Here is a 121,645-nt window from a genome sequence, read left to right as displayed (position 1 = left end):
AGACTCTGTGATCAAGATCTGAGCTGGGATCATATCAGACACTTAACCAACAGAGCCACCCAGGTGCCTCCTAAAATGACCTTTCTTATGTGAAGGAAGTGGTGTCTTTTTCCAGGGACCCTTGACTCCTGCTTATATAATTTTAAAAGAATTAAAAATATGACTCTGCTACAAGTATATAATAAACATGTGCAACAGTTTTAAGTCCTATTAATGAGTGAACTAGCTCTAACTCCTATTTTATTGGCTTTTACATTAATATGAGTTGATAAATCTTTGGTGCATATCCATTATACATCTGTATGACAGTCATGTTTTTTAACTTTTAAAAATTATACTTTGATAATTAAAAAGCAATTAAGAAAAATGTAAAGGGGTGTTGGGTGGCTCAGTTAAACATCTGACTTGGGCCCAGGTCATGATCTCGGGATCCTGAGATTGAGCCCCATGTTGAGCTCCCTGCTCAGTGGAGGAATTTGCTGGTCCCTCTGCCTTTGCCCTGCATGTTTTCTCTCTCAAATAAACAAATAACATCTTAAAAAAAAAAGATGTGAATTTATTTAAACCACTGAATTTATAGTGTTATTTTTTTAAAGATTTTATTTATTTATTCATGTGAGACACACAGAGAGAGAAGCAGAGACACAGGCAGAGGGAGAAGCAGGCTACATGCAGGGAGCCTGACATGGGATTCCATCAGAACCCCAGGATCACGCCCTGAGCCGAAGGTGGCGCTAAACCGCCGAGCCACCCAGGGGTCCCTTATAGTGGTTTTGACATATGTTCCCTCAATCCAGGGACAGAAAAATTGCAAATGTATTTCTCAATAAAAAGATATTGGTACAAATCAGTAAAAACTCATTAAAAAACACAGGCTTAAGGCAGAGTCAGTTGCCCATAGCAAACCAAGACCTAAGTACAGCTTCAACCTCTTTAGGTGTGGAATTTTAAGCCAATTAGCCTGGAATTTTCTGGTCTGCATCAATTAGGTAATCTGTCACATGGTCCCTCCTCATCCCAACGTCCCTCCCAAAGGAAAATAAGGTAATCCACCTAATAGGGCTCTTGGCCTTTCCCCCTAAATGAAGGTGACCTTGCCTGAAACAGTCTTTTGTCTTTCTTTCTTTTCTTGCAATAACGTCCTGTAAATTCCTTCTTTTTATTTATTTATTTATTTATTTATTTATTTATTTATTTATTTACGATAGACACAGAGAGAGAGAGAGGCAGATACACAGGCAGAGGGAGAAGCAGGCTCCATGCCGGGAGCCCGATGTGGGACTCGATCCGAATCTCCAGGATCGCGCCCTGGGCCAAAGGCAGGCGCCAAACCGCTGAACCACCCAGGGATCCCCTGTAAATTCCTTCCTATAAATACTTTCCATTTTGTACAATTCCTTCCTTGGGAGTTCCCTCTACTTGCTATGTGGGATGATCCCAATTAATGAATTGCTTAATAAAGACAAATTCTCGATTTGCTTAGTTGAATTTTTTTAAACTATACTACAACTATAGTTATTAAGCTGTGAGATTCTTTAATACTTACAACTTGGAAAAGGAATCTGTGTTTTGTTCTAGCCACGACATTAGGCCACTTGCCATTTATAAGCCATGAGCTTTGACACTTCCACCTGCCTGGAACATACTCTTCCTGCTAGTGAATTAATTCCATCATATTGTGTCTGGCACTCTTTCAAGTAGTCTAGTACTTACTTAACCTTCATTAGCTTGGTTAATCCTCACAACAACCATCATGGAGCCTGAGAGGTTCCATACTGTTCCTACGATTCCATTGTTAAAAAATCTGCAGAGCTACGTTTTACATCCAAATCTTGAATTTCAAGGTCAATGCATTAAGCTAATTCAGTCTCATCTTTGAAATAACATCTCTACTGTAAATCTGCCTTTGACCTAAGGTAGAACAAATCACTCCTTCTTCGTGGGCTCATAACACTTTGCATCTGTTTTCAATAATGCTAATTTAATAGCATTTATTAAAGAGTTTGCTTAGTACTGAGCACTTTGTTGAAAACTTTATATGCATAATCTCATTTAGATCTCATAAATTCTGAGTTAGAAACTTAATATTATCTTGCATAGATGAGGAATTTGAGGCTGACACATTAAATCACTTGCCCAAGTTTACATAGCGACACAAAGGCCCAGGTAGCATTGGACCTTGAGGTAAGTCGAAGGACTTACCTCAAGGTCTTGAGAGTCTATTTACCTACCTAGTCTGTTAACTCTTTGATGACAGAACAGATTTGTTTGTTTTTGGCTAGGCAACCCCAGAATAAGGTCTAGCTCGCATTGCATGAGGAATGGTGAGGAGTCAAAGCATTATCTCCTTTCCTTTCTTCAAAAAGGGCAGCTTGTTGGACTATGTGTGAACTACCTTCTCTCCCCCACCCTTAACCAGATCCTTCCTGATCCATCCCTCAGAGGTAGTGTTAATACCTTTCCTCCTTGAGACATCGCTGGGTGGTTATTTTGACTCTTTGAAAATGTTGCTTTGGGGCTGGGTGAGGTGGAGAGCTGTAATAGTTCTATTTCAATCATTTCCTTCCTTTTCATTGAAATTTTCATGTGAAATTTTGCATTCTTATTTCCGTAGCCACAACCTAGCGAGACGGTTATAGAATACACGATTAACGTATTTTGTCTCTAATTAAGGTTAAAAGTAAGGAAATTATTTTCTTCGGGTTAACACAGCTAGAACCACAGAGCCAGGACTTGAATTTCTGACTTCTAATTCCCAGGTCCTAGACTCTTAAGACACGTTGTCAACTTTTACTTCCCTCAGGATTGGAATCACCAGAGGAAACATTAAATTACAGCATGGGCGTGTGTGTGTGGGGGGGGGAGGGGGAGGAGCAGTATATCTTAGCAAAGAAGAAACTGAGGCAAGCGTATGAAGAAAGCGGAGTACAGCAGGTAGAGAGCAAAGCGAGCAGGGTAGTTTGTGGAGCAAATTGTGAAAAATGAAAACAACAAGTAGGATGTGGAAGGAGCACTCCGTAATGGAGGCAGGAACCAGGCCAGAGCACAGACGGAGCATGTGAAGCCCAGGAAGGTTCTGGGATCCGGAGCGGCGCGGCAGCAAAGGACACTCATGCAGCGCGGGGCGGGGCGGTCAGGGCGGGGCGCGTTGGGGGGCGCGCAGGGCTCCGCCGCCCCGCCCGCGCCCCCGCCCGCGCTCCCCGCGTGCATCCCCCCCGCGCCCCCCCCCGCGCGGCCCGCCCCGCGGCTCCCCCCGCCCGCAGTCTGCGTCGCCCCGCCCCCCGCGCGTCCCCGCGTGCACGCCTCCCCCGCGTCGCCCCGCCCCGCGCCCCGTCCGCGCCGCCCCGCCCTCCCCCAGGTCTCTTAGGTGATGCTGCAGCCAAGATGGCGCCGGCGGCGGCCACGGAGGCCTGAGAGCGATGCTCCGGGTCCTCGGCGGCAGCGGCGGCGGCGGCTGTGGCCTCGGCCGGGGCCTTCGGTCTCTCCCGGGCGTGAGCACTCACGCGACCCTTCGCCGGGCTAGTCCGGACCACGAAGAGAGGAGGCAGTGAGAAACGCGGAGGGAGCGCGCCGCCTCCTGGCCCGGCACCATGGCCGGGCTCATCAAGAAACAGATCCTGAAGCACCTCTCCAGGTCAGCTAGAGCCTCGGGCGTGGGGGGCCAGTCCGCCTCCGCCCTCGCCGGCCCGGGAGGCTGCGTGCAGCTCGGGGACCGCGGGGCCCGGCAGTCGTGCGGGAGGCGCCGCCTGAGCGTCCAGGTCCTGGCGGGGCAGGGGTCGCGGCCCCGATGTTCCGTGGCCGGCGGCGCCCGGCGCTGACCTCCGGAGTCGGCCCCCTGCACCGGCCGTGCCCCGCCGGCTCCGAGCGGCGTGGAGGGCGGCGGGGCAGGCAGCCTGCTGACCTGGCTCCGGGGACCCCGCCGGGCGCTGCTGCGCGGAGGCGGGGATGCTGTGTGCGGCCGGGTGACCCCGAGCTCCGTGCTCGCCTCCACTCGGAGCACGGCGTTTCGGTTCACCGAGGGCGCCTGGAGCAGTGCGGACCTTGGGGGCTGAGGCTTGTCTCCTCCGTGAAATGTTAACCTTGTGGTTTCCCGAATTCACCCCCGCCTCGCCGCTCCCGCTCCGGTGCATTAGAGTGTGTGCCTGTTTGCACAGTTAGGGTTTGTGTTCGCCAAATAGACTTCCCAGCTTTGGCAAAGTTCTTTCTGGGGTCGTTTTAGTTCGACATCATTTTGGCAAAACAGTTTTTTTTTTTTTTTTCTTTTTAGAATATGAGATCCATAAATTCAGGTAGTCAGCATCTGTGGTGATAAACAATACTTGTCATTCTTTCCGTTTCATAACGCGGTTTTAGTCAGAAACATGACTCAGTAAAGCTGGCACTTTGTTACTTCTGACTTCTCCATATTTGTCTCCGGGCGCAGGCTGAATGTGGGATCTTGTTTCCAAATGGTTAACAGAATTCAAAGCGTTTGGTTATGACCCTTTTTTGCTCTGTTATTTGTAAGTTAATGATACTAGGATAAAACTTGGGTATACAGGTATGTTCACACGGTGAAGACGGTTGATTGTCCAGATCACTGCATACCACAGGTTGCAGGTTGGGCAACAAAATCAGTATTTCTGTGAATCAGCAAATATGTTATCTAAACTTAAAGCATTGAGTAAGATATAACCTCTATTTTAACAAGTAGCAAATTATAGCAGCACTTATGAATATGCATTTCTTAATATTATCGCTAATTGAAATGTTTTAATAACTTGTACCTACGGTCCAATACTGAATTATTTTATTTTGGAAAAAGGTTTTATCTTTTTAATTATTATTTAGGTAATACCTGACTTAATCAGATGTCCTCTAGCCTTTGTCATACTCCATTCCCCAAGAAAATTCAGACTTCCAGAAAATGATTTGAGCGTTTATCTTCCAAGGATGATGGCACATGGCTAGTTCCATTCCAGAGCTTGGGAGAAAAGTTAATTCAGAGTGTCTTACGTTGTTAGTTTAATTCTCTTGTGGAACTTCAGTTGAGAAAGACTCTTAAAGATTAATAGCAAAGGTGGTGGCTTACTTCACAAAAGAGACCACAACTACATATTCAGAATTGAGTCCTTGGGGTACTATTTGATCTGTGTGATTTTTAATAGCTTTGTGGTAAATGGTAATAAGGATTGTTTTTCAGAGATGAGGATTTTTGTTTTTGCATCTTTGGCCATTTGTATGCCTTTCCTTCCTTCCTCCCTTCTTTCGACTTAGAGTTGACACACAATGTGAACATTAGCTTCAGGTGTACAACACAATAATGTGACAACTCTATGGGTTATGCTGTGCTCTCCACCAAGTGTAGCTATCACCTGTCACCACACAATGTTATTATAGTACCACTGACTGAATTCCCTGTGCTGTACCTTTCATCCTTGTGACTTGCCCATGATCAGAGCCCTTTACTCTGCCAACCATGAGTTTGTTCTTTGTATTTATGGATTTCTGCTCTTTTGTTTTTCTTTCTTTAGATTCCACATGTAATTGAAGTCATATGTATTTGTTTTTCTGTGTGTGATTTATTTCACTTAGCATAAAACCCCCTAGGTCTATCCATGTTGTTGAAAATGGCAAGACCTCATTCTTTTTTATGGCTGAGTACAGATGTGTTTTTGAAACATGAGTTTTTAGTTATTTCATATTTCAAAACTTAACTTGGGTGACTAAAGAGTATCAAATTCATATTCTTGGCTAGAATGTTGATGTGTGTTGTAATAAATTATAGTTATTCAGGTAGAGGTGAATTTTTGAAATTACCTGGGTCAAGCTTAATTTTACAGATTATTCAGTAATAAAGATGTCTCTATTAAAGTAATTATCTTTAATTATGACAATGTAAATGTTTAACAGGAAATACTTAGAACACATTACCTTCCAATAATAAACGTTTCTTACAGCCAGCGGATGCCATTACTGACCCTTCAAAGGAGGCCCTACCTGACCAACCTTTTCATCCTTCTCTGTCTGTATAGATGCTCGTTCTTTGTCTTCTTCACTTGAAAGTAAACTGCATGATGGCAGGAATTTTGTTTTAATCTAGCAGAATGTAGGCACTCAGCAACTTTTTTTTTTTTTTGGTAATGAATGGTGGCACCAAAGCATTGACTTGCCCTTGTATTTTCATAACTGATTAAGACTATATGCCACCAGTGTTATCATAGATATTGGGTATGGTCAGTTTCCCTGTGTTTTTTTTTTAAGACTTATTTATTTATTTATTCATGATAGACAGAGAGAGAGAGGCAGAGACACAGGCAAAGGGAGAAGCAGGCTCCATGCCGGAAGCCCAATGCGGGACTCGATCCAAGGTCTCCAGGATCACGCTCTGGGCCAAAGGCAGACGCCAAACCGCTGAGCCACCCAGGGATCCCAATCCCTGTGGTTTTTAAGAAGGTAATTGAATTACTGAATAAATGAGCCTTTGTTGTCCTGGAAAGGAAGGACCGGAAAATTGACTCTATATATGGGACCTTCCAGTAAGAAGGAGACTGTAAAGGAAAACAGGAGAAAGAAAATGCTTATTCTGAGCCTTGAGATTGAAGTATGGTGAAATTGTAACATTAAAACCAGTGTTCCTGAGATACAGGGGCTTGAGAAACTGGTATATTGGAAAATTATAAAAGAGAAATTCTTAAGAGATTCTTAAGAGATTAATAAATGCTTTAAGTAAATGCTGAACTATTTGAGAAGTATAAATCTGTATAGTAGTTCCCTGCCCAGTTGTTGTTTAGTTTGTATCCTAAGCATCTGTTGCATCCTTAATAAAAAATAGTTTGTGGGACACCTGGGTGGCTCAGTGGTCTGCCTTCGGCTCAGGGCGTGATCCTGGAGTTGCAGGATCAAGTCCCACATCGGGCTTCCTACATAGAGCCTGCTTCTCCCTCTGCCTGTGTCTCTGCCTCTCTCTGTCTCTCATGAATAAATCAATAAAATCTTAAAAAAAAAAAGTTTAAAAAAATAGTTTGTGTACTTGGAACTGATCTGAAACTGAACAGGGAAGGAGAGAGAGAGAGAGAGAGAGAGCGCGTGCGAGCTGGAGCTTGCCCACGTGCCTCCTGGGATTGGGCAAGGGGGCAGGGCAAGAGGGTGAGGGAGTGTGTGTGGTGGGGGTGGGGATTGGAGTAGTTATATTTTAAGAGAAGTGAAACAGGAAAGTCCTTGAAGAGAAATTACTGTGAACCAGCACAGAGTATGTTTTGGAGTCTTCTCCAAGAGAGTATTTTTCACAAAAGAATGAAGAGTTCTAAGGAAAAGTTAGAACAAATGTAAAAAAGGAAATAACGAGAGCTACCTTTCAAGGCCTCCTGTTACTGTGGCATTTGTATTTGTGTGTTCAAACAGGAGAAGAGGAGGAAAATAGAAGCTAGAAGATGAAGTGTATTAACACTAGGACCTGAGAAGGAGTAAGAGAGATTCAGATACAAATGTTCCCTCTTCCCTTCCTCCCATGCTTTGGCTCATACACACTAAGCTGGACACAAGGTTTATGGGAAGTGGGAGTTGGCAGGACAACCATTCATAAAGTCTTATACAACCATGGAGTCTTTGTATAGTTTAAAATTGTGGTTTTCAATCAGGTGATTTTGCCCCTTAGGGGTTACATGTTACATTTGGGATGTACTTTAGGATGTTATATTTGGTAACATCTGGATACATTTCTGATGGTCACAACTTGTGGGGTGGGATGGAGGCCAGGAATGCTGCTAAACATGCTGCAGTACACAGCATAGTCTCCCACAACAAATAATTATTTGACCCAAATGTCAGTAGTTTTGAGATTGAGAAACTTGTTTGAAGTATACAAGCATTTCAAATGTTTGAACTAGGGTACTGGTGCTACTTCAGGTTATTTTGTTTTTGCAAACAACAAAAACCTCAGTTTAACTTAAGTAATAAGGGAATTGTAACAGAAAGCTGTTGGGATAGGTCCCAAAGTCTGGGGAGAGGCAGGACCTAACCAGCTCCTAAAATTTCATTGGACAAGTTAATTCTCTGTTGTGAAGACCTGCTCTGTGTTTGAAGGTCTTTAGCAGCATCTCTGGTCTCTACCCACTAGATGCCAGTAGCACTCCAGGCATTGTTAATATCCCCTGGGAGTAAAATCTCTTGATTGATAACTACTGCTTCTACCTCTCACAACTCCCTGTTTTTGGTTTTTCTGTCAAGTTTTAGATTCCTGGGAGAGAGAACCTGTTTGGCCCAGTTCTACTTACCAACATATATCAGTTAACAATGGCAAAAGGGTCATAAAGCAAAGATATGGTCAGAGGGAAACTACCTTGAGTGTGGCTTGCTGTTCCATTTGGTGTCTTTAATAGGCCCTGAACTAAAAATTAGATGTCAGAAGGCCTCATTTGCTGTATTAAAGATATTGTATTTCATCCCGGGAGGTGACTGCTGATAAAGAATTCCAGACAGAAGAGGAGCAGGATCATTAAAGATGTTTGGTTATCAGTTTGGTTTTTGGACTCCAGAGTTCAGGAGCAGTTGACTGTCATGGAAATATAGAGTCTACAGAGGGTCTCTGATTAACTTGAAAAGTAATGGATTAGAAGGACATCAGTATCCCAACGGAATTTATGGTCGGGTGAGGGGACCATTCTTGGAAAGGGACTAATAATCTAGGTAGGAGAAACTGCTTGATAGTCTCAACAAGATATGTTCCCTAAATTAAGGGGAAGGAGTAAATAGAAAGGGTGTTTTGAGAAGATTGTTGAATATTTGGAATATTTGTTAGGGAGATTAGGAATGGTTGAACACTTGCCGGGTCTTGTGAGTGAATGGCAAAGTGATAGAGAGTTTACGATGCCTCACGGTGTATTCATGGATAGCTTATGCTGTGAAAGAAAGAGAAGAGGGAAACAGCAGCTGATAGTCTGGAAAGAACCATCAAAGAATTGGAAATTTTATCTGAATGGGAGAGCAGTTGAGAAAAACAAATGAGAGAACTGGAAGGATTGGAGGTTTTGTTTGAAAGTGTCATATTAAAGTTTAAAATGTCAGAGGAGGATTAGGCCTAATTTAGGGTAAGGTATCCATTAAGGCCGTAGGACTGAATCGCTGAAGAGAAGTTAGGGTGCATATAAGCTTCTGGAGTGGAATGAGGAGTGAAGGAAGTAGAGGGAGATGAGATCACAGAGAAAACCAGGCCACCTTGTGGGGCCTTATAATGACTAGGTCTATATATCATTCCTGAATTAAATATTCTTAAAAGGAAACACAACATTATTTCAACCGTCAGAAATTATTTTTTCAAATGATAATTTTATATAATTATGATAGGCTAATTACATTTCTACTTTTATGGTAAAGCTGAATAATTTTTTTTAAAGATTTTATTTATTTATTCATGAGAGATACAGAGAGAGAGGCAGAGACACAGGCAGAGGGAGAAGCAGGCTCTCTGCGGGGAGACTGTGGGACTCAATCCCAGGACCCTGGGATCACACCCTGAGCCAAAGGCAGATGGTCAACCACTGAGCCACCCAGGTGCCCCAAAGCTCAAGAATTTTTAGAGTTGATGTTTATCAGGTTCTTGAACACTGGGCATTAGAGATACAAAGATGGGTAAGACATGGTCTCGGCTCTTGGGAAACCTCAATGATTCCTACTGTGGCATAGGAAGCATGAGTAGGATTACTAAACGTTACCTATTCCTAGAGCTATACTACCACATGAAATTTGTGAGATTTGGCTTACTTGGATTCGGCAATTGGAAAAAATTTGAGTTAATTATTACCCTTTGGGAATAGAAATAGGGATGCCTGGGTGGCTCAGCAGTTGAGCATCTACCTTAGGGTCAGGATGTGATCCCAGTCCGGCATCGGGCTCCCTGTATGGAGCCAGCTTCTCCCTCTGCCTGTGTCTCTACTTCTCTCTGTGTGTTTCTTGTGAATAAATAAATAAAATCTTTATTAAAAAAAAGAAATATAAATAAATTTACTTTTATAAGTCTATGAATTTTTTAAAGTAATTTTTAGTTAGATTGACAGTATTTTAAAAATAATCTCCAGTACTGTTGACTTTAACACTAGATATATAACAGTTGTTTATTTAACAAATATTTACTGAGTGCTACTTTGTACTGGCTCTAGTCCTTTGTGTTGTGGCATGAATCTCTGCCCTTAATGGAATTTACATTTTTAATCAGAGGAGGCTGATAGTAAAAAAAAGTGAAGAACATTATATCAGTTTGCGGTAAGTGCTATTAAAAATAGAACACTGGGAAAGGAGATAGGAAGTGCAGGGAAGTAAGGAAGGAGTTTGCTCTCTTAAATCTGGTGATCAGGAAGGTCTAATTGAGAAGGTGATATTTGAGAAGAGAGAGGAAAGAGGTAGTGGACGCAAATGCAGAGATTAAGAAGTGAAATCTTGCTTGCCATTTTTGAAATATAATAAGGCCACCAACATGAGTGAAGCGAGGAGTGAAGTTAAGTAGAGGAAGATGCATCAAAGAGAAAACGGGGCTAGAACTGGTTGGACCTTGTAATGACTTTGTCTTTTATCCTGAGTGAGATCAGAAGCCACAGCAAGGCTTTGAACCAAGGATTACTCTGCAGCCATATGGGAAGTAAATAATAGGAGGACAAGGGCAGAAACAGGAGCCTAATAAAAGTGCTAATTATCCAAGTGAGAAAGGTATCGGCTTGGGTGTAGGTTGATGTGGTGGACTTGTTGAAATATAGTCGGGTTCTAAATGTATTTCGAGAGTAGAACCGCAGGATTCTGACGGGTAAGATGCGGATTGAAAGAGAAAGAACAGTCATGACATAAGCAAATGAGGAGATGGAGTTGCTGTTAAGTAGAAGACTGCAGGAGGGGCGGGCTTTAGGTAGAGAGATACGGAGTTTGGTTTTGGGTGTATTAATTTGGATGCCTGCTAGATACCTGAATGGAGAGGCCTTTTACTAGTGAACTAATTTACGCATTTTAGTCTGCTGTTCCGTCAAATGGAGTGTAGGCAAAACGACCTCCAAAGGCCTAAGGGACCTTAAGACTGAAGAAAAACACCAAGTTCAGCTTGGTGAGAAATGGTTTATTAAGGAGGTTTATGAACAGAAGCAGGTCCTGAGTGGCTGCAAAGCAGGCAGACCTCTACAACCCCACCTCCTGTGAAACCTGCTCTTGTAGCTCTAGAGGCTGGAGAGTATGTGCGAGGAGACCACCAGGGAGGAGAATGTTTGCAAATAGGTATGTGTCGTAGTTGAATCTCCTGAGCAGATCCAAAGCGTTAACACCCCAAGGGTGTACCTACAGGTGCTGTTAAACAAAAGGGAAGAATGGGAATGGGGGCTGAATTCAAGAAGCCTTAGGTCACAAAGCAGCCTTCGTGGTGGTAGTCTGGTTCACAGGTCTGGCAGCGACAGCATCGAGTGTTTCAGGTATATTGGTTTATGAAGTACATGATTACAGCGAAGTGAATTGTAAGATGAATTTTAAGGGGTGGACTTTATAGTATATTTTGCTAATAAGTATACTATGTAGAGGTAACATATGTAAATGTGCCCATTTCTTTCACACTAATTTCCAATTAAAACCAGATATTGAGGGATCCCTGGGTGGCGCAGCGGTTTGGCGCCTGCCTTTGGCCCAGGGCGCGATCCTGGAGACCCAGGATCGAATCCCACATCAGGCTCCCGGTGCATGGAGCCTGCTTCTCCCTCTGCCTGTGTCTCTGCCTATCTCTGTCTCTCTGTGACTATCATAAAAAAAAACAAAACAAAACAAAACCAGATATTGATTCTTCAGAAGTTAGTTTCAGGGGATTAATTTGTAAACTTTAGTTGAAAAGGGTGTTGGATGCTTTGTCCATTGGATGGGTGTTGTAATATTACCATTCTAGAATCAGAAAAGATTTGTCCTGGTCTCTGAAAAGGAAATTATTAAAACGTTAAGATTTGTAACTTGCCCAAGTTTTGACAGGTAGTGTTGGGTGGTGAAGTCATTGATCCAGTACTCTTAATATGATTATTCTATGCTGTCTGCTCAGGCCATTGTTCCTACCTAACAGTTTGCTTTTCTTTTACTCAATTTTCAGTATTTATCATTAAATTTCAGTCTTACACTCTTTTTTGGTATTTCACCATCCTATTGCAGTATCCCTTAGGAGATTCTTTTATTATTTGAAAATCCTTTGACTCTGTAGTTCTTTGAAGCTTGGGAAACATAGTCTTTTGACTTAGCAGTTCTGTGAAGTTGGGAAAGCACAGTTTCTCCATTTCTTAATAGTTGCATAATTTTTTTTGCAATATTACACTTTGCCTTAATAATACAGTTTCCAATCTAAACATTCCTTAGTAATTCGATCTCTTATCAGTTGTATATGTTCTATGTTCTGCATATTATATTGTATATACTAGATTGAATAATTTAATATTCCTGTTAAATATTGGTATTTAGTTGATATTAGTGACTAGAGCTCAGAAAGTAAGTTTGAAAATAAGTTACAGGTGTAACTTTACGACTATTTCCATGAGTGAAATAGGAGCAGTTATTATATCAAGACCAAGTTATTAAAACAAAATTAAGAGCTGCAGCATATATCATTCAGGTTAATAGTTACTGTTAATTTTTTCAGACATTAGATTTACTGTTAATCTGTCTGATAATTAGTTGACTTATTTTGAGACTTCTCCCAGCCAAAATGAATGTTATATATAAATTTTGAATCTTTAGTCTCTTCTTTAAGACTTATTTTTAGCTATATGGTATGTACTTTTTTCTACCCAAAAATACCATTAAGAGAGAGCTCTCTGGCTTCTTTTTGCCACTACTAGCATAGCATCAAGTGTTGCTTTCCTTTCCTGTTTTCTATTTGTAAACCTTTTGTTTGTAATTTTATTGATAGGAATTAATATTTAGAGATAAATTTAGAAATACGAGAAAATTCAGTCATTTTAAAACTTGGTCATACTGTATTGTTAGATACTAAATTCAGTTCCTATTCCAAAGTTTTCTTCTGCTGTGATGGAACTTTATATATAAACGAACTATACTATAAAAAGGGGCATCATAAAATGTAAGATTTATATTATCTTTAAGGAGTATTAAAAGTATGATTATTCCCATTGATAAATCATTCATTTATTCTTTCTACCAATACTTAAAAGAAGATCTATAAGATATGTAAGTGAAGTTAAGAACTAGAAATGGCTTCTGAAAACAGTATGGTGGATAAGTAAATAGATACCAGGATAAAATAGAAGTCTTGAGAGATAGGCACAGAGTTCTATATTCAACTTTAATGGAAGTAGGGACATTGAGACAGGTGGTCTAAGTCCAGAGAAACTTGTAAAGAAATAATGAATTAAAAGCACAAACAACAGTGTTGGGATATCAAATGGATAGTTATTAAATCTGTTTGCTTGGACAGTGGCATGCATACCAAGGGAATATTTTTAAAGCAATTATTTAGAGAAGTTAGGGATATATTTTTTTTAATTATTAAAGTTTCTTAAAAAAAAAAAGTTTCTATGTTTACCTGAAAAAGAGTACATGCCTGTGCACCTGTGAGGATGAAGCAGGGAGGGGGTGGTGGCAGAGGAAGAGAAAGAATCCTCAAGCAGATTCCTTTGCTGCTGACCGAGGAGCCCAAGGTGGGGCTCCATTTCAGCACCCCGAGATCATGACCTGAGCCACCCAGGTGCCCCATAAAGATACTTTAGATCCTAGAGACTTGGCTGCAGTTTTTTTCCACTGTTTTCCAATACTGCACTTTTTCTCCTTTTTGTTTTTCACCCATCTTCTGTTGTCTTACTACTGTAGCCAGATTGTCTACATTCCTTCCTGCCAGGTCATCCTCTTGGGCTTCATTTTACTTGTACATCTTTCATAGCCAGCTTTAACCAGGTAGGCTAGTCTCATTGGTCTTCATTTTTTTATTCCTTTAGCTCTTAAAATATATTTTTATTACAACAGAAGTTTCATATTTTTAATTCTGTGGATTGTCCTCTTTTTTTTTTTTTTAAATAGGCTCCATGCCTAACTTAGGACTTAAACTCATGAGTACCATCCTCCACTGAGCCAGCCAAGTGCCCCTAGATTGTCATCTCTGTAAGGGCAGGATCATCGTGACAGACTGAGTTCTGAAGGCAGTAATTGTGTGTATCTTGTTCACTGTTGCACCTTTAGCATCTGCCACAGTACTGTTATACATAGTTGTTTAGAAACATTTTCAACTGACTAGAGAATAGATTTATACTACTTTGGCCTTCATAAAATACATAGGATATAAATTGGTTACTCTGAATACATTTTTGGCAGATGATTTATATCCAAAAAATTTAGATTAAAAACTTGGATTAATACTGTAGTTCTCTGATTTGCTTTTGAGTATCTATAGATATAATTTATTGCTGGATCTCTCTTTGGTTTGTGGGTTACTTGTCATAGCTAACTGTACTTTTTAGAATTCTCCGTAAAATGAATCTAAGATTACAGTTTTATTTTTTAATTTTTAAATTTTTTTTATTTATGATAGTCACACACAGAGAGAGAGAGGCAGAGACATAGGCAGAGGGAGAAGCAGGCTCCATCCACCGGGAGCCCGATGTGGGATTCGATCCCGGGTCTCCAGGATCGCGCCCTGGGCCAAAGGCAGGCGCCAAACTGCTGCGCCACCCAGGGATCCCTAAGATTACAGTTTTAAATAGACTTTTGGTAGTTACATTAATTTGATAATTTGTATTTGTAAATCACTTGTCTTTTAGAGTGCTTGTCCTATTTGGTTTGATTTAATGTTGAATTATGCAGTTTGGTCTTCATGTAAGTCTTGTACAACAGAGCTAGCTATCTCATTTTTAATATTTTTAATATAGACATTTAAAAAATATTAATTTATTAGATAAGTAGTAATACCAGTGTAGAGAGAATGAAGGAATTCATAAATGGTTCATTTATCTTAGAATTTAAGCAGTGTTTGCCTTAGTTATTCCAGTGTGAAATGCGACTGTATTTTTTTTTTAAGTGCATCACGGCTAAATATTTTTATCATATCATTCCTTTCCTCTTCCTTCCCTTAAACTTGCTCCCTCCTATGTCCCCTGTGTACCCATTCCCTGCAGCGATCCCTGCTGGCTGTGGTGGAGATTGGTGTGCTGTGAATTTCATAATCAAGGAGTCTAAGAAACCTTGGCACCTGACTACTACTTGCTTTCACCAGGAATAGGGACCTTTTGTCTGAATTTCCTGCCCTCAGGTAATACTTCTATTCCCCATCGTTCTGACTTTTCTTTCTTTTTTATAAATGCAAGCACTTATTATACCCCACATAAAGATACTTTGAGAACATTTTCTAATTCTTACTGCATTAGTCAGATACGATTTTCTTTTTCTCCTTCTTTGCCACCCCCCCCCCTTTTTTTTTTTTACCGTACCTATAGGTTCATGCAGTTCCTCTCTTAAGGTGACTTTTCTAATATATAAGGTTTGCCAGGCAACTTAAAGTTATAACCAACTCTTTCTATTGTTAAAAGAGAGTTTTATAACTTACAGTCAGTCAGCTATTCGGAAATAGTAATTAGCATTTGATCTACTCTTTAATGGGGATGATATCTTAGTCTAATGTAATTAATGAGGTATGAAGGCTCTTTTGATAAAGAGAATGTTTTCATCACTTCTCTTATTAAAGGACTTAGGAGTTTATTTTGTATACTTAATGTTAATTACAATCTTTATCAAAGAGATTGAAGTAATTTATGAACAGCAGTGAAAACAGTATTCATTCTTGAGGAATGTAAAGGCTTGCCACCTCATTTATTACTTTCCCTTTCCCCTACCCCTTTTAAAAATTCATTATCAGGGAAAGTAATTATGTTATAAAACCAGATTCATGGAAATAGCGCTAATTTTGTTAAAGTTGGATTTAATGAAAAACCTAGAAATGTATCCTTGAATACTTCTAACGCTTGGGAAATTTATCTGCATAAATACTTTGAACCTGTTCTAAAAGTGTAGTAAGAAACTGGTAATTAAAAGATTAACCATGACTGGGGCACCTGGCTAGCTTAGTTGGTGGAACATGTGACTCTTGATCTTGGGGTTGGGAGTGCAAGCCTCACAGTAGGTGTAAAGATCACTTAAAAATAAAAGAACATCCTAAAAAACAATGATAACCATGAGCAGAATTGTGCAACTTATTACATAGGAGTAACGTGACACTTGATAAACTTACTGGCCATGTGTTAGATATGATATATATCAATTAAATATTATTTTCCATATTCTTATCTGCCTTGATTCTATACTGTCATTTGGGTATCTGGATCTAAACAAAAATTGCCAAGAGAAAAGATGCCAGGCTTTAACCTTAGGTAGACCATTAGGGAAGCCTTGGGTAGACCATTAAGGAAGGTAGATCATCAAGGATTATCTCTAGGATATTGATAGTTAAGGATGTTGTTTGTAAAGGCATTCAAAGATGGTTCTGATTTTGCATATACCTCTAGTAAGTCGTCTGAGACCTTTTGCTCCTGAAGTAGAGTCATAGCTGTAATCATTTGCTTTTTTTAGATTACACTTTCTCAACATATCTTTTTTTGGCCTGGTTTGTGCTTAGCTTATTGAAGATGAGCTGTTACAATTTTATTCTTAGTTTAAACCACAGCTATCCATTTGTTTATTCAAGTCTTCTGCCAAACTTAATTCTTTTTTCCCTTTATCTTCTCATTTTTATCAATTATGATGCCTTTTTATTTAAATAACTTAATTTTTTCTTCCTTTTCCTGAACCTAGTACGCAGCAGACTTCTTGGCACAAAGTAGACATCAACAAGACTTGAATATCTCTGTTGTCATGACCCAGATTTAACTCATCATTTCTTGTGTTACTCTTGCAAATAAGTGTTTTCATTTCCTTCTGGTCTCATACTTTTTTATTTTATTCTTGGCACTGAGTAGAGAGATCTGTTCAAAATGCTAATCTTAACCATTTAATTTCTTGGTAAAAATCTTTTTTTTTAATTGAAGTATAATTGACACATAGTATCCCATTAATTCCAGGTGTACATCATAGTGATTTTTTTTTTTAAAGATTGAGAGTGAGATAGAGTGAGAGAGCGAGAAAGCAAGAACATGTGCAGGGGGAGGGTTAGAAAGAGAGGGAGAAGCAGACTCCCTTGCTGAACAGGGATTTGGTTAGGGCTCAATCCCAGAACCCTGGGGTCATGACTTGAGCCAAAGGCAGATGGTTAACCGATGAAACTACTCAGGCACCCTACTTTTTTTAATAATGTTCTTTTGATAATAGCCAATCTGACTGGGGTGAGGTGTTATCTCTATGTGCTTTTTTTTTTTTTTTAAAGATTTTATTTGTTTATTTGAGTAGAGAGAGCAAGTGAGAGAGAGGGAGGGAGAGAGCGAGCGAGAGAGCATATGAGTGAGTGTGCACTAGCATGATCAATGGGGAGGGGCAAAAGGAGAGGAAGAAGCAGTCTCTCCACGGAGCAGGGAGCCCAATGCTGGACTCAATCCCAGGACCCTGATCATGACCTGAGCCTGAAAACAGATGCTTAACAGACTGAGCCACCCAGGTGCCCCCTCATTGTGCTTTTGATTTGCATTTCTCTGATGATAGTGATGTTGAGCATCTTTTCATATGTCTACTGGCCATCTGTATGTCTTCCTTGGGGAAATGTTTATTTGGATCCTCTCATTTTTAAGTAGGATTTTTTTTAATACATTAAGTTGTATAAGTTCATCATATATTTTGGATATTTACCTCTTATAAGATGTATGATTTGTAAATATCTTCTTTCATTCAGTTAGGTTGCTTTTTCATTTTGTTGATGGTTTCTTTTGTAGAAAAGCTTGTAGTTTGATGTAATGCCATTTATTTATTTTAGCTTTTTGTTACCCTTGCCTGAGAAGACTGGTAAAAAAAAAAACACACACACACACGCACACACACGGCTAAGACCAATGTCAAGAGCTTATTATTATTTTTTTTTTGAGTTTCATGGTTTCTGACTTCACATTCAAGTCCTTAATTCATTTTGAGTTTTTTTTTTATTTGGTATAAGATAGTGATTTATTTTTTACATGTGGCTGTTTAGTTTTCCTACCACCATTTATTGAAGAGACTTTTTTTCCCCATTGTATATTCTTGCCTTGTTACAGATATTAATTGAACGTATATGTGTGGGTTTATTTATGGGCTCTTTATATTCTCTCTCTCTCTATATATATATATACATTTTTTTTTAAAGATTTTATTTATTTATGATAGACATAGAGAGGCAGGCTCCATGCCGGGAGCCCAGCGTGGGACTCGATCTCGATCCTGGGTCTCCAGAATCATGCCCTGGGCCAAAGGCAGACGCTAAACTGCTGAGCCACCCAGGGATCCCCTCTATTGATATATTTGACTTAAGTTTTTATGCCAATACCATACTGTTTTGATTACTAACAGCTTTGTAGGATTTGAAATTAGGAAGCATGATAACTTCCAGCTTTGTTTTTTCTCTAGATTGCTTTTGCTTTTCAGGGTCTTTTCATGGATCCATGCAAGTTTTGGGATTCTTTGTTTTAGTTTTGTGAAACATGCCATTGGTGTTTTGAAGAGGATTGCATTGAATCTGTAGATTGTTTTGGGTAGTATATAGTTAATATTTTAACAGTATTCTTTCATTCCATGAGCACAGAGTATCTTTCCATTTATTTGTGCTGTCTTCAGTTTCTTTCATCAGTGTCTTACAGAGTATATGGGTCTTTCACTCCCTGGTCAAATTTATTCCTAGATATTTTATTCTTTTTGATGCAGTTGTAAGTGGAATTATTTTCTTAATTTCTTTCTGGTAACTTATTATTAGTTATTCCTATTTCTGTAAACTTTGTATCCTGCAACTTTACTGAATTTGTTAGTTCTTACTAGTAGTTTTTTGGTGGAGTCTTAGAGTTTTCTATATGTTATATCTGCAAATTGACAATTTTATTTCTTCCTTTCCAATTTGGATTCCTTTTATTTCTTCTTGCCTAACTGCTCTGGCTAGGACTTCTAATACTATGTTGAATTAAAATGGTGAGGGTGAGCATCCTTGTCTTGCTGCTGATCTTAGAGGAAAATCCTTCGGCTTTTCACTGTTGAGTATGATGTTAGCTGTGAATTTGTTGTAGGGCCTTTATTATGTTGAGGGGTACATTTCTTCAATACCCACTTAGTTCAGAATTTTTACCGTAAATAGATGCTGAATTTGTCAAATGCTTTTTCTGCATCTATTGAGATGACCATATGATTTTTATCCTTTGTTTTGTTAATGTGGTGTATCATGTAAAGATTGGTAAAAAGGGGCAGCCCCGGTGGTCCAGCGGTTTGGCGCCGCCTTCAGCCCAGGGCATGATCCTGGAGACCCGGGATCGAGTCCCACATTGGGCTCTCTGCACGGAGCCTGCTTTTCCCTCTGCCTGTGTCTCTGCCTCTCTCTCTGTCTGTCATGAATAAATAAATAAAATCTTAAAAAAATTTTGGTAAAAAGTTCTTAATGGCTCATGACAAGCTTTTTTAAAAAAATAGATTTTTTTAACAGTACAATTTTTGGGGGGCACCTGAGTGGCTCAATGGTTGAGCGTCTGCCTTTGGCTCAGGTTGTGATCCCTGGGTCCTGGGATCGAACCTGCATCAGGCTCCCCTTAGGGAGCCTGCTTCTCCCTCTGCCTATGTCTCTGCTTCTTTGTATCTCTCATGAATAAATAAATAAAATCTTAAAAAAAAAAAAGACTTTTTGTACCAAGAAATACTAAAATAGAACTTAATTGCATAAGATAAGGTAAAAGTAGGGCTCTTTGTTAATGGAACAAAGACCAGGCTATGCTCATAAATTATCTTTTAGTAGTTTAGTTGAATCAGTAATTAGGGAGATCAGTTATTAGATCTTTTCCCTTTTTATTTCTTTGCCCGGCTATGTTGAATCATGAGTAATCTTCTTAGAAGCACTGTGGGAACAATCCTTATGTGTAGGATGCAGGAGTCCTTCATGATCTGGTTTCAGACCATCTTTCAAAGGCATACCATTTCTTTACAAACTATCCCATGCCATATGCTTCATCTGCGACTCCTGTATGTGATCCTGTAGTCTTGAACATGCTGTTGCTGTGCCTAAAATGCGCTCCTCTCTCCTATTCACTGAGCAGAAACTTAATCTTGAAAAATAGCTCGTTTGGCCTCCGTGAAGCTTTCCCAAAAGAGTATTTTTAAAAATTATCACTACTTCTCCTGTACCTCTGTCTTATCCTGTTTTTATTTTTACTGCAGTATTTGTCCCATAGTGCTTGGCACATAGTGAAACTATAATGTACTGTCACGATTTCTGTGCTTGTCTCTGATAATAAACTGTGAGCTGTTTGAAAGCAGTAATTATGTCTTACTTTGTCTAAGTTACCCGAGAGCCTAATCATTGCTCAGTTTTTGCCATAAAGGATGCCTGCACATGTATTTGTGTCAGATCTTCCAGTGTTTTAACAAAATTAGGAAATCCAGAGTTTTTTTTCTATTCCCAATTTCATTTATTTTTTTTACAAGTTCAATATTTTTAATTTAAACTCAATTAATTAACATATAGTATATTATTAGCTTCAAAGGTAGAGGTCAGTGATTCATCAGTTGCGTATAACACCCAGGGCTCGTTACATCATGTGCCCTCCTTCATGCCCATCACCCAGTTATCCCATCCCCCCACTCCCCTCCAGTGGCCCTCAGTTTGGTTCCAATGATTTACAGTCTCTTATGGTTTGTCTTCCTCTCTGATTTTGTCTTATTTATTTTCCTTCCCTTCCCCTATGATTCTGTTTTGTTTCTTAAATTCCATTTATGAGTGAGATCATACGATAATTTACTTTCTCTGATTGACTTCTTTCACTTACCGACTTCACCATATCCATGTTGTTGCAAATGGCAGGATGTCTTATACTACATCCTCTTCATTTATCTGTTGATGGACATTTGAACTCCTTCCATAATTTGGCTACTGTGAACAGTGCTGCTGTAAACAGGGGGTTCAGGTGTCCTTTTGGATCACTACATTTGTATATTTGGGGTAAATCCCTAGTAGTGCAACTGCTGGGTCATAGGGTAGCTCTATTTTCTATTTTATGAGGAACCTTCAAACTGTTTTCCAGAGTGGTTCCACTAGCTTGCATTTCGCCAACAGTGTTAAGAGTGTTCCCCTTTATCTGCATCCTCGCCAACAGGTCATTTGCTGACTTGTCAATTTTAGCCATTCTGACTGGTGTGAGGTAGTATCTCGTTGTGGTTTTGTATTTCTCTGATGCCAAGTGATGTTCATGTCTTCTGCCCGTTTCTTAATTGATTATTTATTCTTTGGGTGTTGAGTTTGAGAAGTTCTTTTTTTTTTTTAAGATTTTATTTATTTATTCATGAGAGACACAGAGAGAGAGACACAGGCAGAGGGAGAGGCAGGCTCCCTCCAGGGAGCCCGATGGGGACTTAATCCTAGGACTCCAGGATCACACCCTGAGCCAAAGGCAGATGTTGAACCTCTGAGCCACCCAGGTGTCCCTGAGAAGTTCTTTATAGATGTTGGATACTAGCCCTTTATCTGATAAGACATTTTCAAATATCTTCTCCCATTCTGTAGGTGGTTTTTGGTTTTCTTGACTCTTTGCTGTACAAAAGCTTTTTATCTCGATGAAGTCCCAGTAGTTCATTCTTGCCTTTGTTTCTCTTGCCTTTGGAGACGTGTCTAATAGGAAGTTTGCCCCAGCAAAGGTCATAGAGGTTGCTGCCTGTGTTCTCCTCTGGATTTTGGTGGATTCCTGTCTCACTTTTAGGTCTTTTATCCATTTGAGTCTATTTTTGTGTATGGTATGAGGAAGTGGTCCAGTGTCATTCTCCTGCATGTGGCTGTCCTGTTTTCCCAACACAATTGTTGAAGAGACTGTCTTTTTTCCATTGGATAGTCTTTCCTGCTCTGTTGAGATTAGTTGACCATAGAGTTGAGGGTCCACTTCTGGGTTCTCTGTTCTGTTCCATTGATCTATGTGTCTGATTTTGTGCCAGTACCTTACTGTCTTGATGATTACAGCTTTGTAAGAGAGCTTGAATCCAGAGTTGTGATGCCACCAGCTTTGGTTTTCTTTGTTTTATTTTATTTTATTTTTAAAAAGATTTTATTGATTTGCTCATGAGAGACAGAGAGAGAGAGAGAGACAGAGACATAGGAGGAGGGAGAAGCAGGCTCCCTCCAGGGAGCCTGATATGGGACTCAATCCCGGATCCCGGGATCATGCCCTGAGCCGAAGGCAGATGCTCAACCACCCAGGCATCCCTGTTTTTTTTGTTTTGTTTTTTTCCATTCATCCCTGGTTTTCTTTTTCAACATTCCTTTGGGTATTTGGGGTCTTTTCTGGTTCTATACAAATTTTAGTATTATTTGTTCCAGCTCTGTGAAAAAAGTTGATGGTATTTTGATAGGGATTGTATGGAATATGTAGATTACTCTAGGTAGCATAGACATTTTAACAAGATTTGTTTTTCTAATCCATGAGTATGGAATGTTTTTCCCTTTCTTTGTGTCTGCCTCAATTTCTTTTGTGGGGATTCTGTAGTTTTCAGAGTACAGATCCTTTGCCTTTCTGGTTAGGTTTATTCGTAGGTATCTTACGGTTTTTGGTGCAATTGTAGATGGGATCGACTCCTTAATTTCCCTTTCTTCTGTCTCATTGTTAGTGTATAGAAATGCAGTTGATTTCTGTGCATTGATTTTATATCCTTCCATGTTGCTGAATTCCTGTATGAGTCTGGCAATTTTAGGCTGGAGTCTTTTGGATCTTCCGTATAAAATATGTCATCTTTGAAGAGAGAGTTTGACTTCTTTGCCAGTTTGAATGCCTTTTCTTTTTGTTGTCTGATTGCTGAGGCTAGGACTTCTAGTTCTGTATTGAACATTAGCGGTGAGAGTGGACATCTCTGTCGTGTTCCTGATCTTAGGGGACAGGCTTTCAGTTTTTCCCCCATTGAGGATGATGATATTTGCTGTGTGCTTTTCATATATGGCTTTTATAATACTGAGGTATGTTCCCTCTATTCCTACATTGTGAAGAGTTTTAGTCAAGAAAGAATGCTGTACTTCATCAAATGCCTTTTCTGCATTTATTGAGAGGATCATATGGTTCTTGTCCTTTCTTTTATTAATGTAGTATATCACATTGATTTATATGCAGAGGTTGAACCTCCCTTGCAGCCCAGAATGAGTCCTACTTGGTCATGGTGAATAAGGAAACTGAGATTTTAATACAAGGTCTACCTTGTTAGCCACTCATTCAGATTTTTAAAAACTGTTCAGACAGACAAAATGTGTTTGTGGATAAAACATAGCTTACAGGCTGCCCATTTATAACCTCTTCCATTCTTTAAAAGTTTTCAATTCTTTAAATGTGAAAAACTGGCTAGACAAGATTGGGTGGTTTCCTTTACATATATATAATAAAAGTAACCAAGCCAAACAAACTCTGTAAATTGAGAATACTAAAAAAAATTATTAAGAGTATAACTTGATTCTTCTTCCATTAACACCATAGTTTTCCTTAAAGAAAATAACATTTATGTCTTAAATATTTAATAAGCCTGAAATGGACATTGAAAGCTCCTTGAAGGTAAAAATTGCCATATACTCCTATAATGCCTAGGAAATGTTCATTAAATATTGTTGAGTTGAAAATCAATCAGTATGACAATGAAATGGTAATTGATCTTGAAATACATTTTAAGTTTAAATTGTACAAATTTGATTGTAGGCTGGATTCTGTCTTGATAAGACCTTAGCGGTTGACTTAAACCCTTTTGGGCTTTACGTTTTATACAATAAAATGAAGGCTTTGGATTAGAAGAATATTCCAGGTGCTAAAATTCTAAAATTATTTGATATTTTTTGATAGTATGAAGGCTGCTTATGGATCTACCTGGCTTTTTTATTTTTATTTATTTCTTAAAGATTTTATTTATTTATTCATGAGAGACAGAGAGGCAGAGGGAGAAGCAGGCTCCCCACAGGGAGCCTGATGCAAGACTTGATCCCAGGACCCCGGTATCATGCCCTAAGCCAAAGGCAGATGCTCAACCACTGAGCTACCCAGGTGTCCCTATTTATTTTAATTTTTAAAAAGATTTTATTTATTTATTTGAGAGAGAGAGTATGATTGGGGGAAGGGGTAGAAGGAGAAGAAGGAGCTGACTCCTCACTGACCAGGGAGCCCAAGGTGGGGCTTGATCCCAGGACCCCGGGATCATGACCTGAGCCAATGGCAGACACTTAACTGACTGAGCCACCCAGATGCACCTATTTATTTATTTATTTATTTTAAGATTTATTTATTTACTTTTCGAAAGAGAACAAGTGGGAGAGGCAAAGGGAGAGGGAGGGAGAATCCCAAGCAGACAACATGCTGAGTGTGGAGCCCTATGTGTAGCTTGATCCCAGAACCCTGAGATCATGACCTGAGCCAAAACCACAAGTCAGATGCCTAACCGACTGAGCCACCCAAGCACCCCTATCTTTTTCTCATTGATTTGCTTTTTGAAAATCCCCTTACTATAAATTCAGTTCATTTTCAGGGCTCTGTTTTGTCCCATTGTTCATGGGTCTGTCATTATGCCCATCTCAAACCATCTTGAATACTAAAGTGGTTTTTTGTTTGTTTGTTTTTTATATATAAGCTCTATGCCCAATGTGGGGCTTGAACTCATGACCCCAAGATCAAGTTTCTTGCTCTACCTACTGAGCCAGCCATGTGCCCCACTGTAGCTTTTTAAGAAGTCTTGAAATTGGTAGTATAAGGCCTCCAAGTATCTTCATCTTTTTCAAAGTTAGTTTGATATTCTATATCTTGTATATTTATATAAGTTTCTGAATCAACCTGTTGTTTCTACCAAAAAGCCTGCTTGGTATTTGCTTGGGACCTATAAATCTTTTTGAAGAGAACTGACATCTTAAAATATTGAGTCTTCTGATCTATGTATGTGTTTTTTTATTTATGTCTTTTAAATTTTCATCAACATTTAATAATTTTCAGTATATAGGGCTTATATACCTTTTGTCAGATTTATCCCTAAAAATTTCATACTTGCCATGCTAGTGTAAATGGTGCTTCCAAATTGTCAGTTCCTATTGTTGCTAGGATATGGAAACAATTGATATTTTTATTCCAGTAACTTTTTAAAATGAAATTTGCACACAACAAAATGAATAAACCTTCCTATGCAACTCAAATGAGTTTTTAAAATAATATATTTATTTTGAAGTACTTTATTTATTTTTAAAGATTTTATTTATTTATTCATGAGAGACAGACAGACAGAGAGAGAGAGAGAGGCAGAGACAGGCAGAGGGAGAAGCAGGCTCCATGCAGGGAGGGACTCGATCCCGGGTCTCCAGGATCACTCCCTGGGCTGAAGTCAGAGCTAAACCACTGAGCCACCCGGGCTGCCCTACTTTGAGATTATAGAAAAGCAGTAAGTATAGTACAAAGAGTGTTCATATACCTCATATCCCAACTCCCCTGTTTGTGTGCGTGTGTGTGTGATTTTCTTAATTGTAGATATTTTGATTTTGGTAGAGGGATTACCATGTAATGCAATAAAATCTGCCTTTTTATTTCTATGCTCAAAGTCTCCTTAAAAATATTTTTCTGTGGAAAAAGATGATAGGCTCTGGATTTCATGTTTGCATGTACTCTCCAAAAATTAATGCCAGATTGACAGGTTTGTAAAAATTTACTCTAGGTAGCAGTTTCAAGACAGCCATGTATCCCCCTGAACAATGCTCTCTGGTAAGTTACTAATAACAAAAATCTGCAAATAAGAAATTCTGAAAAATTTGATGAATCAAGAAATAATATTGCCTGAGAGACCTGAACCAAAGATTTTTATTAGGCTTCTCATAGTCTTAATAAGAATTTACTCCTGTGTTATGCTTTTGGATATGTGCTCTCAAAACAGTTTTCATGAATCATTAAAGCTTTTCATTTACTCCTTTGAAATAAAGTATGCATGACAGATTTTCTGTGGTTGAGAAAAATAGATTTTAAAAATTAGCTATTTATGGATTATTTTTTAAAAATGAAAAGGACAAGAGTTCATCCATTTTACTATTAATATGTTTCAGAGCATATGTCACAATCAGAAACCAATATTTATAAATTAACTATTGCCTATACTTTATTTGAATTTCCTTAGTTTTTTATCTAATGTCCTTTTCAGATCCAGGATCTCATTGTGATTATCACATAGTCATCATTTTGTTTTAGACTCCTCCTGACTGTGACAGTTTCTCAGACTTCTTTTTGATGTTCTTGAGAGTTTTCAGTAGTATTGGTTATTTTGTTCAGTGTCTCAGTCAGTGTGTAATGTTTTTCTAATGATTAGAATGATTCATGGGTTTTTGACAAGAAGGCCACAGAGGTATAGAATGCCATTTTTATTATGTCATATCAAAGCTATATACTATCAACATGTCTTATTGTTGATGTTGGCCTTTGTTTAAGCTATTCTTTTGACCACTTTCATGCTATATACTTTGGAAAGAAAAGCAGCCAAACACAAAAGGAATGAGGGATTGTGTTTCACTTCCCTGAGGTTTGAATAGAGAAAACATAAGTTATTTGGAAATTTTCTGTATGGGAGATTTCTCTCTTCTCCAATTATTTATTCAATCATGTATTTATATCTATGCAGACTCATGTATATTTATTTTGTATTTTGAGTTATAATCTAATAATTTATTTTGTTGCCCAAATTGTTCCAGCTTTAGCCATTGGGAGTGCTTTCATTTGGTTCCTGTGTCCCTTCAATTGATCTTATTTTTTGTATTATTCCTATATCCTATAACCTTGCTAAACTCATATATTAGTTCTGGTAAGTTTTTAAAAGGCTTCTGTATGGTTTTCTATACAGATGATCATGTAGTCTAGGAAAAAAGGCAGTTTTACTTCTTTTCTAAACAGAATGTCTTATTTTTTTCTTACCTTGTTGTGTTGGCTAAAACCTCCAATACAATGCTGAATAGAAGTAGTAAGAACAAATATCCTTACTAAGAGACAAATGACAAATGAGACAGACAAATGTCTCTGTCTTAGGGACAAACAATGTTTGTTAAACCAATCTTCATACTTGGTCACAGTGTACTTCTTAAATATTTTTTGTTAAACTGTGAGTTACAGCTTACCTTGTGAAATCTGTGGATAGGTTGTAATTGTATTTTATTTTGTCTTTTAATGATTTATTTGAGAGAGAGAGTGTGTGTGCACATGTGCACATGTTGAAGGGTGGGCGGTGAGAGGGGAAGGACAGAGGGAAAGAGAGCCTGATGTAGGCCTCAGTTTCACAACCCTGAGATCATGGCCTGAGCCAAAATCAAGAGTTGGCTGCTCAACTGACTGAGCCACCCAGACTCCCTGTGGTCACTATTTTAAAAGAACGAAATAGAAAATATCAGACTATATTAAACTATTGTTCTGTGAAATTTTCATCTTGTGTTTGTGTGTCTGTATGTAACAGACTGTAACATAAAGTGTATTTCTTGACCTAGCTCATATCAACATTTAAAAAAATAACTAGTTCACTTTTTGACCCTGAAGATAATATAATAGGTAGTGCAAGAAAGCAAGTAGCCCAAAGAGGAGAGTGCCAGATTCAGAGATACACCCGGGGTGAAAAAATGGGGTTAGACAATGGAGAAAATGAGGAAATATGTGTTTCTTTAGAAAAGCCTAATCTGTAGGGGTGCCTGGTTGGCTCAGTGGTTGAGCGTCTGCCTTGGGCTCAGGTCGTGATCTGGGGTCCTAGGATTGAGTCCCGCATCAGATACCCCACAGGAGCCTGCTTCTCCCTCTGCCTATGTCTGCCTCTCTTTCTGTGTCTCTTAATAATTAATAAATAAAATCTTTAAAAAAAGCGCCCCATCTTTTTTTTAGTTTTTGTTTTTTTCCCCCTAAGATTTATTTATTTATTTATTTGACAGAGAGAACAAGTGGGAGGGGCAGAGGGAGAGAGAATCTGAAACAGACTCCATGCTGAGTATAGAGCCTGATAGGGGGCTTAGTCCCAGACCCCGAGATCATGACCTGAGCTGAAATCAAGAGTCAGATGCTTAGCCAACTGAGCCACCTAGGTGCCCCGTTTCTTAGTTCTGAGTGGAGTGATCTTTATGTCAACATGATGAAACTGATGAACAATGAAAGGATGTAATTAGTTGCAGATTAATAACTTAATGTTCCTAGCCAAAGGATTTGGTAGTCTTTCAGATTTGGGGAATTCTCTCCAGAAACTTCCTTTCTTATATGACAGCCTCAGGAAGAAAAATCTACGTTTAACTGGGGTTCCTGAGGGCACCGAAAGGGACAGAGGTCCAGAATATGTATTTGAACAAATCATAGCTGAAAACTTTCCTAATCTGGGAAGGGAAACAGGCATTCAGATCCAGGAAATAGAGAGATCCCCCCCTAAAATCAATAAAAACCACTCAACACCTTGACATTTAATAGTGAAGCTTGCAAATTCCAAAGATAAAGAGAAGATCCTTAAAGCAGCAAGAGACAAGAAATCTCTAACTTTTATGGGAAGGAGTATTAGGGTAACAGCAGACCTCTCCACAGAGACCCGGCAGGCCAGAAAGGGCTGGCAGGATATATTCAGGGTCCTAAATGAGAAGAACATGCAGCCAAGAATACTTTATCCAGCAAGGCTCTCATTCAGAATAGAAGGAGAGATAAAGAGCTTCCAAGACAGGCAGAAACTGAAAGAATATGTGACCACCAAACCAGTTCTCCAAGAAATATTAAGGGGGACTCTGTAGAAGAAGGAGGAAGTCCAATGGAACAATCCACAAAAACAGGGACTGAATAGGTATTGTGATGACATTAAATTCATATCTTTCAATAGTAACTCTGAACATGAATGGGCTTAATGACCCCATCAAAAGGCGCAGGGTTTCAGACTGGATAAAAAAGCAAGACCCATCTATTTGCTGTCTACAAGAGACTCATTTTAGACAGAAGGACACCTACAGCCTGAAAATAAAAGGTTGGAGAACCATGTACCATTCAAATGGTCCTCAAAAGAAAGCAGGGGTAACCATCCTTATATCGGATAAGCTAAAGTTTATCCCGAAGACTGTAGTGAGAGATGAAGAGGGACACTATCTCATACTTAAAGGATCTATCCAACAAGAGGACTTAACAGTCATCAATATATATGCCCCGAATGTGGGAGCTGCCAAATATATCAATTAATAACCAAAGTTAAGACATACTTAGATAATAATACACTTGGTGACTTCAATGTAGCACTTTCTACAATCAATAGGTCTTCTAAGCACAACATCTCCAGAGAAACAAGAGCTTTAAATGATACACTGAACCAGATGGATTTCACAGACATTTACAGAACTTTACATCCAAAGGCAACTGAATACACATTCTTCTCAAGTGCACATGGAACTTTCTCCAGAATAGACCACATACTGGGTCACAAATCAGGTCTTAACTGATACCAAAAAATTGGGATTGTCCCCTGCATATTTTCAGACCATAATGCTTTGAAATTAGAACTAAATCACAAGAAGAAGTTTGGAAGGATTTCAAACACGTGGAGGTTAAGGACCATCCTACTAAAAGATGAAAGGGTCAACCAGGAAATTGAGAAGAATTAAAAAGATTCATGGAAACTAATGAAAATGAAGATACAACCATTCAAAATCTTTGGGATACAGCAAAAGCAGTCCTGAGGGGGAAATACATCGCAATACAAGCATCCATCCCAAAACTGGAAAGAACTCAAATACAAAAGCTAACCCTGCACCTAAAGGAGCTGGAGAAAAACAGCAAATAGATCTTATATGACTTTAATATGTGGTCTCAGGGGGGCAGCCTGGGTGGCTCAGCGGTTTAGCGCCACCTTCAGCCCAGGGCGTGATCCTGGAGTCCTGGGATCAAATCCCACATAGGGTTCCCTGCATGGAGCCTTCTTCTCCCTCTGCCTGCCTCTGCCTCTCTCTCTCTCTCTGTGTTTTTCATGAATAAATAAATAAAATCTTTAAAAAAAAAATGTGGTCTCAGGGTACTTTGTTCTCTTCTAGAAATACTGTTTTGAATAAAATCAAGCTAAAGCTATTAAATTTGCTTAAAGATAATTGGTTCGTGTAATATCTCTTCATGTACAGGGAGATTTAATCCTACGGATTAAATACGAGCTAGTGATTTCAATTAGCATTTCATAGTTTTTTTTTTAATTTTTATTTATTTATGATAGTCAGAGAGAGAGAGAGAGAGAGAGAGGCAGAGACATAGGCAGAGGGAGAAGCAGGTTCCATGCACCGGGAGCCTGATGTGGGATTCGATCCCGGGTCTCCAGGATCGCGCCCTGGGCCAAAGGCAGGCGCCAAACCACTGCGCCACCCAGGGATCCCAGCATTTCATAGTTTTGAATTGGGCCCAATTTAGGAGCATGGAACAATAATGGAAGAAGAATCTTTATGGTATCTTTAAGTTCTAAACTATTGGATTTGTGTTACTCTGACAGTCATATTTTTTATTTGTCATCTCTGTACTCAAATAGTGTTCTAGTTTCAAATTTCTGAAGGAAAGAATCTGATTCAATAGCCTAGATGCCTTTTCAGTTTCTAGATCAATTCAGCTCTACCCTAGGAAGTAGGTCTTAGGTGTGTACCTTTCTCCTTTGTGTGAGAGGATGGAATCAGTGATAGCTGGGCAGCCACCCTGAGAGGGGTTTGTTATTAATAAACAAATTAATTATATTAAATTGTTTAGTATTAATAAACAATTAATAAACAAGTTATTAATAAACAAGTTAGTTAAATTAAGTAATAACAGAATTGAAAATCAAATTATTGACAGATCTTATTTTCTGAATGCTTAAAATTAATCCTTTTTCTTTAAGTCAGTGGTTCTCATTAGCCTTTTTTGTTTCTAAAAGCCCCATTTGAAAATATGATAAAATATCTTGGACTCCTTTAAGTCCATCCAGCAACGTCAGATTATAAGTGCGTACTTTAAGTTTCATAATCAGCTTAACATGCATTGTTAAATTCCCTGTAAAATCTAGTTGTTCAGCCTGTAGCATGAAATAGCACAGAATAGAAATGATTATTTCTAGTTACAACTGTTATTTGAGAAAATAATTGTCAAGTAGCAGAGCGAATTATTACGTTTAGAAGAATGGTAGGCACTGACCTGAATCTTAAATAACATATATAGTAACAGGAACCATAAACAATTTTAGGACAAGGTGAAAACTCAATAAATGAGTATTTATTTACTCATGAGGTTAGAGAAGAATGTCACAGGGTTTTAGCATTTGAATGCAAAGAGGTAAGCACCTAGATTGGGATTGGGAAAGGGTTTATAAACTGTTAAGATTCTTTTGAATTCTAAGATTTTATGGTTCTACCCCCAAATAGTTGTATTTAACGTAGAGATGGTGCATTTCAGAAATGTTTCAGGTTGCTTTAGCAAAGAAACCAACTGTATTTTCTTTTGTTTTTATGATGTAGCTATAGAATGGATCTAATGAAAGTTGAAGTAGATTATGACTAAAATTTATAGCAGCATCAGATAAAATTTACACTTTCTGATTTATGATCTGCATACTTAGTGTTTTATCAAGTCTCCCAATTTTGGGGGAGGAATTTTCACTACTCATTATATTAAGTCTCTATGTTCATGTTCTGATTTAACCTGTGTCTTTGTATTAATAATAATGAACACTGAATTTTCCAATGTATTAGGGACAGTTCTAGCATTTTATTTATTCTAACCAGTTAACCCTCAAAAAAGCCCCATGAAAGTAGATATTATTTTGTTATCTCCATTTCACAGATAAGGAAACTGAAAGTGAAGCATATAGAGGTTTATAGAGGTTGAATAGTAAGTGGCATTTTTATTCTTGCTGAGCTAGAATTCTTAATTTATGGCCTGTTTCCTTAAGCAAATTATAAATCTTCGATTTGGGGCTTACCTTTTTTGTTTTGTCATGAGTGTCTACTTAGCACTGTGCCTTGCATGTAAGTTAGACTCTAATAGTTATGTATTGATTATAAAATGCATAATCTGTGTCAAACACATTCTTTCCATTTGCCAGGAAATTTTATTCCTCTAGTTAGCTATATTTGTTGTTATTGAAAAAACTAGTAAATGTATTTTCATGTGTAATGTGTAATTAAAGAAGATTTTGGATAAAATGGAAGTCTGTTTTCATATTTTAAGTATGTTTTCAAATTGTTACATTGTTAAAATTTTATCATTTTCAGTGATGCTTTCAATTACATCAACCAATAAAATATATACATTCACTTTAAAATTTATTCAATAAGATACTAATGTTAGAGTGAAGGATACATGTTTGTTTTAAAATAAACCTCTTTGCCTGCCATAGTGTATGTAGTAATGAAACCGTGTGTTTCTAAATTTTGAAAATAAAAAATACTGGTAAGAGTTGTGCCCTTTTTACTATATCATGTGACTTTCTTCTGTGCTGTTGTGACTTTGATATGTTCAGGTCAATGAACTTTCTCCTGTATCTTCATTTTGAGTCTTTATTAACAGCAACTTTGGTTTTATATGTAGGCTATGTTTCATTTCTCCCTTTATCTCCCCTCCCTTTATCTTCAGTAAATAAATAATTATCCAGAGTTTAATTCATTGACTTAAATTTCTGCCCTATTTTTAAAAGTTTGGTTTTAAAAGATTTATATAACTCTTTAGAGCTTGAAGGGTTCTTTAGTGGATTGGAAGTGGTATTATTTCAGATAACAATTCTCTTTAGGATCAGGTCCTTCTCAGTTATAATATTCAGCAGCATAATATAATTATCTGAGGATTTCAGATGGCAGTTTAGTTCAAAGAGCTGTAGCAACACTTGGAAAAAGTACCTCTTCCAAGCCTTAATGCTATTTTGTGAGCTTCCCTCCCTTTGTTTGCCTAGTATACAGTTAATGAAAGTCTGCTTATCTTTTATTATTAAATTATGACGAATTGGCTGAAAATCATTCTCCAGTTTCTGTTTTTGGAAGAAACATAATTAATAATTGACTGGGACATGTTTGTGCAAAACTAGAGTATATGTAAATTAAAGTCTAACATATGAATAATGGAAGATAAATAATTTGATATTACTTACCTGATGTAGGGACTAGCTTTTTAATGAATGTAAGTTACCAATATATCTTCTGATTTCTATTTAAAATAGTTTACTAGATGAGCAGTATTCATATGTTTTCCAGATTAGCTCCATTACTTGACCATTTTAAAGTCCTATTTGGATAAGCATGAGCTTTTTAAAAATTTTTTTCCAGATTTTTATTTATTCATGAGAGACACACAGAGGCAGAGGGAAAGTAGGCTCCCTGCAGGGAGCCCAATGTGGGACTTGATCTCTGGAATCGGCCTCACGCCCTGACCCAAAGGCAGACACTCAACCGCTGAGCCACCGGCTGTCCCAAGCATGAACTTTTGATATTCCTTCAGTTAAAACTGTAATCAGTATCCATAATTTAATCTAAATTGAAAGAGGGGAGGAAGAAGAGAATTCTTATTTGGATATGTTTTGTACCAGATGTTTCAGATATTACCTTTAATCCTCACTAAAATCGTTTGAGGTTGGTATTGTTTTCCCCCTTTTACAGATGAGCAAACTGAGGCACAGAGGAACCACAGTAAGTGGTTAAACAAGAATTAAGATTTCCCTGACTTTAAGGCTCATGCTCTTTGCAGATGTTGTGTCCCTTTTGTAAAATGAACTAAATTGAAGGTAGAATCTTTTGTTAATGACAGGTATTTTATTTATTTATTTATTTATTTTATTTATTTATATAAAAAGATTTTATTTACTTATTTGCTTGAGGAAGAGAGAGCAAGAGAGAGAATGCAAGTGGGGAAGAGGGAGAAGCAGGCTCCCCGCTGAGCGGGGAACCCAAGTTTAGGCTCCATCCCAGGACTTTGGGATCATGGCCTGAGCCAAAGGCAGATGCTTAACTGAGCCACGCAGGCGCCCCAGTGACATGTATCTTAGTCTTTCCGTCTTTTACTTTTACTCTTGCTACACCTGTCTTTTTGGGTTTCTGATGAACTTTTGTCTCTATAAAAGTGATATATGTTCTTTATTAGGACATTTAACCGTAAGGGAAAGTATAAAGAAGAAGAAATCTAGAATCTTACCAACCATGTGTACTTTTGATATTTGACATTTTACAACATTTTTTTACATAATTGAAATCACAGTAATGTAATTTTAAACCTTGAATTTTCACCATAATATAAGCATTTTCTTATTATTTCTCTTTGGACATTTAAGTGCTCTCACTTTTTCCCCTCTGTAAATATCATTGAGATAAACATCCTTTTTTTTTTTTTTTTTTTTTTGAGATAAACATTCTTGTATATACCTAGGCAAGTTGTTGCTTGGTTTCTTCACTAACCCCTCCTACATGCACACCCACACCCACACACCCCTTCTTGCCCAACACTAAGGATAGGTATAGTAAGATGTTGGTTACTCAGATTAGTCTCTGTCCATCTGTCCCTGTCCTTTCTCTCTTCTTATCTTCCCCTTAAGTATGCTTATAGTATTTTTGAGTATAATTAGGTTCATTTGTTTCAATTTGCTTTCATTTTTAGGTGCTTCCCCTCTTACACTTTCTCATTTTATTTTTTACACACATAGAGTATTAACAGGCTTTCCAACATCAGAACTATTCAGGGCCAACCCCTCTTCACCCATATTGCATTTGCCATCTTCTAATCATGGATTTTGCTCTAGCAGTTGTCTGTCCTTACTGTACCATCAGTAGTTTTTTTTCTGCATCATTGTCACTAGCATACCAGCTTGTTTTCTCTTACCTTAATAAAGAAAACAAAACCTGAAAGCAACCTAGTTTTTCTCCTGCCTTACTGGTTCTTCTTTTTTAATCTCCTTTATTGGTTTCTTTCACAGTTCTTAGCCCCTTAGGGGCCTCTAACCGCAGTCCTTGAGCCATCTGATTTTTTGTCTCCATCTTGCAACTGCAAATACCATCTATAACATTGGTGATTACCAAATTTGTATCCACACCCACCGAATGAGATTTGAATATCTACCTAATTGGCATGTCTTGAATATCTAATGGGCATCACTTAATTAAACTATTCAAAGTCTAAATTCTAGTCCTGAATCCCAAACTTATTTCTCCCTCTGTTTCTTTAACCTGAATAATGGTAACTCTGTCCTTCCATTTACCCAGACTAAAAACCTTGAAGTCATCCTTAACTTCATTCTGTATAATCAAATCCTGTTGGCTTTACCTTCAGAATATATCTAGACTATTCCCTTTCTACCATAACACTTTTTACTCTTCTATCTTGATCCAGGGCAATGTCTTCTCTCACTTGGATTGTCGCAGTAACTTCCTACTGGGCCGCCTGCTTCTTTCCACATCCTCCCTTTCATATATTCTCAATAGAGTAAAACTTGGAAAATTAAAGTTTCCAGGGGTGCCTGGGTGGCTCAGTCTGTTGAGCGTCTGACTCTTTTGAGGTTTTGGGATCGAGCCCTGCATTGGGCTCTATATTCAGCATAGAGTTTGCTTGAGATTCTCTCTCCTTCATCTGCCCCTTCTTGCTGTGCTGGTACAGGCAGGCACTCATGCTCTCTGTCTTTCAAATAAAAAATGAATAAATCTTTAAAAAAAAAAAAGTTTCCTATTCTAGTCAAAACTATCTCCAATTAGTCTCATTTTTACTAAGAGTAAAAGCCAGAGTCTTTAGAGTGGCTTTAAAGGTCTCACATGATCTGGCGCCTGTTACTTCTCTAACTTATCTCCTTTCCTCCTACTCTTGCATTTCTTTGCAACTTCCTCCAGTCAGATTGACTGTGATGTTTCTCAGATATGCCAAGCATGTTCCCACCTCAGATTTTTACCCTTGCTTTTTCCCTTGGCCTAGAACATTCTTCCTCTAGATATTTGTATAGCTACTTTACTTGCTTCAGATCTTTGCCCAAATGTTATCTTTTCACTGAAGGTTTGTTTTTCTGTCCATCCTTTTAAAAATTAAAAGGTCCTCTGCTTGCACCTGCTATCTTACTATTTTGATTTTTCCCCTCCATAGTCAGAATCTGACATAATATATCTGGCTTATTTTTTCATTCTCTGCAGAACCGTGTCCCCTTAGGCCCCATGAAGGCAGAGGTTTTTATGTTTTCTTTATTGTCATATTCCCATTGTCTGTTAATTTATAGGTATCATTTAAGATTTAATGAATGAATGATTTAATGAAATGATCAAGGCCTTGTAGAGTCAGTCCCTTCTTTGTCCTTTCTGATTTATCTTCTACTCTCATGGCCCTCTTGTATTTTATGCCATGCTCTGTCCAGCCTGAAAACATTTGTGTTTTATTCCTACTACTTGGAATACTTTCTTCCTGTCTCCCTTCTTTTCCTTGCCTAGTTAACTTCTACCACTCATTCTCAGATATAATCTCAAAAGTCCCTGTTTTCAGAGAAGCTCTAGATTAAAACCCTGTACTGTATTCTCTCTTAGTCATGCTTTTTGGTGTTCGGTCTACCACCCGAACTAGAACTGCATAAAGGCGGGGACTCCTTGAGTGTACTGCTTGAGTGTACACTCCTTGAGTGTACATATGTCCAAATAGTGAATTCTCAGTAAGTACTTAGTGAGTGCTCCCTTCCAGCTGTGATGGTCTGCCTCGAGGTACTGGCAGGCCATTCCTATGTGATTAGGAGTGAGAGCCTATCAGGAAATGTCATAGTACTAAACCAAATATGATTGATGGGTAAGTGTAACACGACCTAGCATCACTGGTCAAATATGGGTTACATGTGAATTCTGTATTTCTCAGTTCACATTCTGTGAGATGATATGAATCCCAATAAAATGTGCCTCATGAAATTCTGGTGTAGAGTTAATGGGAAGCATGAAATGAAGCACGTGTATATTGGTGATACTCTCGTTGATGTGTAGAGCGTGTAAATAATCAGAATATTTTGTTACTTTATTTTTTTATTTTTATTTTTTTTATTTTGTTACTTTAATATTTAGTTTCAAAAAAGGTAAAAGACTGGCTGATAAATCTTGTTAGCTGGTAGTTAATCTTGTCAGTAGTTTCATTTTTGAAAAAAAAAAAATACCTCCTGGGCAAAGTTAGTGGATTTTCACTTTTTTAGGGTTTTTCTTTAAAGTCAAATGAAATATTACTTTGTTCCTGCATCTTCTCAGTTGTTTCTTCCTTATATATTTGCCCTTTCCTTTCCTACTTGGTGACATTTGGCTTTATGTTCAAGGATCTTTTTACAGTCTTTGCCCATTTTTGGTCTAGTCATAACCACCTTGCTAAAGTAAATGGCCGCATGGACACTTGTGCCATTTGCCTTCTTTTGCTGTACTTGTTCAGTGGAGATGACGTATTTCTTCCTGTAAACCTGGACTGCTTTGCCAATCTGCTGACCTTTGTAGTGTTCTCGTACACCCTGAACTTCATCCTTTTGGATGGGCATGGATCGAACATTGTACTTCTGTCTCAGCTCTTTGGAAAGAGAAGATATAATCTTCCTGTGAATGTAGTAAGGTGCATTTAAATATCTTTTACGATTCTTGCTCCAATCAGAAGTCACAAAAGGATTGAACTTCATTTGGCTGCTGGTGCTTATCTAAACAGTGAGAATAAAAGTGGTATTGACCCTAATGTTTTATCAAAGGAATTAGATGAAGTAGTAATGTTTGCATGCAAAGAACCTCGTACGCAATAAACCCTTGGAAAATGTCCAGTATTGTTTTAACTATTACTGTCATTTCCATTCTTTTTTAAGTTTAAGAATTTTCATTTTTAATTCATCACAGAGAATCTGTATTCTTAATTAAATAGCTTTTAGGGTCCAGTCTCCTATATGACTTTTGGCACTTTCACTAAGCACTTTATACTTTATTTATTTTAACTCCTACAGAAAGGATAAATGGTATTTGTACAGCCAATCTGGATTGTAAATAATTGGTATTTTTAAGTCTCATGTTAGAAAACACCAAAATTGACTGCCAAGTAGAGTTGCATAATCTGCTTCCTCAGAGACCTTTTAGAAAAAGATTTGTGTACTCTAATTTATTCCTGAATAATGTGGGTCAATTTTTGAAGCTAGGAATCTCTGGATGATTCTAAAAGGAGTATTAATATCCTTTGATATTGTTCTTGAGATAATGAATGGGTAGTACTTGCTATTGCTACTTCTAGAGGATCCCCTTATTCCCTTAACCTTCCTGTTAAGGTTGGTTAGTAAAATAGAAATATTCTTATGGTCTGTAGCAAAGTAAACGAAATGTGATTACGGAATGGTTTTGAGTTAGTTCCACTGCCTTGCATAGTACCTGGAAAAAGTGGATGCTACTTATTATTCATAAATTTGAAAGGCAGTTAAGAACTAGAGTTTGATGTATATGGAAATATGATATTCACACGTATGCTAAAAACACTGTAGGCTTTGTATAAGAGAGCAATGAAATAAGAGAGTTCAAAGTGATAACAAAAGCTTATTGAAAAACTTAAAGTAGAGACTGTCAACTGAGATTTTCTGTTTCTTTGTGCTGCTGTTACATTTTTAACGCTCTGTACATTTGCAAGAATGGGGTACAGAAACTGACGCTAAAATGAATGTCAATATATATTCTCTTTCAGATTTACTAAAAATTTATCTCCTGACAAGATAAATCTAAGTACTCTCAAAGGAGAAGGTGAACTGAAGAATTTGGAGTTGGATGAAGAGGTGCTCCAGAATATGTTGGATTTGCCAACATGGCTTGCTATCAACAAAGTTTTTTGTAATAAAGCATCTATTAGGGTGAGACTTTGATATCTGTGGAAAGCATTTCTGTTCTCTCTTTTTTTAAAGATTATATTTATTTATGAGAGACACAGGCAGAAGGAGAAGCAGTCTCCATGAGGGGAGCCTGATGTGGGACTCGATCCCTGACCAGGGATCATGCCCTGAGCCGAAAGCAGACTCAACCACTGAGCCACCCAGCCTCCCTCTGTTCTCATTTTTAAATTTAATTCCTATCTCTTTAATATTTTGTTTATATCTGTAAAAAAACATTTTATTAATATAATTTAAAAAGACAAATACCTATGTCTAAATAATTGCATGAATGTGTGCCAGATGAATTTAATTGAAGTCATATATTAAGATTAATTTGTAGTTTAAGTTTTATTTAAAATTTAATCTTAACATTTAAATAAAATTATTGGTAGTTATTAATAAAATAATTGGCTAAATTTGGCACATATTCAAATATTTTTATAGGATTTATTGTTAATAGGGGCAATTTAAATTTGTACTAAGTAAACATTATTTCAAATAAAGACATGAAGCCATAAATCCTTAATTTTATTCTGTACATTCTACTTTTACTTGAAATTTTATTTCTTTTATTCATTTGTTTCTTCTTGAAGATTTTAAAATTTTCTTTTATTATTATTTCTCCTTATTAAAATTTATTCCTGCTTACCTTTGACGCTAATCATATATCATATCACTTCTTACTCTTAAAGACCAGTTTTTAAAAGGAAGTACTTAGAATAGAAATACCACATGAAGGACACCTGGGTGGCTCAGTGGTTGAGCATCTGTCTGCCTTTGGCTCAGGGCTGGATCCCAGAGTCCTGGGATCGAGTCCCACATCAGGCTCCCCTTGGAGATCCCGCTTTTCCCTCTGCCTATGTCTCTGCCTTTCTTTCTATGTCTCTCATAAAGTCTTAAAAAAAAAATACCACATGAGTAATGTTTCATAAAATTAAAATTAAAATTAAAATTGGACTGCAAAGAAATGATTTTAGAAAGGTTCCTGTATCATTTGATGGTCACTTTTATCTTCCATAAACTCAAATACCTATTAAAATGTGACTTTTTAGTGTATGTTTGAACGTTATTTGAAATTGCCTACATTTTACATGCGTGGCCTCACCTTTGTATGTTTCTTGAATATCTACAAAAAGATTGGTCAAAATTTTATTTTTAAACTTTTTAAAAGATTTTAAGTAATCTCCACATCCAACATGGGGCTTTAACACATGACCTCAAGGTCACCAAGAGTCACACATTCTTCCAGCTAAGCCAGCCAGGTGCTCCACGGTCAGAATTTTAGAATTAAAAAAACTGTTCAATGAATGAAAGACTGATTATACTCTGCTGGGAAATCTTAGTTTAAATTACAAAATTAAGAGGCACCTGGCTGGCTTAGTCAGAAGAGCACGCGACTCTAATCTCAGGGTTGTGACTTCAAGCCCCATGTTGGGCATGGAGCCTACTTAAAATTAAATTAATCACGAAGTTAAAATGTTTTTTAAGGTCTGGGGGAAAGCTTATGAGGACCTAAAATTCTTATTTTAAAAGATGACAGAAATTTTGATTAATCTTATACAAAATAGGTACATCCAATTTTAAGAGTCTGCATGAGTTGCTCAGTTTATTACTTTGCAATTTGAGAAAAAGTCATCTGATAAAATTTGGTATGTCTGTCACTATATTTAGAGAGCATCTATATTGATTGCTAGTTTTACATTATTTTTTGATGATTGATTTTAAAGAAAAAATTTTGTTTGTCTTTTTTTGGTAGATTCCATGGACAAAATTGAAAACACATCCCATCTGTTTGGTGAGTTCTGACTTGCTTCAGAAATAAACATTTATGTATGCATTTGATCTAACTACTCTGCTAATGTTAATCTTTTGTTTCATAGAAACACAGTCTTCTGGCTTTTCTACAAATTGACTTTCATTTTATTTGGATGGTACTTAGTTTTTCAGCCCTTAAATGAGAAGTGTGACCTTTAAAATGGGAAGGTCTTTATAATTTTTCAGATGTATTATGTTATAAGTTGGTATATTTTTATTCTGTCATTTAGCTCTTCATTGACGTATTATGACAGTCTTAGTAACATTTAATTCAAACTTGCTGTGTTTCTGATTTTATTGATCTACTAAATTAAATAATATACACCTGAATATACTTTCTTTTTTTTCTTTAAGATTTTATTATTTATTTAAGAGAGAGAGCACAGCACGTACCCAAGTTGGGAGAGGCAGAAGGAGAGGGATAAGTAGGCTCATTGCTGAGCAGGGAGCCCTACACGGGGCTTGATCCCAGGACTCTGGGATCATGACCTGAGCTGAAGGCACATGCATAACTAACTGAGCCATCTAGACACCACAATATACTTTCCTTTTTTTAAGGAAAATTGAACAAAGATTGGTCATTTGGTCATTTATTGATTCATTCATTCCACAGATATTGAGCACCTTCCCTGTGCCCTAAGGGAACTTAATATTCTTATTGAGAAGACCAACAAGAAACAAATAAATAAGACAATTTCAGATAGTAAATGCTATATTAAAATAGAGAATGAAGAATGAGTGAGTTACACTAGTGATGACTACTAAGGATATTTGATCTTTAAGCAAACTGTTACCTTGAAAGAAATTTTTTATTATGATAATGTTTATTTTCACATTTCTTGCATATTTCATATTTTTCATTGTTAAATGTCTTAAATCTCAAGTCTTAGACTGGGATAAGCTTTTAGCTCCTTAAATACCATTTATTAATACATAATCTCATTTAGCAATTAATAATGTCATACATTCTTGGATTAGAGATTGCACTTCTATAAAATCTGATGATTTCAGCAGCATTTGGCAACTTGTAGTTTGTCTTATACTCCTATATGCCCACAGCTTTCTTATCAGATAATAAGTGCCTTGAGAAAGGACTGAGTATGTTGTTTTCTCTTTTGGTATTTGTCTTTCTAGACTTTTATAGAGACATTTTAAAAGTGACTCTGCTCACTTATTGATTACTTTGTTCCTAAAGAAATGAAAGAGAAAATAGTGTTACATAATATTTTTATAATATACATAAAATATCTAATTTTTTACATTTTTAATGTATTTTTATTAGTCCCTGGATAAAGTAATAATGGAAATGAGTACATGTGAAGAACCACGAAGTCCTAATGGCCCATCACCAATTGCAACTGCTTCGGGACAAAGGTAAGTTATTTTCATTAATTTACATGACTCATAGTGAAGAGAGTTCTTTTCTGTAGTCAGTCAGCTCTGTTATCTGTAGTAATGGAACATAAAATTTCCTAACCTCAGGCAGCCTCTATTTGAGTCACCTTTTCCCATCAGACATTTTCCAGTTGTGGTATTATGTTGCCAAAGTAGCAGAATTGGTTTTTATCCTTTTTTATTCATTTTGCTTTCCTTGATGTTAAATAGTAATGATCAACCAAAAGCATTCTATAAATCAGATAATCTCTTAGTCTGAATAGTTTCTTTGCCTTTCATTTATTCTGTGCATCAGTGGAACTTTTATGACTCTTAAGAGTTAAGTTGATGCCTTTAAAAATATAGGCCTTTTGGCCCAGAAGGCCTATATTATATTAAATATAGAATGCTCACATTTTGTACAAATTGAATTTTGATAGATAAAAATCAGTAGAAGCATGGAGGCCATTTCACAAAGCCTTTTTGCAAAGATCTTAAAAAAAATAGGTTTGTTTTTTTTTTAAAGATTTTATTTATTTATTTGAGAGCACATACATGTGAGTGTCACACAAGCAGTCAGTGGGGCAGAGGGACAAGCAGACTCCCTGCTCTGTCCCAGGACTCTGAGATCATGACCTGAGCCAAAGTCAGACACTTAACCAACTGAGCCACCCAAGTGCCTCTTAAAAAATAGATCTTTAAAAAAATTGCCTGTTTATTTTTGCATTTTTGAATTCTATACATCATTTCCTAAAGGCAGGATTTCTGCACTACTTTGCACCTATTCATGTAGAATACTCACATAGATTTTAATGTGATTAGTGCCTCTTCATCATTTTATAGTATTCTGGGTGTTGTGTCAAACCAATGATGAGTTTTCTTTGGAATGAATGTACATGGGGTGCCTGGCTGGCTTAGTTGGTAGAGCATGTGACTGTTGATCTCAGGGTTGTAAATTTGAGCCCCATGCAGAGATTGCAGAGATTACTTAAAAATAAAATCTTTAAAAAATAAATAGAACGTACACATCAGATACACAGACATACACATGTACTCATTTCCAGATTGCTCTTTCACCACGGTTGAACTACCTTTACATTAGTGCTTTCTGGGGTAATACCTACAGCCTGATCAATGGCTTTCCATGTAGAAATGGTGATCCATCAATTCACAGCTAGAGTTGACTGAAGGCCAGATTTATCAGATGTACCTGTTTGGCCTACAGGTAATAGTGACTGGGAAAAGAGCTTTCACATTAATTTCTTTGTAGTTTATACATCATCGAGCAATTTGAGATTTTAAAGCTTAACTTATGATTTCATGTGTGATACAGTCGATTGGAGCAATTGGTCCAGTTGACTAGAGTCAAAAAAATGGAAGAAAAAGTAGAGGTGTTTTTAAGATTATTGAAGGTGGAAAAAAGATCAGGAAAATTGCTGTTCTTGATAATGTTCTTTATGACTCATGATTTTCTAGTATCAATAAGCTTTATAAGTTTGGCTTTGTAATCATGATGATAATCCTTATATTTTGATGTTGGCAGTATGGTTAATCTATTTCCACATTTTTCCAGAGTTGCCTGATTATAGCAATCACTTAGGATGCTTATTAAATCTGTATTCTTTTAGGCTCCCTTTTTTTGAAATTATGAGTCTTGAGATCTAGAATGGTTATCAAGAATGTGATTATTTTTAACAATTCTTTATATTTCTGCAACTTGGAGAAACACTGATCTATTTGATTTTTGTCTTTATAAGATTAAAACATAAGGAAATTAATATTTAACAGATTGGCTTTACCTTCTGTGCAGGACTTATGAATTAATAATATTCCATAGAATGATGATCTAGTAAATTTGTAAGTTCAGAAAGTTTATTTTATCATTTCATATAGAGGAGGTCTCCATCTATGTGAAGATTATTAATCAAACTTAGAATAGACTTGTTTGAAAACTGGAATTTCACCTTTTTAATTTATGATGAATGATATAACCAGAAACTTAATAGACTTTAGTCATTGATTCAGGCTTCACCCTCTAGTGGTAAATCCTCCAATAGTAACACTTTTTTAATGCATAGATTAGAACAGGTGGGGTTGGATATTCCAAAGGGCATTCCCAAATAATGATTATAGATACATTCTTTCCAACTCCAGGAATTTCTAGCCAAATGACCAGTATTTGTGTTGGGATTAAAACAACTTTTCCCTAGGATGTTGATGAGTTCTTTCTCTTTAGTTCTTAATCTTTTGAAAATACTTCTTATTTTCATTTTACAAATGAAGAAATTGAGGCTTGGATTTTCATAGTATTTTTCTCAGACTTTTCATAGTATTAATAAGAATATAATACTATTAATAATACTATAAATAATAGTTAAATTTCATAAAGTATCATGAATCAAGATATAGGCTGTTTAGTTCATAGGTATTATTTTGCGCAACCCACATGTAACCTACAAAGTATTACCTGATTTAAAGGATAGGTCATCTGAGGATTAGGAAGTTTTAGGTAATTTACTCCAGTAAGATAGTAAATTAAGAAACTTAGCAGCAGGTAGAGGAGAGGGATGTGCATGATCAATGAAAATGATGGGTTCATTTTTATACATGTTATCTTTGAAATGTATGAGAGGCAGCCGAGTGGAAATATCTGATGGACATTTGAATTTTAACATTCTGAAGTTTTAGCAAGAGATTTGGATAGAGAGATTTAGGAATAATGGTCAAAGTGATAATAATTGAAGTAATGTATCATTTGGACAAATTTTTACTACTCTTCCTGCCGAAATATATTGATAGTCTGTAGTCCAGTCATATTGTACTACTCATTATTCTCAAAGTACCTCTACTTTCCTGCTTTTCTGTGCTTTTGCTTGTTTTCCTAATAAAAGATTTCCCTTCTTCCCATTGCTTCCTGTGGGAAATATATTTTTCTTTCCTAGATAAATTTCTCTAGTTATGAACAGTTTCTTCCTCTACCAAGTGTAGTAATGATGATTCCCCCCCCCTTTTTTTTTTAATTTTATTTATTTATTCGAGAAACAGAGAGAGAAGCAGGCTCCATGCCGGAAGCCCGACATGGGACTCGATCCTGGGTCTCCAGGATCACGTCCCTGGGCTGAAGGCAGCACTAAAATGCTGAGCCACCTGGGCTGCCCATGTTGATTCCTTTTTTAAAGCACTCAATTACACAATGCCTAATGATTCAGTTTCTAGGGCACATGTGTTTTTCTTCTCTAAGTAAGTTGTGAGCCCTTAGAATACCACAACCGAGTTTTGGTTTTTCTTATGTCCCAGCATTGTGCACATGGTAGATGTTCAGTAAACATTTGCTGATTGGATTAGAGAATGTGAACTTTTCTGACTTTATTCCTAAATTTGAGCTTATTTTGTAGTTATAGTTTGTAGCCTTCTTTGTGTCAGGAATTTAGCTCTCTTATTTTTACTTTATAGATTCTAGTTGTTTGAACATCTGACAACTTGAAGAGTAGGCAGTTTTGGATAGTGATTATAATAACCTAATTTAAAGAGTAACGTTTCAGGGGGCCTGGGCCTCTCAGTTGGTTAAGTGTCCGACTCTTTATTTCTGTTCAGGTCATGATCTCAAGGTCATGAGATCAAGCCCGCATTAGGCTCCTTGTTGGATGTGGAGCCTGCTTCAGTTTCTCTCTCCTTCTCTCCTTCTGCCCCTCTCCTGCTCACACAGGCATTCTCTGTCTTTATCTCTCTCTCTCTAAAAGAAAAAAAAAAAAAAAGCCTATCAAAATGGTTACAATCAAAACCACAAGGAACAAATATTAGCAAGGATGTAGGGAAAAAGGAACACTCGTATATCATTGGTGGGAATGCACACTGGTGCAGCCACTGTGGAAAACATTATGAAGGTTCCTCAAAAATTTAGAAATAGAAGTACCCCCACAATCCAGTAATTGCACTACTGGGTATTTACTCAAAGAATACACCAACACTAGTTAGAAAGGATACATGCACCCATATGCTTATTGCAGCATTATTTATAATAGCCAAGATATGGGAGCAGCCCAAGTGTCCATTGATTGATGAATGCATAAAGAAAAAGTGGTGTATATCTACAATACAATATTATTCAACCGTAAAAAACAGTGAAATCATGGCATTTGCAACAACATGGATCTAGAGCATATAATGCTAAGCAAGTGAAGTTGACCAGAGAAAGACAAATACCATATGATTTTGGAATTTAAGAAACAAACAAGCAAGCAAAGGGAAAAAAAGAGAAATGAAGAAACAGATTTCTAAGTATAGAGAACAAATTAATAGTTCTCAAAGGGGAGAGGTGGGCCAAATAGATGATGGAGATTAAAGAGTATACTTATGATGAGAACTGAGTAGTTTATAGAATTATGAGATCACTATTGTACACCTGAAATTCATGTATTTCTGTATATTAACTATTCTGGAAATAAAATTAAAAACTTATCAAATAAAAAGTAGCCTTAAATTTTAGAAATCTTTTATCATTTTGAGAACATTTTTATAATTTACATATAATCAGACTATTGTTATAACCAAAATTTTTTTACATAAAAATGAATAATGGAAAAAAAATGAATAATGGTCAGTTTGTGTACTTGTTTTTGAGAATATTAACAAATAACCTTTTTAATAATTTATTTTGGCTCTAGTGCATTATGTTTTGTTTTGATTTATTTTTCCAGTGAATATGGCTTTGCTGAAAAAGTAGTTGAGGGAATTACTGTTTCTGTAAATTCCATTGTTATCCGCATTGGAGCAAAAGCTTTCAATGCATCCTTTGAACTTTCCCAGCTAAGGATCTATAGTGTAAATGCAAACTGGGAACATGGAGATTTAAGATTTACTCGTATTCAGGATCCACAGAGAGGAGAGGTAAACGTTTCTTTTCATTCTTTGTTTAAAAAATGTTTTAGTCACTAAATATAAGAGGACATTTTAAAATAATTACTTCTTATAGTTACATATATTCACATACCACATTTACTCTTGTGTTTTAACTATACTTTTCTCTCTATTTCTCTTATTTAGTTAAAAATGTGCATATTTTGGTGTTTTTACTGTAATAAACCTTTTAATTTATAGAGTTAATGAACCCCATTTTAAATTCTTGGCTACTCAGAATTGAATTTTAAATATACAAAAAAAATGTTATTTAAGTTTTTCTTGCTCATATGATTCAAATGTTATTTGTACTTTATATCAAAATTAAAATAAAGTACTAACAACTTTACAAATAGTGAATGTAATTATGAGGAAATGTTACTGAATTTTTTGTAACTATACAGTTTTAAAAAATAAAATCATAGTGAATATATCTAGAGTGTCATAAGAAAATTGTAAAGACGATGCCTGGGTGGCTTGTGGTTGAGCATCTACCTTCAGCTCAGGGTATAATCCCGGGGTCCTAGGATCGAGTTCCATGTTGGGCTCCCCACAGGGAGCCTGCTTCTCCCTCTGCCTATGTCTCTGCCTCTCTCTCTGTGTCTCTCGTGAATAAATAAATAAAATCTTTAAAAAATATTAGTAAAAAGATAAAATTTTATTTAGCTTTTTTGTTGTTTTTATGAATCTACATATTTCTTACTCTATTTTGACTGAGTAACTGAAGCTAATACCTGTTCTCCTTAGGTTTTGACATTTAAAGAAATAAATTGGCAGATGATTCGAATAGAGGCCGATGCTACTCAAAGTTCACATCTTGAAATTATGTGTGCTCCTGTTCGATTAATAACCAACCAATCAAAGATCAGAGTCACACTTAAAAGAAGAGTAAGTCAACAGGGTTACCTTTTTGGTTCATGTGATAGATAACTAGTGGAATTGAGAGGAAATTTTAAATAATTTTCCAGATGAAACACTGAAATATTAAAATGAAGCAAAATAAAAGGAAATATAGTGCCTCAAGCAGTATTTGAAGAAATCTAGTGTTATGATAACATTTTTCAGTTTTCTAGGTTTAATAGATTTTTACTTTTGATAAATTTAATGGATTCTCCATTGTCAAATATTTTTGAATATTTCCTGTCTTATAAATTTCATTTCTTCTATTGAATCTTACTTAAGAATGGGTAAACAGCAAAGCCTCTGTTATTAGTAGACTGAACTACTACCTTTAGAAGGTTATTAAGGTATGAATGCTGATTTAAATAAATAGGGAATACAGTTACTTGAGGATATCAAATTCAGAGTTCACTATAGACTGTAATGAAGTTTAATGAAAGAATAATGGGTTTTTAAAACATGGTGCACTTAAAGTCTCATCATTATGTTTTATATCACTAGACACAAATAAATATACTAAATTAAATTGAAAAAAATTTTTTCAGAGTATAATGCTTAGTGTTGTGAAATGTGGTTAAAATAACACTTCAGTTTTTAATCTTAATACTTCTTTCTGTACTAGAATTAGCACAATTAATATGGGTAATTTTATGATTTATTAGCTATAAATGCAAAATTAAATTATATAAGTACTTGTTTCTGTATAACATGCATCTTTTAAAGTACAGGAATTTGTCAGTCTGTTTTACCACCATATCTTCAATACAAAGACATACTCATTCTATAGTATAGGAACACAGTAAATACTTGGTGAATGAAGGAAGGATATATATTTAATATCATTCAAACATTTTAAATATTTTTAAAACAGTGCATTGTAAGTTTTATGTCTTGGCTTAATTTTATGAATCCTTTTTTCTGACAGTTAAAGGACTGCAATGTTATTGCAACAAAATTAATTCTAATATTGGATGACTTACTGTGGGTTTTAACGGATTCCCAATTGAAGGCTATGGTACAGTATGCAAAGTCTCTTAGTGAAGCGATAGAAAAATCAACAGAACAAAGGAAAAGTATGGCTCCTGAACCTACACAGGTATGTTCTTAAGAGGAAAAACACAGAATATGTAAATGGTCTAAAAGTCAGAATGGTTAGTGGTTTCTTTGTGTGAATTAGATCATAAGACTGAGTCCAAGAATCTTTTATGTAGATATCTCACTGGATAATTTTCTACACATAGTATCTATATGAAAATATATATTAAATGTGTTTCTGTCATATGATGTCTATTTTGTTTGAAGTTCTGTACTAGGCACTAGAGTTAATGATGACATAAAAGTATTTGATATTATAAATATCTTTTTTCAAGAAGTAAAATACAACTTAAACTTACTAAAGTAAGGGCAAAAGGAAAGAACCTGGGTATAGTCAAGGGAGAAGTGTGAAAATTAATATTGCAGAAAATGTAAAACCCTGGGGAACTGCTAAAGTTCAACACGAAACTGTTAGCATTGTATTTGTTCTTAATAAAAACAAGGGGTATTGTGAAATCATTGTTGGGCTCCATATGGGACCTGGAGCCTACTTAAAAAAAAGTAAAAAATAAAGTAAGTAAAAATAAAAATAAGTGATTTGTCTTACGGAAATTAATTTTACAATTAGTAAAAAAAAAAAAAATTATCTCGAGCCCCTAGAATTTAAGGCTTCACAGTTGTATTTCATCTTTCCTTTTCTTTAATTACTGTGGGTCTTGATCATTTTCTTTGAGAAATTCTCCTTTACTGAGTATACTTTAAAATTTGTTTACAGATAGTTCTTTTTTTTATAGATAGTTCTTAATAGATGATATGTAAATATGTATTTATACAAAATGTATACATTTTAATTTTCCATATATCACTAACTGTTCTTTTATTATTGGGTTGTTCTTAATTAGAAACTTTTAAATATTTTTTAGTGAAAAATTTTGTCTTAATTTTGTTAATTATTACTAAAGTTTCATGTACAGTTCTGTAGCTTACATAACGTGACCTTATAGTATGCTTACACATATAGTATGCTTACACATATAGTATGCTTACACATTTTAGGTTATTAGATTCATATAGGTCTTTACACTTCATCAGTATTTCATGCTTCTTCCTTCGGGGGAAAAATTTGAATTCAATGTCTATTATAAATCTCTTCTGCTTTCTGGCTTCTTCAGATATCCACGTTCAGAGGACATGCCAGATCCCTTAGGAGAGGCACCAGATCACTTACTAAACAGTATCACAAGCAATGTAGAAAGAAATGATTTATATTTTACATGGGCATATAATAGTGTATACAGCTCATATATACAGGGCTCACATTTATTTCTCTTTTTTTGGAAAAAGATTATTTATTTGGGGGGGGGGTGCTTGTTTGGGGTGGGGAAGGGGTAGAGTAAGAGAATCTTCAAATGGACTGCCCTCTGAGTCTGCACCTGATGCAGGGCTCCTATTTCACCGCCTGAGCTGGAACCAAGAAATGGAAATGTTAAAACAAACTGAAATAACAAAATGAGGAGTCAAGGTTAAACAGTAAGCAAAAGAATAGAGAAAAGTGTTTTCTAAGCTTTTTTACATTTCTCACTCTTTATATTCCCTCATAGAATAAGCTAAATTATGTTATTTAAGGGGAAAACTCCTCCACTGACTGAGCCACCCAGGCCACCTCTTTCTCTTCTAATATGTAGAAGTAATACTATTTGAATAAGCTGCCTTTAATAACTATATTTTATTTATTTATGTTATATATTTATAAATTAATAAATATATTTCCCCAAAAAAGACTACAAATATAACTATTCAAATATTTATTAAAATACATTGGTTTCATTTTCAAATTGTGTATAGCCTCCAGTTTTTAGATTTAACTTTATTCTCATATAATTCAGAAAATATTTTAGAAGAATCAAGTTATTGATAGAAAATATATTAGCTTATTTTTCATGACTTCATTACTAAAGATATTTAAGTTTTCTCATTTGTGGAATTTCAAATATTTAACTTGAAGTGATAAGGCAGTTTTGAATCTTTTAGAGCTCTACAGTAGCCCCATCTACCCAACAAGTGAAGACACCACAGACCTCAAATGCTCCTGATCTAAATGATGCAATTGTGAAACTATTCAATGACTTTGATGTTAAAGAAACCTCTCATCACTTAGTGATTTCTCATCTAGATCTACACATATGTGATGATATTCATGCTAGAGAAAAAGGTAATAAGAGCTGCTTATTTCACACTATATTTTGGTTTTTCTAGGATTTCCTACAAAACTAGATTATTTATCATATGTAAGATATAGTATGTCTGCTATAACTGGCCATAATTTTATCATTCATATGAAGTACATAGATGAAAATTGTAATTTTAAGCAATATATGTTGATATGAAATTTTATTTTGCTTTAATACTTAGAATTTCAGCACAATTAATTGGTAGCTATTGATACTACCAATAAAATTAGGTTTAAAAAAAAATCAAGGACTAAATAGATGACATCCTTGGAGGATGATGAAATATTAGACTTGCCTTTGAATTAGCCTTTTTATCATTTTGAAATTGTCTGTAAATTAAATTTTAGTACATACTCAATTCATAATTATTTGCACACATGTCCCATGGTCGTCTGTCTGCATATTTCTGACCCCATGTGCATGTAAACACAGATGTATGGCTATTTAACCATTTCTTGTGGCTCTTTACCAGTAATCCTCCCAAAATTTGGTTAGGAAGCTAAATTCCAGGTAGTAAGGTTTTTTTCTTTACTTTTAGCTTCTCTTACTTTTCCTTATATAGTAGATACAGGTAATGAAGTAAATGGGAAGCTCTTGGTCACATTGAAAATCTGTGGTTCCATAATGTAGGTACTGGGCATTTCTGTTTCTCCACTGGAGAGTGTTCCTGGCCTGTGAGTGTTGGGAGGGTTGGTCTAGTGGTACTTCTAGGACGGTAAGTAGTTCTCTGACTTTGCTGAGCTTGAGGATCTCTCTCTCTCTCTCTCTCTCTTTTTAAGATTTATTTATTTATTCATGAGAGACACAGAAAGAGAGAGAGGCAGAGACATAGGCAGAGGAAGAAGCAGGCTCCTCACAGAGACCCTAATGTGGGACTCGATCCCAGATCCCAGCATCAGGACCTGAGCCGAAGGCAGGCACCCAACCGCTGAGCCACCCAGGTGTCCCTGAGGATCTCTTTAAAACAGGAATATCTGTATTGGACTGATCTACTTCAGACCTGATTCAGAGTCTGAATCTGTGAAAATTGTTGCATTGTATTTTTAAAGCTGAAAGAGAAAATAGTGAAACCTACCTGGATATTTAGCAGAAGTTACCCTGCCTTCATCAGATAAAGCAGCCAGATATCAGTGACTAGATAAAAGGGTGGAATGGAAAGGTAAGGAAGATTTGGAGTTTTGAGAAGGATTTGTTGTCTTCTTTTGTCCACCTTTGTGCTTTCTGGTTTAAAGTTAGGATCTTCTGCTTTAGTTACTTGAAAGGAAAAAGGGAAAAGTTAAAATAATCAAAAATTTAAAAATGAGGGGTCAAAGTTAAGTAATAAGCAAAAGAATAGAGAAAAGTGTCTTCTAAGCTTTTTTATATTTCTCACTCTTCATATTCCCTCATAGAATAATCTGAATTATGTTATTTAAGGGGAAAACTCCTCCACCAAAATTTTTCCCTCATCCTACAGATCTGTTCTAAAATCCAGAAAGGTCTGAAATGAATTATATTCATTTGTATCTAGTTGTATCTTAATTTGTATTTTCCTTACTTATAGTTGATTTATCCATGCTGCTTTAAAATTTGATTTTTATGTTGGAGTCACACAGAGTTGTGATCTGCTTCTAATCTTAATATAGCTGTGTGACTTCAGACAACTTACCTAACCCAATAGGCTAAAATTCCTCTTTAATAAGAGACAGGATGATATAGTATAGTGGTTAATATTTCCTGGGTTCAGAACAGCTCTGTATTTCTTAGCTGGTATGACCTTGGTCTATTTAATTAACTTCTTTGTGTCTCAGTTTACTGCAGGTATGATAAATGAAGTATTTCTGATACTTCCTTAATGTTTCTTTCTCTCAATTCTATTTTTTTCTTTTTCTAGAGTCGAATAGACGTATTACTGGAGGGGCTATGCAACTGTCTTTTACACAGCTAACTATAGATTATTATCCTTATCACAAAGCAGGTATGTATACCAGTTTCTTTAATAGATGTAAATCTTGCTTTAAAGTTATATAGAAAAAAAATTAAAAAATGAAGTTATATAGACAGTTTATCGCATTTCCTTTTGTATTTATTTTGTTTTAATTCATTTCTTTTTAAATTTATTTTATCATTCTGTTTTAATTTAATGTATGTTTATTTTTATCTTTTATTTTTTTTTAATTTTTATTTATTTATGATAGGCACAGAGAGAGAGAGAGAGAGAGAGGCAGAGACACAGGCAGAGGGAGAAGCAGGCTCCATGCACCGGGAGCCCGACGTGGGATTCGATCCCGGGTCTCCAGGATCGTGGCCTGGGCCAAAGGCAGGCGCTAAACCGCTGCGCCACCCAGGGATCCCAATCTTTTATTATTTTAATTCCAGTTAGGTAACATACAGTGTTACATTAGTTTCAGGTGTACAGTATACTGATTGAACAATTCCATACATCACTCGGTACTTATCACAAGAACTACATTCCTCAATTCCCATCACCTGTTTCACCCAACCACCATCCACCCCCCTCCTATCAGTTTGTTCTCTATAATTAAAGAATGTATTTCGTAATTTGTCTCTCCTTCCCCCTTTTTGCTCGTTTGTTTCTTGAATACCACATGAGTAAAGTCATATGGTATTTGTTTTTCTCTGATTGACTTATTTTGCTTAGCATTATGCTCCCTACTCCATTCATAATCCTTGCAAATGGCAAGATTTCATTCGTCTTTATGGCTGATAATATTTCATTGTAGATATATATACCATATCTTTATCCATGGACACTTTGGCTGCTCCCATATCTTGGCTGTTGTAAATAATGCTGTAATAAACTTAGGGGTGCATATATCCTTTTGAATTAGTGTTTTTGTATTTCTTTGGCTAAATACCCAGTAGTGGAATTAGTGGATCATATAGTAATTCTAGTTTTAATTTTTTGAGGCTCCTCCATACTGTTTTTCACAGTGGCTGCACTAGTTTGCATTCCCATCAACAGCGTACAAGTGTTTTTTTTTTCTTCACATCCCACCACCACCTATTTTTTCTTGTGTTGTTGATTTTAACCATTCTGACAGGTATGTGATGCTATCTCATTGTAGTTTTGATTTACATTTCCCAGATGAGGAGTGAAGTTCAGCATCTTTTCATGTGTCTGTTGGCTATCTGGCTATCTTTAGAGAAATGTCTGCTCATGTCTCCTGCCCATTTTTAATTGGATTATTTGGTTTTGGGGTGTTGAGTTGAATCGGTTCTTTGTATATTTTGGATACTGACCCTTTATTGGATATGCCATTTTCAAATATCTTCTCTTATTATATAGGTTGCCTTTTAGTTTTGTTGATTGTTTTCTTTGCTGTACAAAATTTTTTATTCTGATGTAGTTCCAGTAGTTTATTTTTGCCTTTGTTTCCTTGCCTCAGGAGACATATCTAGAAAAAAGTAGCTGTGGCTGGTGTCAAAGAGGTTACTGCCTATTCTCTTCTAGAATTTTTATGGTCTTACATTTAGGACATTAATCCATTTTGAATTATTTTTGTGTTTGGTGTAAGAAAGCGGTCCAGTTTATTTTCTTGGATGTTTCTGTCCCAGTTTTCCCAGCACCATTTGTTTGAAGGGACTGTCCTTTTCCCATTGGATATTCATTCCTCCTTTTTTTTTTTTGAGATTTAATGTATTTATTTATGAGAGACACAGAGAAGCAGAGACATAGGCAGAGGGAGAAGCAGGCTTAATGCAGGGAGCCCGATGTGGGACTTGATCCTAGGACTCCAGGATCATGCCCTGAGCTGAAGGCAGACACTCAACTGCTGAGCCACCCAGGTGTCATTCCTCCTTTTTCAAAGATTCATTGACCATATAGTTGTGGGTTTATTTCTGGGGGTTCTCTATTCTGTTCTATTGATCTGTATATCTGTTTTTGTGCCAGTACCATACTGTTTTGATCACTACAGCTTTGTAATAGGACTTGAGATCCAGAGTTGTGATGACTCCAGCTTTGCTTTGCTTTTTCAAAATTGCTTTGGCTATTTGAGGTCTTTTGTGGTTCTAAACAGATTTTAGGATTGTTTCTTCTAGTTCTGGAAAAAAAAATACTGTTGGTATTTTGATAGGGATTGCATGAAATGTGTAGATTGCTTTGGGTGGTATGGACATTTTAACCGTATTCTCCCAGTCTATGAGCATGAAATGTCTTTCCATTTCTTTATGTCTTCTTCAGTTTCTTTCATCAATTAGTTTTCAGAGTACAGATCCTTTGTCTCTTTGGTTTAGGTTTATTCCTAAGTATCTCGTGGTTTTTGGTGCAGTTGTAAATGGAATTGATTCTTTGATCTCTCTTTCTGCTGCTTCATTATTGGTGTATAGAAATGCAGCAGATTTCTATACATTTATTTTTTTATCATGTGACTTTACTGAATTAGTTTATAAGTTGTAGCAGGTTTTTTGCTGGAGTCTTTCAGGTTTTCTACATGTAGTATCATGTCATCTGCAGATACTGGAAATTTCACATCTTCCTTGCTGATTTGGATGCTCTGTATTTCTTTTTGTTATCTGCTTGCTGTGCCTAGGACTTCCAGTACTATGTTGAATAAAAGTGATGAGAGTGAACATCCTTGTTTTTTGTTCCTGACCTTAGGGGAAAAGTTCTCAGTTTTTCCTCATTAAAGAAGATGTTCACTGAGAGGTTTTCATATATGGCTTTTATTATGTTGAGGTATGTTCCCTCCATACACACTGTGATGAGAGCTTTTATAATGAATGGATGTTGTACTTTGTCAGATGCTTTTTTTTGCATCTATTGAAATGATCGTATAGTTCTTACCCTTTCTCTTATTGATGTGATGTATCACATTGATTTGCAAATATTGAACCACCCTTGCAACACAGGAATGAATCCCCCACTTGTTTGGGTGAATGATTTTTCTAATGTGTTGTGGAATTCAGTTTGCTAATATTTTGTTGAGGATTTTTTTTTTAAGACTTTTTTTTTAATAAGTCTTTTTTTTAAAATTTTATTTATTTATGATAGTCACACAGAGAGAAAGAGAGAGAGGCAGAGACACAAGCAGAGGGAGAAGCAGGCTCCATGCAGGGAGCCCGACGTGGGATTCGATCCTGGGTCTCCAGGATCGCGCCCTGGGCCAAAGGCAGGCACTAAACCGCTGCGCCACTCAGGGATCCCTTTGTTGAGGATTTTTGCATCTATGTTCATCAGGGATATTCTGTGGTGCTTGTTTTCAGTGGTATCTTTATCTGGTTTTTGTATGAAAATACTGCTGGTCTCAGTGAATTTGGAAGTTTTCTTTCCTTTTCTGTTTTTTGGAATAGTTTGGAGACCAGTACATACTAACTCTTCTTAAAATGTTTGGTAGAATTTGCCTGTGAAACCATCTGGTCCTGGGCTTTTGTTTGTTGGGAGTTGATTACTGGTTCAGTTTCTTTGCTGCTTATTGGTCTGTTCAAATTTTCCATTCCTGTTTTAGTTTTTGTGGTTTAAATGTTTCTAGGAATTCATCCATTTTTTCTAGGTTGTCTAATTTGTTGGCATATAGTGTTTCATGATATTCTCTTATAATTGTATTTCTGTGGTCTTGATTATTATTTCTTCTCTCTCATTTGCAATTTTGAGTACTGTTTCATTTTTTCTTGAGGAGTCTGGCTAGAGGTTTATCAATGTTATTGAATTTTTTTTTTTTTTCAGAGAGCCAGGTCCTTGTTTTATTGCTCTGTTCCATTGTTTTTTAGTTTCTATATCATTTAATTCTGCTCTAGTCTTTATTATGTCCTTCCAGTGGTTTTGTTTTTCTTAAAACTTAAAATCAGAATATGGAAGATATATTTTGTACTATTTTATTTGGTTAATGTGACAAAAGCAAGTTTTTAATATGTTTTAAATTTTAAAAATTAGTATATTATTAGTATATTAAAAAAATCAAGAAAGTATAAAATAAAAGGATGACAGTGATTTAGCTACATTGTAGGATTCCTGGAACTTTTTTTTTTTTAACTTTTCTATATTTTTAGGTTGCATTAATAGATTTTTTACATTTGATTGTAGCCAAAAGCCTGAGAAGTGATACATTAATATGCTTTTAAATAGTTGAATATGGACATCTGGGTGGCTTAGCAGTTTGGCACCTGCCTTCGGCCCAGGACATGATCCTGGAGTCCTGAGATCAAGTCCCACATCGGGCTCCCTGCATGGAGCCTGCTTCTCTCTCTCTGTATCTCTCATTAATAAATTTAAAAAAATAAAATCTTTAAAAAAATAGTTGAATATTGATAGGCTTTTTCTCCCAAATAATAAAAACAAAAAGTATATATGTTTATGGCCAAATTAAGTTATTTGGCCTTATGCCAGTCTCTGCATTTTGATGATGTGTGGCTTTTTTTTTTTTTAATTCACAAAGATAAGAAAAAACAGATATAATGAATTTTTAAAGACTTTAAGAAAGTGATAAAATTTTTCTGTTCACAACTTTCCATCTCCTACTCTTTTAATTCTGTATCTGTACTTGACAGAATGTAAAGGTTATGCTATTTGATTTTTGTTGAAAGGCTTTGTTGTATATTCTATTCTCCTAATTTGGCAGTTACTTACATATACATAAAATATTTTTAGCTACAGAAATATTTCATATTTTGGGAGGTAAAACTTTTAGTCATAAAGATTTTATTTTCTTAACTCTTACACATTCATATTACTTTTCTCAGGTTTTGCTACAGAGAAACCTAATAATCTTGATTTTTAATTTTTCCTCTAAAAAATCTATAGAGGTATAGATAATATCTATATTTTTATGACTGATGACTATCTTGAGAAATTTTAATGGTTTCCTTAGTGTTTTAATAACCTTCATCTTATTTTATTACTTTATAACAAATCTTTGATGAAAGGACTTTCACCTGTTGTAGTATTTTGTGGGGTTCTTTGTAATGGAGGTATACAGGTAGTTGAGCAGTCAGTGAAGGTTGACCAGCAGTACTATTTGTAATTGAAACATTGAGTGATGTTGTACCAGTGGTGGGTCTTGAATGAAACCTCTTAAATAATTTTCCTTTGACACTCTCTTCTTGTATTCTAAATGTTTTGCTAATATTTTCTAGGACGATTAAAATCTCTTGTAAGTGAAGTCTGCTTTCTTGAGAAAGATTCCCTTGGAAAACGGATAAATCTCGTCAGAAGAGGTGCTATAATAAAATAAATGAAAATTGTACATTTTTCAGTGAAATACCTATCACTTATTTTACAGGAGATAGTTGTAATCATTGGATGTATTTTAGTGATGCAACCAAAACAAAAAATGGATGGGCCAATGAATTGTTACATGAATTTGAGTGCAACGTTGAAATGCTTAAGCAGGCTGTAAAGGATCATAATGTAGGTTCACCTCCTAAATCCCCAACACATGCCTCTCCCCAGCACACACAAACAGGTATTTTACCTATAAAAACATTATGGCATTCCCCTGGTATTAATTGTGTGTGTGTGTATTTGTGTGTGTGTGTGTGTATGTGATCATAATATATTTTCTGTGGATAAGTATTATGTTTAATAATGTGTAAAAGTTCTGCATCTTATTCAGAACATAGACTTTTGGACCTAAGCACTTCTTAATATGACCAATGAGAATTATACCCAGGTAGAATATTTGAGACTGTTAAATGGCTTTTTTAAACAAGACTTTCAGGTAGAAGTTATTGTACAAGAATATCTTAAATGTGATGTAAGTATGACTCATGTTTAAGGAATAATCACACAAAAAAGAGGAATCGTTGCAATAACTTATATTCCTACATCAGTTTATACATAAAGTTTCTTCACATATATTATCTTATTTGATAAACTAGAGTTCATATATATTTCTAGAAAGTGACTGTTACAAAAATAATTTTGCAATAAGTTGAAAGTTTTTTTTTTATTTCCCACAGAGAAAGACTCAGCTCTGAAAGGGACTTCCAGAACACCTTCAGTATTATCTCAGCAATCCAAAGCTAAGTTAATGTCTAGTTCTGTTGTGGTTAGACTTGCAGATTTCAATATATATCAGGTATGCTTTATTTTTTAATTATATCTTCTGATAAACATCTTCTACAAGCATCTCTTATGAACTAATATCATCATTTTATTTAAAAACATCTTGACCAGGGGCACTAGGGTGGCTTAGTTGGTTAAGCATCTGACTCTTGATCTCAAACTCTGGTCGTAATCTCAGGGTTATGAGTTCAAGCCTTGCATTGGGTTCCATGCTGGATATGGAACCTACTTAATAAAAACAAACAACCCCACAACATTTTGACCAGTTTTGTGAAATGGCTAAATTAGACAGCAGAGAAAATGTCAGTTGATTAATTTTTGTTTATATGGTTATGCAGAATTAACCAAACTGTTAATTTAGCATACTTTAGCTAAAGAGCACATCTTCCAGACTGCCAAATCTGTACAAGACTTCTGACAGCAACTGCAAGTTCAGGAGTCTCCCCTAAACTCTCTGTGGATTCAAGAATTCATTAGAATAACTCATAGAACTCATAAAATAAATTATACTAAGAAACACATTTATTTTTTTATTATTTTTTTTATTTTCTTAATGGTTTTATTTATTTATTTATGAGAGACACAGAGAGAGAGAGCCATAGGTGGAGGAAGAAGCAGGCTCCCCAGGGGGAGCTTGATGCCTGAGTTAATCCCAGGACCCTGGGATCACAACCTGAGCCAAAGGCAGACACTCAACCACTGAGCTACCCAGGTGCCCTTCGAAATGGATTTGTACTAAGAATTACATTTATTACAGGGAAAGGATACAAACTAGATTCGGCCATAGAAAGAGAACCAATTTGAATTGGGATGGGAGGGTTCTTTTTTTTTTTTTTTTTAATTTTTATTTATTTATGATAGTCACACAGAGAGAAAGAGAGAGAGGCAGAGACATAGGCAGAGGGAGAAGCAGGCTCCATGCACCGGGAGCCCGATGTGGGATTCGATCCCGGGTCTCCAGGATCACGCCCTGGGCCAAAGGCAGGCGCCAAACCGCTGCGCCACCCAGGGATCCCGGGATGGGAGGGTTCTAAATGTTCTCAGGACACATTAGCTTCCTGGAAGGGATGTGTAATAATACACATGAAGTAGTACCTTCATAGATGAACTCAGTTTCTACATAGATTGATACCAAGTGACCCGAAGCCTCTACCCTCTAAAGACTACTAAGACTGTCAAGTCTGGCCAGCTCCACTCTTAGTCATCATCATAAGCATAAACTATCAGTTGAATTTAGAATTACCTCTAGGTAATTCTAGCAGGGACAAAGGCCAGACTTCTCTTAGAAGGCCAAATTCCTTATTATACAATGCTTAGTGGAAGAAACTAAAATACTTTTTGTCTTATTGAACTACCAAATATTGGCTATTTTGTGAACTGAACTTCATGGCTAAGATCTCTGTCCCATTTATATTGTGCAGGCTGTAATCATACAATCTAGTGTAATATTGCAATCCTTGAGACCAAGACAATAGAATGAATATGTAATATTCTTAAAAAATAAACAGTTTTAGTTATGTGTTCTCATTTATGAATTATTGTGGTTTATTTTGATACATAAATTTATTTTTATTTTCCTCAGTGGTTTTTATCTGGGCCTGATTTACCACCTGGAAACATTTGACATTGTCTGAAAATAGTTTTGGTTGTCACACCTGGAGGGGATTACTACTGGCAAATAGTGGGTTGACACCAGTGAAGCTGCTAAACATTAACAATGTACTGGACATCTTTATCAGTGCCCACAACAAAAAATTATCTGGTCCAAAATCTCAACTGTGCCAGTTTTGAGAAAACTCTATTATATGTTTTTTTTTCTTATTATACAGTTGGTTCTTGTTTTACATTCCATATATACTACATCTTATTTTAAGCTAACTTTAAATTATAAAATGTAAATAAATACATATGGAAATAGGAGAGGGGAATCACCCTAATTCAAAGTAATAGAGGATAAAATACTGTTAAGACATCCCACATGCACAAATACACCAAAATAGAACAAATAAAAATAACTGGAAGAAAATAGAATGTTTATCTCAATTTGAATAACTTTTTGCCTGTTGAAGGAAACAGGAAGTAAGCTATGGTCTATTAAAATAAGTTGATTCTTTGAGTTCCAAAGGATTTGTTTCCATATATACAGAGAAGAGCTTCTTAATCTGATAATAATGCTAGAGAATGACTTAAATTTATAGAGACTGTGCAAGTATTCCATAGGTTTACTAGCAGTCTAACCAAGGTGAAACATAAACTATTGAAAAACTGTTCTACTTCACATAAGAAATATATATGTTTGTTGAATAAATATAATGAATAAAAAATTAATTAACCTTGAGATACATCCCTGGGTATATACTAAACAAGCACAAATAAATGAAATTCATAAAACTAATGAACTTTGGGGAAATTACTATGTACATTTTTGAAGTAAATTTGTTGTTTGGGGGGGGGTAAAAAAAATGTAATAACCTTCAAACACATAGTCCTTTTAGAAAAAAATAAGAGGGGCAGTCCGGGTGGCTCAGCAGTTTAGCGCTGCCTTCAGTCCAGGGTGTAGTCCTGGAGACCCAGGATCGAGTCCCATGTCAGGCTCCCTGCATGGAGCCTGCTTCTCCCTCTGCCTGTGTCTCTGCCGCTTTCTCTCTCTCTCTCATAAATAAATAAATAAATAAATCTTTAAAAAAAAAAGAAAAAAGAGATTACACTATTTGACAGAAGTATTTGTAGTTGTATTACTTATAAGTAATTTTTTATTGCAGCAAAATATGTATGACATAAAATTTACCATTTTAAGCATTTTTTAAATTGAAGTATAATTGACATATAACATATTAGTTTCAAGTGTACAACATAATGTTTTGATAGCATCTTAACTATTTTTAAGTGTTACATTCATTGGCATTCATTATTCATATCGTTGTACAGTCATCACCACATCACCATTATCCATTTCTGTAATTTATTATCCCAGATTGAAACTTTGTATATAGCTATATTATTTTTCATAATAATAAATTAAGATAAAGAATTACTATAAAGTACACACCAGAGAAGCAGTCTGTTCTTAAGGACCTGGATGTGTGTTCTGACTCTGCTCTTTACACTTCTGTTACAGAAATATTCTGATATTTGAAGGCTCAAAGTAATAAGTTTTCAAGGACTATTGTAAGGATTTTGTAACTGATAAGACTTTAAAGAGGTTATCGTTTTCTGAATAGTTGATTAGTATTATTAAAAATAATTGAATGTGACGTTAAATATATAATAAAGTTTTCATCAGAAATTACTAATTATTTGAAGTAGTTTTAGGAGTTTAAAGTGATGTTCATGTGGCGTTAAATTGTTTGGAAAGGGCTTTATTCAGTGTTACTTCAATGTGCTTAATTATATTTTCAGGTCTCTACAGCAGAACAATGTCGTTCTTCCCCCAAGAGTATGATTTCTTGCAATAAAAAATCCCTGTATCTTCCACAAGAAATGTCAGCTGTCTATATAGAATTCACAGAATATTACTATCCTGATGGAAAGGATTTTCCAAGTAAGAGAGTTTCCTGTTTTGTTATTACTTGTCCATTACTTTGAAAGTTGTTTTTTTATTCCTAAGTTTTTGAGTTTTATAAACATGAAAAAAGAAACAAAAATCCATTGTTCTTTACGTACTGTCATTGTACTTGGTATATAACTATAGTATAGCATTTTTTAACATATTCTGTTTATTCATATTTTTTTCTCTCAGTAGCTTGTAGCATCCTTTAAAAAATTTTTTTGTTTTTTTAATTTTTTTACTCATGAAAGACTCAGAGAGAGGCAGAGACACAGGTAGAGGGAGAAGCAGGCTCCATGGAGGGAGCCCAATGTGGGACTCGATCCCAGGACCCTGGGATCACGCCCTGAGCCAAAGGCAGATGCTCGACTGCTAAGCCACCCAGGTGTCCCTTAAAATTCTTTTTAAAGATTTTATTAACTTATTAGAGAGAAAACATGACCAGTGGGGAGGGGCAGAGGGGGACGGAGAAGAGACTCCCTCTTGAGCAGGGAGCCCCACATGGGGCTTGAACCCAGGACCCAGAGATCATGACCTGAGCCAAAGGCAGATGCTTAACCTACTCAGCTACCCAGACAGCCCAGCTTATAGCATCCTTAATGTGGTAGGCATGCTTCATATTATCCCTGAGAGTTGACTCATTTCTTAGTAGCTGTTTGTTAAATGAAAGAATTTATGGAAGTTAGGTTATTTGTAGAATAAGGTCGTTTCTTTTTCCTTTAGTAAAAACCAATTTCATTTCAGTTATATAGAACTCTATATTTCCTTGAAAAATTAATAATGGAGTTATTCTTTTGCTGTAGAGACATTTTTGGCTGTTTTTTTTTTTTTTAGACACAGATGTATACTTTGGACAGCCTTTGTCTTTTGTGTTTATTTAGAAACATTGAATTACATAAATTTTTATTTGTATGCTATTTTGGGGTCCTAAAAAGTTAAAATAATTATACATTTGTGTTCTTTGTTAAATTTCTATGTTATTACCTCAGTTCATCCAGGAGTTCTTCAAACTAAAATTTGCCTTTATTTATGTGGTACCTTTTTCTTTAGCTGTTTAACCATTTAATTGTTGTGCCAAAATTTTGGGACTGAATTCTCACTGCCTTCATGCTTGTCAGCAGTTTTTTGGTTATTTCTCATTTGTTTCTCTTTTCTACCTTCCTGACTAAAACAGTGAGGAAGTTAAGACATTTGCTCAGCACCTTAGTAAGATGGCACAGCTGAAACTCAAGCATGGGTCATCTAAATCAAAATTCATTGTGTCTTCCCCTCAGTCCCCAACTATGTTATTACACTGCCTTCCTAGGGCATTCGCAACCATTTGTTATAATTGGAGAATCCCATTGTTTCTAGCCCTCCTTTCCCCTCACAAATAATTGTTTTCCTTCAGTAATACATCAATGAACTAGTAATTCTTCTTCAGAGTTAAGACTAGTTTACAGGATTTCTGACTTCTAATCTAGGTTTATATATATATTTCAATCAGTTTGGTTACTATGTGCCAAAGGAATCTCATTCTATATAGTACATATTTTTTTTTCTAATAAAACTATAAAATTCTTTATCAGCAATTTAAACCCTAACCTTCTAGATACTTAGGAGTGGAACTACAAGGTTATGTTTAACTGTGTAATTTAACTGTTCATTATCAAAAATTTCAAATATACACAGAAATAAAGAGGAGAATACATTGAATCCCCACACACAAAGATCTATGTTTAGTCCTTATATTTCATCTCTTTGTTAAGCAATCCAACTTTAAAAATATATCACTTTTTAAATAATTGTAAATGGGGATCCCTGGGTGGCTCGGCGGTTTTGCGCCTGCCTTCGGCCCAGGGCATGATCCTGGAGTCCTGGGATTGAATCCATGTCAGGCTCCCTGCATGGAGCCTATTTCTCCTTCTGCCTGTGTCTTTACCTGTGTCTCTGCCTCTCTCTCTGTGTCTCTTATGAATAAATAAATAAAATTTTTAAAAAAATAAATAATTGTAAGTAATATATCTTATGATTTTTAAAAAAAGAAAATGCCAAAAATAAAAAATTGCCCACAGCCTACAATTTAGAGATGACTTCTGCTGAACATAAATGTATGAATTTGCTAGGACTGCCATAACAAAGTACCACAGGCTGGGTGATTTAAAAAAAGAAATTTATTTCCTTCTAATTCTAGAGACTCTAGATCAAGTGTCAGCAGGGTCGTTTCTTCAGAGAGCTCTTCTTTGCTTGTAGATGGCTATTTTTCACGTGTGTTTCCTAGCGATGCCAATCATATTGGACTGCGGCACACCCATATGAACTCATTTTTACCGATTGCCTTTCTAAAAGCTCTGTCTCTAAATACAGTTAGATTCTGAGGTGTACCCTGAGTTACAACTTTAGCATATCAATTTTGAGGAGACACAGTTTAGACCATAACCATAAATATGTTGCTAGTCTTGTTTTTAATATATGTGTTTCTATTACATATTTTATTTACATCTTAGACTTTCCCTTTGATATGAGCATACTCCAGGTTTCTACAGGTTTCTTTTATTTATTTATTTTTTAAAAGATTTTACTTATTTGAGAGAGAGAGAGAGAGAGAGAGTGAATGAGCACGAGTGGGGGAGAGGCAGACGAAGCAGGCTCTCTGAGCCCACTGAGCAGGGAGCCAGTGGGGGGCTCCACCCAGGACACTGGGATTATGACCTGAGCTAAAGGCAGATGCTTAACCAACTGAGCCACCCAGGCGCCCCGCTACAGGTTTATTTTAAATAAATATCTTTAATAACTATATAATAATCTATTTCATGAGTGTCCTCTGTTAGAAACTGTGTAGATTTTTCTACTTAGTGCACCAGGTTTCTTTGTCTGTCCCAGATTGCAGAGCTGAGTTTTTCTTCCTTCTTTACTGTAGCTCTCTAGTCCTCTCTCTAGCTTTCATCATCACTCAGTCTGTAGTCTATATGAGAGGCGTCCCCCTTCCTTCCCTCTAGAGTGTGATGTGATCTTCTCAGTATCCCGCTGCCTTTCTATTTTCAAATACAAGCACCTCCACATCCTAATTAGATGTCTCTATTGGACTTGAATTACAATTTTTCTACCTTTGTTTCTGTCTTGATAAAAACTTACAGACTTTTTATTACTTTGTGCTTAATACCATACACAAAACGTAGTTGGCATTCAGTGAGTCTTCGCTGAAAGAAAATGAATGAATGAACAAAAAAAAGAAGAAAGGAAGGAAGGAAGGAAGGAAGGAAGGAAGGAAGGAAGGAAGGAAGGAAGGAAGGAAGGAAGGAAGAAAAGAAAGAAAAGAAAGGAAAGAAAAGTCCTGTTCAGGACATTGTAATAACGCTGTCTCTTTCCTGATATCCTGTACTTTGGGTTTATTTTCCTAAATTATTATTCTCAAAAAGTTCTAGATGTGCATGCTATTTGTTATACTAGAAGTAAATAGGTCTGAATGTTTAGGAATAAAAAAGATTTTTAAGATGGTCCGAAAAAAATGGCTTTTATAGTAGAAGCAAAAGGGTTTCAGGAAGTGATATACTGTAAATATGAATATATGAATATTAGTTTAATATAAATTAGCAATAAACTATTACCTAACCTCTGAGCATTCTAATATTTGAAGGGAGCTATGAAAAAGAGTATATTCCTTTTATTATTTACTAGATACTTGATATTTTACTTTGCACCAAGCACTATTCTAGGATTTGGTTTAAGTGGAAAATAAAAGTACCTGGCCCCTTCCTCTCAAAGAGATCTGCCTTGTTTACTACTTGGTTCTCTTGTTTTAGAGGATTTGGATTAACATATACATAGTAAAAGTCCTTATGAAATACTGATTAAGGACCACACCTTGATGTAATACATCATCAAGAAGGTAAGGTTTTTGAAGTTTGTTTCTTGGTGACTATACCATTAGGAAAAGAGATCTAAATAGTACTTTCTGCTTACACAGATAGTTTTAGATTAATATATTTTCAGTTAGTGAAGCATAGAAAAATCTTGTTTTGTCTATTTAAATGTGTTTGTTATCATCCACATGTGTCACTTTAATTTTATATTTTCAAAACCTTATCTTAATTTAAAAAGAATAAAAACTGTTAAAAATGTTTTCTCTCATGGAAGATTTAGACTATCTGTTCATTAAATATTAAAAAAAATTTTTTCTCCACAGTTCCATCTGCCAACCTTTATAGCCAACTGAATGCACTGCAGTTTACTGTGGATGAAAGAAGTATTCTATGGTTAAATCAATTTCTGTTGGATTTAAAACAGAGTCTTAATCAATTTATGGCTGTATACAAGTTGAATGACAATTCAAAATCTGATGAGCATGTTGATATTCGAGTTGATGGCTTAATGCTAAAGGTACCATGTAAACAAGTGACTGCAATAACAAAACCATCTTTCTTTCTTCCTTTCCTTTCCTTTCCTTTCCTTTCCTTTCCTTTCCTTTCCTTTCCTTTCCTTTCCTTTCCTTTCCTTTCCTTTTCTTTCTTAAGATTTATTTACTTACTTTAGAGAGAGAAGTGAGGGGAGGGGCAGAGCAAGAGACAGAGAGTCTCAAGCTGACTCTGCACTGGATGCGGTGCCCAAATGGGAGTTAATCTCATGACCCTGAGGTCACAACCTGAGCTGAAACTGAGTTGGGTGTTTAACTGACTGTGCTACCCAGACACCCCACAAAACCATTTTTAGAGAAGTTAGCAGCAATAGCAATAGAATTTCCAGGATTTAAGATGGAGGCTCATATATAAAACAGCTTAATTGTATCTTAATTTTGATTTTAAAATTTCAGTTTTAATTTTGGTTTTCTTTTTTTTTTTTTTTTTGGTTTTCATTTCAGAAAGTTTTAAGAGACTACTATCTTCCCCTTCTTTCTTTACTTTCTTTTTATTTTATTTTATGTTGTCACTGCTCATCCGTTTGGAGGTAAGCAGAAATAAAATTTAAATCAGTCATTTTTTTTCCCTACTTTTTACCAGACTGGATAAAATTTTTCTTTCAAAAGTAGTAATTAATATAATGAAACTAGTAAATTAGATTTGGATTTTATTTGTTCACAGTTATTCTATTATTGATATCCAAAGATAATAGAAAGTTGCTTTGTATTACAGCCAAGTAGAGGATCATCTGAATTCCATGAATATTTAAACTTTAAAGGAGGGAAATTATTTATTTATTTATTTATTTGTTTATTTATTTATTTATTTTAATTTTTATTTATTTATGATAGTCACAGAGAGAGAGAGGCAGAGACATAGGCAGAGGGAGAAACAGGCTCCATGCACCAGGAGCCCGACGTGGGATTCGATCCCGGGTCTCAAGGATTCCACCCTGGGCCAAAGGCAGGTGCTAAACCACTGAGCCACCCAGGGATCCCAGGAGGGAAATTTTTTAAAAAACAGATACTATAATGTAGTTAATAGAATAAGACTTGGACATGGATGAAAAGTTTCAGTTTCTAGGTGTGTTGCTGGTACTCTAAATTTCTGTAATTTTTTCTCTGTAAAATGAGGTTATGAATAAACATACATTGCAGAAATGTAAAGATCTTCTCAAAGATCTTATATTCAACATAAAAACACATTTTATAACATTTACAATTTACTTTAAGACAATCATATAATGATCTTTACACTATCAATATGCACAGTTTTAAAACCAGTCCCTTGGAACTCTTTGATGTGAATATTTTGAGGACTGAGGTTAGTAATTTCTGAAAAATTATTTTAGGAAGTAGTTTGACCTGTACTCTTATTTTCTTAATAATTTTATCCCTGAAAAGTCATTGTAATGACATGTATCCAGTCATTCCATTTATCCAGCCAGTCATCTTCCAAATCTCTTGGGTTTAAAATATCCTAACAAAAAGTTCTTTTTTCCAAACTGAGCATTTGTATACTTAGGGCATAGTAAGCTTTTCGTAATACTGATTTCATTTAGTTTCCTTTTCTGTTGTTGTTTGTTTTGTTTTGTGATATTTTGTATGCAAATTTACATATTATGTTCACTATTCATTATTTATGGATTTTTTTTAAGTTGTGTTTTTCTTAGTGGTTAATCAGTTAAGTCCCTTTTACTTGGTTTAATGAAAGTACTTGTGGGGAGAGAGTATTTTTTGTCTGGATAGGATAGGAAAGTAGTGTTTTGGGGGGAAGCACCAAAAAGAATTCCTGAGCTAAATTATGTTCGTGATTATTTTAAGATGTATGGATTTATAAGTTAGATTAATGTTTTTTCTCTTGTAGTTTGTTATTCCTTCAGAAATGAAATCTGAATGTCATCAAGATCAACCACATGCAGTTTCTGTTCAGAGTTCTGAAATGATTGCCACAAATACAAGGCATTGTCCAAACTGTCGACATTCTGATCTAGAAGCTTTGTTTCAAGACTTTAAAGATTGTGATTTTTTCAGTAAAGCATATACCAGCTTTCCCAAATCTGGTGACAATTTTAATCTTTTGCATCCAATCTTCCAGAGACATGCTCATGAACAAGATACCAAAATGCATGAAGTTTATAAAGGAAATATTACTCCCAAGTTGAATAAACACACTCTTAAAACTTCTGCTGCCACAGATGTCTGGGCTGTGTACTTTTCTCAATTTTGGGTAGATTACGAAGGGACAAAGAGTGGAAAAGGGCGTCCCATAAATTTTGTAGACTCTTTCCCTCTTTCCATCTGGATTTGCCAACCCATAAGATACGCATTGTCACAAAAAGAGCTGCAGTCTTATAATCAAGGATCTCTAAATACATCACAAAGCGAATCTAGTGATCTGACAGGCCGACTGAAGCGGAAGAAGCTCTTGAAAGAGTATTATAGTACAGAATCTGAGCCCTTGACAAATGGTAGTCAGAAGCCTTCAGATACATTTCTAAGATTTTCCTCCTCATCAGCAGATGCAGATGTTCATGTCCTGGTTCACATTCATAAACATGTCAGTATGCAGATCAATCACTACCAGTATCTGCTCTTGCTTTTCCTCCATGAGTCACTTATTCTGCTTTTGGAGAATTTAAGGAAAGATGTAGAAGCTGTGACTGGCACTCCTGCTAGTCAGACCTCAATTTGCATTGGAATTTTACTTAAAAGTGCAGAAGTGGCTCTTTTGCTACATCCAGTGGATCAAGGAAATACTTTTAAGTCTCCTGTTGCTGAAAGTGTGAGCCCAACAGTTCCTGATTATTTGCCTACAGAAAATGGAGAAATTTTGTCTTCAAAAAGGAAACAAGTTAGTAGTGGCATAAATCAAATTAGAAGTGTAACTATTAACCACATGTCAGACAACAGATCTATGAGTGTTGACCTTAGCCATGTGCCTTCAAAGGATCCTTTGCTTTTTAAATCAGCTAGTGATACCAATCTGCAAAAAGGTATTTCTTTTCCAGATTGTTTATCAGATAAAAATTTAGGGAAAATAAGTGAAGATGAAAGTAGTGGAATTGTCTGCAAAAGTATATCAGGAGAAATTGGATCAGAAACAAGTGACAAAAAGGATTCATCTTATACAGATTCAGATAGTGTCTTAAACCACAGAGAAGATTCACATTTGCTGTCCTTTGATAATGATGTTAATCAAAACATACTTTCAAATACTTTAAGTAGTAGAGGACATGAAACCATAGAGTCAGTCTTTAAAGGTGAAGATTTGCTTCCAGAGACAGCTTCACTCTCTGAGAACCTAGAAATCAATCAAGAAGAAGCACCCACAGTTAGAACACTTACATCGCAGTCATCTTTAAGGTAACAGCATACTATTGGAATTTGGAGGGGTTTTGGTTTTCTGTGCATATGTGTGTGATGGGGGCGTGTTTTATTTTTGGACAGAAAACCTCATACAAAATAAGGAGGCATTGTTAGAGTTAACGCATAGAAAATTAGATTTTAAAATGTGATGTTTTTCTAATAATTTTGTTAACAGTGGAAAGCCTAAGGAACGCATCCCACCCAACCTGGCTCCACTCTGTGTTTCTTATAAAAACATGAAGAGAAGCTCCTCACAAACCTCATTGGATACCATTTCACTTGACAGTATGATATTGGAAGAACAGTTGTTAGAAAGTGATGGAAGTGATACTCATATATTTTTGGAAAAAGGTAAAGCAATAGAAGTTTAAGAATTCATATTAAATATATAAATCTTAGAAGTGATGTTTAAGTATTGTTAGTTCTACCCAGTAATAAGGTATAGCCCAGAAAAAACTTATTTTATTTACATACATACATATATAATAATACAAAGAGCATCATACCTAACTTTCTAATGGTTGTTCTATTGCTTCTTTTCACCAGATGTTTCTTCTTTACGGCCACATCCAGCAATTACTTGTATATAGTCATTTAGGGCATAAAGCAAACCACATGGATGCTATTAGCTTCTTGTTATAGAGACTCCTTTATGTAAAATTTTGGTTAGATGGGCTTAATTTGCATGATGGATTCTCATTTATGGTGGTCTATGACTGGAATTTTTCCAGACTGAATCTGCTAATCTCTGTAACCAGGATTCTGGTACAGAGTTAGGAATGATGGACCTACATAATACCTGCATTTATTCAGAGGCAACTAATGCCCTAGTAAGACCACTAGGAATGACTGAGAGTATTAAATGCATCCCAATCACTAAGACATCAGGGACTTTGTAAACAGGAATGAAGCATGGGCCATAGCTAGAGATTAGTTGCCAGACACTGAGGTAGAAGAGACCAGAAGTGAATACAAATTACTTTGTGAATGAAGGGTAATAGGCATATTATTGATGATGTTGAAAACAGCTTAGAGTAAGGAAATGCTTGTAGCTTCAGAAACTGAGGCTTAGAGAAATTAATGTACAGTTAGGAACTCAGCTAGATGGACCCAAGAGTCTAAGCGTTTACCCAATCAGTATGTTATACTAGATTCTCAGACTTGGGAAGCAATTACCACATGTATGAGAGAGGGACTGATAATGGGTCCTAGAACTCTGTTCTAGAGAGTTAGGCACAGAGAACTGCTAGGCACTCTGTTGCCTAGTTCCGCAGCTCCCCATACGGCTTATGATCCTGCCTTAACAGATTTCTGCTTTATGATCAAAACATACTTCATAAACAGTGTTCCTATAGAAAATATGCTTAATTGTTCTTTTTATTTATTTATTTATTTTTATTTGTAATAGTCACAGAGAGAGAGAGAGAGAGAGAGGCAGAGACATAGGCAGAGGGAGAAGCAGGCTCCATGCACTGGGAGCCCGATGTGGGATTCGATCCCGGGTCTCCAGGATCGCGCCCTGGGCCAAAGGCAAGCACCGAACCGCTGCGCCACCCAGGGATCCCCTTAATTGTTCTTAAAAAGCATTAGTGATTTCCTTATTATTATTTCTAAAAATTAAATAATGAAAATGACTACCATTCAATATAGAAAACTTGGAGAATATATACCAACAACTACAATTTGGAAAATAAAATAACCCAAAGTCCCATAATTAGTGATACCATCATTTATTCTATGACTTTGTATATACATTTGTGTATATATATATATATATATATATTTGGTATCATACTATATATATGATTAACCTGCTTTTTATCACTTTTAATCATTTTCTAATACTTAAACTCCTTTGAAAATATTTTTAAAGTCTATATTAAATTGTCATGAAAACGTACCATGACTTTTCTTTTTAAAAGATCTGATTGATTGATTGATTGATTGAGAGAGAGAGCATGTGCATGAGTGAGGGGAGGGGCAAAGGGAAAGGGAGAAAGAGAATCCCACGCAGGCTCCACACCTGGCATGGAGCCCAGGATGAGACTCCAGGTATGCTTGATTCCACAGCCGTGAGATCATGACCCCAACTAAAATCAAGAGTTGGGTGTCTAACCACCTGAGCCACCCAGGTGCCCCTGTACCATGACCTTTTAATCATTTTCCTGATATTGGATGTTTAGATTGTTTATCATTTTCCATGGTTATAAAAATGCTATAATTAATATCATTGTTCATAAATTTGTCTGCATTTCTAATTACTGCCTTTGAATAGATTCTAGTAGTAGACTGTTTTTTGCATCTTGAAAATATAAGAGGACTGATTCTGTGTGTAGCTTTATTTATTTATTTAAAGATATTTATTTATTTATTTATTTATTTATTTATTTATTTATGGAGGGCAGGGAGAGAGAATCCTGAGCAGACTCTGCACTGAGTGCAGAGCCAGACACAGGGTTTGATTCCACCACCCTGACTGAGATCACAGCCTGAGCTGAAACTAAGAGTCCAGTGCTGAACCGACTGAGCCACCCAGGCACCCCTGTGTAACAGTTAAACGACATATGACTATAAATTCCTAGTTCTCCTGAACCATAATATCCGAGGAATTGATTTACATTAGGAAAAGACTCTTGTTTTTTGTGTTTAAAGTATTGGTCTATGATGGACACAGAATTTTTTTAAGATTGTCTTTGACCACAGAGTTTGAGAAATAATGAAACATACCATACTGATAAATTATGACAGGTAGGTAAGAACGGAAGATGATCACACTGATAATAGTGGCATTAACCTCATGTAGATGATAATTAGACATTACTATAAAATAATTGAAAGGGGAAATGCAGTGGTTAAACTGGGACTATTCCGGATCCCTGGGTGGTGCAGCGGTTTGGCGCCTGCCTTTGGCCCAGGGCGTGATCCTGGAGACCTGGGATCGAATCCCACGTCGGGCTCCTGGTGCATGGAGCCTGCTTCTCCCTCTGCCTATGTCTCTGCCTCTCTCTCTCTCTCTCTCTCTCTCTCTGTGACTATCATAAATAAATAAATTAAAACCTTTAAAAAAAAAAATAAACTGGGACTATTCCAAGTGAGGTAGCATAGCAGGAGGTGAAAGCTGGCTAACTAGAAACCTGTTACTCCAGCACTGCACCAGCAATGGGCCTGTGGTCAGTGTTTCACATTTCTTTTCAACCTAAGTTTAGCGCTTTCATATCTCCATGATTGTAGAGATTGATTGTGGATATTATTTCCTATTATTTGCTAGCTAATAACAATTTAATTTGTCAAAAAAAATTTAATTTGTCTTTGCCTATTGTCTTTTAAACAAGCCTTTGCTTGAGAAAGAGTTGAGGGATATCCCATATTGGTTAGATAAATGTAATATTGTTGGATCATGTCTAAAACTGATTTTAATTTGTTAGTTTATTTCTTTATTACTTCAGGTATTAAAAAGAATGTGACTACAAATTACCAGAGCCTTGGAGAGAGTGCAAATGCCAGTGCAAATCTACCAAATTTTGGTGAAACCTCCCCAGATGCCATCAGTACAAATTCAGAGGGTGCTCAAGAAAATCAAGACTTGGTAATCATTTCAGAGATGTTCTGTGAAGAGAAATGCTACCACTTTTATTTCATATTTAATACATGCACGTTTTATGACAATATATAAAGTGAATTGCCATAGTCATAAGTGACTCACTTTACTCTTTCTATTCTTGAAACTTCTTCCTTTCCTCTTGGTGAATTGTTTTTCTCTGAATTTCACTTCTTTACATCTGTTTTTCTCACACTGAGGAAGGGAGGTTCTGTCTTTTCCATCTTTTATTTTTGGCCTTTATTGTAGTGACATTTAAATACATTTTGAAAATGAGTTTGATGGGCAATAGTAATCAGTTCTTATGAGGAACTTCCTACAAAAGAAGTATGTTGCTGGTTAAAGCCCTTTCCACCCAGTGAAGTATTCCTACAGATGACTTAGAAAATGTGTTCAGCCTTCAGTGAAAATAATTTCACACAGAAATGTCATATAATCTTTGTGACCTAAAAAAATTCTCTCTTGACTGAATAGAAAGAAAGCTAAAGAAAAGCTAAAGTTTGTCACTATAATGTATAACCATGTTGCATTGGTCAGAGTATATTTTTGGTTATATTAGGTCACATTTGTGTTTTTAGAAGTTATAATAGTTTCCTGTTGTCATTTCTTAAATTGTGTTTTGAATTACTTGGTGTGCTAATATTTATTATGCAATCATTATTAGATGTCAGTTGTGGTGTTTAAAATTACTGGTGTTAATGGGGAAATTGACATCCGAGGGGAAGATATGGAAATCTGTCTTCAAGTGGACCAAGTGACACCAGATCAATTAGGCAATATCAGTCTTCGGCATTACCTTTGTAATCGTCCAATAGGTAAGACTTAAATATGATTTAACCTTGTTTTGTTTTTATACATATGATTCCTTAGCAGTTCTATCTTTGGTATAATGGATTCAAGGACAAATCATATTTGTTTATAATAATGTAAGAGATTTCTTTTAGATTACCTTATTTTCATAAAGTATTTTGATTGTTAGAAATATAACATGTTTCTAATTTCCTTTTGTTTTCTTTATTAAGGGCCATTTTTTTTAGTCTTCTTGTTCTTTGATGTAATAGGTTTAAGAAAACTGAGCTCTTTTCTATATGAAAAGAATAACAAAGTAATCCTAGAATGTCAAACTTAGTTCTATGCTGGAATTAATGTCAATTTTTGTATCATTATCTTGCTTAAAACCAAACATTTCCTGAGTCCGGCATGGTACTTGGTATTTGGAAAAATCATGTATCATGTTCTTATGGTCCTTCATTCTGAGATCAACACATTCACTTGGACGTAGAGGGATATAAACAACAAAACATGCAGTGTATGAAGAGGAAACCATATGAAACCATCTCTTTTTCAAAGTTTATATGAAGTTATCACTCATGGTTTTCATTCATTTGAAGAAATTAATTTATTAGAATAAATCTTTTTTTTTTTTTAATTTTTATTTATTTATGATAGTCACAGAGAGAGAGAGAGGCAGAGACACAGGCAGAGGAAGAAGCAGGCTCCATGCACGGGGAGCCCGATGTGGGATTCGATCCCAGGTCTCCAGGATCGCGCCCTGGGCCAAAGGCAGGCGCCAAACCGCTGCGCCACCCAGGGATCCCTAATTTATTAGAATAGTTCTAAGCTTTTAAAATGACAGTGTTCATTTTTAAAGTCTTTAAAAAGTCACTGAGCTGTAATATTTTTCTTTGCTATATATATAGAATGCTAAATCTGATACATAACATGTTGAAATACATAGTCCTGCATGATATCAAATAAATATGCTATCACCTCAATCCTGGGAGTTGCAGGTAAATGCCATTTGTTTTTAAACCAACATTGTAGAAAAAATTGTCTCCTGGCTTTTTTTTGTTGTTGTTGTTAGAGATTTTATTTATTTATTCATGAGAGACAGAGAGAGAGAGAGAGAAAGAGGCAGAGACACAGGCAGAGGGAGAAGTAGGCTCCATGCAGGGAGCCCGATGCAGGACTCGATCCCAGGTCTCCAGGATCATACACACACTGGGCCGAAGGCAGCACTAAACCGCTGAGCCACCCGGGCAACCCTCCTGGCTTTTTTCTATGTATAGACTTTGCAGTTTACAATGTATCTGTTAAAAAATCTGTTAAAAAATTTCAGGAATTTTCTGTTAGAAGTATAAATCCCAATAGCATGCAAAATAGAGGAAGCTAAAGGTTTCATAGTGAACAAAAGAGATTTCAAAACCTAGACCCTGTTCTATTCCCAATCCAAACACTTTTCAAATTGTACACTCTCAAGATTACTTCCAGTTGCTCAGTTGTTTTTACTTATTTTTATAGGTCACTTAGTACCATGTCCTATTACTTTGTTTCATGTTGCTCTTAACTAAAGAAATCATTTTGAAATGTCTAGTATGTGTATGGGTTGTATAGTCAGTACTAATACCTTCTTTTTCTCAACTGTCTCTATTGGTTGTCTAAAAATAAACAAAAATCAAGAAGGAAGAAAGCAAAAGGAAAAGAAAGGAGCAAGGGGAAATGGGATAAAAGGAAAGGGAGAAAAAATAGTTTAGCTTGAACATCTCAAACAATAAGCCATATGAACAGAGGTTGATCTGTGGTTTGTAACTGCTGTCACTTTGACATGACCAATCAAAATTGCAAAGTTGTTTTTGCTTTTGTTTGTTTTTGTTTTTCTACAATGTGTGGATTTGGAGTCCTTTAATAGGAAGACTTTTATGTAATATTTTCATAGCATGAAAGGTAGAAGACAGGAATTAGTTTTGACTAATGAAGATTTTCTTTGGTCTCCGTTCCAAATACTCTTTGTTTGAAGTTATTTCTGGCTCTCAGCTCCTTAGAGTGAGTAGGTATCTCTCTCTCTCTCTCTCTCTCTGTATAGATATGTAGATAAATAGATAAAAGACCAAACAAAATCACATTTATCAAGTTGTTTCTAATTACTTTTATTATTAGACTAATTGTTGTTTGTCTTGATATAGAAAAGAGCACTAACCATCATCAATTTGTAGCTATTTTATCTTTTATTTAAAAAAAAAGTCTGAGTTCTTAATTGTTCAAAGAATTCTTTAGAATTTTATGTGGACTCTTCTTATATCTATATTATTTATTTATGTTGAATGTTAATCTATAGTACTAACATCGTACCTGAAATAAAGTTGTAAAAACAACTCTTCATTTTGAGTTGTGTATGGAGATCTATCCTTGGTGCATAAATATAAGTATGTTTTATTTCTTACATCCCCTTCCCTTCACAAATATTTATACGTTTGACATTTTGAAGACTAAAGTATTCACGTCCATGCTGAGGAAAAACAAACATCTCTCCATCACGAATTTAATTAGTAGGGTCTTCTTATGAAGACCAAGACTAATAAATTCAAGACTTCAGTAAAGTTTCACTTTTCCAGAAAATTCAGTTTCTTTCTTAACTCATTGGGTTCTGTGAATTGTGAAACTGATCATATTTATTTCTTTGCTGCTACGAAGTTCATTTTTGTTGACCTGTGATACAGAAAAGTAAATAATGTGTTTAGAGTTATTAATCTTACTACCCATCCTTACCTTTTCTATCCTTTTCTGTCTTGTGTATTTACTTTTCTAATTATTTAAGGACCCAGTATTAATGAGGAAAATGCAAAACTTAAGATTTTTGTTACTTCCTGAGAAATAGCTTAAGAAGCATTTTAAATTCTATGATTTTTTTCAAGTTTGGGTTGTGTATGGTATATTGTATATGTGTAAGTGTGATTTAAATGAAAGGTAAATATTAAAACTTTAAGACATTATTGCTTTAACATTGTACTAAGTGACAATAATGTCTTAATGACAAATAGTTGGGAGTGACACTTCTGAGTAGTGCTACAAGTTCTAATTTTTATGTGTTCTTTTTCCATAGGTTCAGATCATAAATCTATAATTCATTCCAAATCCTCTCCTGAGATTACCCTGAGATTCGAGAGTGGGCCTGGTGCTGTAATACACTCTTTGCTTGCAGAAAAGAATGGATTTCTGCAATGCCATATAGAAAACTTTAGCACTGAGTTTTTTACATCTACTCTTACTAATATTCAGCATTTTTTGGAAGATGAAACGGTTGCAACAGTGATGCCAATGAAGATACAAGTTTCTAACACAAAAATCAATTTAAAAGTATGTTAATAAGTATTTTTATATTTTCATGTTATAAATGTTCACTTTGCCTACCTAGACTTTGATTCATGTCTAAGAATGTGTCTCCTCTATGATATATACTCATTTAGCAGTTATTGAAATGAATCTGTGTTCTTTGTGGGGGAATGATGAAGAGATCCTTAGAAATTAGAAAATATAAAAGTAGAATGGGCAGTTTTTTCACCATATCATCTGAAGCTTCTGAAGATAAGTTTCCAACTCACTAAAATTATCCACTGAAGTAATGTTGTTAAGAAAATGATTAACTTTATCATTTACTTTAATAACAATATTCTGATGCCATTTCTCTTTTCTGTAGGATGACAGTCCTCGTAGCAGTACAATATCCCTGGAACCAGCTCCTATAACTGTTCATATTGACCATCTTGTGGTGGAGAGAAATGATGATGGCTCTTTTCATATCAGAGGTATATATCAAAAGCATTTAATTGAATACCTGCTGAAATTTAAAATTAAATTCTTTATATGATGATTGCTTACTCATACTTACTGTTTATAGATATATACATGTGTTAGTAGATGATTGAGGGACACTTTTAGTACCTTGGAATAAAATATTATCTATGATCCTTTTACTTCAGAAATAACTTATCCACAGTTCATTTACTACCTGTTGTACAAATGTGTTTTGAATGAAAGTGACAGAGGCTTTTATGGTCTTACATGGCTCTTGAGCTTACTTGGGTCTCTACTTGATCTCTTTCTTTTTTTTTTTTTTTTTAAAGATTTTTTTAAAACTTATTTATTCATGAGAGACACAGAAAGAGGCAAGACACAGGAGAAGGAGAAGCAGGCTCCCTGTGGTGAGCCCGCTATGGGACTCGATCCCAGGACCCCAGGATCACGAGCCTAAGGAAGACGCTCAACTGATGAGCCACCCAGGGATCCCTCTACTTGATCTCTTTCTTAGTTTTGTCTCCCAGTGTTCTTTTATATATAGTCAACCAACTTCAGTATACTCCCTGTAGTGGAATTTTTCGTGCAGTTTTCCCTCTCCATATTTTTATTTGCCTTGTTATTTCTCTTTAGAATTGTATGTTTCCTTTCTAGGTTATCTCAAGCTTCTCCTTTTCAGTCATCTGTTCTTAATACCTGATGTGACTTCTTACAATTCTTCGGTAGTTATTCTCCATGCATTAGTTACTTATAGTATATTGCTATATATTTAGTTCTGCTTTAATACCTTGATTTAAGAATTAGTATCTCCAGTCTAACAAGATTTTTAAGGTCTCTAGTATCAGGACTATATCTTACAAAGTGGTATGGAATAGAGGAAAGAGCTTGGTAGACTTAAGTATTCTAGTCTCACTCCAGTCTAGCTACTGGAGAGTGAAATATGAGGGACTTATCTATGCATCTATTTCATCTATCAGAACCTCATGAAATGACATGTATTAAAAGAATAAAATCATAACAGTACTACAAAAGAAAAAGAAGTACCATCAGTGGGGTCAGAAATCTGTAAAAGAGCACAGAGAGCAAACCAGAAAAGGCAAAACCTGAAAAATCTGGAGCCCTAAACCCATTTCAGAGAACTATTGCTAAGGTAGGAGCAGTTCATGGGGATCTCCTAATCAACAAGTCTACCCTTCTAGAGTTTGGGATCAACTAGAGCAAACAAAGAAACTGGCCTAACAAAGATAAAAATGTCAGCTTCCTTTCTGATGTAAGTTCACATGGGGCACATAGCTTAGGCGTAAGAAGATAGGTTTGCTGTATGTCTCTTTCCCCCAAACATATTAGGTCCCAAAACTGCAGGTCTGTCTTATAAAGAAAGCAGAATACAATGCATCTTTTTTGTAGACAATGCTCATACCAAAGTGAGGAAAGACTGAATCACACATTTTTTCTGAGCTCGTCAGTCAGGTAGATGATACACTGTGAATAAGTGAGAAGGCCAAGAAAGTACAGGAGAATATTCTCTTCAAAAACAAGAGAAATCTTCCCAACAGAATGTTGAAATTAGAATAGATCCCTGAAGCAATAGGGTGAACAATCTAGGCACTTCTTTTTGAGACCCTTTCTGTGCTTCTACCAAATAGCAAACTTCAGTTAGGTTTGCATATAACTAGAATCCATGGAGGGTAGCTTCTACAGCTGCCAGGTCCTAGGAAGTGAATGATTGTGTTATATTCAGTTGATACACTTTTGGTAACTCTCACCTCAGCAGCACTACCTCTCCCTTCCCCCACTCCATCACTGGATGTCACACATCGAAACAATATCCATAATCTTAAAGAAAATGGGTTAAGCATACATCCAAGAATTCTCAAACATTTGATTGTAAACAGGCAGTAGTCATAATTGTAAATGAGAGATATCCTCTAGCTAATTGAGTAGAAAAGGAGTTTTATAAAGGTTACTGGAATAGAATAAAGAGACAAGAAATAAACTCTTACATTTATGATTAACTGATTTTTGACAATGGTGCCAAGACAATTCAATGTGGGAAAGAATAGCCTATTCCACAAATGGTGCTGAAACTACATGATATCCACATGAATGAAGCTAGACCTCTTCCTTACATTATCCACAAAAATGTATTCTTTGTAGATCAGAGATCTTAAAGTAAGAGGTATAGCTATATAAAACTCTTAAAAGAAAACATAGAAATAAATCTTAATGACCCTGGGTTAGGAAGCCTTCTCAGATACCACACCAAAAGCATATATGACAAAAGAAAAATGTAGATGAATTGGACTTCATCAGAATTTAAAACTTTTATGCCTCAAATGATACTGTCAGGAAAATGAAAGGACAGCCCACAGGATGGAAGAACATTTAAAAGTTATATATCTGATAAGGGATTGGTATCCACACTATATAAAGAACTCAAAAACTGAAAAAGATAAGGAGCCGGCCTTGGGCAATGCCATGCCGGGTCTCCTCCTCCTTTCGTACTGATTAGCTGTGGCGCCATGAAGACCCAGAACCCCATGGCTGAGGTGGCCTAAGCCCATGTGGCCCTGGCAGTCAACATCAGCATGGCCCAGGGGCTGCAGGACATGCTGCAGACCAACTTGGGGCCTAAGGGTACCATGAAGATGCTTGTTTCTGGTGCTGGAGACATTAAGCTTACTAAAGATGCCAGTGTACTGCTTCATGAAATGCAAATTCAACACCCAGCAGCCTCCTCAGTAGCCAAAGTATGACATGGTGACATCAACTGGTGATGATACCAGTTCCAATGTTCTAATCATTGGAGAGCTACTAAAACAGGCGAATCTCTACATTTCTGAAAATCTTCATCCCAGAATAATAACAGAAGGATATGAAGCTACAAAGGAAAAGGCACTTCAGGTTTTGGAAAAGTCAGAGTAAGCAAAGAAATGGGTAGGGAAACACTTAGAGATCTGGCCAGGACATCTTCACATACTAAAGTGCATGCTGAATGTGCTGCTGTCTTAACAGAGGCTGTAGTGGACTCCATTTTGGCCTTTAAAAAAACAAGATGAACCTACTGACCTCTTCATGTTTGAGATCATGGAGGTGAAACCTAAATCTGAAACTAATACACTTAGAGGTCTTGTTTTGGACCATGGAGCATGGTGTCTTGATATGAAAAAAAAAAAAAAAAGAATCGAAAATGCATACATGCTCAAATGCAGTGTGTCATTATAATATGAAAAACAAAACATGAATTCTGGCTTTTTTTTTTATAAGCATGCAGAAGAGAGAAGCATGAAAGATGAAAGAAAATTCATTGAAGATAGAGTTAAAAATAATAGAAGTAAAAAAGGACATCTGTGATTCAGATAAAGAATTCATTGTAAAAAAAAAGGAATTCATTGTTATTAATCAAAAGGGAATTGACTTTTTTTCTTTGGAAGCATTTGCAAAAAAAGAAGGCATAGTAGCTCTGTGTAGAGCTAAAAGAAATATCGAAAAGCTGAGTCTTGCTTCTGGAGGGGTAGCTCTCAATTCTTTTGTAGATCTTGTCTATGAGTACACATTGGGAGAAGAGAACTGTAACAATACTCACTTTGTCACACTGTTGGTTAAAGGATCAGATAAGCACACACTCACTCAAATCAAAGATACAATAAGGGATCCCTGGGTGGCGCAGTGGTTTGGCGCCTGCCTTTGGCCCAGGGCGCGATCCTGGAGACCCAGGATCGAATCCCACTTCAGGCTCCCGGTGCATGGAGCCTGCTTCTCCCTCTGCCTATGTCTCTGCCTCTCTCTCTCTCTCTCTCTGTGACTATCATAAATAAATAAAAATTAAAAAAAAAATATTTAAAAAAAAAAAGATACACTAAGAGATGGCTTGACGGCTTTAAAAATGCTGGTGATGAGGGCTGTGTAGTTCCAGGTGCTGGAGAGGTGGCAGTGGCAGTGGCAGAAGCCTCGATTAAATAGTAGCCCAGGATAAAGGGCAAGGCCCATCTTGGGAGTTCAAGCATTTGCTGATGCATTGCTCAGCCCAAGGCTCTTGCTCAGAATTCTGGTTTTGACCTTCAGGAAACACTAAAGTTCAAGCAGAACATTCAGAATCAGGTCAACCCGTAGGTGTGGACTTGAACACAGGTGAGCCAATGGTAGCAACCACAGTAAGCACATGGGATAACTACAGTACAAAGAGACAGCTTCTTCACTCCCGCACTGTGATTGCCACCAATGTTCTCCTGGTTGGTGAGATTACGCAAACTGGAATGTCTTTTCTAAAAGGTTGAATTGAGGCTTCCCTTGTTGTCATCTGAATCATGAAGGCCCTACATAGTGATCCTAAGAATATAGCTGTGGAATTTTTGTCCACACTTCAAGTGATTTTAAAAAGCATTTTCTTTTCCCATATGAAAGAAAGAGAACACGGACACTTAAATTCTGAAGTTCTGAAATTATAATTAATCAGTATTTTTTATATTGCACTGCAGTGTACACACATTAAGCAGACCTTTTTACCCAATAAACAGAATGTTTGCTTTAGCTTCAGTGATAAAAAAAAAAGGTACCATGTTAGATAAGTATATGTTATCTCATTGTTATAAAATGTTCCTTGAAAACAAACAAAAACTGAAAAAGATAACCCAATTTTAAAATAGGCAAAGATGAACAGATATTTCTCTGATGAAGATATAAAAATGGCTGGCCAATAAGCACATGAAAAGATGCTTGACATCATTAGTCATTATAAAAATGTAAATCAAAGCCACAATGAGATAACACCTTCAAACCCACTAAGATGACTAATCAAAAAGACAGATGATAACGAGTAGTGGGAGGATGTGCAGAAAGTGGAACCCTCCTACGTTGCTGGGCTTGTAAAATGATGTGGGTGCTAGGGAAATAATTTGGCAGTAACTCAGAAAGTTAAACCCTTACTTATGACCCAGCAATTCCACTCAAGAGAAGTAAAAACAGAGGTCCACTCAAAAACTTGCACATGAATGTTGATGTTCACAAGAACAGTATTCATAATTGCTCAGAAGTGGAAACAACCCAAATATCATGCTATGAATGGACAAGGAAAATGTGATATATGCATGCAATTATTATTCAGCAATAAAGAAAATGAGGCACTAATACATGTTACAACATGGAAGCTTTGAAAACCTTTTTGCTAAATGAAAGAAGCCGATCATGAAAGACCACATACTGTATGATTCCATTTACCTGAAATGCCCAGAAGAGGCGAATCTGTAAAGACATGAAGTAAATTAGTGGCTGGTGGGTGGGATTGGAAAGCATTGGGGACAGACCGCTAATAGGTACAGTGGATTTTAAAGGTGATGAAAATATTCTAAAAGTGATCGTGGTGACAGTGGTACCATTGGTAAGCATGCTAAAAACCTATGGATCACACATTCTAAATGGATAAATGGGACACATGAATTATTTTTTTAACAAAGCTCTTAAATATATTTTAGAATCATGAGAGACCTGGGGAACCAGGCCCAAGGTTTACCTCCATGCCCCCAAACCACAGCACAGTGTAATCTGGTGTGGTAGGAAACACTGCTGCCTGACACTGGACACTTGATTTTACATTTTGCATTACTGTTACTATTGTTGCATGAATTCAGCTTTATTGCAGCTGCTGCAGTCAGCAGAATTTGAGCTTTTATACTCAGGAACTTGACCTTGCTTTTGCTGTCATTGCTGCCCCCTAAAGAGAAAGTTCTCTTCCTTTCCTTCTTTAGTATCTCAAGGAAATCTAGGGTGAGTACAGTTTTAATGGTAATATCTGGGTCACATGCATGGTAAGGAATCTGGAAATTTCAATAGTATTTTCTAACATTTATTGAAGGAAACAAATTTTACTCCCAAAAAGCTCATAAAATATGAAATTCTTCAAATACAGAAAAAGATTTTGATGTTGCTTGAATAGGTGGAATACATGACAAAATGCCTACTTCAAAAATCAGTAAAAGACAAAAATAAATAAATGAACAATACTGTTGATGCTAAAGAAAAGTGGAGACTTTTACAGATACATGATAGGATTTTGAATTCATAAATTTAACAACAAGCTCTTATGGGAAATCTTTGAGACTTAAATCTTGTCTTTGAAATAAAAAATAATAGTAAGTTGTGTGTCTTCTGCCTTTGTTTCCCTACACTATTGTAAACCCAGCAACCAGAGTGCCATTTTCAAAATATGATTTATATCAGATAACTTCTCAGCTAAAGACTCTCCACTGGCTTCCTTTCTCAAACCAATTAAAATTACCAAGTTCCCTCTAGTGGCTGACAAAGTCCCATATGATCTTGTTCTTTGCTTTTTTCTGTCCTTACCTCTTGCTGTTCTCCCTCTTTGCACCATTTATTCCTGTCACCCTGGCCTCCTGTCTGAGACATGCTCCTGCCTTGGTATTTTTACTTGCTGCTACTTTTGCCTGGAATTCTCTTCCCTCAGATATCTTTATGCCTCACTTAATTACTTTTTTTTTTTAAGATTTTCTTTATTTGACAGCGTAAGCAGGGGAAACAGGCAGAGGGAGAGAGAAGCAGGCTTCCCACTTAGCAAGGAGCCCGACATGGGGCTAGATCCCAGGATCTGAGTTGAAGGCAGATACTTAACTGTCTGAGCCATCCAGGCGCCCGTTCTTCATTACTTTTTGCGAGTCTCTGGTCCAGTCTTCCCTTATAGAGATTTTCGTCCACCCATCCTTCTATCCTCAACAGCTCCTTTCCCCGCCCTAACCCTGGTTGATTGTTCTCAGTAAATGCTTAGAATCTTTTTATATACTATATTCTCTATTTGTTAGGTAGAATATGTTACATGAGAGCAAGAATTCATTTGGTACATAGCTATCCCTAACTCCTAAAATACTTACTGTCTTACCTAGTAGATCTTCAAAAAACATACTTGTTTAATGACTGGGTGGATAAAGACAGCTTCAAAACAATGGACACAGCTAAAGATTGAATAGGCTGTCTAGAACAACAATGTCCAGTATAATTTCATGCTCATGGAAATGTTCTGTAATCTATAATGAGTTGGCTATTGAGCACTTGAAATGTGGCCAGTGGAACCAGGGAACTGGATTTGAATTTTACTTAGTATTTAATCAGTTTAAATTTTAATGACCACATGTTGCTAAATGACTGCTATTTGGATAGCACTGATATAGAAGACTGAACAAAGTGTATTCTAATAGAGGGGAGAGAGTAAAAACAAGTTTTAAAAGTACGGTAAAAACATTAAGATAACCATTAAGAAAGACAATAGGGAAAGAATGAAAGGAAAATAGAGTGGCAAAGTGTAGGTCTAGCAAAACACAGTTCAGTGTGCAGGGGATATCTTGGCCCATGGGAACAGGGAAAGAAGTCTAGGGGAAAGGAATTAAAGATTCTGAGGGGGGATCCCTGGATGGCGCAGTGGTTTGGTGCCTGCCTTTGGCCCAGGGCGCGATCCTGGAGACCCGGGATCGAGTCCCACATCGGGCTCCCGGTGCATGGAGCCTGCTTCTCCCTCTGCCTGTGTTTCTGCCTCTCTTTCTCTCTCTCTGTGACTATCAAAATAAATAAATAAATTAGTTTAAAAAAAATTTTTTTTTAAAAACTTAAAAAAAAAAAAAGATTCTGAGGTGTACTGATAGAATAAGAGGGCATCTAGTAGGAGTAACATATCTTTTTTTGACCCATGGTATTCAGGAGGGCACATACATAGACACACAAGAAGGACAGAGCCAGAAATTCTAGCATGTGTCTAAAGAGTTCTAGAAAGAGAACAAGATAAAAAGAAATAGAAAACATAAAGAAGTAATGAAATGTCTCAAATTTGAAGGAAGAAACAAGCCTTCAGATTGGTAAAGCCAACTTAAATGCAGAGCGAAGTGAGTGAAAACTCTTACCTGGACGTATTGGTGACATTTCATAATACTTATGAATATTAGGATAAAGAGAAAATACTTATGAATATTAGGATAAAGAGAAAAGTCTTAAAATTTTTTTAAGTTTTTGTCCTTTTGATGGAGGAAATTACACTAGATTTTGATAGAACAATGTGTGTTTAAATAATGTATGCTAATACTGTATATATAACCTTCGATGACCAAAGATAATGAATAATCTTTAAACCATTAGGACTGGGGAGAAACCTTGATGAAAATATCCAACCAATTGAACAAAAGCCACAGGGCACCTGGGTGGGTCAGTCGGTTGAGTGTCTGCCTTTGGTTCAGGTCATGATCCCACACTCCTGGGATTAAGTTCTCACGTCGGGCTCCCTTGTTCAGGGGGAAGTCTGCTTCTCCCTCTGCCCCTTCCCCTGCTTATGTTCTCTCTCATTTGCTCTGTCTCTCAAATAAATAAATAAATAAAATCTTAAAAAATAGTCTAATAAAAGGTAGAAAATTAAAAATGGAATAAAAAGGAAGCATCGTAAATAGAAAACATTAGAATACAGCACTGAAGCCATTATAGTAAATATGAATGATTTAAATTCACTTGTTAAAATAAAAAATTTTTTTTAAAAAATTCATTTGTTAAAAGACAGAGGTACTAAGATAGTGTTGGGGGAAAAATATCCAAGCATGTGTGGCAAGAAGATAGTCCTTCAAAATAAAATGACAAACACTGAAAATAGGTGATGGAAAAAGATATATACCAGACAAAGGTTAAGAAAAAGTAAATGAATATTAGCTAACATTAAATTTAAAACTAAAAGTAGAGAATGGGACAGAGAGGTGTTTTTTAGAGTTTGTTTTTTAGAGCATTTTTAGGTTTGTAGCAAAACTGAGGCAGAAGGTACAGAGATTTCCCATATACCTGCTGCCCCCACAGGTACATAGCCTCTCTCATTATAAACACCTTCTACCTGAGTGATACTTTTGTTAGAATTGATGAATTTACACTGACACATCATTATCACTCAAAGTCCATGTTAGAGTTATTCTTGGTGTTATACATTCTGTAACTTTAGACAAACATATAATGACATATATCCATCATTATGGTAACATACGGAGTAGTTTCACTGCCCCTACATTTCTTAATCTGTATCTTAAAGTTAGGTACATATTTTACCAATTGTGAACTGTATTTTAATACAGCAGCTAAAGGCAAAAGCAAATCACTGATCAGGCAAAGGTATGCATTTGCATGAAGATCATTTCAGTATGGAAATTCTGTTTGCATTTGTCTTTAAAGTTGTGTGAACTTCAAAAAAAATCACATCTAAATGAGTCCACTCTAATAAAGGCAAGATAATATCTTTTTATTATTTCATATGTCATCTCTCCCATTTGAAAACTAGAAGCCAATCTTTATTAGATGTATTACATTTTAAGAATATTTTTTGCTTACATCTTTAAAATGACACTTATTTGGTCTTTTCAGCAAAGCAGTTTAGGTAGTGATGACATGTTAGAAGAAAAGGCATATTCTAGATTTTTAAAAATATCTAAACTCAAAGTATTAGAACTCAGGCATCAAAATATCAAAACTCAGTATTATTTGAATTTAAATAACAGCTCTCATACATGTAAATTGTAGATAGACTTTTCAGAAACTTCCTGGGATGATGGAAAAGTAGGTTGTGTTATTTAGGATATTAACACTGTACAAAATCCAAGATAATTTATTTTAACATTGTTTTCCACTGGCACTGGAAAGAGCATATTTTAAGCCAAAATAGGTATGCTTTGTTTTATATACTGTCTCATATTTTATTTTAATGTGTTTCCCAAAAGCAGTGTCATGAAGCAGATTGTTAATGTTTGATGATTGATGTTATTTTTCTTGTGATGTGGAAATTAATTGCTTTAGTGTATGAAGTATGTAATGTAACATATAGCCTAGTATACCACTCATATAGCTGGTAGGATAATGTATTATAAATATAAGTCAAACTAATACATCAGACATGATAAACCACTATTAACAATTTTATGTGCTGCTTAGAATTTACAAAGGTTTTGGGGGATGATTTGAATGGCCTTTCTCAAACAGCCGTTTAAGAAATGGCAAGATATATTGTTTTTTTTTCCCTCCTTGAAGCAGATTTATTTAACAAGAAAAAGCATTGAACATAATCGTATTGGTAGCTATTTCAAAATTAGTTGTAGGTATTTGTTGCTGTGATAATGTAATGGCAGCTTACCTAGCATATTTCTTCATTTCTTCCTGCTCTTTTATTCTTCCTGCTCGTTTATTCTGAGTTATATTTGCAGTTGCTCTGGATGTGATTAAATAAAGTCCATCATAAAGGAATAAGTAATTTCATACCTTTTTTGCTGCTTATTGTACTTTTTTGGGACATTCTTATCATACACTTTTTTGGGACATTCTTAAATGGCAATTACCAGTTTTTAAATAATCACTTTAAACTAGAGAAACTTCAAATCATTTTTCAGAAAATTACAATAATTAACTACGGTTTATTTCTTGCTCCAGTGAAATATGGCTGATTAGGTAAATATTAATAAGACTACTAAGGGCAGCCTGGATGGCTCAGCAGTTTAGTGCCGCCTTCAGCCCAGGGCCTGATCCTAGAGACCCGGGATAGAGTCCCATGTCAGGCTCCCTGCATGGAGCCTGCTTCTCCCTCTGTCTGTGTCTCTGCCTCTCTCTCTCTCTCTGTGTGCCTCTCATGAATAAATAAATAAAATCTAAAAAAAAAAAAAAAAAAGACTACGAATAAGAGAAAAAGGAAATGTTTGTTGGAGAGTATATATATGTGTGTGTATGGTGTATGTATATATACCATGCCATGCATTGTTATTTACTTTAAATAGTACTGTTCTGGCTCACATTTTTCCAGCCCAATACAGGTGGGCCTGGCATACTCCCATCTGGAGCAATAGCTATTATGGCAAAGGTTCTCAACCAAAAGGATTGTGGGGAGGGCCTACCTCTGAGTAGATTGTATCCGAATGATATGGGAAAGGGGCACTGTCTGTTTGAAGTCTGGGATAAGCAACTCTGTCATTCACACTCCTAGAATCGTTGCTGTAATGGTTCCTAAATGGTAATGTGGGAAGATTTTTTGATTATGAAACCTAGTGAATGGCGTAAAACCCAAGTACTGAAGAGTCTGTATCACCAAAGAAAAATGAATAGAAATCTTTTATTGGAGTAAACAATAGAGTCTATATTTAAAGTCAAATATTTACCAATACCTACTGTGGAACTATTAATGGTGAATATCTGAGTAATGCTTGCCAATGTATAAAGTTCTTTTACATTAAATATTAACTAATTTAATTCTTGCCAGACCCTTTGAGATAATTAAGGCAAGTATTCTTATCACCTCCATTTTGCAAATGAAGAAATTTAAGTTTAGACATGTCAAGTGACTTCTTCAAATTGAAAGAGCCTGTGCTAGGGAAAAAAAATGTTACTGTACAATGCTCAGATGCACATTTCATCTGAGTCGCATGGATTTGTTCATCAAAATTTGTCCTAAAAACGTGAAAAAAAAAGTTCTTTTAAAGCAAAAGGAAATACGCCTTTCTATTGTAATAGACTCCAGTCACCCCCATCATTTACAGATTCTCTCTTCCCATCTCTTTCCATCCCTCTCATCTTTACTTTCTTCCTCCTGCCCCTTCCCATTTCCTTCTTTTTCATCTCTTCCTTTTCTTTTCCTCCTTGTCCTCCCTACTTTTCCATCCTCTCTTTATCTCCCCTTATTCCATACATGCTTCTTTCTCTCTTCCCATCCTTCCTCCTCTCTCCATCTCTCTTCCCCCTCCTCCTCCACCTCATTCCTTCTTTCCCTCTCCTTGTATGTCTTCCTCTTCCCTTCTCTCCCTCTCCTTCCCATTTCTCTCCTCATTCCATCTCCCCATCATTGAAATAAATGAGTTTCAGAATTATGTAGTCAGTGAGTATCCCGTGAATAGGGGGATGTATGCTATTAAATGGAATTAAATCCTGGGTCCTCTATTATCCTAACTACAGTCAATGTAACTTCAGCTCTTATTTTTAGTTTATATTAGCATTCTGCATCAAATTTCATTTTTATTTATTTATAAAGATTTTATTTATTCATGAGAGACACACAGAGAGAGAGGCAGAGACACAGGTGAAGGAGAAGCAGGCTCCATGCAGGGAGCCTGACGTGGGACTCGATCCCCGGTCTCCAGGATCACACCCTGGTCTGAAGGCAGCGCTAAACCGCTGAGCCAGCCACACTGCCCTCAAATTTCATTTAAAAGAAGTTTTATTCCTTTACAGTTTGAGAATGAAAGTATGTTATAAATTACTAATAATGTAGTATACTAGAGGTGTTACTAGTTTTTTGTGGTTTAAAGAGTGGAGAACTCAGCTTTCCCATGGTTTCTACTGTTTTAGGTTTCTCATACAGTCAGTACCAGGCTGAATGCTATGCTAGTCTGAACCGGTACAACAGGTTTCATAGTTTCAGTTTTTTGCTAGTATACTACTAAAAACACAATCGATACAAGACAATATTGTAAAAAAGTAGTTTCTGATTTGAGACCACTGTAAAATGAAGCCAAGAACACACCAAAACTCAACTTGATGACGCTTAACCATGTAGATAGAACTATCCCATTTTTATATATACAGAATAGGGATAAAATTGATAGAATCATCATGGAGGGTAATTTGGCAGCATGAATAAAAGCTTTAAAAAAAGTTTCTCTTCTTTGACTTTAGCTATCCCCTTCTTGGAATCTTTTTAAGGGGAAAAATTACGTTGAACAGATACTGTTCTTTAGTCCACTCAGTATTTGATTTGGCAAACTGCCGTTCTCCCATTTCATGTTATTTGGTGGACCTGACAATCCTGTGACCCTATCACAAAAGTGGGAATACGACACAGCTTGACCAATCAAAGTACTTCAGCCTTTGGGACATGATGAGTGTATTGATGAGTGTACATGTATTGACTGTGACGTAAGTGTTGAGTCTTTTTCATGATTTGATAAGGACACTGAGAGAGAAAGGGCCACAAACTGTAAAACTTATTTTGGGGGCGTTACCAGTAGCCACCTTTGCCATGATATAACTGGTCCAACACAAAGGAAAAGTAAAGTGGACTTGAGAAAGAGAGTCAGATTCCCAAAATGACAGTTCTGAGGACAGCTTATGAATCCCAGTATCCAGCCATGATTGAAGCACCATCACTCAGCTCCCTGTTAGAGTCAAATATACTTCTTTTTATTAAAAAATTTATTATTATTATTATTATTGAAGTATAGTTGACACACAATGTTACATTATTTTTAGGTACATTTTCTTTTTTAAAAGCAAATTTAGAGTTGGACTTCTGTTCTCTTGCAACTTAAAGCGTTTATATATATATATATATAAATAAATCATATATATGTCATATATATATAAATAAATCATATATATCATATATATATATATATGATCCAAAAAGTAAGAAAATACATTGATGGGTAAAGATATTCCCTGCCTTGTTTTTATAGTTGTTTTTTAATAAAAGCATTTTTGAGATATAATTCACATACTGTACCATTCACCCAATTAAAGTATATTTTCTTCAGTGACCCTTGGGGTGTCTCAGTTAGTTAAGTGTCTGCCTTTGGCTCGATCATGATCCTCAGGGTCCCCGGATCCAGCCCTACGGGCTCCCTGCTCAGTGGGAAGTCTACTTCTCCCTCTCCTTTCCCCTGCTTATGCTGTCTCTCTCTCTCTCTCATTCTCTTTCTCAAATAAATAAAATCTTTTTTTAAAAGTGAACATTTTCTTTACCCTAAAGAACCCCCATTCTTTCTCTAGCCCTAGGCAACCACTAATTTACTTTTTGTCTCTGTAGATCTGCCTATCCTCGACATTTCAATAAGGGAAATCATGCAGATTATGGTTTTTTGTGACTAATTTCTTTCACTTGATATTTTCAAAGTTTATTAGTGTTGCATATATTAATATTCCATACAAATACGGCCAAATAATATTTATTATATGAGACATACTACATTTTGTTTATCCGTCCATTGCTTGATGGACATTTGTATTGTTTCTACTTTTTGGCTGTTACAAATTATACTGCTGTAAACATGTGTATAAGTTTTTGTTTCTCTTGGGTACTATCTTAAGAATAGAATTATTGGGACATATGGTAACTATTTTTAATCATTTGAGAAACTGCCAGACTGGTTTCCAAAATGGCTACACCATTTTACATATTTACCACTAGCAGTGTTTGAGAGCTCCAACTTGTTTATCAATGCTCATTAATATATGATTTTCAATTATAGGCATCTTGTGGGTATCAAGTGGTTTATCATTATAGTTTTGGGTTTTTACTTATTTATTTCATCATGAGAAGTGTATTCTTTAAACCCCATCACCTATCTCACCCATCTCCCCACCCACCTCACCTCTGGTAACCATCTGTTTGTTCTCTATAGTTAAGAGTCTGTGTCTTGGCTTGTCTTTCTCTTTTTTTCTTTGCTTATTTGTTTTGTATCTTAAATTCCACAGTAGTGTGAAATCATATGGTATTTTGTCTTTCTCTGACTGACATTCTGCTTAGCATTAAATCATCTAGCTCTATCCATGTTGTTGCAAATGGCAAGATTTCATTCTTCTTTATGGGCTGATAATCCATTCTGCATATAGACCATATCTTCTTTATCCATTTATCTGTCGGTGAATACTCAGGCTGCTTCCATAGTTTGGCTCTCGTAAATAATGCTTCAAGAAACATTGAGTTACTGTTTTTGTATTTTGGGAGGGCGGGGTAAATACCTAGTGGTGTGATTACAGGGTCATAGGATAGTTCTATTTTTAACTTTTTGAGGCACTTCATAGTGTTTTCCACAGTGGCTGCACCAGTTTGCATTCCCACCAACAGTGTACAAGTGTTTCTTTTTCTACACTTCCTTGTCAACACTTAGTGTTTCTTGTAGGTTACATTTTACCCATTCTGACAGGTATAAGGTGATATCAGGGAAACTGATGAAAACTACAATGAGATAATGATGAGTGATGTTGAATATCTTTTCATATGTTGTTGGCCATCTGGATGTCTTCTTTGGAGAAATGTCTGTTAATGTCTTCTGTCCAGTTTTTAATTGGATTATTTAGGTTTTGGGTGTTGAGTTATATCAGTTCTTTATATATTTTGGGTACTAACCCTTTATCGAATGTGTCATTTTCAAATATCTTCTCCTGGAGTGCCTCGGTGGTGCAATCACCTAAGTGTCCAACTCTTGGTTTCAGCTCAGGTCATGATCTCAGTGTTATGAGATCAGCCCTATGTCTGGCTCCAAGCTTAGTGCAGAGTCTGTTTGAGACTCTTCTCCCCCTCCTCCCCTCGTTCCTCCCACTCATGTTCTCTCTCAAATCAATCTTCTCCCATTCCATAGGTTGCCTTTTCGTTTTCTTGATTGTGTCCTGTACTGCGCAGAAACTTATTTTGATGTAGTCCCAATAGTTTATTTTTTGCTTTTGTCTAGAAAAACATTGCTATGGGTGATGTCAAGGAGACTACTGAAAAGGTGTAGTTTTCTGAGCATAAGCTTTATGGGGTTTTTTTTGCTAAACTTATTTCTAAGTATTTTTTGATGACATTTTAAATAGAGTTGTTTTCTTAATTTCAATTTTGATTGTTTATTACAAGTGCTTAGAATAACAGTTGATTTTTGCATATTGACCTTGTATCCTGTAACCTTGCTAAAATCATTTGTTAGTTCTAAGAATTTTTAGTGGATTCTTTAGTGTTTTTTTTTTTTTATACAAGATCATGTCATCTGTGAATAGAGATAGTTTTATTTCATCCTTTCTAATCTAGATTCCTTTTACTTTGACTAATTGCATTGGCTAGAGAACCTCTAGGACAATGTTGAGTAAAAATGGTGAGAACAAATATCTTTGTCTTATTCCTGATCTTAGTGGGAAAACATTCAGTTTCTTACCGTTAAGTATGGCATGAACTATGTTTTTTTTTGTAGATGCCCTTTATCAAATTGAGGAAGTTTCCTTCTATTCCTAGTCAGCAGAGTGTTTTTATCATGGGAAAGGGTTGGTTTTGTCAAATGTTTTTTTCTGCATCTGTTGAGATAATCACATGGCTTTTATTTTACTGTATTGATGTGACATATTACTTTAACTGAGTTTTGAATATTAAATCAATCTTGCATTCTAGGATAAATCACACTTGGCCATGGTACATAATTATTTATATATATTGCTGGGTTCAGTTTGCTAATAATTTATTGAGGATTTTTATGTTCATATTTATAAGCACATTGATTTTAGTTTTCTTATGGTTTCTCTGACTTCATAAAAGGAATTGAGAAATGCTCCTCCTCAATTTTTAGAAAAGTGTGTAAAGATTTGTAATTAATTATTATTTAAATATTTGATGTAATTCACCATTGTAGCCATCGGGGCCTGGACTTTTCTTTGTGGTTAGTTTTTTTTGATTCTTGATTCAACCTCTTTACCTACTATATGTGTATTTGCATTGTGCATTTCTTCTTGAGTCCATTTTGGTAGTTTGTGTTTTGGAGAATTACTCTATTTCATTTTAAGTTATCTAATTTGTTGGCATACAATTGTTCATACTATCCCTTTTAATCATTTTTATTTCTGTAAGATTGATAGTAATGTCACCTTTTTAATTTCTGATTCTAGTAATTTCATTTTTTTGTCAGTTTAACTAAACTTTTGTTGATTTTGTTAATCATTTTAGTGAACAAGCTTTTGGTTTTATAGATTTTATTATTTTTCTATTTAATAATACTGTCTACATACTAATAGAGATATTTTTAAGATTAGTTTTTCACAATAGAACTTAATATTTATCATGTACTTTACAATACTATCTGAGCATTTTATTTGTTTGATTAGATTCTCAGATGCTTAACACTGGAAATGATTTGAAAAAAAAAGTCACAAGTGATTCAATGCTGCTTACCAGTGAAAAGTATGATATGAAGAAACAACACAGTGTTACTCAAGCCACGCAGACAAGTCCAGAGGTTCCTTGGCCTTCTCATTCAGTTAACTTCCCTGAGTGCTCCTTTGATTTTACTAGAGAACAGGTAATGGGAAAACTAATTTGTTCGCATTCAGTTTTGGCAATTAAAAAATATATATATTAGATATTAAAAAGTTAAAACATTTATTTACTTATTTAAATAATGTTTATTGAGTGCTTGTTAACACCCAGGGACTGTGTTAGATGCTATGGAAGTACTGTTGAGCAAGATTGGAACATTCACAGTCTTCACAGAGGTTGTAGTCTAGTGGGAAGGTAGAGGAGTAAATGTGGGAGAGTACTAGTTCTTGGAATCTGAAAAAGATTCCTGGAGGATATATTCATTTTGTGGTCTTATTTTTAATTTTGCATAAGGATTATATTTCAGAACATTGGAAAAACATTTTTAAACAATTTTAATGCATTCTAACTTTCTGCAGTGCTATCAATATATTTAAAAAAATTTTTCTTCTCAGGTTCTTTTCCAAAATTTTTCAAAAACAATTATTTTAGTTTATATACCTTTTTTTTTTTACTTAACATGGTTCAACAAATATTTTTCCATATTACTACATATGCTTCATATTTATTGTTAATGGCAGAGTAACATGGATGTGAATGTACTGTCATTTCTAATCCTCCTTAATATTTGCTAACACTTGAGTTGCTTCCTCAGTAACAATATTATATATTATATTCTTATAACATCCAGCAGAATTTTAATTCTCTATGATAGAACCAAAGAGTGAGTGAGTTCATTTGTTCACCAGAATATTTTGGATGTCAACCTTGAGCTAAGAATATAAAATTTAACAGTATATTACCCTTATTAAGAAATTCAAAGTCTAGTGGGAAGGTTGGGGGTGTATAACTGATGGTTGTAATGTAACTGTGTCAGGTACTGTGCTGGAGATTGGAGAAATGCAGGCAAATACCCAACCTGGCCCATAAAGCAGGAATTCTTAAGCTGGGACTAAAAGAAATCTGAGAACTCTTTGAAATTAAATGTATATATGTTAATATATCTATATAAATGTATTTTAGTGGGGGAAAAGTTCTTAGTTTTATCATTAAATCTTCATAGTTAGAGGTTAGGGAATAGTTCCAAGAGGATAATGTACTTGAGCTGAGTCTTAATGTGGGGAGGGAGACCTATTGGCCATCTAGATGAAAATGTTTAAGGACATATTCAGAATATAGATCCGTAGCTCAAGACAGAGGTATGTGCTGGATCAAGTTATGTGATAGAGCTGTAGGAGTAGATGTATGACTCAAGTGATAAGATGACCAATTATGGAATCTAACAGTGTGGTAAAATTTAAGGGTTTGTTTTAAACAGCAGAAGGAAAGAAGAAAAGTCTGTGGGTGGAAAGAGATCAACATGAAAGAGCGGAGGCATAAAAGGCAAAGAGAGAAGCTTAGGAAGGAGGAGCAAGGTCAGCAATGTGTAAAACCACAGAGAGGTCCAGAGAAACTGGAATTAAGCAAAATCACTATTAGATTTGGAAATTAGGAGTGAATTCGTGTTTTAAATTGCTGGATTGTATACATTTTAAAGTGCTTCTCAAAGCAATTTCAGCTGAAGTGCACTCTCACCAGCTTTGGGTGGTTTTACTATCCCAAAAGTGTTACACCTTTAAATGGTATATGGATAATCTGTATTTTCTGAAAATGACTAAAGTCTCTTATTTTCCATATTTATCATTTCAGCTCATGGAAGAAAATGAATCTCTTAAACAGGAATTGGCCAAAGCTAAAATGGCTCTTGCAGAGGCTCATTTGGAAAAAGATGCTCTTCTTCATCATATAAAGAAGATGACAGTTGAATAGCAGGAGTGGCAGTCAGATTCAAATTACAGCTCTGGAGTAGGGAGGTTATATTTGTAATGTTATGTTACTAGTTAGTGGGAGACTTTTCTTTTCACAAAAAGATAATAAAATAAAATAGAATGTGATGAAGTGGTGACTGTTCCAAAACCAGTTTAGAAAGTATTAGGTACGGCATTACAATCTTTTGGTTGTTTTGTGTTTGGGGTTTAACCCTCTTTAAACTTTAAACTGGTATAATAGAGGGAAGTCAACACATACTGTAAAATAATTACATGCCTAATGGAAAAAAGATGTCATTTTCCTAATTTTGATATCACATTATAGGCACCTTTTAAAAAGAAAAATGGAAATCTGTTGTGTTCCCACAGATTGCTGATTTTATTTACCACTATTTGTTAATAATTTACTATTATTTATGAAGATTCAAATGCTTTTAGGGCTATTGTAATTTCAAAGGATGCTTACATTTTAAATGTTATTAGAATTATGTACTTAAATCTATAATTATTTAATTACTGTGGAAAAGTCCAATCAAGTTATTAAAGTCCAATCAACCCACTAAATATAGTGAGCACGTTCAAAAGTTCAAAAATCATCACCCTATTGAACTTCTAAAACTTGAAAATGTAAAAAAGAAATCATTTAAAATGATGAATAAACTGTATAAGTTAAAGGTATAATTTTCAACTGAAAGGATCATACAAATGTAAAAATAAAAAGCACAAACTGTAAAAAAAGCAAAACATTACAGTATATGGCCAGCTGATTTAAAAAGCATTACTTGTACATTCCTTTAAACAGTTACTGTTAGAAGTAAAGAGTAATTTAACTATCCTAAATTTGGCAGCATTTGTAACTATAAGAATTTTAATTGATACTATTTATATTATTTCTTTACCTTTATCTTTTCTCTGTTTAAGGAGGGGAATGTTTTCAGAGAATTTTCTTTTCATATATGTAAAATACTTTCATACCATTCTTGTAGTATCATTAGGTAGACGTTTGCACATATTGTATTTATAAAGCTAGTTTTGATTAAAGGTGTATGTGACATAAATACTATCTTCTATAATAAGAATAATTGGTAAATTTTGATTCTATTTTCTAGGGATCGTTAAGGTTGAAACCATCACGAGGGAGAAAATCATGTGTTATGAAATAAGTTTATGGGTGTGTAAGAAACAGACATTTTTAAAGATTTAAAATATATTTCTGATAGAATTAAACTAAGTGGGGTCTATTTTAAAATTAACATTCTTAAACATAAATATATCTAAGCTATAACATGAAACAGCTCAGACTACTCTTTCTTTAAGATACTTGAAGATTTTAAACAACCTTATGACACTTTATGGTGCTTTGCTTGTTTGGCATGACTTATATAGCCATCCTGTATCTGAATACTTGGATGAAAATACATGTTTCATTTATATTAAGTGTTGGAGTGATTTAGATTTCACTGAAAACAATACTGGCCTTCCTCCTCCTCCACCTCCTCCTCCTCCTCCTCTTTCTTCTTCTTCTTCTGTAATACCCATTTTTATTCACATTATCTTAAAAATACAAACTCTGTTTTGGGAGCTGAGGATACAGCAAAGAACAAATTAAATCGTTAATTTTTTACCTCAGAGTATTTTAAAAATCACGTTAAACAATGTTAATCTAAAACTATATCAAAAAAAAAAATAAAACTATATCATAGTCTTAGATTAAAAGGAAAGGTCTAGTTAAACACTTAAAACATAGAGCTTATATCCGTAGCGTAGAGTACTTTTGATTTGTAGGAATGTATTCAACAAAGCAGTCTCATAGTAAAGCAAGATTGACGGGACATTAATGTCTTCAGAGCTGGCAGTTTCTCAGGATTGACCGATTTGCTCCATAGAATTTTTAATTTATGGTGTAATCGTTTAGTGTTACAGAAGCTGAATGTTTTCCTTACTCCTTTTCAGTTTACTTGGCCTTCTCAAAAAAAGTATATAAACAGTAGAAATGATGATTAACATGAGTCTGAGCATTCTTGTATGGTTTGTTGGATTTTTAAAAATTTATACTGAGTACTATTTTTATAGAGATTTAAAATTCATAAAGCACTTTGAAAAACATCTCTTGTAAGTTCTCACAACAAATCTGGGAGGTAGGTATTATTCTCATTTTAGAAGTTAAAAAAAAACATAAGGCTTAAAAAGAACAAACGATTTGAAATCACAATTAATGACCTGACCTTTTGATTAAGATCCCAGTTACGTTTTTGTTTGTTTTTTACCTATGTCATTAATTTACAGGTTTTGCCAGAGGTGGGGAGAGGAATCTCTTATTTTATCTGTTTTTCTTTTAAAGATAAATATATTTTTAATTGGGGGGATATGTGTATATTTTTCAAACTACTTAAAAGATAGTAGAGGGATTATGGTTTATGTTAACCCCAACCTTTTTCACAGTGTGAAAAATACAGGAATAAACCTATGATAAACTTAGAGTTATTTAATGACCATAAATTAGGAAAAAAAGTTGCCATATTTTTATTTATTTCTTTTGTAAATCTTTAGCAGAGGTGTTAGGGATCAGGGAAGGAAAATCATTTCCTTAAGATAAAACATATCATGTTTTGCCTTTTAATTTTATGTATGTCAGAAACATTTTCTTGGTATCTTGTATTTATTTTCCTTTTCTCATTTTGTCCTGGAATTTCAAAAGACCACCATGTGCCATTAGTTGTGATGAAGTGTTGTTTTTATTTAAGCCCTGTAAGAATGGCTGTGTGCAATTGCATGAAATATATGTGGAAAATTTAACCAGAAACTCCTTTCTGGATTTTTATTGTAGTTCTTGGCTTTGTCATCATAGGAATTCCACTTCAACAAGTTTGTATTAACCTGCACTCTAATCAAGGCATTTCCTATTTCAATGCATGGCACCATCACCATCCTGGCTTCCAAACTGGTAGCCTAGAACCACTCTTAGACATTTTCCATTCCCTGACTTACCCCCACCCTCTACCCCGGCCGCTCACCCTGTCAGTTCTTCACCAGATTCTATCACTGCTCAAGTGTGTGTGTCTCTGCTTCTCACCGCTTCTCACCACCTCCCTGGCTACAATCAGCACCTTTTGCCTGCTTCATTGCAGTTGCCTCCTGACCACTCTTCCTGCAGCTACTCTGGCCCTCCTCCAGTCCACTCCACTGCAGGCAGGATTCTCTTTTGAAGTGCAGTTGTAATTGAGGCAGTCCCCCACCCGTTCTCAACCCTCGCATGAAATACTTGGATGACTTTTTCTTGCTCTTTAAGATGAAAACAAAAATATTTATGTGACCTCTATATTAGAGCCGCTATTTACTTTTTAGTATAGTTCTGAGCATTGAAAGAATTAACATCTCAAAACATTAGAACAGTGGCTGGCACGTAATTTGAAAAACTCATGGTAGCGGTTAGTTGTTACCTATAGCTGCTTAGCCTCATCGTTTCAGTTCCTGGTACCTCATTGGTCTTGAAGTATATGGAGTGAGACTTAAAGTGCTGCTTCTACCAGAGGAACCTTTGTTCCTGTTCCTTTGGCTTGAAATACCTTCCCCCTGTTCGTTGCCGAGTGGAATTATTTGTCTTTCAGATCTCAGTTTATTCATCACTTCCTCAGGGAAGCGTTCCTTAATTTGGGTCATGCAGTAAGACCCACTGTTGTATATTATCACATGAATGCATACCTCTACTTAGCATTGAACATCTTTGTAATTTTACATCTTTGTAATTTGATCAATATTCACTTGATCAATGTAGACACTCCAGACTGTAAACTTCATGGGGACCAGGAACTATGTTTTTGTTGTCAGTGTTCAACTTTGTATTCCTTATGCCTCATACAGTGGTTGGTATGTAGCAGGTGTTCAATAAACCCATTGAAAGAATAAAATGAGTGCTCAGATGAGGTATTGAGGATGATTTTTAGGTATTACATTTTCCCCCTCAGTTGGATTGAGAGGAGATGGAACATAGGCAGAAAATAGGTGGTGGTAGTTATTTAAAGGGCCTCACTTGGGATGCCTGGTTGGCCCAGTGGTTTAGTCCCTTCGGCTAAGGGCGTGACCTGGAGTCCTGGATCGAGTCCCAGTGTTGGACTCCCTGCATGGAGCCTGCTTCTCCCTCTGCCTGTGTCTCTGCCTCTCTTTCTGTGTGTTTCTTACGAACAAATAAATAAAATCTTTAAAAAAAAAGCAACAAACCACTCTGGAAGTCCATAGGAAAAGATAAAGCTGGGGAATGGAGAAATTTGCCATGCTGTTTTCTTCAGAATTTTTTAATATCTGGACTTGTCATTGATTTATCTCAAACCATCAAAAAACAGAAAAATAGCACATCATTTCATAAAACTGCTGCCGTGCCAAAATGTCATCTGGCTTTGATTGTAGCGTATGGTGTTGTGGCTGTCAAGATCTGACAGGCCCATCGGCTAAACAAAATGGAAAGAAGAAGGTCAGAGTAGTGGCTGAAATGGTTTTCGGTTTTGACAAATTGACTAATACCCAGGATCATTTGTGCCTAATTCCTTAATGTACAAACAGTTTCGTTTCAGCTTGTGCCTAGAGATGCTAAGGAAAGTAAATTTTGAGCTACACTACAGTTTACTTTTAGAAAATACAAAATATTAAAAGCTGGAATTACACAGCTTTTACACAGATACAGAAATACTAAAGTAATAATGTTTTAAAACACTCATTTCTTCATTAAATTGTAATGATAATTTTTTTAACTTTTTGCTGCCTTTTTTGAGAAGCACAAAAATTAAGGTAACAGGAAGCAAATATGTAAGCATAGTTTTATCAATCATTAGATATCTAAGGAATTGTAGTATAGTGGAGGGAAATTCATGTTACTGTTACAGTATTGAAATTTAGCATATGTGTTGCTAACACTATTGTATAGTTGTATCAGGTTTGAGAATTTGAAACAGAACTTTTAAGAAATATGAAATCAACTTAGTGTCTTTTTTTCTATTTGTATAATAAAACGTGATAGTTTTTTTGATCTTAGAAGCCAATGTATCACTAAATCACCAAGAAGAGTAAACTGGATTTTAAAAGATTCTGAAACCATTTAAACAAAAAGGCAGTACCATGTAACTTATCAGATTTTATTTATAATTTGCTTGTGTCATCAATCAAAAGTTAATTCATTCTTTATAAGTTATACTAAACTGAATGGTAAGTAAAATTTCTCATTCTTAATTCTTTACTATTGATGTGAAAAAATATTTGCTCATTTATTGAAGAAATATTGAGCATTATGGAGATTAGGAGAGTACAGTGAGGTGATTTAGTCTATCTTGCAGCCATTTAGCAGAATGGTTTTGGCTGATAAGACAAAAAACTCAAATACTAAATCAAGTGTCATAAGAATAAATGAGAATGAAAAAAAAAGAGAATGAAAAATAGATACGTGAAAGCTTAAATAAGTAGAGACCGGAAGTATCTCTAAAGGATATGAGTGAAATAAGCTTATAGGGGTAGGATCAAAACCCATCCTTAAATATTTAATCAATATTTAAAATCACTCCAATTAGATATACTGTATAATCAGAGCAGGAACTTTTGAAAGTAATCATAGTAAACAAATACATGTAAGGAAATATGTTGGACAGTATTCCAATAATAAAGGACTTGAGGGATCCCTGGGTGGCTCAGCGGTTTAGCGCCTGCCTTTGGCCCAGGGCGTGATCCTGGAGTCCTGGGATCAAGTCCCGCATCAGGTTCCCTGCATGGAGCCTGCTTCTCCCTCTGCCTGTGTCTCTGCCTCTCTCTCTCTCTCTCTCTCTCTCTCTGTCTCTCATGAATAAATAAATAAAATCTTTTAAAAAAAATAAAAAATAAAGGACTTGAAAGGGGCAGCCTGGATGGTTCAGCGATTTAGCACCGCCTTCAGCCCAGGGCCTGATCCTGGAGACCTGGGATTGAGTCCCACGTCGGGCTCCCTGCATGGAGCCTGCTTCTCCCTCTGCCTGTGTTGTGTCTCTGCCTCTCTCCCTCTGTGTCTCTCATGAATAAATAAATAAAATCTTTAAAGATTTAAATAAAAATGAAAAATTAAAATATTTTATAAAATATTTTATAAAAAAATAAAAAATTTTTAAATAAAAAATAATAAAGGACTTGAAAAAGACATGGTAAAGAATTCACTTGAATTAAAATCCAAGGAAAAAATTGATACAGAAATTCTTAAATTTAATGAGTAAAAATTGGCACATGCTGAAATTCAATTCTTCAGTAAACGATATGCCCATAATGGATAAGATTCTAATTTCTACATGCAAAGTGAGGACATTCACTGCTATTGGAGCCGTTTTATCGGTATAGCAATAATTCAGCATCATAGCATCCTATCCAAATTTAATATATCTGCTTCATAATACTTACTAGCAACATTAGCACAGGTATGAAACCGTTTGCTGGTTTCTTCACTGTGGTAATTGTTACTTTCTTCACCCCTTGCTGTTGAAGAAGAGATTTTCTTCAACTAAAACAGAATTATGGAGGTAAAAGAGTCTGAAGAGGGATATGGGATAAGCAACTTTTTTATTTCTATATAAATTTCCAGAATTTAAGGGATTCCCATATTATAGTATCAATATAAAATCATGCCAAGGCCAAGTATATATTTTTTAAAAGTGGTAGGTTTTTCTGCATAGTACAGATACTTGAGAATTACTGTAAGCACGTATATAAGGTTTTTCTATAATTTTAGTGGAGCACAGGTAAAACTTTGCAATTTGTACATGTATTTTTAATAAACCCCCTCTGCCTCTTTTGGCCTTCAGAATCCAATTTCTTGTAAAATTATATTTTGCTGAGTAAGCTTTAGCTTTGATTTTGTTTTGATCCACTTTTTACAGAGCTTCATTAATATGCCCAGACACTATTTCAGTATGACCAATTTTGGAAATTGAAGCACAAATAATATAAAAATATATGCTGGTGATTTTACATTCATTTTTCCTTCCCACTTGCACAATCAGTATTGCAATATTAAGTCAAAGAATAAAATTATGGAAGAGTCAGAAGGAAACTTTGGAGTCCTCTAGTTCACCCTCCCACCCAAAATCACCAGTTTCCAACAGAGTGGGGAAGCATCACCACATTACAGCTGAAATTCCTAGTAAGACATTGACCCCATAAACCTTTGTGTTTTAAGTAGTTCTAATTGGCCTTTTTTTTTTTTCCTATTCATGAATTAGAATATCTCCCTCTTACTACACGTTGATCCTACATATTTCGCTCACGTTACAAAAGCTATTATATCTCCTGCCAAGTCTCCTTTCTAGGCTTAGCATCCCTAATCCCTTATACTTCAAAAGACATTTCCCAAAGACTTCACCATTGTCATTTGGCTGTACCCCGATTTGTCAAAGTCCCTCAAAATTGTCATTTAAATAAGTTTGGATGCTTATGTCTACGACTTAAAGCCCAGCTAAAAGTAGTGATACCCTTAAGGTTTTAAATAGCAATAGTTCATTGTGTCCTAATACAAAACAATACATCTGGAGACAGGGTGGCTCTGGATGCTCATCGATGCTCTCGAGGATCAAAGCATATTTTCTAGTTTCTGTCGTCTGGAGTGCAGGGCCTTGTAGCCTTGTGTTTGCTTCTCATGGTTGCAAGGTGCCGCAGCCAGCTCCCAGCACACCTCTACACAGCCACATCCACAGTCAGGTGGGAAAGGTACTTTTCCTTTTAAATAAAACTCCCCAGAAATTCCTCAGCAGATTCACCTTTTTATCTTATATCAAAATACATCGCGTTCCTGCCTGAAACAGCAGTGGTTACACTTCGTCACTCCCAGGGCTTGTGTGCAGATGCTTCCCCGGGTACGTGGCCACATGGAGGTGAAAGCCTGGTTGGAAGGAGCAGTGCCCAGGAGACAGGCGGTGAACTGGGGGGATTTGTGCTAGTTGGTAGTTGGTAGACAGTGCTAGTTGGTAGAGGCAAGGTACTCAACCCCGTGATGTCTGACTGATGACTACGATGGGATTCACCAGCCAGAATGCTGAAAAACAAGTACGTGACAGCAGGACACCAGCTGCCTCTCTGCCCACAAGGACTCAGGGAGGTGGGCTGGTAGGTGTGATCAGTACGATATGTTGAGTGCCTTCCGTGCGTGTAACCCAGCCTTGGGGAGTCAGAAAGCTTCCCAGAGGAGGTGTCCTCTCAGCCAAAGCCTGAAAGCAGAATCCATCGACTTGGAGGAGTTTTTAGCAGAGAAGAGGTTGGAGAGAATTATGTATGCTGGGGCTTGGTTGCTTTCAGGAGGCCCACACATCTAGTCCAGATGTTTGTTTTTAGGGGAGTCCAAGGGCAAGTATCCAAGTATCATGTCATCTTCGAAGAGTGAGGGTTTGACTTCTTTGCCAACTTGAATGCCTTTTATTTCTTTTTGTTGTCTGATTGCTGAGGCTAGGACTTCTAGTACTGTGTTGAACTCTCAGTGGTGAGATCAACACGACATCTCTGTTGTGTTCCTGATCTTAGGGGAAAGGCTCATCCTATTGAGGATGATATTTGCTGTGTGCTTTTCATATATGGCTTTTATAATACTGAGATATGTTTCCTCTATCCTTACATTGTGAAGAGTTTTTTTTTTTTTAAAGATTTTATTTATTTATGATAGTCACAGAGAGAGAGAGAGAGAGAGAGGCAGAGACACAGGCAGAGGGAGAAGCAGGCTCCATGCACCGGGAGCCTGACGTGGGATTCGATCCCGCGTCTCCAGGATCGCGCCCTGGGCCAAAGGCAGGCGCCAAACCGCTGCGCCACCCAGGGATCCCAGATTGTGTAGAGTTTTAATCAAGAAAGATGCTGTACTTTCTGTCTCTCTCTCTTTTTTTGTTTAACGATTATTTATCTATTCATGAGAGACAGAGGCAGAGACAGAGATGGAGGGAGAAGCAGGCTCCCTGCAGGGAGCCCAATGCAGGACTCAATCCCAGGACCCCGGGATCATGCCCTGAGCCAAAGGCAGATAGATGCTCAACCTCTGAACCACCCAGGAGTCCCTCCTCATATTCTTTTTATTCTCAATTCCACTTCAACTTGAAGTTCCAGTCCCGCCACCAACACTCACCTGAAACTGCTTTTGTTACTATCAACCTCTACATTGCCATATCGAATGAAAATGTGCATATTCCCACCTTATTAGACTTTCTGAGTTTTTGACACAATTGGATACTCCCTTCTTGCTTTTGGCTTCCATGATGGCAACACTCTCTTGGTTTTCCTCTTAATTCATTGCCTCTTCCTTTTCCGTCTCCTTCATTTTATTCTTCTCAACCCAACCACTATATTATTGCTCTCCTTTCTTTTCCTTTTCTTTCCTCAGGTTCTCATTCATTTCTTTTAGTTTTAAGTATCTTCTATATATGCCAAGACTTTCAAAACTATATCTCCAGCTCAGACCACCATTCTGAACTTTACCTACTTAATGTCTTCACTTGGATGTTTCACAGGCATCTCACACTTAAAATGTTCAAAATAGAGCTTCTGGCTCCCCTCTCCCCTTTTTTTCCCATGTCGACATGTGCTTCTCAATGTAGTAAATGGCACTACCACCCACACAGCCAAAAGTCTGAATTATTGTTTCTATGATTTCCCTCTACCTATCTTCATAGGCATGCACTCTATCAGCTTGTCCTACTGAGTCTTTCTACACATAACACCAATTTATCAATTGGTCACCATTTCCAAATTCCTTCCCAAGCCAAGCAACATATTTATCTTAATAGCCTCCCACTTCCTTTCTTGCCCCACTCTCTCATCAATCTTTTTATAGAGCAACCAAGGGGCTCTTGGGTGGCTTGGTCTGTTGAAGTGTCCAACTCTTGATTTCAGCCCGGATCTTGATCTAAAGGCTGGGAACCAAGCTCCACATTGGGCTCCTTTAAAAAAAAAAAAATGAAGAGCAACTGGAATGATCTTAAAATGATGCAGATATGTCACTTCTCTACTTAAAGTACATCATTGATTTTCAATATACTTAAACTACAAATCCTTAATCTGGCTCCAAGGCTTAGCACGATTTGACTCCTGCCTAACCTATCTTAGGCTTCTCTGCACTCTAGCCTTGGGAAACGCTCACATATCGTTCCTTCTGTCGACAGTGTGCTTTTCCCAATTCTTCACTTGTCTAAACACTGCCATTTTTCAAGTCGTAGCATCAATATAATTTAGCTGTTTGGTTTTCAATATAATTACAGAGATATTTATTAAGGACAAAGAATTAGAATTAAACTTTGTTCTGCTGGATTAATTAATTACCATAAGCTCTTTCATAACATGATTTCCCTTTCTGAGTTGTTTCTATCCTTAGTCATCTGTAATATTTAAAAAAATTTTTTTCAGCAAGGGCATGTGGGTGGTATATTTTTTCTAAGTATTTTTACGTCTGAGAGTGTGCTTTCATAAAAAAATGATGAGTGAGTTTTTAATTTCAAATTACAATATTTTTTTTTCATCTCATGAAGGAGGTACTATTGGTTATTTCCCCTTTTTCTTTACTGAGAGAACTCTGGTTTTGTTTGATAATCCACCCTTCTCCACCCAGCCATGCACTTCACTAAAGACAATTGCATTCCCATTAAAAAATGATTGGTTTAGGAATGGGCATGTGACACAACTGTAGCTAGTGAGATCTTTCTTCTTCTGCTTGATATTGTCATGTCTACTCATAACACCTGGTACTGTAGGACCATCGTATGACCACAATGATGAGCAATTCAGGACAAGACTGAGCCCCTGAGCTTGGCAAAGGAGAATGATGGAAGGAACCTAGGACTTCGAGTCACTAAGTTAACCATCTCAGAGCCAACCTAGCAATTCTTATGTGAAATAATAAATCTGCGTTATCATTTATACTGATCATGCTGGGTTTTCTATTTCTCCTGGTACACAACTTTTAACTTTCTGTGTTGTTTCATTGCCCCTTCAGGGAAAAATGAGGTCAGCATGATACTTGTTTCTTTATGTATAATTTGTTTTTCTTGATAGTTAGAATTTATTCTTAAAAAATATATTTAAAATAAAGAAAAGCCTCTATAGCACATATCATCATTGGCTTCTATTTTTCTAGGCACTTAGCTTTATAATGACACATTCAAATCTAATATTAAAAGTTTTCTTCAATTATTTAAACAATTACTTCTTTTCCTGATCTTTCTACTGATCTTGTTTTAAACTTGTAACCACCAAACAGCACTAGATCGGGGCTGCCTAGTAATTTCTCCATATTCACAGTTCTGCTCTTCAACTATTTCATGCTGCTTCTCTTTCCACAAGAACTCAAAACTACTTCTCTCTCCCCTCTGAAGCCTATGTCTTTGTTTATTATTTCGCTGTGAAGGTCAAAGTAATCAGTATTTCTGCATCTTCCTATTTTGTGTCATCTACTCACTGAGATCCCTCTTCAAGAAAGGACATGTTACCCAGTTGCTAGGTATGTGCTTGGCTGATAGCTTCCAGCTTTTAATGACTTCAGTGTCCACTTTAGCTTTCAACCCGAGGCTATGGGCTTTTTGAGTGGCCCACGGCCAGTGACAGAACAAGACATTATGCAAGGATCTATCCATTTCCATCTAAGGTGGGACTCCTCTAATGAGCGATTTTAACTCCAGAGCTGGGCTGGCAGAGATTGTTAGGACAGCATCACAGAAGTCTACACCATATCTGATGGCTCTCCCAACCCAATAACCACTTTAGGCTCCTCATTCTGTCTCAGTGTCTCCTTCTTGGAAAACCTAAACCCCCTCTGAACCTGAAAGCCCTCTAAATCTCTCAACCTGACGATGTCTGTGCCTATATGCACTACCTTGCGTGAGTGAATCATGGAGCTGCAGCTGCCAACTTTAGTGAAATTTTCAATTTACACACTGAATGCTATTGTTTCTAAACCATTTACACATTTTTCTTCTGAAATGTTTTCCTTTTTCTCCTACACCATCAATTTTTCTTTCTATATTATTATCAATATATAAACACATAAATTTCTCAACCTAAAAAAAGACTTCCCTTGGCCATACATTCCTTTTGCTCCTGGTAATTTTTTCTGCTCCTCTCTATAAAGACTTTTCAATGTATTGTCTGTCTCTTTTTCATCCTTTCCCATTTTGTCTTGAACAAACTCCAATTAGGTTTTGTCCTCCTTCCCCTGAAACTGTTCCTGTCCTATTTCTACTTTGCTTCAGCTGTCAGTCCTTGTCTGGTCTCTCAGAGGCATTGACACAGTCCATTTTTTCTTCCTTTATTATTATTTTTTTTTTTTAGAGAAGAGAGGAGAGAAAGGATTCCAAGCAGGATCCACACCCAGTGAAGAGCTCTATTCACAAACCTGAGATCATGATCTGGACTGAAACCAAGAGTCAGATTCTTGACCAACTGAGCCCCCCAGGCGCCCCTCTTCTTTTGAAACACTTGCTTTATTTAGCTTCAGGACACACCCTTCTACATCTTCACCTTTGCCTCACTGGTTGTTGGATCTCAATCTTATTCAATGAATCTTCCTTATATGTCTAAGTGTCCCAAGCCTCAGTCCTGAGTTTTTCTTGCCCATATTTACTTCCTAGGTGATCTCTTCCAGTCTCATGGGTGCAAATACCACAAACGTATTGGCTGTTCCAGCCCTGTCTTTGCCCTGGACTCCAAACTCACATACTCAACTTCTACAGGACTATGTTTCAGTTTATACTTAGTGTCCCTGGGTCTGCCATGCACACAGCAGGGAGTATGAATTCCAATAATTTGAGATGAGTCCATGTCACACAGCTTTTCTGCTTTTGTTTTTTTTTTTAAGATTAATTTTATTTATTTATGTATTTAATTTATTTATTTTAAGAGAGAGAGCTTGGGAGTGGGGTGCGGGGAGGAGCAGAGAGAGAGGGAGAAGCTGAGCACAGAGCCGGTCCTGGAGCTCGATCTCATGACCCTGAGACCACAACCCCAGCTGAAACCAAGAGTCAGATACCCAACCAACTCAGACACCCAGGCACCCCAAGATTTTTTGTCGTTTTGGTATAGAATATTACATATTTTTAAAAGAATTCTTTTTGGTTCCAGTTTTTTTTTTTACTTCATTTCTTTGCTTTATTTCCAATTTCCATTATGTGATTTACCAGAGAAAGCTTTAGCGTTGCTTTATTTTTAAAAAAGATACTTACTATTCATTTACAATAATTCAAGATCTGTGTTAGCCATTTTCAGGTGTGCAATTTAAATAATTTAGTTGCTGTAAAATCCATATTATTTTCTAGTGATCAGTTGAAAAGATGTGGATAAATTATATGCTTCATCTGTTCTATAATTTTTCCAGTTTTCAATATCATGCTTATTATCAGCATTTAGTTTCTGGAATCTATTTTTTTTATGTTTTGAAAATGGAAACATCTGTTCATATTCAGTCTTCTGGCAACTCTTGTGTTCTCCATTTCTCAAAATTACTGACAATGATTCTATCATTACATTACCTAGTATTGTTTTATACCAATAGATATAATTCATTGGTGGTTAAAGACTTGAACCAGTTTAAACAAACAATGTATATTCTTACTATGCTTCAATTGTCTCATAGTCATGTTTGTTTTAACCCTTTTTAATTTGAAAATTTGATAATTCTAATTCTCCTCCTCCTCCTTCAAGAAGGCTCTATGTCCAGTATGGAGTCCAATGCAGGACTTGACCTCACAACCATAAGATTGAGAACTGAGTCGAGATCAAGAGTCAGAGGCTTATCCAATTGAGCTACCGAAGCACCCCTGAAAATTATCATTCTTAATGAATATAATAAGCAACACAGCAGTTAATAATAGTTTACTACCTCGAACAATAGCTTTTTCCTTCAGATATTTTCTAGACCCAGTTAAAAAAAATCTAAAATGATCTAATTATTACTTTTGTTTTAAACTGTGTAGTAAAGAACACTTTTTGAAAAGGGATTTTACTTCTTTATTTCAGATAGAGAGAGGGAGAGAGCACACGAATGGGGGAAGGGGCAGAAAAAGAGGGAGAGGGAGAAGCAGACTCCCCGCTGAGCAGGGAGCCCAACTCGAGGCTCAATCCCATGACCCTGAGATCATGACCTGAGCTGGAGGCAGACATTTAAACGACTAAGCCACCCAGGCACCCCATGAACACAGTTTTTAGAAAGATTAATCATACTTGTTTGGCTATTATGGTATTTAAATTTTGGTAAGTTGTCTGCTTCAGTGGAAGGTATTAAGCAAAATTATTTTCTTTAAATATTATCTTGTTCTGCAGGACTAAAAATGAAAGGATTCACAAAGATAGACATATAGGTCAATGGAACAGAGCTGAGAATCCATAAATGGACCTACACTTATGTGGGCAATTGATTTTCAGTAAAGGTGTCAAATTCAACAAGAATAGTTTTTTTTTTTTTCAAGAAAAGTTTATGGAATGACTGAATATCCATATGGAAAAGAAATAAACTTTGATCTACTTTTATACCAGACATCTAAATTAATTCAAAATGGATCATAGACCTAAATGGAAGGAAAAAAACACATATACATCCTACAGAACAAAGCATAGGAGAAAAGCCTTTGTGACCTTGGGATAAGACACAGAAAACATGAACCATAAATGGAAAAACTGATACAGACTTCAAAAAAAATAAAAATATTTTGCTTGTCTACAGATATGATTAAGAACTTTTACAATTCAATAATAAGATAACTCAATTTTAAGGAATAGGAAAAATATCTGTACAAGCATGTGACAAAAAGCTGCTCAATTTCATTGGTAATTAGGGAAATGCAAATCAAAACCACAATGAGCTACTACTACACACCCATTAGAATATCTTAAATTGAAAAGACTGAAGGGTGCCTGAGTGGCTCAGTCAGTTTTGTCCAACTCTTGATATTGGCTCAGGTCTTGATCTCACAGGGACGAGTTTGGCTCCATGTTGGGCTGCATGCTAGATGTGGAACCTACTTTAAAAAAACAAAACAAACAAATCCTGAAATGCCAAGGCACCAAGCTGGCTCAGTCAGTGGAACGTGTGACTCTTGATCTTAGGATTGTGAGTTTGAGCCCTATGTTAGGTGTAGAGATTAGTTAAAAATAAAATCTTTTTTTTTTTTTTTAGTATTTTTTATTTATTTATTTATTTATTTATTTATTTATTTATTTATTTATTTTTACTTATTTATGACAGTCACAGAGAGAGAGAGAGAGAGAGAGAGGCGCAGAGACACAGGCAGAGGGAGAAGCAGGCTCCATGCACCGGGAGCCCGACGTGAGACTCGATCCCGGGTCTCCAGGATCGTGCCCTGGGCCAAAGGCAGGCGCTAAACCGCTGCGCCACCCAGGGATCCCCAAAATAAAATCTTAAAAAAAAAAAAAAAGGACTGAAATGCCAAGTGTTGGTAAAGATGTATACAACTAGAACTCTTGTACATTGCTGGTGGAAATGCAAAATGGTGCAGCCACTGGAAAAAGTTTGTCAGTATCTTAAAAATTGAAATATGCACCTATTACACGACCCAGCAATTCCATTCTTAGGTTTTTGCCTAAGAGAACTGAGATTTCTCAAAGATTCGTACACAAATGTTCATAGCAGCATTATTCATAATAGCCAAACGATAGAAACAACTCGACTATCCATCAAGTGTTTAATGCATAAAAAAAATAAGGCATGTGTTTGATAGAATACAACTTAGCTAATAAAAGAGAATGACTATGGCATGTAGAACAATGTGGAAGAATCTCAAAACCATAAAAGTGAGTAAAAGAAACCACACACAAAAAACATATGAAATATGAATACAAAATTATGGAAAATGCAGAAATACAAGAGCAGAAAGCAGGTTAGTGTTTGCCTTGTGGCTGGGGATGAGGGACAGTTCGATTGCAGAGGGACACAGGAGAATTTTGAGGATGAGTAAAGTTCTAAGACTTTGACTCCAGTGGTGGCGGCACATCATGATATATTTACAAAAACTCATACAACTTTACACTTATAATGGGTGAGTTTTATATTCTATAAATATGCTTCAATGATGATTTGAAGGGTGTATACATTAAATCTCAAGGTGTGTGTTGTTGGTTTTTTTTTTTTTTTTTTTTTTTAAGATTTTATCTATTCATGAGAGACACACAGAGAGAGAGAGAGACACACACAGGCCGAGGGAGAAGCAGGTTCCATGCAGGGAGCCCAATGTGGGACTCGATCCCAGGTCTCCAGGATCAGGCCCTGGACCGAAGGCAGGCGCTAAACCGCAGAACCACCCGGGCCGCCCAAGCCTCTAACTCTTGATCTCAGCTCAGGTCTTGATATCAGGGTCATGGGTCTGAGCCCTACTTAAAAAAATGCCTAACATTTCATTTTCTACAAAACAAATTTTGTCTTTGTTCAATACAGTTATGACATTTAAAAATCTAGAATCATATTGTAAATTTAATAGCTATCATGATTTGAGTAATAGACTAGAATTGTAGGATTATTAATTTAAAGTAACAGTAAATTTTCCAGTAAAACTCTACTTATTTGAAGTTTAATTGTGTCTTAATCTCATACATCTGTAACAGATTCAGGAAGGTATAAGTAATCAAAAATATGTTTGTACAGTTAATTTTGAGATCGCAATGTCTATACATTAAAATCATAGACATATTTTTGAGGTAAGTGTTGGTAAAGTCACTGTGAAAAACAGTACGTTATTTGCCAAAATGTATAGGATATGCAGGGAATAAAAATGTGTAAATGAATAAATCTGTATTTAGCTCTTTATTTTCCATCAAATTTGCCACCACTGCCATCATCTATCACTAGAAGAATAATGCATTTTTTATCTACTTCTGATTCTGAGCCAAAACTTCTAATCACAAGACTTTAGGAGCAGTCCAAAAGGATGACATTTCTGTTAACAAAGAAATGAACACATTGCCAACCATCAATGATGCATTTCACAAATGGTTTTCTGGAAAAATAGTTTATCATAATAACAGTCATTTAAGAAGAAATGTAACAATCTTTAAAATTTAAAAATAACAATATCCAAGGCCATATATTAAAATTTTTTTTCTTTTTAGCTAAATACAACAGAGATTAGTTTGAAGTTTTAAATGTTATCTTCAAAATGCCATCTATCTATGAGTATTGTCTTGAAAGAAGTCATTCGCCTCTTAGATCAAAATATAACAACTCAGGGGAGATGAACCACATCTCTATAGTCCTATGCACTGGCACCTCTGCTCGACTTTATCCATACAGTGATACCTCTGCTGGGAGTTTGTGGGACAATTTATTTACAGGTATACAGACAAGAATTATTTTGCATTGCTGTCTGTTATCTGCAGTTTATAGAGCTGTGAAATGACTCAAGCAACGAAAGACACAGAACTTCCCTATCATCAGAATCATGTACCTTGAAGGGTGTGCTCTAAATGCTGGAAACTTCTCCAGGAAAGCATGTTCCTTCCCCCTACAGTTTTAGGAAGGGGTTATTTCCTCAGAAGAACAAACTATTTGTTCAGCTAAATGTATGGTAATGGAGTCGCTGAGGGAAACACTGGCGTTATTTATTGGCTTATGGAACCATCTTCCTGGGAAAGAATTTCCTGGAATAAAAATTTAAAAGTCAGGTTGACACAGATGACCTCAGTTCTCAGTACTACTAGTTAAGCTATATGGGGGCAGGTGTTCTCAATTTTCTTATATTTGCCTTTGTATCTACTTAAGCCAGGAATATTTTTCTATACCAAGGAGAAGTTGAGGTGAGGAAAGCGGACATCCTCTGTTTCCCACCTCTCTGTATTTGAGATGCCTCATCCATCTCCTCAGGGTCTAGTATATTGAAAGGCAAAAACTAGAAACAAACTTCTATTTACCACGTACCTCCCCTGAATGATGGGATACATGATTTATTTTTATTTTTAAATTTTTTTGGTGGGGAATGAGGTTACTGACGGTGAGGACAAAAGGGAAAGAAATGGGAGAGGAGAATTTTTTTTTTAAAGTTTTATCTGGCTACATTCTTACAAATGTTAGTGATGTATGTTTAGAGAAGAAAGTTATCTGATAGAATGAGGTTTAAATGTTTTACGTGAAGATGTTTTTAGTATGCTAGCCTACTCTATAATGGTAAGAAAAATAGTTCACCAAGTCCCTACCTGCGCAGCAATCTAAATGTCTCAGTATTTTCTTTCCTCATTCCCAAGACTCATTGGAATTTTCTTTCTGCTGACTCCATAATTATGGATACTAGAAAATAATCCCAACCACCCCCACCTTTTTTCTAATCTCTAGATGTTTACGATGTCTTTCTTAACTTACTGGGCTGTAAGGATCTACTCTGAATGTAGGTTCCTGCACCTAAAACCACACATTCCAAACAGGAAACAAATGAAATGCTTGTCTCAGGTTGCAGTTTCTGTGAATGACTTAACTCTTTATCCTCTTTCTTTAAAAAATCTTACATCAAATTTATTTGAATCAGGTGATATCTGTATTTTTCTATCAGTAAATGTGATGCTACATAGCTACTGAGAATCATCAAGAAGCAGAGCTGATGGTTTTTAAGAAAAGTAACCTAATGACTGGGGTATTGAGGAGGTCTTTATCTTTTCTCTTTACTGACTACATTAGCTCCCTGCAAAAGTACTAAAAGGTTCACTTATTTTATGTATTAATTACATGAATAATATATTAATGTATTATTTATTGATGTACTAATGCATTTATTAATACTACCAGAGTATTTTTCTGATTCTAAACTTTTACCATATGTATGCACGCATCATACACAGTTATACCCATTTTGGATTTCTGAGTCAAGCAAACTTAAAAGTTTGACTCTCATTTGGAAATAAAACCTTGAATAAATTTAATTCCAACTATTGAATGTTTAAAATACTCAGAATTCTCAAAAAAATTTTTATTGATCACACGGATATTGAAGTGAAGTGACTTCCTCATCACTGCTGAATCTCAAAGGCAGCAAAGGCATTAACTCAAGCATTTGAATTACTCTGTTACAAGACTGTAGTTGTGTATCCCTATAGAATCCAGGTTTCTTACTCTATGTTCACCTTTCACACCAAATGTTTCTGCATACCATTACATTAGAAATAATGAGTACTTCAAAGATTACTTGTTTAGGTTTAACTAGCACTTATTGAACATCTACTAAGAAATAGATGCCTTCAATTCTTTGGTCTCATTTAATCTGACCCTCAAAACATCAATCAACCCTGTTATGAACTTAATTTCGTCCTCCCCAAATTCGTATAATGAAGTCCTAACCACTAGATACCTGAAAATGTGAATGCATTTGGAGAGAAGGTCCTCAAAGAAGTAGTCTAGTTAAAATGAAGATATTAGAATGGGCTCTAAGCCCACGTGACTGGTGTCTTTGGAAGAAGGGGAAATTAGGATGCCTGTACATGTACATAGAGGGAAGACTATGTGAAAACATAGTGAGAAGATGGCCATCCATAAGCAAAGAAAGAGGCCTCAAAAGAAACTAACTCTGCTGACACTTTGATCTCAGACTTCCAGCTCCAGAACTGTGAGGAAATAAATTTCTGTTGTTTAAAATGCCCAGTCTGTAGTACTTTGTCATGGGAGCCCTAGCAAATTAATGGACCTGTACAGTTATGGACACTGCTCTGTAGACACTGATGGCTCTAGAAGTGTGCAAGCTAAGAAGAGGTTACACCAGGATCAAAACCCAGGTCTCCTAATCCCAATTCTAGTGCTTTCTCTAATACAAAAACATAATTTGTGGCATAATGGGAAGAGTGCTTTGGAAAGCATTTAGGTACCAATATAGAAGAAGATACATACATTACTCAGATCATATTAGCTACTGAGTCCAGGAAGACCTCATAATTACTCCCTTTCTGTTCTTGGCTGCGAATCTAGCTCAGCTTGATCCCACAGTTGGCAGGTGTGGACCTCAGCTGGGTAACAAGAAGAAGCTGGCCCATGAATATGGAAGGTGGGAGGGCTGTGGATTGTGGAAAATGAATAGGGAATTTGTCGCACGTTTCTTTGTTAGTATAAGAATTAAAAACCATATGCATGTGGGAAAATTATAGTTAGAATTAATGATTCATTTTTTCATATTCAGTTTAGCCTTTTCAATTCATTTCATGCGACTAATACCCATTCCTATTCATTGATCCATAAAGTACACATAGACATTGAAAAAAGTACCAGCCATGGTTTTCTCATTTTGGTTGTCTTCATGTGAAGAAAGAGGAAAGCTTCTTTGAAGTGGGCATATATCAATTTAAAAAGGAGTGAAAGGGGCACCAGGTTGGCTCAGTCAGTAGAGCATGTGACCCTTGATTTCAGGGTTGAGAGTTTGAGCCCCATGTTGGGTGTGGAGCCTACTTAGAATAAACAAACAAGAAAAACCATTGAGAAAAGAAATTTGAGACCATATACGAGGGAAAAAGTAACCTTATTTCATTTTTAGAGAAAATATTTGAATAATATTTTATCTAATCTTGAAATTAAGAACCTTCAATAACAATAACAAGCTTTAATTTCAGAAACAATGAAAACATGATTGGGCGATGTGAGTGGAGGAGGAGGAGATGTAAAGATGTAAAGAAGGAGATGGTAGGAGGCAACATGGAGCTTTAGTTCTGAAAATTTAAAGGGCAAAGTGTAGTGATTCTCAAACAGCCCTCCGCATGGAACATTCTTTATCCACCTGCTATTTCCTTTTGTCATTTCTCTCCCAGGTCCTTTGGAGACAAGTCTTTGCTCACCTCCCAGACTTAATCGGGTGTCCCTGTTATTCACAATCATAGCCTTTATGGTATCTCGTTTATAACAGTAGTCATATTTGTCAGTGCGTGTTCCATGTCTCTTTTCTTAGAACGTAAGCTCCACTGTGGCAGTGACCACACCTGCCTTGTTCACCGTTGAATCACCAGCATCTAGCAAACTTCCTGGCACACAGAAGGCACTCAGTAGGGTGTCGAGTGAATGAAAAGACAAGAAATTCATACTCTCTTTGTATCCTCAAGGCCACAGTAAGTTTACTTCTCAAAGTTCTTTTTGAGGGCAAAACTAAGTTCCTAGATATTCCCTATGCCTGCTTTCATGTGATAGTAAATGAAACAATGACAAAAAGAAATAGAGAATGGCACACCTTTCCTTAATTTCTGGCATTACCACTTACTTTTTTTCTTTAAGATTTATTTATTTACTTGAAAGAGAGAGAATGTGAGAGAGTGTGTGCATGTGAGCTGGAGGAGGGGCAGAGGAAAGGGAGAAAGAGAATCTCAAGTGCTCTCCCCACTGGGCAGGGAGCCCAATTCAGGGCTCCATCTCAAGACCCTGATATCATGACCTGAGCTGAAACCAAGATTCAGACACTTAACTGACTGAACCATCCAGGAGCCCTGGCATTATCACTTTCAACTGAGGTTCCATGAAGGCAGGGAGTATGTTTTTATTTATTACACTATTACCTAGAACAGTACCTGGCATATAGCAAGTTCGATAACACACCTGCACATATCTTTTATAAACAAAAACATATTGAAGAAAATACTGCTAAATATCAATATAAATCAATGCAGAAATATTAAAGAGTCATGGCTGGGGTGCAAAAAATCACAAGTATGTCAAACTTTAAATGGACTTAGATTTCTAAGAGCTAAAGTGGAAAAGTGAAACAGTCAATTTCTTAGTTACCATTACCAGGAAAAAAAAAAAAGAATTCTTTAGAGGTAGCACAATTTCCCTAGTACAGTTTGATTTGTCAATGTGGGGCTCAATATAAGGATTCACAATTTCCAGGAACATTCCTACATCCTGTATGCTAGCCAGATGTCATATGGCTGCTGATAAAAGCCAAGGACATGGCATTACAATGCGATTCAGGGAAGGTTCTTCTTTGGGTCAAGGGACAGGACTGGTCAAACATGCAGCCCACTGGTTGCTCAAGGTCAAAATACCTAATGCGTTGTTCCTAAAGTCCATCCAGGCAGATGCTATGTGAGGGGGAAAAGCCTGCATTTTTGGATGCCATTTTAGATGCATACACCTCAAGCACTTATGAGGAGTAAATGAGAAAACGCACCTGGCACATATAAAACTTTCAAGAAGTTTTAACCATTATTTCCAATAGAATGATCACCTGAAGGGGGTTTCTCTTAACCCAAACCCTCAATATAATTGTACCTTTAGTGGACTACCAGTGTCTGCATTACCACTGGCAGCAGGCTCATCAATGCCTTCATCCCTAATCAGATCAGCTCAATCAACTGAATAAACCAAGGCAGGGGGATCCCTGGGTGGCTCAGCGGTTTAGCGCCTGCCTTTGGTGCAGGGCGCAGTCCTGGAGTCCCGTGTCCGGCTCTTGGCATGGAGCCTGCTTCTCCCTCTGCCTGTGTCTCTGCCTCTATCTCTCTCTCTATGTCTACCATAAATAAGTAAATAAATCTTTAAAAAAAAAACATAAAAAAAAAAATAAACCAAGGCAGGGAGTCCACCCTTCATAAAGCTCCTGAACATGTCTGATACTAATTTCTGTATCAATTAGGGTTTCATCAGAGAAGGAGAACTATTATTAGTGATATGGAATAAGAGGATTTTTACTTTTTTAAGATTTTATTTGTTTGAGAGAGAGCGAGAGAATGAGAGAGAAAAAGAGCACAGAGGAAGAAGGAAATGCAGACTCCCCACTGAGCAGGGAGCCTGACCTGGGGCTAGATTCCAGGACCCCAAGATTTTGACCTGAGCCAAAGGCAGCCGCTTAACCGACTGAGCCCCCCACCCCCACCCCACCTGGCGCCCTGGAATAACAGGATTCTTAAAATAGAAATTTACCCTATATGATTTGGGATCTGCTAAATAGGTTTAGGACAGGCTGTGGCCCAAAGTTACTGTGAGTAGGGCCAGCAGTTGGGAAGAAGTGTGAGTGGGTCGTGACAGAGCCAGGGCACCCTGAGGCCCACGGGGACAAGAGGAACCGGCGTCTGTCGCTCGCCCTAAGCGAGGGACGCGGGCGCCTGCGGAGGGGGGCACCCGGCCCAGCACCCCGGGGATTCCAAGTAAGAGAGGGTGCGGCCAAACGCCCGAGGCGGCGTCGCGGCCACTCCTAGGACCGCCCCGCGCAGGGGCCCCGAGGACACTCAGCCCCCTCGGCCGCGCCGGCACGAGGCTGCCACCCCGTAACCCAAGGTGCCCAGAGGACCGTGGCTGGCGCTCTGGCCGCGGTGCCACCTGCCTGGAGCCCTCTGCGCCACGACAGCCACTGGGGGGAAAGCAAGCGCCCGGCCTGGAGCCTGCAGCCTGGAGCCTGGAGCAGAAAGAGGGGGCGGAGGGCGCCGAGGCCAGGAAGACCTCGCAGGGGGCCCAGGGCCCGGCAGGGAGCGGGGGTGACGCCGGGGTGACCGGGGGAGCGCTGCGGCCCCCCCCCCCACCGCCCCTCGACCCGGACATCCCTTTGGTCTCCTGCGCTGCAGCTGAGACTCCGCTGTGTAACGTGCATCATACATCACCTCTTCTCCCGTCTTAGCTGAAGAAAAAGAATACTCCGGATATAAGAATTCATTTTCTAATACTTAGATCCCTGTGATCAACTTTTTTGGAATTATTTCCATGAATATTGTGTCCTAGACAGTTTAAGATGATTTTATGAAGCTCTTGGTTTCAGAATGAATTGGGGTTTTCTCCTACAAAAAGTAATATGAGACTTGCCTGCGTTGAAACACACTTGCCATATACTGGCCCATTCACCCAAATGAGCCAATTCCTTTGAATATTTTTGCAGTGTTTCTCAGTTATTTGTTCCACAACCAACTTCACTCCTGACTAAATGGAAGGCATTATTTTCTGTATAAGGTTTATAAAGGAATGGAAAGATCTGAGGTGATGATAGAAATATCAACTCAACTGTGTTACACACAGTGTTCTTTTTATTTAAAATAATCCCAGAACAAAGTTTCCTCCCTTGCTGTTGGAATAACTTATTCAGAATTAACTGGCAAAAAATTTCATGTTTGATTTTTATTTATTTAAAGATTTTATTTATTTATTCATGAAAGACACAGAGAGGGGCAGAGACACATGCAGAGGGAGAAGCAGGCTCCGTGCAGGCATGAATCACCCCCTGGGCTGAAGGCGGCGCTAAACCGCTGAGCCACCCAGGCTGCCCTCATGTTTGATTTTTGAATCCAATCAATTATCAATACTATTTCTCAATGAGAATCA

The 121,645-nt window shown here is 36.3% G+C and overlaps 2 protein-coding genes and 1 pseudogene across 4 annotated transcripts; 2 read left to right on the top strand and 1 right to left on the bottom strand.

Moving 5' to 3' along the window:
- Positions 1 to 3,360: 3,360 nt before the first annotated feature.
- On the top strand, positions 3,361 to 100,219 carry BLTP3B (bridge-like lipid transfer protein family member 3B). Of its 3 annotated transcripts, none has more exons than XR_012005970.1 (22): positions 3,361 to 3,634; positions 38,718 to 38,880; positions 40,655 to 40,693; positions 41,996 to 42,087; positions 46,785 to 46,974; positions 47,731 to 47,871; positions 48,809 to 48,979; positions 50,950 to 51,130; positions 53,023 to 53,106; positions 58,370 to 58,552; positions 59,049 to 59,167; positions 62,554 to 62,695; positions 66,867 to 67,060; positions 67,539 to 67,624; positions 68,944 to 70,442; positions 70,621 to 70,796; positions 73,892 to 74,031; positions 74,708 to 74,858; positions 77,924 to 78,177; positions 78,518 to 78,626; positions 95,458 to 95,651; positions 97,298 to 98,256. XR_012005970.1 is itself a non-coding variant. In XM_072773255.1 (22 exons), exons 3-22 carry the CDS (start codon positions 38,818 to 38,820, stop codon positions 97,415 to 97,417), a joined length of 4,242 nt encoding a protein of 1,413 aa, XP_072629356.1. In that variant the 5' UTR covers positions 3,366 to 3,634; positions 15,105 to 15,238; positions 38,718 to 38,817; the 3' UTR covers positions 97,418 to 100,219. The 3 variants fall into 3 exon arrangements, 2 of the variants coding, with proteins under 2 accessions (XP_072629355.1, XP_072629356.1); XM_072773255.1 differs by lacking the exon at positions 67,539 to 67,624 and adding an exon at positions 15,105 to 15,238 and having other exon boundaries at positions 3,366 to 3,634; positions 97,298 to 100,219; XM_072773254.1 differs by lacking the exon at positions 67,539 to 67,624 and having other exon boundaries at positions 97,298 to 100,219.
- Positions 37,282 to 37,683, bottom strand: LOC140602214 (large ribosomal subunit protein uL24-like). Its single transcript, XM_072771574.1, has one exon. It carries the CDS (start codon positions 37,681 to 37,683, stop codon positions 37,282 to 37,284), a length of 402 nt encoding a protein of 133 aa, XP_072627675.1.
- LOC140602952 (T-complex protein 1 subunit zeta pseudogene) lies at positions 81,138 to 83,028 on the top strand (annotated as a pseudogene).
- Positions 100,220 to 121,645: the final 21,426 nt, after the last annotated feature.

The sequence above is a fragment of the Canis lupus genome, chromosome 13 (assembly GCF_048164855.1).
Source record: "Canis lupus baileyi chromosome 13, mCanLup2.hap1, whole genome shotgun sequence".
NCBI classification, from domain to species: Eukaryota; Metazoa; Chordata; class Mammalia; order Carnivora; family Canidae; genus Canis; species Canis lupus.
This window is presented reverse-complemented; position numbering and strand designations above follow the sequence as displayed.

What these genes read in the sequence shown, in the direction of transcription:
- BLTP3B (XM_072773254.1), top strand. Translation starts at nt 3,591, where the DNA reads ATGGCCGGGCTCATCAAGAAACAGATCCTGAAGCACCTCTCCAG. An exon ending in ATCCTGAAGCACCTCTCCAG is followed by an intron (nt 3,635 to 38,717) that starts GTCAGCTAGAGC and finishes ATTCTCTTTCAG; the next exon opens with ATTTACTAAAAATTTATCTC. An exon ending in TTGATGGCTTAATGCTAAAG is followed by an intron (nt 67,061 to 68,943) that starts GTACCATGTAAA and finishes TTTCTCTTGTAG; the next exon opens with TTTGTTATTCCTTCAGAAAT.
- LOC140602214 (XM_072771574.1), bottom strand. Translation starts at nt 37,683, where the DNA reads ATGAAGTTCAATCCTTTTGTGACTTCTGATTGGAGCAAGAATCGTAAA.